Source organism: Salmo salar, chromosome ssa04 (genome assembly GCF_905237065.1).
Source record: "Salmo salar chromosome ssa04, Ssal_v3.1, whole genome shotgun sequence".
Taxonomy (NCBI): Eukaryota; Metazoa; Chordata; class Actinopteri; order Salmoniformes; family Salmonidae; genus Salmo; species Salmo salar.
In genome coordinates, this window is record NC_059445.1 from 58,657,427 (window position 1) to 58,792,200 (window position 134,774).

Sequence of the window (134,774 nt, forward strand, 5' to 3'; positions counted from 1 at the left end):
ATGCTCAGTAACGGTTACACATTTTTGAATTGCTATGACTGTGATACATTGTTGTTAATCTACAGTACCTTAGTTGAATGCACTGACTGTAAATCACTCTGGATAAAAGTGTTTGCTAAATTACCTAAAAGTATATGGGAAAATAAACATACCAAAATGAACTACAAAGCTCCAGAGTGGCACAGCAGTCTATGGCACTGCATCTCAGTGCTAGAGGCATCACTACAGACCCTGGTTTGATTCCAGGCTGCATCACAACTGGCAGTGATTGGGAGTCCCATTGGGCGGCACACAATGGTTTGGCCAGGTTAGGCCGTCATTGTAAATAAGAATTTATTCTTAACTGACTTGCCTAGTTAAGTAAAGGTGAAAAAATGTAAAGCACACTGGGTATTACTATTGCCATTTTTTCGGGTCGAAGCTTATTATAGTAATACTCAACATGCTTTGCAATTGTTAATTTTTACATACAGTACCAGTCAAAAGTTTGGACACACCTACTCATTCAAGGGTTTTTCTTTGCCTTCCTGGTGACTACCTCATCAAGCTGGTTGAGAGAATGCCATAGTGTGCAAAGCTGTCATCAAGGCAAACGGTGACTTTTTTGAAAAATCTGAAATATAAAATATATTTTGATTTGTTTAACACTATTTCATAGTTTTGATGTCTTCACTATTATTCTACAGTTTAGAAAATATTAAAAAATTATGAAAAACCCTTGAATGGGTAGGTGTGTCCAAACTTTTGACTGGTACTTTATACAGTACGTTTACATTTAGTTCATTTAGCAGACACTCTTATCACACCATAGTGCCATCCGACTTCTGATACCAATGCAGAGTGAAAGGGGGCCACAAAATTGTGAACCACTGTAAAAACGGTATAGAAAAGTATTTTGTATATTGTATTTTGAAAATACAAATTTCAGCTCTCAAAAGTATCTTGTTACAAAATACACTGGAGTGTAGTTCAGCCAAGTGTAATACAAATGACAAAATTCTCAAAAGAAATTGAAATACATATTTCAAATAAGTACTGCCCATCTCGGTGCATGGTGGGAATGGGGAGAGGGGGTCTTAACCCAAATTTGATGCTATTTCCTTTTCAGGCCACACTGGAGGAGGGTGTTCACAAATGACATGCAGACTTTCTGCATTAAGTGTCAGCCCGGCAAGAGGAAGTTCTCTCTTTCCTTAGAGCGCTCCGTCTCTCTGGTGGACTTGGTGAACGGACTGACTGACTAACTCGCAGGGGCTTTTTCACCCTGATGGATCCAGAGAGGAGTGAGTGACTAGCAGAGGTTTTTCAGGGAGAGAACAGGACACATGGAATATGGCTCATATTGGAAAAACCCCACTGCGGAGGTCCTTCAGTGAGCACGTGAAAGTCTCTACCAACAAGGCTTGGGATGTATTCTGGAAGAGTGCTAGGGAGAAAAGGCTTTGGGGTAAGTGCTGGACTCTTTTTCACACGTTGACCAAGTGTTTGAAGTGTGTGACCGTTTGTTAACTTGTTGACTCAAACTTTGTGTAGTAAATTATTTACTGGCTTGACTGTTGTGTTCACAAATCCATCAATAATTGCATTGATGTTACAGTTGTCTGTCTCACGCTAGCCCATAAATCACTTACCAAATAATTTGACTTTCACCAAAACTGACACTCATCTCACCTCACGGTTGTATCATGTTAAAAACAACTCAGTTTCAAGCTCCATCTCCAGTCCTACATACCAGAGAGTTATTTTCCCATGATTGCGTGTCTATCAAAACCAGAGGAGGCTGGTGGGAGGAGCTATAGGAGGATGGGCTCATTGTAATGGCTGGAATGGACTAAATGGAACAGCATCAGACACATCAAACATATGGAAACCACATGTTTTATCTCCATTACATTTTATCCATTCCAGCCATTACAATGAGCCCATCCTCCTATAGCTCCTCCCACCAGCCTCCTCTGATCAAAACATGCTCTAGATTAGAATTATGATAATGAAAAAAAGCTCCAGTGTGTAGCTCAGTGCCCTGCAGAAGTGTCAGTTGGCCCTAGCCTCTGGTGGGCTGTCAGTGGGGGGAGCTTCATGGTTCTCATACTGGAGACCTGCTGAGATTACCTTGATTCCTCTGTGGCCTTTATGAACTTCAGGGCCCATGCATTATGAGTGTGTACCATGTGTGTCCATTCATTATGCTTTCAGTCACACGTGCAAATATGGAAGTATGCACACACACACATTGCAGCACAGTCTTATGAGCTATACAATCCTTTTCAACAAATGAACACACATGCACACATGCACGCGCACACACACATTCATCAAGCTGTCAGTCCAATCTGGCTCTAGAAGCTTCTGCTGTTTGGTGTCATCTCTGAGGTGTTGTTCAAAATCTGCCTCTTCGTGTGTAGCGACATCTCTGTTTTCAGCTTTTAAAAATGCTTCCGATTCAAAGTTGGCATCTGATGATGACAGCTGTGTCTTCAGGCTTAGAGATAATACCTGGAACCAGCTGTGTGTTCATATTCATGTCCTCTCAACATGTGTGTTGGATTAATGACTCCACATAGTGACGTTGGTTAGTTGAGCTCACCTATTGGCTGAAGATAATTACACAATGCTAGTTAGCTGTGGCAGATCATTAAGGAACTTGGAACTGCACAGACACCAGGAAGCGGCTTCCTGCCAGCTCTAACAGCAAAAAGGCCCCCCACGGGACGCAAGCATTCTCTCTCACACTCTGTCTCCCTCCCTCTATGTTTCTCTCTCTCACTCTGTCTCTCTCCCTCTGTTTCACACTCTTTCTGTCTCCCCCTCTCACTATTTTGTGCATGCATATCATGTTCTCTTTCTTGCACTCATCTCTCATTTGTCTCTTTACACCCCCCCCCCCTCCTCCACCATCCCTTCTCTCTCTCTCTCTTTCTCTCTGGGCTCTACTGCAGTATACATCTCACAGGGAGGATCCGCTGTCCGGAATACTTCACAAACCTGTCCTAATATTTACACCCACACTAAATGTTGTCATAACTCAGGCCAAATATGGTGTTCCATTCAAACGGCGCAACTCACATCCAAACAGAACCTCTGCCAGATGTAGTCTATAAACTCCCAATAACTTTCCAATGTCAAGCTGTAGCCCCAATCAGAGGTATGAAGACACGGTTGTGTGAGGGCCAACTGGAGAAGCACAGAGCTGGAACTCGACATTTCAGAGAACATCTCTCTGTTATTGTATTTCTCACATTCCTCTTTTTTCTGTCAGTCCATCTCTTTTTCGGTCTTTCTCTTTTTGATCTTCTTACTTCCTCTCAATTGACAGTTTTATCTTCAGGATCTCTCTATTTTGTTCTTCAGAGCCTTTTTCTAAAGATAAAACTCCTATCTGTCTATTCTATTTCACTCTATTCTTTCGGTAGCTGTCCCTCTTTTCGGTTTCTCTTTCTCTCAAGCTAAGCTTCTCTTTCTTCTCTCTCTTTTTCTCTTTCCTCTCATTCGTTCCTCTGACGGAAGCATAGAGCAGATTGCCAGTGTATAGTATCTATGGCAGGCTCCAGCTCTCCAGTCCTCTCCCCCTCTCTGAGCTGCCTGCTTGCCTGCCTTGGTCTCATCAGCAGTATTACCTCACACTCTGGAGCACCAAGGCCATGTGCTCTGCTCTTCTCTCTGCCTGTCACTGCCACACTATGCTCAAATGACAGACTCGGGGGGTTGCTGTATTGAGTGTGTGTGTACGCATGGATGTGATCTTGCATATCAGTGTGTGTTCACAATGGAGTACTGTAGTGTGTTTGGGGGATGGGGGAGAAGGGTAGGGCCTAAGGTGTGTAGTATATAGGAGAACGAGGAATGAGTGGTAGTGTGTATGGGGGTATCCAAGGAGTCCTATTCTGATGCAGAGCAGGTCTGAGTGAGCTGTAAGATTACAGTGAGAAAGCCTTACCAGATGTGGCAATGCAGAAAGAAACTGCTGGAAAGAAGTAAAGGAAGTGGCATCGTACTAGAAGTTTCTCTTGGCTTTAACAACAGCAGAGAGAATGTGAAAAATCCATTTTTAGAGATAGTCTCTCCACCGCACACCTTTTGGATGCCATGAATATTCAACCTAATAATTTTATCAGATATTGTTTGATTCCAATACATTTGAGCTGGATAAAATGCATCCTCTTCAAAATACTTCAAAAACATCTGTCATGAGTATTTTCATAGATGAAAATGGTACATCTCTCCAGACTAATAACATCTCCGAAATCTTAGGTTAGGAACTTACAGCTATTCTGATTTCTGGACTTTTGCATACTGATCCTATCCTCTGTAATTGTTTTTATTTTTATTAGGATCCCCATTAGCTAACGCTGTAATGCTAGCTAATCTTCCTAGGGTCCAACACCAATTAACAAGACATTACAAACAACCACAAGTATTCAACAAGTAGACAATACAGACAATTAAAATACCTGTGTTACGTGCCTCCTAGTTGGAGGGAGGTGCAGGAATCAGGAGCAGGAGAGCAAGGAAGTCCCAGTGGCACAAACGTTTATTAAAGGAGTCCCAACACAACAACAACATGGGGGAAAACACGCTCAAACGAAGTCGCCACACACAGGGAAAGTAACGCAACACACGGAGGAGAAACCTTTACTCCTAAACATATATCTCAACAGTACAACTACCGAGTGAAAAGAAAACCCCATGGTGCAGACACGCACCCCTAACAAAGTAACACATACAAACAATCCTGCACAAAGACAAGCAGGCAGCGGAGGTAAATAAACCCACCGAAATCAACTAAATGAAACACAGGTGTGACAAAACAGACAGACACAAACGAAAAGGAAAAATGGATCGGTGGCAGCTAGTAGGCAGGCGACGACGACTGCCGAGCACCGCCCGAACAGGGAGAGGAGCCACCTTCGGTGGAAGTCGTGACAGTACCCCCCTCCTGACGCGCGGCTCCCGGAGCGCACCAACGCCAGCCTCGAGGACGACCCGGAGGACGAGGCGCAGGCGATCCGGATGGAGGCAGTGAAACTCACTCAGCAGAGATGGGTCCAAGACTATTCAACAGCCAGTGAAAAATCAGAGCGCCAAATTCAAAACAACAAAATGTCATAATTCAAAGTTCTCAAACATACGATTATTTTACACCATTTTAAAGATACACTTCTCCTTAACCTCTATGGGCTAGGTGGGACGCTTGCGTCCTACCTACTCAACAGCCACTCTAAGCCTGTGGCGCGATTTTCAATACCTTAAAAATCCTATTACTTCAATTTCTCAAACATATGACTATTTTACAGCTATTTAAAGACAAGACTCTCGTTAATCTAACCACACTGTCCGATTTCAAAAAGGCTTTACAACGAAAGCAAAACATTAGATTATGTCAGCAGAGTACCAAGCCAGAAATAATCAGACACCCATTTTTCAAGCCAGCATATAATGTCACCAAAACCCAGAAGACAGCTAAATGCAGCACTCACCTTTGATGATCTTCATCAGATGACAACCCTAGGACATTATGTTATACAATACATGCATGTTTTGTTCAATCAAGTTCATATTTATATCAAAAAACAGCTTTTTACATTAGCATGTGACGTTCAGAACTAGCATACCCCCGCAAACTTCCGGGGAATTCGCTAACATTTTACTAAATTACTCACGATAAACGTTCACAAAAAGCATAACAATTATTTTAAGAATTATAGATACAGACCTCCTCTATGCACTCGATATGTCCGATTTTAAAATAGCTTTTTGGTGAAAGCACATTTTGCAATATTCTAAGTACATAACCCAGGCATCACGGGCTCGCTATTTAGACACCCGGCAAGTTTAGCACTCACCATAATCATATTTACTATTATAAAAGTTTGATTACCTTTTGTTGTCTTCGTCAGAATGCACTCCCAGGACTGCTACTTCAATAACAAATGTTGGTTTGGTCCAAAATAATCCATCGTTATATCCGAATAGCGGCGTTTTGTTCGTGCGTTCCAGACACTATCCGAAATGGTAAAGAAGTGTCGCGCGCATGGCGCAATTCGTGACAATAAAATTCTAAATATTCCATTACCGTACTTCGAAGCATGTCAACCGCTGTTTAAAATCAATTTTTACGCCATTTTTCTCGTGGAAAAGCGCTAATATTCCGACAGGGAATCTCCTTTTCGGCAAACAGAGGAAAAAATCACAAAGGCGGGGGCGGTCGGGTCACGCGCATAAGCCCAGAGTCCCTTGATCGGCCACTTGAGAAAGGCGATAATGTGTTTCAGCCTGGGGCTGGAATGACGACATTCTGTTTTTTCCCGGGCTCTGAGAGCCTATGGAAGACGTGGGAAGTGTCACGTTAGAGCAGAGATCCTTAGTAAAAGATAGAGATGGAAAAGAAGTTCAAGAAATGGTCAGACAGGCCACTTCCTGTAAAGGAATCTCTCAGGTTTTGACCTGCCATTTGAGTTCTGTTATACTCACAGACACCATTCAAACAGTTTTAGAAACTTTAGGGTGTTTTCTATCCATATGTAATAAGTATATGCATATTCTAGTTACTGGGTAGGAGTGGTAACCAGATTAAATCGGGTATGTTTTTTATCCAGCCGTGTCAATACTGCCCCCTAGCCCTAACAGGTTTTAATGTAACCACATTGTCCGATTTCAAAAAGGCCTTACGGCGAAAGCATAAAGTTAGATTATGTTAGGACAGCGACAACACAAGAAAAACCACACAGCCATTTTCCAAGCAGGAGAGGGGTAACAAAAAACAGAAATTCAGTTAAAATTAAGCACTAACCTTTGACGATCTTCATCAGATGACACTCCTAGGACTCAATGTTAGACAATACATGTATGTTTTGTTTGATAAAGTTCATATTTATATCCAAAAACAGCATTTTACATTGGCGTGTGATATTCAGAAAATATTTTGCCTCCAATACTGCCGGTGAATCAGCACAACAATTTACAAAAATACTCATCATAAACGTTGATAAAATATTAAACTGTTATTCAAAGAATTATAGATGAACATCTCCTTTATGCAACCGCTGTGACAGATTTCAAAAAAGCTTCACGGGGAAAGCACACTTTGCAATAATCTGAGTACGGCGCTCAGAAAAATACACCAGGCAATACAGATACCCGCCATTTTGGAGTCATCTAAAATCTTAAATAGCATTAGAAATATTCACTTACCTTTGATGATCTTCATCAGAAGGCACTTCCAGGAATCCCAGGTCCACAATAAATGATGTTTTGTTCGATAAAGTCCATAATTTATTTCCAAATACCTCCTTGTTGTTAGCGCGTTCAGTAAGGTACTCCAAATGTAGGAAACACGCCCAAAATTTCACGACGAAAAGGTAAAAAAAGGTTATATTTACGTTTGTTGAAACATGTCAAACGTTGTATAGCATCAATCTTTAGGGCCTTTTTAACATAAAACTTCAATAATATTCCAACCGGACGATTCCAATGTCTTGAAAAACGTTATGGAACACAGCTACCTCATCACGTGAAAGCGCGCCACAAAACTCATGTCATTTTCTGAGTCACCAACTTCCCGGCCTTCTTGTTCGCTCTCTGTTCACTGCAAAAGCCTGAAACTAGGTTCTAAAGACTGTTGACATCTAGTGGAAGCCTTAGGAAGTGCAAATGAACCCTAAGTCACTGTGTGTTAGATAGGCAATGACTTGAAAAGACTACAAGCATCAGATTTCCCACTTCCTGGTTGGATTTTTCTCAGGTTTTGCCTGCTATATGAGTTCTGTTATACTCACAGACATCATTCAAACAGTTTTAGAAACTTCAGAGTGTTTTCTATCCAAATCTACTAATAATATGCATATTCTAGTTTCTGGGCCCGAGTAGTAGGCATTTTAATTTGGGTACGTTTTTCATCCGGCCGTGAAAATACTGCCCCCTACCCAAGCGAGGTTAATACGGTAATAAGGGGGGAGCTGTAACCTATAACACACCTCGTTTATTCTCCTCAGGACTTTAAATGGCCCCACAAACCGCGGACCCAGCTTCCAGCAGGTTTTGGGTCGAGAGCCAGACCCGATCCCCTGATGCGAACACCGGGGCCTCACTGCGGTGGCGGTCAGTGCTCGCTTTCTGCCGCCCTTCAGCCCGTTTCAGGTGCCCGTGGATGGCCTCCCAGGTCTCCCTCGAGCACTTCACCCAATCCTCCACCACAGGAGCCTCGGTCTGGCTCGGATGCCATGGTACCAGGACCGGCTGATACCCCAACATGCACTGAAAGGGCGAAAGGTTCGTTGAGGAGTGGCGGAGCGAGTTCTGGGCCATCTCTGCCCATGGAACGTACCTCACCCACTCCCCTGGCCGGTCGTGGCAATACGACCGCAGAAACCTACCCATATCCTGGTTTACTCTCTCCACCTGCCCATTACTCTCGGGGTGAAAACCAGAGGTCAGGCTGACCGAGACCCCCAGACGCTCCATGAACGCCCTCCAAACCCGGGAGGTGAACTGGGGACTGTGGAACGGGGAGGGGAGCCTTGCACTGAGCGCACACCGAACAGGAGGAGACGTAAACCTCACGTCCTTAGCTAAAGTGGGCCACCAGTACTTCCCCCTAAGGCTTTGCACTGTCCTATCGATACCCAGATGACCAGAGGAGGGTAACGTGTGCGCCCACCAAATCAATCTATCACGGACACCAAGCGGGACGTACCTCCGTCCAGCTGGACACTGAGGCGGAGTAGGCTCCGACCGAGATGTCCGCTCAATGTTCGCGTCCACCTCCCACACCACCGGCGCCACCAGACAAGAGGCCGGATGTATGGGGGTGGGATCGATGGACCGCTCCTCTGTATCATACAGACGGGACAGTGCGTCTGCCTTAGCGTTCTGGGAACCTGGTCTATACGATATCGTAAATCTGAATCGGGTGAAAAACATGGACCACCTTGCCTGGCGAGGGTTCAGTCTCCTCGCCGCCCGGATGTACTCCAGATTACTGTGGTCAGTCCAGATGAGGAAAGGGTGTTGAGCCCCCTCAAGCCAATGTCTCCACACTTTCAGAGCCTTTACGACAGCCAGCAACTCCCGGTCCCCCACGTCATAGTTTCGCTCCGCCAGGCTGAGCTTCCTCGAAAAGAAAGCGCAGGGGCGGAGCTTCAGTGGCGTGCCCAAGTGCTGTGAGAGCACGGCTCCAATCCCAGCCTCGGATGCATCCACCTCCACTATGAATGCCAAAGACGGATCCGGATGAGCCAACACGGGAGCCTCAGTAAACAGAGTCCTCAAGCGACAAAACGCTCTGTCCGCCTCAGCTGACCACCACAGACGTACTGGCCCCCCCTTCAGCAGTGAGGTAATGGGAGCAGCCACCTGCCCAAAACCCCAGATAAACCTCCGGTAGTATTTGGCAAACCCTAGAAACCGCTGCACCTCCTTTACCGGGGTGGGAGTCGGCCAATTACGCATGGCTGCAATGCGGTCACACTCCATCACCAACCCTGATGTGGAAATGCGATACCCCAGGAAGGAGACGGACTGTTGGAAGAACACGCATTTCTCAGCCTTGACGTATAAGTCATGCTCCAACAGTCGCCCCAAGTACTCTGCGCACCAGAGACGCATGCGCGGCGCGTGTGGCAGAATATATCAGAATGTCATCGATATAAGCCACCACACCCTGCCCGTGCAGGTCCCCGAGAATCTCGTCTACAAAGGATTCGGAAGAAGGCTGGAGCATTCTTCAACCCATACGGCATGACGAGGTACTCATAATGGCCGGATGTGGTACTAAACGCTGTCTTCCACTCATCTCCCTCCCGGATACGCATCAAGTTATACGTGCTCCTGAGATCCAGTTTTGTGAAGAAGCGTGCTCCGTGAAATGACTCAGTCGCCGTAGGGATGAGAGGTAGCGGGTAACTGTACCCCACCGTAATAGAATTTAGACCTCTATAGTCAATGCACGGACGCAGACCTCCCTCCTTCTTCACAAAAAAGAAACTCGAGGAGGCGGGTGACGTGGAGGGCCGAATGTACCCCTGCCTCAGAGATTCAGAGACATATGTTTCCATAGCCATTGTCTACTCCTGTGACAGGGGATACACGTGACTCCTGGGAAGTGTGGCGTTTACCTGGAGGTTTATCGCACAATCCCCTTGTCGATGAGGTGGTAATTGGGTTGCCCTCTTTTTACAGAAGGCGATAGCCAAATCGGCATATTCGGGGGGAATGTGCACGGTGGAGACTTGGCCTGGACTCTCCACCGTCATTGCACCGATGGAAACTCCCACACACCTACCTGAGCACTCCTCTGACCACCCCTTTAGAGCCCTCTGTTTCCACGAAATAGTGGGGTTGTGAAAGGCCAACCAAGGGAATCCCCAGCACCACTGGAAACGCAGGAGAATCAATGAGGAAGAGACTAATTCTCTCCTTATGACCCCCCTGCATAACCATGTCCAGTGGAGCCATGGCCTCCCTGACCACCCCTGACCCTAATGGTCGACTATCTAGGGAGTACACATGGAAGGGTTTGTCCATCTGAACCAGGGGAATCCCTAACCTATGCGCAAAACCGCGATCCATGAAATTCCCCGCTCCACCTGAATCTACTAGCGCCTTATGCTGGGAATGGGGGGAAAACTCAGGGAAAGAAATGAACACATACATGTGACCAACGGGGGACTCAGGGTGAGCCTGGTGCTGACTCACCTGGGGTGTCCGAACAGTGCTCGGCCTGCCGTCTCGACTCCCAGACGAGCTCCTCCAGCACCGGTCGGCAGCGTGCCCTCTCCAACCACATCCAGTGCAGGAGGAGGCTCCTCCTCCGATCGCCCTCGCTGCAGCACCCCCTAACTCCATGGGGGTTGGAGCGGAGGCACTGGGTGGGTGGAACCAACAGGACCCGATCCGGACGCCCACTCGTAGCCAGCAAGTTGTCGAACCTTATGGACATGTCCACTAGCTGGTCCAGGGTGAGGGTAGCATCTCTGCATGCTTGTTCCCTGCGGACGTCCTCACGTAAGCTACACCTATAGTGGTCAATCATGGCCCTGTCGTTCCACCCTGCGCCGGCGGCCAAGGTCCTGAACTCCAGAGCAAAATCTTGGGCGCTCCTCATCTCCTGCCGTAGATGGAACAGACGCTCAACTCTCGGTAGTGGTCCCTCGCCGAGTCTGGTCCATCCCAGACCGCGTTGGCCCACTCCAGAGCTTTGCCTGTCAGGCAGGAGAAGAGGGCGTTCACGCTCTCACTTTCCGAAGGAGCCGGGTGAAAGGTTGCCAAGTAAAGCTCTAGCTGGAGCAAGAAACCCTTGCACCCGGCAGCCGTCCCATCATACTCCCTCGGGAGCGCGAGCCGAATACCGCTGGGGCTGGATGGTGCCGGAGAAGGTGGTGGTGCAGGTTGGAGTGTGGCTGGTGCAGGGGTAGGCAGGCCACCTCTCTCCCATCTCTCCATCGTCGCCATCACTTGATCCATGGCGGTCCCGAGACGGTGGAGAACAGTGGTGTGGTGTTGCACGCGCTCTTCCATGGAAGTGGAGAGCGCGTCAGCTCCTGCTGACTCCATTATGACTGGTGCGGGATTCTGTTACGTGCCTCCTAGTAGGAGGGAGGTGCAGGAATCAGGAGCAGGAGAGCAAGGAAGTCCCAGTGGCACAAACATTTATTTAAGGAGTCCCAACACAACAACAACATGGGGGAAAACACGCTCAAATGAAGTCGCCACACACAGGGAAAGTAATGCAACACACGGAGGAGAAACCTCTACTCCTAAACATATATCTCAACGGTACAACTACCAAGTGAAAAGAAAACCCCGTGGTGCAGACACGCACCCCTAACAAAGTAACACATACAAACAATCCCGCACAAAGACTAGCAGGCAGCGGAGGTAAATAAACCCACCGAAATCAACTAAATGAAATACAGGTGTGACAAAACAGACAGACACAAACGAAAAGGAAAAATGGATCGGTGGCAGCTAGTAGGCCGGCGACGACGACCGCCGAGCACCGCCCGAACAGGGAGAGGAGCCACCTTCGGTGGAAGTTGTGACAAGCTGACAGGAAACACATTTAACATTCAGTTGATGATTTCTATTTCCTGTCCAGTCATATCGCCCTCCAGGTTCCCTTGGAGAGTTCATCAATGAGCTTGACGCCTTGATAAGTTCCTTTCCTGAAGATGGCTCACCTCTCACAGTTCTGGGTGACTTTAACCTCCCCACGTCTACCTTTGACTCATTCCTCTCTGCCTCCTTCTTTCCACTCCTCTCCTCTTTTGACCTCACCCTCTCACCTTCCCCCCCTACTCACAAGGCAGGCAATACGCTTGACCTCATCTTTACTAGATGCTGTTCTTCCACTAATCTCATTGCAACTCCCCTCCAAATCTCCGACCACTACCTTGTATCCTTTTCCCTCTTGCTCTCATCCAACACTTCTCACCCTGCCCCTACTCGGATGGTATTGCGCCGTCCCAACCTTCGCTCTCTCTCTCCCGCTACTCTCTCCTCTTCCATCCTATCATCTCTTCCCTCTGCTCAAACCTTCTCCAACCTATCTCCTGATTCTGCCTCCTCAACCCTCCTCTCCTCCCTTTCTGCATCCTTTGATTTTCTCTGTCCCCTATCCTCCAGGCCGGCTCGGTCCTCCCCTCCTGCTCCGTGGCTCGACGACTCACTACGAGCTCACAGAACAGGGCTCCGGGCAGCCGAGCGGAAATGGAGGAAAACTCGCCTCCCCTGCGGACCTGGCATCCTTTCACTCCCTCCTCTCTACATTCTCCTCTTCTGTCTCTGCTGCTAAAGCCACTTTCTACCACTCTAAATTGCAAGCATCTGCCTCTAACCCTAGGAAGCTCTTTGCTACCTTCTCCTCCCTCCTGAATCCTCCTCCCCCCCCCCTCCCTCTCTGCGGATGACTTCGTCAACCATTTTGAAAAGAAGGTTGACAATATCCGATCCTCGTTTGCTAAGTCAAACGACACCGCTGGTCCTGCTCACACTGCCCTACCCTGTGCTTTGACCTCTTTCTCCCCTCTCTCTCCAGATGAAATCTCGCGTCTTGTGACGGCCGGCCGCCCAACAACCTGCCCACTTGACCCTATCCCCTCCTCTCTTCTCCAGACCATTTCCGGAGACCTTCTCCCCTACCTCACCTCGCTCATCAACTCATCCTTGACCGCTGGCTACGTCCCTTCCGTCCTCAAGAGAGCGAGAGTTGCACCCCTTCTGAAAAAACATACACTCGATCCCTCCGATGTCAACAACTACAGACCAGTATCCCTTCTTTCTTTTCTCTCCAAAACTCTTGAACGTGCCGTCCTTGGCCAGCTCTCCTGCTATCTCTCTCAGAATGACCTTCTTGATCCTAATCAGTCAGGTTTCAAGACTGGGCATTCAACTGAGACTGCTCTTCTCTGTGTCACGGAGGCTCTCCGCACTGCTAAAGCTAACTCTCTCTCCTCTGCTCTCATCCTTCTAGACCTATCTGCTGCCTTTGATACTGTGAACCATCAGATCCTCCTCTCCACCCTCTCCGAGTTGGGCATCTCCGGCGCGGCCCACGCTTGGATTGCGTCCTACCTGACAGGTCGCTCCTACCAGGTGGTGTGGCGAGAATCTGTCTCCGCACCATGCGCTCTCACCACTGGTGTCCCCCAGGGCTCTGTTCTAGGCCCTCTCCTATTCTCGCTATACACCAAGTCACTTGGCTCTGTCATATCCTCACATGGTCTCTCCTATCATTGCTATGCAGACGACACACAATTAATCTTCTCCTTTCCCCCTTCTGATAACCAGGCGGCGAATCGCATCTCTGCATGTCTGTCAGACATATCAGTGTGGATGACGGATCACCACCTCAAGCTGAACCTCGGCAAGACGGAGCTGCTCTTCCTCCCGGGGAAGGACTGCCCGTTCCATGATCTCGCCATCACGGTTGACAACTCCCTTGTGTCCTCCTCCCAGAGTGCTAAGAACCTTGGCGTGATCCTGGACAACACCCTGTCGTTCTCCACTAACATCAAGGCGGTGACCCGATCCTGTAGGTTCATGCTCTACAACATTCGCAGAGTATGACCCTGCCTCACACAGGAAGCGGCGCAGGTCCTAATCCAGGCACTTGTCATCTCCCGTCTGGATTACTGCAACTCGCTGTTGGCTGGGCTCCCTGCCAGTGCCATTAAACCCCTACAACTCATCCAGAACGCCGCAGCCCGTCTGGTGTTCAACCTTCCCAAGTTCTCTCACGTCACCCCGCTTCTCCGCTCTCTCCACTGGCTTCCAGTTGATGCTCACATCCGCTACAAGACCATGGTGATTGCCTACGGAGCTGTGAAGGGAACGGCACCTCCATACCTTCAGGCTCTGATCAGGCCCTACACCCAAACAAGGGCACTGTGTTCATCCACCTCTGGCCTGCTGGCCCCCCTACCTCTGAGGAAGCACAGTTCCCGCTCAGCCCAGTCAAAACTGTTCGCTGCTCTGGCACCCCAATGGTGGAACAAGCTCCCTCACGACGCCAGGACAGCGGAGTCAATCACCACCTTCCGGAGACACCTGAAACCCCACCTCTTTAAGGAATACCTAGGATAGGATAAAGTAATCCTTCTAACCCCCCCTTAAAAGATTTAGATGCACTATTGTAAAGTGGTTGTTCCACTGGATATCATAAGGTGAATGCACCAATTTGTAAGTCGCTCTGGATAAGAGCGTCTGCTAAATGACTTAAATGTAAATGTAAATATGGTCTATCGCATTAGATGTTCTTGAATTTTTTTGTTGGTGGATTTACTTTTTGCCTGAGAAATATGGATTGGTAAAGAGTTCCATTCAGCTATGGCTCTATATAAAACTATAGATTTAAGGCGATTTGTCCTTGGTTTGGGTTGTCTTAGCTGCCCTGAATTTGCCTGTCTGGTTTGGTGGTTATGCGTGTTGCTAGTATGTACTAACTGGCCTGAAAAATACTGTGTTTTAAAAAAATTATATAACATTCCAAAAGAATATCAGAAGACTGGATAGTAATTTGTTTTCAAGTGAGCCATGAGAAATTCTGATGCATTTGGATAATATTCATATGGATAGAGCAATGAAGAGCTAATCTGGCAGCCCTGTTTTGAGCGATTTGGAGGTTTTTTATATCTTTCTTTGCTGCAGATGACCATATAACTGGACAGTACTCTAAGTGTGATAGGACCAGGTATTGAATCACCTGATTCAGTGTGCTAGATGTTGCATACTCTGAACATTTTCTTGAAACAGTAATTCCCCTAACCATCTTAATAACAACATTATCTATGTGTTCTGACCGTGATAAAGCTACGTCCAACATGATGCCTAGTAGTTTTGTTTTTTCACTTGCTCTATATGTGTTCTATTCATCGACAAATTCAATTGGGGATCATCAGCAATCATATATCTTGAACCAAATACAATATATTTTGTTTTAGAAATGTTCAACACTAATTTGTTCATATCAACCCACCCAGACACCATTCTTAGTTCACTGCTCAGTACATCTGTCTCATTACATTCTGATGCTGCTCTATACATTGTAGAGTCATCAGCATACATGACCACTCTTGCTTTGTTCATTACTGAAGGTAAATCATTAGAAAAGATAGAGAAGTGGGCTTGGGCAACTTCCTTGAGGAACACCACAGTGTTATCTTTACTGTTTGAAAAGCTACCGTTAAAGAACACTTTGTGCCGTCTCCTGGATAGATAGCTTTCCATCCAGAATAGAGCTGCAGACTTAAAACCATAAAAATTGCGTTTACCTAGTAACAGTTCCTGATCAATTACATCAAAAGCAGCACTGAAATCTAACTAACTTCCTGTCATCCATACTCTTTAACCAATCATCAGTCATTTGTGCTGAGACCGTACTCTTAGAATGCCCTTCTTTGTATGCATGCTGGAAACACGTTATCAGACCATTACATGACAAATAATCCTTGATTTGGACAGATACAATTTTTTTCCAATAATTTACTTAAAACCTCTTACATCTAGACGTTCCGCTAGCGGAACACCACTCCAATATCCAATGATAGGGCGTGGCGCGAAATACAAACTACTCGAAAATCCGAAAACTTCAATTTTTCAAACATATGACTATTTTACACCATTTTAGCCTCTCTGGGCTAGGCGGGACGAATTCGTCCCACCTACGCAACAGCCAGTCTAATCCAGTGGCGCGATTTTCAAATACCTTAAAAATCCTATTACTTCAATTTCTCAAACATATGACTATTTTACAGCTATTTAAAGACAAGACTCTCGTTAATCTAACCACACTGTCCGATTTCAAAAAGGCTTTACAACGAAAGCAAAACATTAGATTATGTCAGCAGAGTACCCAGCCATAAATAATCAGACACCCATTTTTCAAGCTAGCATATAATGTCACAAAAACCCAGAAGACAGCTAAATGCAGCACTAACCTTTGATGATCTTCATCAGATGACAACCCTAGGACATTATGTTATACAATACATGCATGTTTTGTTCAATCAAGTTCATATTTATATCAAAAAACAGCTTTTTACATTAGCATGTGACGTTCAGAACTAGCATTCCCACCGAACACTTCCGGTGAATTTACTAAATTACTCACGATAAACGTTCACAAAAAACATAACAATTATTTTAAGAATTATAGATACAGAACTCCTTTATGCAATCGCGGTGTCCGATTTTAAAATAGCTTTTCGGTGAAAGCACATTTTGCAATATTCTGAGTAGATAGCTCGCCATCACGGGATAGCTAATTTGACACCCACCAAGTTTGGTACTCACCAAACTCAGATTTACTATAAGAAAAATTGGATTACCTTTGCTGTTCTTCGTCAGAATGCACTCCCAGGTCTTCTACTTCAACAACAAATGTTGGTTTGGTTCCAAATAATCCATACTTATATCCAAATAGCGGCGTTTTGTTCGTGCGTTCAAGACACTATCCGAAGGGTAACGCGCGGACGCGTATCGTGACAAAAAAATTCTAAATATTCCATTACCGTACTTCCAAGCATGTCAAACGCTGTTTAAAATCAATTTTTATGCGACTTTTCTCGTAAAATAGCGATAATATTCCGACTGGGAGTCGTTGTTTTCGTTCAAAGACTGAAAAGTAAAATGGACTCTTCACGTCCATGCGCACACCCGTCTCATTGTTCTCAGATCGACCACTTACCAAATGCGCTACTGTTTTTCAGCCAGTAACTGCAGAGTCATCATTCAACGTTCTGGCGCCTTCTGAGAGCCTATGGGAGCCTTAGAAAGTGTCACGTTACAGCAGAGATCCTCTGTTTTGGATAGAGATGACAAAGAAGGCCAAGAAATGGTCAGACAGGGTACTTCCTGTACAGAATCTTCTCAGGTTTTGGCCTGCCATTTGAGTTCTGTTATACTCACAGACACCATTCAAACAGTATTAGAAACTTTGGAGTGTTTTCTATCCAAAGCTACTAATTATATGCATATTCTAGTTTCTGGGCAGGAGTAATAACCAGATTAAATTGGGTACGTTTTTTTATCCGGCCGTGAAAATACTGCCCCCTATCCATAACAAGTTAACACAGGCAGCAAGCTTATAGGACAACTATTAGGACCAGTGAATGCAGATTTTTTTTTATCCTTAGGTAGTGGAATAACCTTTGACTCTTTCCAGACTTCTGGGCACACCTCATACATCAAGCACTTATTAATATTAATATATATGAGGGATTGGGGTAGATATTTGGTTAGCTGTAACTCTGAGCAATTTGGCATCAAGATTATCTGTACCAAGTGACTTGTCATCTGACTCTGTCATACGTTGTTGTGCCATCCATGGTTCTAGACCAGGTCCAATCCAGTGATCAGGCCCGCATATGATCCAAAACCTATCATACTGTGACACTTTCTGTATTTTGAAAGTTTTATATCTTTAAAAAAGGTGATTGCTGACATGTAAAACATTTTAGGGACTGTATCAACAGTGGACTAATGAAACAAATAACAATATATAGTTTGAGTGGTATTGTCCTTTAACAATGAGGTAAGGTACAGCGGAAGTTTATGCAGGATGGCTTTATAAACAAAAACGATCTACGAGACTTCAGAGAGAGCAAGTCTACTTCCTGACACAGAATACAGTAATGTGTACTAAACCTATCGCCCGTAATAAAGCGTAGTGTGCTTTAAACTGCATCCAATGGCTTCAATACAGTGGCAGCTGTATTCATGTAGACAATATCGCCATAGTCTGTAGCCGGTATAAATTGCGACTGAATGATATGTTTTGACTTATTCCTATAAAATAAGTCAATTTTAATTCTTAATTTCTTAACTTACTCATCAACAAGGACACGATCAATGTACATGTGCATAAATCATCATATACATTTTTATGTGATTTGGAGAATAACATCAAATCAAATCAAATGTATTTATATAGCCCTTCTTACATCAGCTGATATCTCAAAGTGCTGTACAGAAACCCAGCCTAAAACCCCAAACAGCAAGCAATGCAGGTGTAGAAGCACGGGTGGCTAGGAAAAACTCCCTAGAAAGGCCAAAACCTAGGAAGAAACCTAGAGAGGAACGAGACTATGAGGGGTGGCCAGTCCTCCTCTGGCTGTGCCGGGTGGAGATTATAACAGAACATGGCCAAGATGTTCAAATGTTCATAAATGACCAGCATGGTCAAATAATAATAATCACAGTAGTTGTCGAGGGTGCAACAAGTCAGCACCTCAAGAGTAAATGTCAGTTGGCTTTTCATAGCCGATCACTGAGAGTATCTCTACCGCTCCTGCTGTCTCTAGAGAGTTGAAAACAGCAGGTCTGGGACAGGTAGCACGTCCGGTGAACAGGTCAGGGTTTCATAGCCGCAGGCAGAACAGTTGAAACTGGAGCAGAAGCATGGCCAGGTGGACTGGGGACAGCAAGGAGTCATCATGCCAGGTAGTCCTGAGGCATGGTCCTAGGGCTCAGGTCCTCAGAGAGAGAGAAAGAAAGAAAGAAAGAAAGAAAGAAAGAAAGAAAGAAAGAAAGAAAGAAAGAAAGAAAGAAAGAAAGAAAGAAAGAAAGAAAGAAAGAAAGAAAGAAAGAAAGAAAGAAAGAAAGAAAGAGAGAATTAGAGAGAATTAGAGAGAGCATACTTAAATTCACACAGGACATACAGTGAGCTCCAAAGTATTGGGACAGTGACACATTTTTTGTACTCTGTACTCCAGCACTTTGGATTTGAAATGATATAATGCTATTATGATTACAGATATTCCTGAATGAATCGTAAAAAATTATGAGTCAGAAAGTTACAGACGCACAAATATCATACCCCAAAGACATGCTACCTCTCACCATTACAATAACAGGGGAGGTTAGCTTTTTTCTGTGGGGGGGTATGATATTTGTGCGTCTGTAACTTCCTCAATCATCATTATTCATGATTCATTCAGGACTATCCGTAATCATGGTAGCATCCACATTAATGTAGAAGTGTTTAAAAACATATTATATACTTATTTACAATAAAAGTGACTCCAAAATTATACAATACATTATTTAGCATTCATTTCTATTGGGCACAAAATAATCTGCGTCCAATAATTTTGTAGAGTCACAAGCTTGATGTAATTATTGCATGGGACCAAATACTAAACTTTTGACTACTTTAATACTTTTGCTCCTCTAAAATGGGGGACTATGTCTTAAAAGTGCTGTAATTTCTAAACGGTTCATGGATACCCTCAAATTAAAGCTGACATTTTTATTTAACTCGGCAAGTCAGTTAAAACCTCTTACATCGAGACATTCCGCTAGCGGAACACCTGCTCCAATATCCAATGATAGGCGTGGCGCGAATTACAAATTCCTCAAAAATACAAAAACTTCAATTTTTCAAACATATGACTATTTCACAGCATTTTAAAGACAAGACTCTCCTTTATCTAACCACACTGTCCGATTTCAAAAAGGCTTTACAGCGAAAGCAAAACATTAGATTATGTCAGCAGAGTACCAAGCCAGAAATAATCAGACACCCATTTTTCAAGGTAGCATATAATGTCACAAAAAACAAAACCACAGCTAAATGCAGCACTAACCTTTGATGATCTTCATCAGATGACAACCCTAGGACATTATGTTATACAATGCATGCATGTTTTGTTCAATCAAGTTCATATTTATATCAAAAACCAGCTTTTTACATTAGCATGTGACGTTCAGAACTAGCATACCCCCGCAAAACATCCGGTGAATTTACTAAATTACTCACGATAAACGTTCACAAAAAACATAACAATTATTTTAAGAATTATAGATACAGAACTCCTCTATGCACTCGATATGTCCGATTTTAAAATAGCTTTTTGGTGAAAGCACATTTTGCAATATTCTCAGTAGATAGCCCAGCCATCACGGCTAGCCATTTAGACACCGACCAAGTTTAGCCCTGATCAAACTCCGATTTACTATTACAAAAGTTTCATTACCTTTGTTGTCTTCGTCAGAATGCACTCCCAGGACTGCTACTTCAATAACAAATGTTGGTTTGGTCCAAAATAATCCATCGTTATATCCGAATAGCGGCGTTTTGTTCGTGCGTTCCAGACACTATCCGAAATGGTAAAGAAGGGTCGTGCGCATGGCGCAATTCGTGACAAAAAATTCTAAATATTCCATTACCGTACTTCAAGCATGTCAACCGCTGTTTAAAATCAATTTTTATGCCATTTTTCTCGTAGAAAAGCGATAATATTCCGACCGGGAATCTCCTTTTCGGCAAACAGAGGAAAAAAATCACAAAGACGGGGGCGACCAGGTCACGCGCCTAAGCCCAGAGTACCTTGATCGGCCACTTGAGAAAGGCGATAATGTGTTTCAGCCTGGGGCTGGGATGACGACATTCAGGTTTTTCCCGGGCTCTGAGCGCCTATGGACGACGTAGGAAGTGTCACGTTAGAGCAGAGATCCTTAGTAAAAGATAGAGATGGCAAAGAAGTTCCAGAAATGGTCAGACAGGCCACTTCCTGTAAAGGAATCTCTCAGGTTTTGACCTGCCATTTGAGTTCTGTTATACTCACAGACACCATTCAAACAGTTTTAGAAACTTTAGGGTGTTTTCTATCCATATATAATAAGTATATGCATATTCTAGTTACTGGGTAGGATTAGTAACCAGATTAAATCGGGTACGTTTTTTATCCAGCCGTGAAAATACTGCCCCCTAGCCATAAGAGGTTAAGAACAAATTCTTATTTACAACGACAGCCTACCGGGGAACAGTGGGTTAACTACATTGTTCAGGAGCAGAACAACGGATTTTCCCCTTTTTAGCTCCGGGATTCGATCTAGCAACCTTTCTAGCAACCGCTCTAACCACTAGGCTATCTGCCGCCCCAAATGCTGTACTTTAACCTCATAGTCAGTGTATCAGTGGGTGTGAGCGAGTGTGAGAGGGTGTGAGAGAGAGAGATAGAGAGAGAGAGAGAGAGAGAGAAAGAATAAGGTGAACATTTGAGGATGGAAATTCAGCAATGCAAGCAGCAGTTCATGGCATTTCCCTCCACTCAGTATTTCACTCAGTATTCCACTCAGTATTCTGCATTGTATCTGACTTTGTGGGAGTGGGCTGGTTGGCAAGCCATTCCTGTTGTTGAAGAACCTTGTCAAGTCAAGTGTCCCGCCTGCGTCAAAGCGCCAAAAGCCTCATTGCTCTAAAAGGATCCCGTTTACAGCCAGCCAGCCTGCCTGCTGTACTGTAGATCAGCAGGGAGAGGTGGAGAGATGATGCAGGGATGGACACAGCGACAGAGAGGTGTAGGAGAACAGAGGCTCCTCTTCATCCCAGGCCAACACACACTGAAGTATGGCTGCCAGGAGGAGATGGAGACACACTGGGAAAATAACACACGTGGGCCAACACACACAGACACATGACACAGAGACAATGCTTCCCTCACCTCCGATGAACTCTCTTTCTCCACTGGTGTCATTGCAGTGTGGGGCAGTGGAGGCTGGTGGGAGGATGTATAGGAGGAAGGGCTCATTGTACTGGCTGGAATGGAATCAATGGAATGGAGCCAAACTTGTGGTTTCCATATATTCAACGTGTTTGATGCCGTTCCATTCATTCCTATCCAGCCATTACAATGAGCCCATCCTCCTATAGCTCCTCCCACCAGCCTCCTCTGGTGTGGAGACAATAAGCAGATGCCCCGGGGGTAGAGAGATTCATCTCATACTTCATTGGCCCTATCTTTAGGTAACAATACTAATGAGCAGACATTAGTTAATGGGACTCAGCCATACTCTAGTGGATGAGTCATCCTCATCATTCCTGCGGGATTTCTCTCTGTCTTCCATCCTCATAACACTGGGTTTGAAGAACAAATAAGTTTGACGCACTTAGTCAGTGGGTCTGTTTGTGTTTGTCCCACCTGCAGGGTCAGAGAGGAAACAAATGTCCTCCGCAGAAGCTAAATAATGAGTCAGCTAGCTAGCTGCTGAAGGACACCAAGCAAATGGCATGCTGGGTAATGTGTTTGTTATTCATTGGGAGGGCCAGCTCAATCTTGTGTGATTGGGATCATGGAAGCGAGGCAGAAAGGCACTGAAAAGTCTTGGCTCATTTAGGACAAAATAATATTTTCTCTTCCCTCTCCAATTGTACCACTGAAGTTATCCATCTTCTCGTTAACTTTTTCCAACAGTATTTCTTTAGTCATCCACCCATATCTACGATTCTTCCAAAGCTTTGTCTTCTCACCTCTGCACTCCCTGTTCTTTATTCAAAACAACCCCATCACATATCCAAACCCCTCCCTCCCTCGCACCATCACAGACAAATAGATTGATTAGTTAGCTGGTTGGTTGCCTCATTTTTTCCCTGATTGATTAATGGAGGGTTGAAAAAGTGTAGGATCGAAGGCTGTGTGCTGTTCTGGACTCCTGGAACACTCGTATTGTCCTGGGCTTTGAAGAGAAGGTCGATACTAGGCCCTCTCAGCCATGGCAGGCTCAGCCACTGCCAGACACATTGTTGGAGGCATTACTATGCTAATTTTTGGGTCTGGTCACTTTGCCTCACTCATTACGCCTGATTGATAACCCCAGTCCTGGGATTCTTCTTTCTTTGGCACAGCTCTCCAGTGGCCAACTATTGGACATACTGTTTGAAGGTGTCATTTATCCAAGGATACATTTGTCTGCTTAAACTGAACTAACAAATATCATTATATGAATGACCTATTACTCAGGCCTGATGAGACTTAGTCAGTTAGGTAGTAATGTGTGTCTAGTCCTTGACTTGAACATAAGGGGACGTCTTAAGGCTAGGGGGCAGTATTCAGAAGTTCGGATGACTGACGTGCCCAAAGTAAACCGCCTGTTACTCAGGATATGCATATAATTGGTAGCATTGGATAGAAAACACTCTGAAGTTTCTAAAACTGTTAAAATAATGTCTGTGAGTGTAACAGAACTGATATGGCCGGCGTAAACCCGAGGAGAATCCATCCGGATTTCTTTTTTTTTTTGAGGTCACCAACCACTCAAATGCTTGTCTATGGGATATTCAAAGGAATTCCTCCTAGATTGCAGTTCCTATGGCTTCCACTAGATGTCAACAGTCTTTAGAAAGGGTTTCAGGCTTGTTTTTTGAAAAAATAAGTTAGTAATTGTAGTTTTTCAAGGTGGCTCTCATTTTGGACTGTAGTCTTGTGGCGCGCGTGGATGAGGGCACGCACTTTGTTATTTATCTCCGGTATTGAACATACATTCCTTCTTAACTTTTATCATTTATTTACATATTAGGGTTCCTGAGGATTGATTAGAAATATTGTTTGACTTGTTTGGACGAAGTCTATTGGTAACTAAACTGACTTTTTGGGGATATGAAAGACTTTATTGAACAAAACGACCATTTGTTGTGTAGCTGGGACCCTTGGGAGTGCAAACAGAGGAAGATCTTCAAAGGCAATTGATTTATTTTATCGCCATTTCTGACTTTTGTGACACCTCTGCTGGTTTGGAAAATATTTGTAATGCTTTTGTATGCGGGGCGCTGTCCTCCGATAAGCGCATGGTATGCTTTCGCTGTAAAGCCTTTTTGAAATCTGACAAAGGGGTTGGATTAACAAGAAGTTAATCTTTTAAACAAAGTTAATCTTGTTCATCTTTTTACTATGACTGTTTTCAATTAATCTGGTAAACTGCCAAACCCTCTGGTTGCATTTTCTAAACGCATAATAATTGCAATATTGTATACGACATTTTGGTTTTAAAATGATAGGTCCTACAAACACATACTTAGTACTGTTAGAAAGGTAAGTGGGATTCTGATAAAGGTGTCAGAAACAATGTGACTACAGAGCCAGAGATACAGCAGGCCCAAAAATACTGAAATGTACAGCTTTTTTTTTACATGAATGATATACATATGGGGAGAAAGCTGAGGTCTCTACCTATCTGTAATGTATATGCTGGTGATGAGTTTAATAATAAAAGGAACATCAAACAATATAACAAACATGAGTAAGCGTAGACATGAAACAAACAATACTGACTGAGAAAAGAACCTAAGGGAATGCCAGATATAGGGGAGGTAACGGAGTCCAGGTGTGCCTGATGACGTGCAGGTGCGCATAATGATTGATGCCAGGTGTGCGTAATGATGGATCCCAGGACCGGTATACCAGCGACGTCGAAAGCCGGAGCGGAGGAGTGGAGGTAGACGTGACAGTACCCCCCACCACACCAACATGCAGCCCCAGCATGTCGCTGGCCAGAGGGATGGCCCTGAGGACGAGGAGTGGGTGGCGAAGGTGGTAACCACAGATGATGTTGAGATCCAGAATGTCCTCCACCGGAACCCAACACCGCTCCTCTGGGCCATACCCCTCCCAGTCCACAAGATACTGGAGCCAACCCCCATGACGTCGGGAGTCCATTATAGATCTGAAGGCATAGGCAGAACCCCCCTCGATGTCCGGAGGGGTGTCGTGGGGGACAGCATCAGCTAAGGGCCTAGGAACCACCGGCCTGAGAAGGGAGACATGAAAAGAAGATGCGATACGGTAGTCACTGGGAAGCTGTAACCTATACGTCACCTTGTTGACCCTCTGGAGAACATTGAATGGCTCCACAAACCGGGGGCTCAGCTTCTTGCAGGGCAGGCGGAGTGGGAGGTTCCTGGTAGAATGCCAGACAATCCCCAGGGTGGTAAACTGGGGTCTCACTGCAGTGGCAGTCTGCCTGCTCCTTTTGACGGTAGACGGCGCACTGGAGTCTCACGTGAGCATCGCTCCGCACTTCTGTGCACCTGAACCACTCATCAACCGCAAGAGCTTCGGGTCTGGCCCGGGGTCCACGGAGCCAGGGCCGACTGAAAACCCAGAACACACTGGAAGGAGGTCAACCCAGTGGAGGAGTGACGCAGCGAGTTCTGGGCGTACTCCGCCCATGGAAGTAATCGAGCACATTCTCCCTGCTGGTCCTGACAGTGACTCCTCAGGAACCTCCCCAGCTCATCCTGTCCACCTGCCCGTTGGACTGAGGCCTATACCCGGAAGTGAGGCTGATCGTGACCAAGAGCTTCTCCATAAAGGCTCTCCATACCTGTGATCTGAAGTCCTCCGGAAGGCCATAACGCCAGAAAACCTGCTGGAATAGTGCCTCAGCACTAGGGAGACCAGAAAGAGGGCTTAAACGACAGGATTTTGAAAATCTTTCCACAACCACCAAAATGGTGGTGAAACTGTCAGAGGGGAGATCAGTAACAAAGTCAATGGATAGATGGGGCCAGGGAAGCTGAGGCACGGGAAGGCGTTTCCCTGTTGGAGCATTCTTGGGGGGATTTGGTTTGGGCACATATGGAACAGTAGTTGACGTAACAAGTAACGTCATGCGCCAAGGTGGGCCACCAGTACTTTTCAGTGACCAGACATCGTGCTAAACGCAGTCTTCCATTCATCCCCCTCCTGGATCCAGATGAGATTGTATGCACTCCGCTGGTCCAGTTTGGTAACAAACTGGGCCCCGCTGAGCTATTCTATGGCTGCCGGCACCAACGGGAGAGGGTAATAGTACTTTGTGGTGATTTCAATGAGTCCTCTGTAATCTATACATGGACGTAACCCTCCATCCTTTTTGGCCACGAAGAAGAAACCAGCCGATGTAAGAAAAGTGGACATGCGGATGAAACCTTGTTGGAGCACCTCTTGGATGTAATCCTCCATGGCCTAGGTCTCAGCCACAAACAGAGGATAGATGCATCTGCGCGGACCAGCAGGTCGATGGCACAGTCTCAAGACAGGTGGCGCAGGTCTGGGAGAATACCTCCCGCAGGTCCCGGTAAACCTCCAGGATGTTTGGCTGAAGGGCAACCACAGGACTCTCAACCGACGTGGAACCACAGGGGATGGAAAGCAGGTCCTCCGGCATTCAGGTGACCAGGCAGTGATTCTCTTCCTTAACCATGAGATGGTGGGGTAATGGCGATGAAGCCAAGGGATGCAGAGGATGATCTTGTGAACTGGTGCACTGGTGATGAAGGGGACGTTCTCCTGATGAATGAAATCCACAGTGAGGATGAGTGGTTGGATGATGTGTGTGATGGTTCCAGATCCTAATGGCTGACTATTGAAGGCTTGAACCAGGAAAGGAGAGGAGTATGAGATGTGGTATGAGATGATGTTGAGAGAGGAGGCAAGGGTCTGGTCAATAAAGTTCCCCGCGGCACTGGAATCCACTAACGCTGTAGACACAGTACATGAGGGACAGTCAACTAGTGTGATGGACACCAAAAAGAGCTTAGCAGAAAGTGATTAAGATGGAATACTCACTCCTGCCCATGAGGTGGAAGATCACTTGACTGTCCCTCTGCTCTTGTGGATCCCCGATTGGGAAGTGCCAGACACCGCTGGAGCCCACCTTGACCACAATACAGACAGAGCCCCAGCTGTCTCCGTCTGCGTTTCTCCGCTGCGGGGATGTGTGTGACCTCTACCTCCATGGGTGTAGGCTCTGATCCAGTGTGTTCACTGAGGGAGGGAGAGAAGCGATGAGAGTACCGACGCTCCTGAATTAGGTTATGCAGACGGATGGCCATCACAATGAGTGCGTCCAAGGAGAGGTTGACGTCTCGACAGGCCAGTTCCGTCTGGACCTCCTCGAGAAGACTTCTTCTGAATAGCGTACGAAGCACCGGCTCATTCCATCCACTGGATGCTGCTACTGTCCAGAAGTTGAGCACGTTCTCGGCAGCCGTCTGTTCCCCCTGCCGTAATTGAAGTAAGAGCTGACCCCAATCTCTGCCCTCCAGGGGATGATCAAAGATGCACTTGAACAGAGCCATAAACCCCTCATATGAATCTAGCTCCTCCTCTCCTCTCTCCCAAACGGCTCATTCCAACGCTCTCCCAGTCAGCAAAGAAATAACCGTGGCAACCTTGGACCTCTCGGTGGTGGGGGCTCCCATCTGGTGTGTAAAGTAGAGGGAGCACTGAAGTAGGAAGCCACGGAATTTAGATGGGGTACCATCATATTTATCCAGGAGGGACAAACTGGCATCTCTGACCTGAGCCGGTTGCTGAATGGGCTGTTGTGCTGGGTCGACTGGTTGTAGAGTATCCTCCGCTAGTTGACGACAATGCCTCCTGGGCATGTTTGAGATGTTGCACACTGAAGAGCCTCTTCCATAGCCGTCCCCAGTTATGCCAGCTGGTCATGGTGTTGATGTAGAAGGTCTTCCTGCTCCTCGACCATCTGGGAGATATTCTGTTTCCTGCTGCTTCCATTGTTGGAGTCAGTATTCTGTAACGTATATACTGGGAGTCGGAAAGCAAGTGCAAGTGGTGAGTTTAATAAAAGGAACGTTGAACAATATAACAACCACGAGAAGTGTATAGACATGAAACGCATAAACAATACTGACTGGGGGATGAACCTAAGGGAGTGTCAGATATAGGGGAGGTAATAAGTGTGCCTGATGATGATGTGCAGGTGCGCATAATGATTGATGCCAGGTGTGCGTAATGATCGATCCCAGGACCGGTGATTAGTAAACTGGCGATGTCAAAAGCCAGGTGGAGGAGCGTGAGTAGACTTGACACTATCCATTGATGTAAATTTATCCCCTGTCTGATTCCCAGTTCATCTACTAGATAGCATTTGGAGATCACATTACATATTTTGGCCACTTGAAACCAGTTGCGTCTGGTTTGGGTAGTGAGTTACGGGTGGGTATAATTTGTGGAACATTCCAACAGGAATCTGTTCCAAAAACTTTGTAAATAACAAGGTTGCCAACAAACAACGCATACAAAGTTGTATAGCGGCAGAATAAGATACCGGGTAGGGAGTGGGCTATTTCATTAAGTTTTTCACTCACCACGATTATTTCTCAAAAAATGTCTGTCCTCACTCTGGTAGCCTATGGACAAACATTAAGAATAAGCTACGTGGTGAATTGATGCCTATTCGGAAGCTAGTTAGTTAGATGAATTGATCATGCTACTTTGTATGCATTGTTTGTTGGCAACCTTGTACTTTACAAAGTTTTTGGAACAGATTCCTGTTGGAGCGTTCCACAAATTATACCCACCCGTGAGTTACTATTCCAAAAAAGCTGAATGGATTTTCAAGCCTGACATTTTAAAATGACCTTAGCAATCAGGGATTTCTAGTTAAGAAAAATAAGACACAGACAGGTGAGGAATTTTCAGACTTAACAGCTGTCATGACGTGGCCCTTTCTGGGTGTAGATCGTGGCTCCACCCCCCACTCTCTCTCACTACACCCATGTTCTGTTATCCCAGGACATCAATTCTTGGCGGAGACTCTCTCCCCCGGGTCATGCAGAAAGAGAGAGAACAATGGACTTCGCTTGGAGACACCTAAGTCCCCAAAATGGGAGAATTAAACAATGTTTCTGCTTTTGAGAATGTGGGAATAATCAGTGGACACTTAAGGGACAGTCATGTTGAATGTGTTTCATTTGGTGATCTCATGAGGTACAGGAAACACACATAACGTTATATCTTAAAGTGTACATTTCCCAGCTGTCAGGTTTACATCTAAATATTGTGAAACGAATGGGATTAAACATGAAACTATTTGTGAAAAGATGTAATGTGATGTTAACCTTCTAAATGAGAGTATGGGTTTTTCATATAAAGATGAACTAGTCAGTGGCCACACCCCCGTGAGCCCAGACAGCACGTTAGGCATCATGGACTGCCCTTTTCTACTGTTAAGGGTAAAACCCACTCTTGATGAAATTCACTTCAGACTAAGCAAACCCCAGTGTGAGCTGTGGTTTCGAATAGTTAAGACTAAGCTAACCCCAGCGTGAGCTGTGGTTGCAAATGGTTGAATTTCTGAGACCAAAACATGCCGGGTAACGCTGGTGTGTGAAGTGGTTTGAACTACAACTCTACCAAAGGACAAGACTATTCCACGTGCATTGGCTACACGGCTGGAAATGGGTAAACTCTGAGACTATCGATCCCTACAGAATAAGAGCAAACCTTAGACACGAATTACTAGTCTGCAGCTAGAAATGACCTAAACCGAGGACGAGAATACAGACAACCGCCGAAACATCTATTCTTTGAGAACATTTCCTTAGGGTACCATGAAGTTTCCATCCAAACAACCACGAAAGACATTGATCCTCGGGGAAACGCAACCAGAGAGACTCTGATGAACTCTCCAGCAGACGGACTGGATTCCAACAGAGAAGACAACGACATACGGGCGTAAATATATATACATTGCAATTATTCTCGAATTAGCGCCATTCATGTGCAAAGAATTAGCATTTCAATTAATATAATTATGTCTTTCCCCGCTCTTTCTCAGTCCCACCCCTTTCCCTTTGTCTACCAAGCTGTCATATCGGCTAAGCCCACTAGGGACTTTTCTATCATTGTTAGTAACCAATGTATGTTAATGATTTATAGTAGAGGCTGGGTTCGTGCAGATAACCAAGAATTTTACGATGTTTGGAATTGATGAGAACTGATGAGGTAATAATTCATTAATAGAAGACTAATTGATCAGATATTAAAATATCTGAAGAGTTATAGTCGGAAAATTATAACTTTGTAATCTGAACATTTTCCGTGGTGCCCCTGACTTCCTAGTTAATTAAGTTTACGTGATAATAATTACAGAGAATTGATTTGATAAAATAACAGTCTACACATTTTATGATACTAAAGACACGACACTGCGCATGTGGCGGATTCATACAAGGTAATGTGGATGGAGAAGGAAATGCATTGCTTTACAATGACCATCAGGGCATACTCTTTCCATGCATACTACATGTGTGCAGTTTTGGTAGTGGAGGGGGGAGAGAGTTGAACAGGTTAAAATGGTTAAAAGAAACAAAAATAGCTTATTTGCTAGGACTGTCAGGAGTGGTCTAAGTGGGGAGGGGAAAACAGAAAAAGTAGTGTTATTGGCAGAAAGGTTTGGAACAGGCATTCTTTTCAAACAGTTCTAACTCTAAGAGGGCATTATCAAAATGTTCACAATTTCACAGCATTATTCCAACCTCATAGTGTGGAAATATACATAAAACACAGAAAATCGCATTTTTGACTGCACTGGGCCTTTAATGAATACTGTAGCAGTGTTGCAAAATAATGTTTTGCAATAGTTTCATATCTTGAGTCCCAGGTCATGAGTGATGATGAAACGGTTTGATGCTGCAGTGTGATACTACGATACCTATGATACTGTAGTATAGTCTGGGGACATAAATTACAGAAAACACTACACTAAAAGTTACAAATACCTTATCAAACAACCTCTCAATGGGTATGTCACAGTCTGTTGTTGAAGTAATGAAATACAGAGCACCACATGGAGCACTGCACAGAGCACCCCACAGAGCACCGCACAAAGCACCCCACAGAGCACCGCACAGACCACCCCACAGAGCACCACACAGAGCACCACACAGAGAAGAATAGACTCACAGTCAAGGAGCCATGACAGATTTTAGAGTGGAGCAGAGCAGACTGAAGTTTCAAGGTGAGTAGGGGTTTATAGAGCTCATTCCACATCATAATTTCCATTATAGTTAACATGACCCTAGAGAAGACTCATTCCTCACTCTGGGGAGCCACAAGAAAAGCAGTGTAGAGCATGGAGCAGTAGACAGACAGTCACTGGGCCTCAGCTAGCATACAATACAGGACACTCTGTACATATCTACATCAACAGGACTGTAGTAGAGAGAGTCAACAGTTTTAAATTCCTCGGCTTCCATATCACCCAGGACTTGACATGGACCAACAACACCACCACTTTTGTCAAGAGGGCGCAACAGCGTCTACTTCCTAATGCGGATGAAGAAATCAGTCTTGCCACCCCTGGTCCTCTCCAAATACTACCGCTGCACCCTCGAGAGTGCATTGACACGTGACATCAAGGCCTGATACGGGAATTGCTCCATCCACGAACTCAAGTTCCTCCATGGCCCAGTACAACACTGGGACAGTGTTCCCACCTATCGAGGAAGTCTACTTGAAACGGTGCCTGAGGAGGCCCACAGTATCATCAAGGACCCCACACGCCCCAGCAACAAGCTGTTCACTCCCTTAATGTTGGGCAGACGGTATTGGAGCATGAGGTCTGATACCAACAGGTTCAGAGACAGTTTCTCTCTACAAGCCATCAGACTGCTAAACACTTGAATTGGACTGACCACCTGCTCTGACTCTCCTCATCTTAGCACAAATGCACTCACTCACTCACACATACATACACTCATCCTCACAAGCACACAAACACATCTATACATTCATGCTACACACACATCACAATTGATGCTACCAGACTCTTATTATTGCTAAATACTGCACAATTTAATCATTTTCCTCCCAATCCCCCTTCCCCAATATACGTGTAAATATGGACTTTAAGTTATGCCTTCTTGTATTATACTTAAATGTTTATTCTATTCCCCTGAGCCATTTACTTATGTTCGCATTCCTATATTATATTATTTATTGTTGTTGTATTGTCAAGGAACCTGCAAGTAAGCATTTCATTGGACAGTGTATACCATGTGTATCCTGTATATGCAACTAATAAAACTTGAAACTATTCACTACATACAGGAAAGTTCTCTACCGTACAGTACATTCTGTATCAACTGCTGTGCTATGGAAAGTAATTACTGATTTCCCGTACATGGTTGTTTTTTGCGGTGCTTGTATAGAATTACTTCCACACTACTGTCCCCACAACATAGCTACATGCATGCAGCAGATACAGTGCACTGAAACATTTCTCCTGACTGTTCTCCTGGTTGTTTATTGATATTGATGAGGATATTGCTACATAAATGATACGTTGCTGGCTTTTGTGTCCATGCATCAGAGGGATGTGTTGTGCCATCCCAAGTGGTTGTACAGGCCCATGTGTGAGCCGTAGAGGTTGTTACAGGCGAGGTAGGTGTGACCAGGACCAGATGTGGTCCCTGTCAGTCAGTTCACTCAGTCCTATGTGACATAACAAGGTTATATATGGATGGTCACGGATGTCTATAGTTTCTAACAAAATGACCTGACTGAGAAAAACACTTAGACCCCTACGTAAGTGTTACCCCCATCTTAGGGATCTGTCAGGATGTCATCGTAGGTATGTGGTTCCCAACCTGAGAGACGGTCACGGTCAGCTTATAACATGAACACGATACAGCTGCTCATCTCACAAGGAAGTCAACAACAGGCCCTGAGGTTGCTTGATGATCTCAATGTAAAGTGTCTCATAGAGTCACCGTCTGCTTCAAAATTAGGGTTCTCTCAACACAGAGCGAGCGGATACCTCAAGGCAATGGATTTATGGCTTCCTCTGGCAGCAGGGGTTCACAGTGCTGGAGTAACTGGATCAAATGCAGGACAACACTACATCCCTGGTCAAGCCCACTGAACAACACGGCCCTGTCATCTTGAATTAATACACTGACGATAGTAGTACTGCCATACGCAAGTGAACAGAACCAAAAGGTATAAGTTGCACTGGGGAGACCAGATAAGTTACTACAGCCATACCACTAAATCTCACTTTCCCATCCCCCTTCAACTCCTTTATTTCCTCCACCTCTCCCAGGTGTCTATTTGCGAGTCTATCGATTATATGCTCCCCTCCACATATAAAACCCTCATGTTTACATACAAGCCAGTCTTCATCCTGTCTCTATTACAAATTGGATCAGATTTTTCTTTCGTCCTTCCTCTCGGTTGGTTTATCCACGGCTCCTTCCCTTATTCTCGCTAGCACTAGATGTATATCCTGTCTACTGGTTACCCTCTTCACTGCTTTTTAGTCAGCTGCTTTCCCTGCAACACCGGCTCCTTTTGACCTGCTTATCCAGCAGGATTCGGACCTCGTCTGACCCAAAGGTATCCATCATGTCGCCGCCGAGCTTCCTTATCGCGACAAGGAGACACTGGGCATTCATAAACTGGAGAGAAGGGAGAGAGGGGGAGAGAGCAATAGAGAGAGAGCTGGGGACAGAGAGAGAGAGAAGAACCAAGGAGGTGTGAGGTTTTGATAACAAAAAGGCGCATCAATATGGGACGGGAGTTAGATGTACCTGATAAGCTGGTGGTGGAGAGTGGTGGTTCATGAATAGCAACATGCACGTGAGTTGAAAGAGAATATGGAAATGCAATAACGAAAGAGGAAACTTAGATGTTTAATGGGTTTGCGAGGTGAAGTCCTTTAAATTCCACTGTCTGCCACAGTGCCACTCCACTGAAATTGGCTCTCTAGTTGTCAATGGGGCTGTGTGTTAGTGTGTGTGTGTGTGTGTGCACGTGCGAGTTAGTTTGTGTGTGAATAATGAATGTGTTACTCTGTAAACGTGCACAGAAGTGTCAGTGTGCAGGTGTCTGCAGTCATGCGCAGTGTGGTCGTTTGTGTGTCTGTCTATTCATTTGGAAGACAGAGTGAGGGAAGCCACAGGTGGAGGGACTGCTCCAGCTAATGGAGCTTCAGTCAATCCTGCCCTCCACACCTGTTCCTGTGCAGCGGGCCAGTGATGTGTGTGTGTGTGTGAGTTTTGGGGCAGTCAGGCAGGGGGAGCTGCCTTCTTAGTCTTGAGGTGTAGACACTGGGTGCTGTGGCATGGACTGTTTGAAAGGCATTCACACACACACATTCACGTCACACACTACATTCTTACTCAAATACCCCCTCCCCCCCACACCACACAGACACACACTCATTTAGAGGTCCCAGGCGCTCTGATAAGATTTCAAAGCCAGTGGAGTGTGATGGTTACAGATGAGGAGCTGTGCACTCCTCCGAGCTTTCCCCCTCCTCCGAGCTTTCCCCCTCCTGGGATGGAGAAAACATTAGCCAAACCACACAGCTTTTCTCCCTGTTCCCAGACATATGTCACTAGGGCCCAAGGTAACAACTACTACACATATCACTCGGAGTGTCTGACCCCATAGGGTGACTCATGTTATGTGCTGTCATGTGAATAACAGTTAGACTATGAACTATTTGTTTCTATGAACATCCCACTGGGCACACACTGGTTGAATCAACGTTGTTTCCACATAATTTTAACAAAATTATGTTGAACCAACATGGAGTAGACGTTAAATTGTCAATGATGGGCCGATCTGCCAAGACAGATGAGAAAAGGAAGCAACTTTGCAGCACCGCATTCTGTGTAATTCTAAGGATAAGTGGTAACTGTCCCACATTCCACTCAATGTCTTTCATAAAAGAGCATCACTGCTGCGCATAGTGGCCATTTTTAGTGAATGAGCCATAGAGAAACTGGCCAGCGGTGTCTCATTGCCATGTTAAACCGCTAGGTGGCGTGTTAGCGTCATGGAGGACATGTTGAATCTTCTTAGAGCCGCAAGGAGTTCTAAACTCCTCCAGGGCTTTTTTCACTCAGTGAACCAACTGAGATGTTTCTGTACTATACAGTGTAAAACTGTAATCATCCAAAAGAAATATGAGCACATCTACAGTATAACAAGATGCATGAATTACAAATCCCACACTTGCAGGTGCAGCTGCAGTATGTCATGTAAAGACTAATGATGAATTCCCAAAGCAGTGTTAACTGAAATTAGCTTATGATCATCAGCGCTATGTACTTAGCCATCCTTCAACCGTGAAAGGATACAAAATATCAAGCTTTAAAAACGCTTCTTTAACCAATTACATAACATTACAGCATTGTGTTGTCGATACTTGTTCTTTAAACACTTACACAATGTTACAGCATTGTCTTGTCTCTCAGTAGTCTCAATAAATCCTATCCTCCAATTAGTGCATGCCAAGTGTGTCACCATGGTGATTGTGTGGTGTTGTACAGTTAGCCTGTGGTTCCTTCAGACCTAGAGTGGAACACAGCATCACGTGTCACTCAGTGTTCCAAGAACATCCTTCTCCCATTTTGAAGGATATAGCTTTCCTGTCACAGACACAAGTACACACACAGACACATGTGTTTGTGCAGGGGATTGTGTGTGTGTGTGTGTGTGTGTGTGTATACTGAGAAAAGACAGACATGCATCACAGAGTGCAGGGAAATGGCGTCTCCTGTAGTACGTCCATTCTGCTAATGATGAATGGGCCTTTGACAGCACTTCCACTTCCATACCTGTCAGGCTTGTCTGTCTGTCTGTCTGTCTGTCTGATCTCTCTATGTACGTGTGTCTGTCCATCCATCTGTCTGTCCCGGACCTACAGACAGCACAGTTAGCCCAAACTACCCCAGCCCTACCTCTACCTACCTCTGTTCACCATCTGTTGTTTATGCTCTCCTCCGCTGTCGTGATCTTTAGCCGCTAATGATTTTCATTAATAAAAAGATGGCCTGACATTTTCATCAAAGCCTCTGTCTTCCTCCACCCAGGAAAAGGAGGTGATGAGAATTGGCAGCTTTTGTCTTCATAACTCCTCCTTCATCACTTCCATAGCTGGGCCTCGGTGCTCAATCACCTCCCAGTAGTGTGAGGCCAAAGCCAGGCCTTATTCAACCCACTGAAATATGGAGGAGAGAACTGTACTTTGCTAATTAGCTAGCAGTGTTTTAGATTAATGTTGCCCCCTGGCCAAATTATTACGGTAAATGGCATTTTGGTTTGGGTGGCCAGTCCACCACAGCATTGCACTGTAGAACACAGTATGAGGCTATGAAGCTGGTATTCACATCAGAGAGACATCATGACACGGTTAGAGAAGTATGAATCAGAATGGGGGAAATGATGTAGTTGGTGTCCAAAAGTTTCATGGTGTTGTCAAAAAAATAAAGGGAACACTTAAACAAAACAATGTAACTCCAAGTCAATCACACTTCTGTGAAATCAAACTGTCCACTTAGGAAGCAACACTGATTGACAAAAAATGTCACTTGCTGTTGTGCAAATGGAATAGACAACAGGTGGAAATTATAGGCAATTAGCAAGACACCCCCAATAAAGGAGTGGTTCTGCAGGTGGGGACCACAGACCACTTCTCAGTTCCTATGCTTCCTGGCTGATGTTTTGGTCACTTTTGAATGCTGGCAGTGCTTTCACTCTAGTGGTAGCATGAGACGGAGTCTACAACCCACACAAGTGGCTCAGGTAGTGCAGCTCATCCAGGATGGCACATCAATGCGAGCTGTGGCAAGAAGGTTTGCTGTGTCTGTCAGCGTAGTGTCCAGAGCATGGAGGCGCTACCAGGAGACAGGCCAGTACATCAGGAGATGTGGAGGAGGCCGTAGGAGGGCAACAACCCAGCAGCAGGACCGCTACCTCCGCCTTTGCGCAAGGAGGAGCAGGAGAAGCACTGCCAGAGCCCTGCAAAATGACCTCCAGCAGGCCACAAATGTGCATGTGTCTGCTCAAACGGTCAGAAACAGACTCCATGAGGGTGGTATGAGGGCCCGACGTCCACAGGTGGGGGTTGTGCTTACAGCCCAACACCGTGCAGGACGTTTGGCATTTGCCAGAGAACACCAAGATTGGCAAATTTGCCACTGGCGCCCTGTGCTCTTCACAGATGAAAGCAGGTTCACACTGAGCACGTGACAGACGTGACAGAGTTTGGAGACGCCGTGGAGAACGTTCTGCTGCCTGCAACATCCTCCAGAATGACCGGTTTGGCGGTGGGTCAGTCATGGTGTGGGGTGGCATTTCTTTGGGGGGGCCGCACAGCCCTCCATGTGCTCGCCAGAGGTAGCCTGACTGCCATTAGGTACCGAGATGAGATCCTCAGACCCCTTGTGAGACCATATGCTGGTGCGGTTGGCCCTGGGTTCCTCCTAATGCAAGACAATGCTAGACCTCATGTGGCTGGAGTGTGTCAGCAGTTCCTGCAAGAGGAAGGCATTGATGCTATGGACTGGCCCGCCCGTTCCCCAGACCTGAATCCAATTGAGCACATCTGGGACATCATGTCTCGCTCCATCCACCAACGCCACGTTGCACCACAGACTGTCCAGGAGTTGGCGGATGCTTTAGTCCAGGTCTGGGAGGAGATCCCTCAGGAGACCATCTGCCACCTCATCAGGAGCATGCCCAGGCATTGTAGGGAGGTCATACAGGCACGTGGAGGCCACACACACTACTGAGCCTCATTTTGACTTGTTTTAAGGACATTACATCAAAGTTGGATCAGCCTGTAGTGTGGTTTTCCACTTTAATTTTGAGTGTGACGCCAAATCCAGACCTCCATGGGTTGATAAATTGGATTTCCATTGATTATTTTTGTGTGATTTTGTTGTCAACACATTCAACTATGTAGAGAAAACAGTATTTAATAAGATTATTTCTTTCATTCAGATCTAGGATGTGTTGTTTAAGTGTTCCCTTTATTTTTTTGAGCAGTATATAGAAATCCTCATCAAAACATGTCAGTTAAAGCTAGAGATACAGTACCAGTCAAAAGTTTGGACACACCTAATCATTCAAGGGATTTTCTTTTTTTTTACATTGTATAATATTGAAGACATCAAAACTATGAAATAACACATATGGAATCATGTAATAACCAGAAAAAGTGTTAAACAAATCAAAATATATTTTATATTTGAGATTCTTCAAAGTAGCCACCCTTAGCCACCCTTTGATGACAGCGTTGCACACACTTGGCATTCTCTCAACCAGCTATATTAGGTTGTCACCTGAAAGGCATTTCAATTAACAGGTGTGCCTTGTTAAAAGTTAATTTGTTGAATTTATTTCAAGCCAATCAGTTGTGTTGTGACAAGGTAAGGGGTGGTATACAGAAGATAGCCCTATTTGGTAAAATATCAAGTCCATATTATGGGAAGGACAGCTCAAATAAGCAAAGAGAAAAGTTAAGACGAAGGTCAGTCAATTCGGAAAATTTCAAGAACTTCAAAAGTTTCTTCAAGTGCAGTCGCACAAACCATCAAGCGCTATGATGAAACTGGCTCTCATGAGAACCGCCACAGGAAAGGAAGACCCAGAGTTACCTCTGCTGCAGAAGATAAGTTCATTAGATTTACCAGCCTCAGAAATTGCAGCCCAAATAAATGCTTCACAGAGTTCAAGTAACAGACACATCTCAACATCAACTGCTCAGAGGAGACTGAGGGGATCAGGCCTTCATGTCGGATTGCTGAAAAGAAACCACTACTAATAGACACCTATAAGAAGAAGAGACTTGCTTTGGCCAAGAAACACAAGCAATGGACATTAGACCGGTGGAAATCTGTCCTTTGGTCTGATGAGTCCAAATTTGAGATTTTTGGTTCTAACCCTGTGTCCCTTGTGAGACGCAGAGTAGGTGAACGGATGATCTCCGCATGTGTAGTTCCCACCGTGAAGCATGGAGGAGGTGTGATGGTGCTTTGCTAGTGACACTGTCTGTGATTTACTTAGAATTCAAGGCACACTTAACCAGCATGGCTACCACAGCATTCTGGAGCGATACGTCATCCCATCTGGTTTGAGCTTAGTGGGACTATCATTTGTTTTTCAACAGGACAATGACCCAACACACCTCCAGGCTGTGTAAGGGCTTTGACCAAGGAGGAGAGTGATGGAGTGCTGCATCAGATGACCTGGCCTCCACAATCCCCTGACCTCAACCCAAATGAGATGGTTTGGGATGAGTTGGACCGCAGAGTGAAGGAAAGGCAGCCAACAAGTGCTCAGAATGTGGGAACTCCTTCAAGACTGTTGGAAAAGCATTCCAGGTGAAGCTGGTTGTGAGAATTTCAAAAGTGTGCAAAGCTGTCATCAAGGCAAAGAGTGGCTACTTTTAGAATCTCAAATAAAACATATGTTTTTATTTGTTTCACACTTTTTTGGTTACTATATGATTCTGTGTGTGTTATTTCATAGTTTTGATGTCTTCACTACAAAGATAAACCCTTGAATGAGTTGGTGTCCAAACTTTTGGCCGGTACTGTATATTTTTTTTATTATTGGATGCGTCTCAATCCACCGCATTTACCTGAATCGCACTTTCGCATCTGCAGTGAAAGGTGACAGAGCTATAGCGATGTTTGTCAGACCATGAGACATCCCGAAAATTGGTCTTCTCACAAAATCATCTGTAGCGTCCGAACGGTTTGGCCTACAAACTATTATGACCCCCCTATGGAACCTTCACAAGCATCTTGTGAGTCATCTGAAGTCGTTATAGTGTGTGTGGTACTAAACAGTCAACTTCTCGATGTAGCGTCCGAACGGTTTGGGCAACACACTAATATGACCCTTCAATGGAAAGGTGAGACTATCACTAACACATACTGTACATGATACCCACAGGCCTCACAAGACTCGTCTGAAGGTCCGCCGGGACCAGTTGAAAAAAATGCATATATAATTTCCTTTAGATTTTTTGGGGTGGGACTATCTGTTGTTCCATGTAGTGAATGTTACTCAATGCATTTGTATGGGCTAATAGCAGAAAAGGCCAAATACATTTTTTATTAAAAAAATATATATATATATAATTTCAGCAAAAAAAGAAACGTCCTCTCACTGTCAACTGCGTTTATTTTCAGCAAACTTAACATGTGTAAATATTTGTTTGAACATAACAAGATTCAACAATTGAGACAAACTGAACAAGTTCCACAGACATGTGACTAACATAAATGTAATAATGTGTCCCTGAACAAAGGGGGGGCAAAATCAAAAGTAACAGTCAGTATCTGGTGTGTCCACCAGCTGCATTAAGTACTGCAGTGCATCTCCTCCTCATGGACTGCACCAGATTTGTCAGTTCTTGCTTTGAGTTGTTACCCCACTCTTCCACCAAGGCACCTGCAAGTTCCCGCACATTTCTGGGGGGAATGGCCCTAGCCCTCACCCTCCGATCCAACTGGTACCTGACGTGCTCAATGGAATTGAGATCCGGGCTCTTCACTGGCCATGGCAGAACACTGACATGGTCTTGCAGAAATCACGCACCGAACGGGCAGTATGGCTGGTGGCATTGTCATGTTGGAGGGTCATGTCAGGATGAGTCTGCAGGAAGGGTACCACATGAGGGAGGAGGATGTCTTCCCTGTAACGCACAGCGTTGAGATTGCCTGCAATGACAACAAGCTTAGTCCAATGATGCTGTGACACACTGCCCTAGACCATCACGGACCCTCCACCTCCAAATCGATCCTGCTGCAGAGTACAGGCCGCAGTGTAACGCTCATTCCTTCAGCGATAAACGCGAATCCGACCATCACCCCTGGTGAGACAAAACCACGACTTGTCAGTGAAGAGCACTTTTTGCCAGTCCTGTCTGGTCGAGTGACGGTGGGTTTGTGCCCATAGGCGACGTTGTTGCCGGTGATGTCTGGTGAGGACCTGCCTTACAACAGGCCTAGAAGACCTCAGTCCAGCCTCTCTCAGCCTATTGCGGACAGTCTGAGCACTGATGGAAGGATTGTGCGTTCCTGGTGTAACTTGCCATCCTGTACCTGTCCCGCAGGTGTGATGTTCGGATGTACCGATCCTGTGCAGGTGTTGTTACACGTCGTCTGCCACTGCGAGGACAATCAGCTGTCCGTCCTGTCTCCCTGTAGCGCTGTCTTAGGCGTCTCACAGTACGGACATTGCAATTTATGGCCCTGGCCACATCTGCAGTCCTCATGCCTCCTTGCAGCATGCCTAAGGCACGTTCACCCAGATGAGCAGGGACCCTGGGCATCTTTCTTTTGGTGTTTTTCAGAGTCAGTAGAAAGGCCTCTTTAGTGTCCTAAGTTTTCATAACTGTGAACTTAATTGCCTATCGTCTGTAAGCTGTTAGTGTCTTAACGACCGTTCCACAGGTGCATGTTCATTAATTGTTTACGATTCATTGAATAAGCATGGGAAACAGTGTTTAAACCCTTTACAATGAAGATCTGTGAAGTTATTTGGATTATATGAATTATCTTTGAAAGACAGGGTCCTGAAAAAGGGACGTTTCTGTCACGCCCTGACCTGAGAGAGCCTTTTTTATGTCTCTTTTTAGGTTTGGTCAGGGTGTGATTTGGGTGGGCATTCTATGTCTTTTTTTCTATGCTTTGTATTTCTTTGTTTTGGCCTGGTATGGCTCTCAATCAATCGTTGTCGCTGATTGGGAGTCATACTTAGGCAGCCTGTTTTCCTTTGGGGTTTGTGGGTAGTTATTTTCTGTTTTGTACATTTTGTGACCTGACAGAACTGTTGGCTGTCGTTCATTTTCTTGTTTTGTTTGAAGTGTGTCTTATTATTAAATAATTAATATGAACACTCACCACGCTGCGCTTTGGTCCCCTTCTACAGACGACTAGCGTTACAGTTTGTTTTTTGTGAAGTACATTTTTTTATACTTTAAGGGGTTTTAAATTTGAAAATCAAATAGCAAAAACATCCCTGGTATGAACTTTAAACAATTCTATATAGCTTAGTAGAACCCCTCCTCCCACACCGGCTTAGACAGGGCTTAGACTCCTATGGGTTAAACAACAGCAGCCTTTATGGTAAGGCCTTAGATGTGAGATATGCATTAAGCCTCTAATATTGTTTGAGAGTTAATAAGTATGTAAATGTCAGGAGAATTAAGAGATATGGTTGAGGATATAATTACTTACTTCTATCTGCCTTTCAAAACCAGTGTAGTTCTTTAGATCAGGGGTTCCCAAACTTTTTCACTCAGGGCCCACCTTCCAGCATTGGGTAACATCCCGCGCCCCCGCCTCCCTCCGAGCGTGCCACATCTATTTCTATGGGCACAAGCACTGTTCATGAAATAAACTGTTCACACTCTTCTTGTTGCTGGAAATAATTTGGCAGGTTTAAAGCTTATTTCCTGCAATTCTACACATTTTGTCATGGGGTGCAAAGAACATTTAGCCATTTTGAAGCAACTTTTCTTGCAAGTCTATACATTTTGCCATGTCTAATATGTACTCATGTGATATGAGACAAAAAAAATACAACAATATCTATCAGCTAAAAAACCTTAGCTGACATGGGCTAGTTGATCTGGATATTTCTGACAAGTTATAAATAATTTATGCAATGACTAAGATGGCAAGAATAACTGATGATGCACTACCCAATTTCGAAATTACACCTTGTGCATTCTACGTACTATTACAACTTTCAAGAGTACGTTTAAAGCCGGACTGAGTTCCTTTAGTTATCACGACTCAGGATATGGCCCAGATGCAGACACAGGAGGCTATCCTCGAGCGATCCGAGGGAAACGAACAGGGCTGCAGCTCAAAGATGAGAGAGCACTGGGAGAGAAACGCACCGGCAAGATTCTGGATCTCCAGCGTAGCGCTCCAGAAGAAGTAAGCAGGGTTCTCGAGAAGCCGGGTTAGAGTGGGGACAAGTGCCGCGGATAGCAGCGTAACTGACAGTCTGGGGAGGTTACTGTTGTGGCTTGCTGCTTAATATATAACCCACAGAATTGCTCCAGTAACACAGTGAAAGTGTGGTCATGGCATTCCGCCAAGGTCTGGAGTCTTTCCATAAGGTCTTGAAGTACTACCTCGTGTCTACCAATGGCGACTTCTTGGATGGAGACAGTGTTGCGGAGCCGGTCCGAGTCTGCTGGGTCAGTCATGTCCAGTTTGTACTATCATGACTCAGGATATGACCCAGATGCAGACACAGGAGGTGGCTGGTACAGTACTCCGATAATTTATTATAACACGGAGAGCAGGCAAAGGGCAGGTCGAGGACAGACAGAGGTTTGTAACCAGATAAGAGTCAAAGTCCGACAGGTACTGGACGGCAGACAGGAACAGGGCAAGCAGAAAGGTCAGAACTGGAAAAGCTAGAAACAAAAAACTAGAGAGCAGGGGAAAACAGAAAACACTCTGGGACGACCTGACAACACAATACGAACTGGCAACAGACAAACAGAAAATGCAGGTATAAATTCACAGAGGATAATGGGGAAAATGGGAGACACCTGGTGGGGGGTGGAGACAAGCACAAGACAGGTGAAACAGATCAGGGTGTGACAGGTTTGGGAACCGCCCCACAGTTTAGGATTAGATGGTGGATGGGTGACTCTATGTAGACAAACACTGGATGTAGACAAACACTGGATGGAGACTGATTACTCTTCTGCAGATGTACAGTTTATTACAAAACTCCAAACTGGCAACACAGCAAGTCTTATGGTCAAAACCTTTATTTGTGCATTCATTTTGTTTGGAGACATCTTTTACTACACGACCATTGATCCATAAGTTTGCCGTGAAATACCATAAGAACATTGATTTAAACACCAAAACATAACTATATCTTCTCAATTTAATTGTTTTAACAACCAATTAATCCAATAGCAAAAAAATGCTAAATGCAATGTTTCAAAATGTCCCTTTGAATGTAGTACAGTATTGTACATTACAGAACAGTACACAGTTTTTACATTAGGCTATACACTTGCAATACCCATACAAATGTTGTGAAAATCAAATCTACATAATTTCGATCCCATGTGTGATCATTGAAGACATCTTTCACAATCATTGATGCAATGTTTTTGTTGTTATTGATATAATTATGACATTAGTGTCCCGAAATCAAATTAAACAAATGCAATTAAAAAAGTTACATTAATTAAACAAACATTACGTTTAGCAGGCACTAGTTTGCTTCAAACCTATATTGAGCATTTGGCCATAGGTTCTCATCGACATGGAGATGTTTCCCTCACATTGTCCAGGCACTTGAATAATGAGTAGTCATTCTGTAGTGTAATCATGTATTCTATTTTACAGTATTGTAATGACGTATTGTAGTGGTCCTGTGTGGTTCAATTGGTAAGAGCATGGCACTAGCAACACTAGGGTTGTGGGTTCAATTCCATAACGTATGAAAATGTATGTAATAACTGTTGTCGTTTGATAAAAGTGTCGTTTGATAAAAGTGTCTGCTACGTAAATGGCCAATTTTACGGTATTGGCCAACGTAATTTGAGTAAAGAAGTGTGACAAAAAAAGTGTTAACAAAAAAATCCCAGCAACGTCATTTTGGATACATGGGATGCATTTGTTACATGCAGTACATTTCTGTTCCTGTCAATATCAGATTTTTTTTTAAGTACTCTAAAGTAAAATCTTAATAGTCATAATCATAATAGTACATTGCAGTATATGTGTATATATTTTTTTTTTGAGCAGTGTGTGTGTGTGTATATATATATATTTACATTTTAGTCATTTAGCAGACGCCCTTATCCAGAGCGACTTACAGTAGTGAGTGCATACATTTCATGCATTTTTTTTTTGTACTGGCCCCCCGTGGGAATTGAACCCACAACCCTGGCATTGCAAACACCATGCTCTACCAACTGAGCCCCACACACACACACACACACACACACACACACCTCAAAAAAATAAAGGGAACACTTAAACAACACAATGTAACTCCAAGTCAATCACACTTCTGTGAAATCAAACTGTCCACTTAGGAAGCAACACAGATTGACAATACATTTCACATGCTGTTGTGCAAATGGAATAGACAACAGGTGGAAATTATAGGCAATTAGCAAGACACCCCCAATAAAGGAGTGGTTCTGCAGGTGGTGACCACAGACCACTTCTCAGTTCCTATGCTTCCTGGCTGATGTTTTGGTCACTTTTGAATGCTGGTGGTGCTTTCACTCTAGTGGTAGCATGAGACGGAGTCTACAACCCACACAAGTGGCTCAGGTAGTGCAGCTCATCCAGGGTGGCACATCAATGCGAGCTGTGGCAAGAAGGTTTGCTGTGTCTGTCAGCGTAGTGTCCAGAGCATGGAGGCGCTACCAGGAGACAGGCCAGTACATCAGGAGACGTGGAGGAGGCCGTAGGAGGGCAACAACCCAGCAGCAGGACCGCTACCTCCGCCTTTGTGCAAGGAGGAGCAGGAGGAGCACTGCCAGAGCCCTGCAAAATGACCTCCAGCAGGCCACAAATGTGCATGTGTCTGCTCAAACAGTCAGAAACAGACTCCATGAGGGTGGTCCGACGTCCACAGGTGGGGGTTGTGCTTACAGCCCAACACCGTGCAGGACGTTTGGCATTTGCCAGAGAACACCAAGACTGGCAAATTCGCCACTGGCGCCCTGTGCTCTCAGATGAAAGCAGGTTCACACTGAGCACATGTGACAGACGTGACAGAGTCTGGAGACGCCGTGGAGAACGTTCTGCTGCCTGCAACATCCTCGAGCATGACCGGTTTGGCGGTGGGTCAGTCATGGTGTGGGGTGGCATTTCTTTAGGGGGCCGCACAGCCCTCAATGTGCTCGTCAGAGGTAGCCTGACTGCCATTAGGTACCGAGATGAGATCCTCAGACCCCTTGTGAGACCATATGCTGGTGCGGTTGGCCCTGGGTTCCTCCTACTGCAAGACAATGCTAGACCTCATGTGGCTGGAGTGTGTCAGCAGTTCCTGCAAGAGGAAGGCATTGATGCTATGGACTGGCCCGCCCGTTCCCCAGACCTGAATCCAATTGAGCACATCTGGGACATCATGTCTCGCTCCATCCACCAACGCCACGTTGCACCACAGACTGTCCAGGAGTTGGCGGATGCTTTAGTCCAGGTCTGGGAGGAGATCCCTCAGGAGACCATCCGCCACCTCATCAGGAGCATGCCCAGGCGTTGTAGGGAGGTCATACAGGCACGTGGAGGCCACACACACTACTGAGCCTCATTTTTACTTGTTTTAAGGACATTACATCAAAGTTGGATCAGACTGTATGGTGGTTTTCCACTTTAATTTTGAGTGTGACGCCAAATCCAGACCTCCATGGGTTGATAAATTGGATTTCCATAGATTATTTTTGTGTGATTCTGTTGTCAGCACATTCAACTATGTAAAGAAAAAAGTATTTAATAAGATTATTTCATTAATTCAGATCTAGGATGTGTTATTTTAGTGATCCCTTTATTTCTTTGAGCAGTATATATATATCTCATACTTGATATCATTATACTTTACAAACATGAATATTAGTTCTGTAGGTCTCAAAGTATGTATATAGTACACAAACCAGTTTAAAATCTATAGGTTTACCAAACGGTTAAGTGGTTATAAATTAAGAGAAGTTGGATTAAGTAATAGTAAATTGTATTTTAACATATGAGAAAACAATCATATCAAAAGTAATTTGAGCATTGCATTTTGAAAAGCAAGTACTCTATATGCACATGTATTGCAATTTATAGATGAAACAATGATTACATTTCATGAAAAACTGACTATGATTTTGTGTGATGTACTCAGTCAATTGAAAATGTGTTTAGTGAATGTGGTCACTCAGATCATCATTACAGTGTTTTCAATCACTTTAGTGCAATGTTCACAAGTATGTGCTACTCTTAGAACAAAACTCAAAACAGATCATGAAAAAAAAGGCAGCTGTTGCAAACATAAATCAATTTCTCTACATTCTGTTCAGGCTCAAATGATGAACAACATCTGACCTATCAGAATATAGCAGATTAGTTGCTAGATAGATATTAATTAACATTACAATTCACAACAAATCATTCTCCACATTAAGAAAATAATCCAACACCAGTCATATTTTCAGAGCTGGTCCCTGCTCACAGCTGGAAAGGTGTCACTGCATATTCTGGTAGTACACACAATGTACCATCTTCCTTAGATCAATACATCATACGAGTGAGTGAGTGACTTTTTAATGAAACATTCTCATTTCATTAAAACCTCACCCCCCCCTTAAAAAAAACACAAAAATATCTCCTGTACTGCATACATGTACCATACACACCTTGCCCATACATCACAATAACCAAAACCTCACCACTTCTACAACCGTATATCCAACCCATCTTCCCCAGCTGTACAGACAGCCCCCCCCAACACACCATATCTCCTGAAACATCTCCACACTTTTTTTCCCTTTATAGAACTCAAAGGCACGCAGAGATAGCCAACTTTGCCTGAGCAAACAGAAAATTCAACAACACACATTTGGCCTTCTCCTTATTTGAATACCTTTACCCCATTATAAACATCCCAACAGTAAAACCCACCTCCAACCTCTCACACAGATATTCAAAAATAGACAATAATGGCATTAACCTGGCGCACACAGAATCACAGTTTCTTTCATTATACAGAAAGGACACCCCTGCCTGACTCCTGGTTCAACCTGTGCCAACCAGCTGTTAGTGGCCAGGGCTCCATGAAGAACCCTCCACTGGAGGTCCCCTGACCTCTTTGGTACTGGGGGTTTGTAGAGCCCCCTCCATCAAAGAAAGAAAGAAAGAAAGAAAGAAAGAAAGAAAGAAAGAAAGAAAGAAAGAAAGAAAGAAAGAAAGAAAGAAAGAAAGAAAGAAAGAAAGAAAGAAAGAAAGAAAGAAAGAAAGAAAGAAAGAAAGAAAGAAAGAAAGAAAGAAAGAAAGAAAGAAAGAAAGAAAGAAAGAAAGAAAGAAAGAAAGAAGAGAGCATACTTAAAGTCACACAGGACACCGGATAAGACAGGAGAAATACTCCAGATATAACAGACTGACCCTAGCCCCCCGACACAAACTATTGCAGCATAAATACTGGAGGCTGAGAGTAGGGGTCGGGAGACACTGTGGCCCCGTCCGACAATACCCACCCACCAAAGCATAGCCCCCACACCACTACCACTACCAACTTACCATCCTGAGACAAGGCCAAGTATAGCCCACAAAGATCTCCCTCATGGCACAAACCCAAGGGGGGGCGACAACCCGGACTGGAAGATCAAGTCAGTGACTCAACCCACTCAAGTGATGCACCCCTCCTAGGGACGGCATGGAAGAGCACCAGTAAGCCAGTGACTCAGCCCCTGTAATAGGGTTTGAGGCAGAGAATCCCAGTGGAGAGAGGGGAACCGGCCAGGCAGAGACAGCTGAGGCGGTTCGTTGCTCCAGTGCCTTTCCGTTCACCTTCACGCTCATGGGCCAGACTACACTCAATCATAGGACCTACTGAAGAGATGAGTCTTCAATGAAGACTGAAAGGTCGAGACCGAGTCTGCGTCTCTCACATGGATAGGCAGACCATTCCATAAAAACGGAGCTCTATAAGAGAAATCCCTGCCTCCAGCTGTTTTCTTAGACATTCTAGGGACAGTAAGGAGGCCTGCGTCTTGTGACCATAGCGTATGTGTAGGTATGTACGGCAGGACCAAATTGGAAAGATAGGTAGGAGCAAGCCCATGTAATGCTTTGTAGGTTAGCAGTAAAACTTTAAAATCAGCCCTTGCCTTAACAGGAAGCCAGTGTAGAGAGGCTAGCACTAGAATAATATGATCACATTTTTTGGTTCTAGTCAAGATTCTAGCAGCCGTGTTTAGCACTAACTGAAGTTTATTTAGTGTTTTATCAGGGTAGCCAGAAAGTAGAGCATTGCAGTAGTCTAACCTAGAAGTGACAAAAGCATGGATTAGTTTTTCTGCATAATTTTTGGACAGAAAGTTTCAGATTTTTGCAATGTTACGTAGATGGAGAAAAGCTGTCCGTGAAAGAGTCTTGATATGTTCGTAAAAAGAGAGATCAGTGTCCAGAGTAACGCCGAGGTCCTTCACAGTTTATTTGAGACGACTGTACAACCATCAAGATTAATTGTCAGATTCACCAGAAGATCTCTTTGTTTCTTGGGACCTAGAACTAGCGTCTCTGTTTTGTCCGAGTTTAAAAGTAGAACATGTGCCGCCTTCCACTTCCTTATGTCTGAAATAAAGGCTTCCAGGCAGGGCAATTTTGGGGCTTCACCATGTTTCATCGAAATGTACAGCTGTGTGTCATCCGCATAGCAGTGAAAGTTAACATTATGTTTCCAAATGACATCACCAAGAGGTGAAATATATAGTGAAAACAATAGTGGTCCTAAAACGGAGCCTTGAGGAACAGCGAAATTTACAGTTGATTTGTCAGAGGACAAACCATCTAGAGAGACAAACTGATATCTTTCCGACAGATAAGATCTAAACCAGGCCAGAACTTGTCCGTGTAGATCAATTTGGGTTTCCAATCTCTCCAAAAGAATGTGGTGATCGATGGTATCAAAAGCAGCATTAAGGTCTAGGTGCACAAGGACAGATGCAGAACCTCGGTCTGACGCCATTAAAAGGTCATATACCACCTTCACAAGTGCAGTCTCAGTGCTATTATGTGGTCTAAAACCAGACTTAAGCATTCCGTATACATTGTTTGTCTTCAGGAAGGCAGTGAGTTGCTGTGCAACAGCTTTAAAAAAAATGTTGATAGGAATGGGAGATTCGATATAGGCCGATAGTTTTTTATATTTTCTGGGTCAAGGTTTGGCTTTTTCAGGAGAGGCTTTATTACTGCCACTTTTATGAGTTTGGTACACATCCAGTGGATAGAGAGCCATTTATTATGTTCAACATAGGAGGGACAAGCACAGGAAGCAGCTCTTTCAGTAGCTTAGTTGGAATAGGGTCCAGTATGCAGCTTGAAGGTTTAGATGCCATGATTATTTTCATCAATGTGTCAAGAGATAGAGTATTACAACACTTGAGTGTCTCCCTTGATCCTAGTGTCACAAGCATCGAAAGGATTAGACCAAGGCGCAGCGTGTATAGTGCTCATTCTTCCTTTTAATGAAAACACTTCAATAACAAAATAACAAACAACCAACAGTTCCGTCAGGTAACAACAACTAAACGGAAAACAACCACCCACAAAACCCAAAGGAAAACAGGCTGCCTAAATATGGCTTCCAATCAGAGACAACGAAAGACACCTGCCTCTGATTGGAAACCATACTCGGCCAAACATGGAAAACGAAACATAGAAATAGAAATCTAGAACAAATTCCCCTAGAACCAAAAACCCCCAAAACAACCCCCCGGCCACGCCCTGACCATTCTCCTATGGCAAATGACCCTTTTCACTGGTCAGGACGTGACACCTAGGTCCTGGCAGAGTTGTGCAGACTCAGGACAACTGAGATTTGGAGGAAAATGCAGCTTTAAAGAGGAGTCCGTAATTTGCTTTCTAATGATCATGATCTTTTCGTCAAAGAAGTTCATTAATTTATCACTGCTGAAGTGAAAGCCATCCTCTCTTGGGGAATTCTGCTTTTTAGTTAGCTTTGCGACAGTATTAAATACATTTTGGATTGTTCTTATTTTCCTCAATTAAGTTGGAAAAATAGGATGATCGAGCAGCAGTGAGGGCTCTTCGATACTGTACGGTACTGTCTTTCCAAGCTAGTCGGAAGACTTCCAGTTTGGTGTAGCGCCATTTCCGTTCCAATTTTCTGTACGCTTGCTTCAGAGCTTGGGTATTTTCTGTATACCAGGGAGCTAGTTTCTTATGAGAAATGTTGTTTTTTTTAGGGGTGTGACTGCATCTAGGGTATTACACAAGGTTCAAATTGAGTTCCTCAGTTAGGTGGTTAACTGACTTCCTTGGGTAGGTGGAGTCTGGAAGGGCATCTAGAAATCTTTGGGTTGTCCGAGATTTTATAGCACGGCTTTTGATGATCCTTGGTTGGGGTCTGAGCAGATTATTTGTTGCGATTGTAAACATAATAAAATGGTGGACCGATAGTCCAGGATTATGAGGAAAAACATTAAGACCACAACATTTATGCCACGGGGACAAAACTAGGTCCAGAATATGACTGTGGCAGTGAGTAGGTCTGGAGACATGTTGGACTAAACCCACTGAGTTGATGATGGCTCCGAAAGCCTTTTGGAGTGGGTCTGTGGACTTTTCCATGTGAATATTAAAGTCACCAAAAATGTTAAAATTATCTGCAATGACTACAAGGTTCGATAGGAATTCAGGGAACTCAGTGAGGAACGCTGTATATGGCCCAGGAGGCCTGTAAACAGTAGCTATAAAAAGTGATTGAGTAAGCTGCATAGATTTCATAACTAGAAGCTCAAAAGACGAAAACGCAGTCTTTGTTTTTTTTTGTTAATTGAAATTTGCTATCGTAAATGTTAGCAACACCTCCGCCTTTGCGGGATGCGCAGGGGATATGGTCACTAGTGTAACCAGATGGTGAGGCATCATTTAACACAGTAAATTCATCAGGCTTAAGCCATGTTTCAGTCAGGCCAATCACATCAAGATTATGATCAGTGATTAGTTCATTGACTATAACTGCCTTGGAAGTGAAGGATCTATTATTAAGTGGCCCTATTTTGGCCCTATTTTGACATGTGAGATATCACAAATCTCTTTCAATAATGACAGGAATGGAGGAGGTCTTTATTACAGTGAGATTGCTAAGGCATACACCGCCATGTTTAGTTTTGCCCAACCTAGATCGAGGCACAGACACGGTCTCAATGGGGATAGCTGAGCGGACTACACTGACTGTGCTAGTGGCAGACTCCACTAAGCTGGCTAACAGCCTAGGCTTGCACCCTATCTCATTGTGGAGCTAGGGTAGTTAGAGCCCTGTCTATGTTTGTAGATAAGATGAGAGCACCCCTCCAGCTAGGATGGAATCCGTCACTCCTCAGCAGGCCAGGCTTGGTCCTGTTTGTGGACGAGTCCCAGAAAGAGAGCCAATTATCTACAAATTCTATCTTTTGGGAGGGGCAGAAAACAGTTTTCAACCCGCGATTGAGTTGTGAGACGCTGCTGTAGAGCTCATCAATCCCCCTAACTGGGAGGGGTCCAGAGACAATTACTCTGTGCCGAATATCTTTCTAGCTGATTTACACGCTGAAGCGATGTTGCGCTTGGTGACCTCTGACTGTTTCATCCTAACATCGTTGGTGCCGACGTGGATAACAATATCCCTATACTCTCTACACTCGCCAGTTTTAGCTTTAGCCAGCACCATCTTCAGATTAGCCTTAACGTCGGTAGCCCTGCCCCCTGGTAAACAGTGTATGATCGCTGGATGATTCGTTTTAAGTCTAATACTGCGGGTAATGGAGTCGCCAATGACTAGGGTTTTCAATTTGTCAGAGTTAATGGTGGGCGTCTCAGACCCCGTAACGGGAGGAGGAGAGACCAGAGAAGGCTCGGCCTCTAACTCCAACCTGTTGCTTAATGGGGAGAACCGGTTGAAAGTTTGTCGGCTGAATGAGCGACATCGGTTGAGCATTCCTACAGCATTTCCTTCCAGAAGCCATTAGAAAATTGTCCGGCTGAGGGGACTGTGCGAGGGGATTTATACTACTATCTGTACTTATTGGTGGCACAGACGATGTTTCATCCTTTCCTACACTTAAATTATCCTTGCCTAACGATTGCGTCTGAAGCTGGGCTTGCAGCACAGCTATCCTCGCCATAAGGCGATTGTTCTCCTGTATATTATGAGTACAGCGACTGCAATTAGAAGGCATAATGTTAATGTTACTACTTAGCGTCGGCTGGTCGAGGTCCTGACGAACCACGTCCAGATAAAGCGTCCGGGGTGAAAAAGTTGAATGAAAAAAGTTGAGCGAGGGGAAAAAAATTAAAATTAAAAGGTAATTAAAAAGTAAAACCATAAAGTTGACAGGTAGAAAAATAAGGTTAGCAACAAACCTCACAGCAGCACGTAAACAAGTCTACAAGTTGTGAGCGGAAATGACACCAAACAACATGTCCCTGATTAAGATCAAGTTGTCTGTGATTGTGCGTCCCGGTACGCAAAATGTCTGGTCCTTGTGTACTATAGAGTCCAGATGGGACTTCAGTCTATTAGCGAGGACTTTTCAGATATCTTGTAGTCCGCACAGAGCAATGCCACAGGCCTCCAGTTCTTAAGTTCACACAAGTCCCCTTTTTTTGGCAGGAGAGTCAGAGCTGCCCGATGGCAGCTCATCGGCAACTCTCCTACCCCGACGCACTCACGCAACACGCAAAAGAAATCCAGTCCAATTGTTCCCCAGAATTTTTTATAAAGCACTGGGAGTCTATCGACCCCCGGTGCACACCCGGGTGACATCTGGGTTACGGCCTCTGCCAGTTCATGGAATGTCCATTTCATCCCTCTGTGCCAGAGAGAGCTTAGGGAGTTCAGCAAACAAAACCTGAGCACACATAGGATCACACATTTCTGCCCTATACAATTCAGTAGAAAACTCCACAGTCCACTCCCGCATCTCCCCCACCACATAGGTCACCCACCCATCCGAAAGCCGTAGACAATGCATACCCTTGGCTTCACCAGTCTGTCATTCCAAACCAAAGAAGAAGGAGCCAGGAGCATCCATCTCCTTGAGCATGGAGAACCTAGCTCTTACAAGTTCTCTCTTTGCTTTAACCTGGAAAAAATTGCCCAGGTCCCTACGTAATTCAACTAAATTAGCCTGGAGGCCTACATTGCCTTGCCCCACCAGAATTAGCTCCATCTCACTAATACTACGCTCAATTTCCCCCAAAACTCTCCTAGCCTGTGAGAATGAGAGAGCTGTATACTGTTGACAGAAAAGCAGAATTTGGACTTTTCCCACATCCCACCATTGACTCAAAGGCTCATACTCCTCCCTTCACTGCCACCACCTTTCCCAGAAAGTCTGGAAACCTGAGCAAAAAGTGGCATCTTGTAAGAGCTTTACATTAAACTTCCAATAGGATGCCTGCCAAGGGCCTGGTTAAATAGACAGCTGAGCTATGGTGATGTGATGATCTGAAAAACCCACCAGGAGAATGGTAGCGCCCAACAACCTATTGCTCTGATTCCTGGACATGTAAAATCGATCAAGCCGGGCTGCACTCACCCTAGCTCCAAAGACCTTCACCCATGTATACTATCTTGTGTTGGGATGTCTTGTTCTCCAAACATCCACTAGGTCAAACTGCTTAACGATGTCCCTTAGCACACCCACTGAGCCTGAATGAGGCTCCTCCCCATTTCTGTCTTTCGTAAAATCCATTGTACAGTTCCAGTCCCCGCCAACCACCAGCATCTCCTCAGGCGCTATCTGTGGGAGTTCCTGTCTAAGACATCCAAATAGAAGTCCCCTTTCTCTCCCTGTGTTGGGCGCATACACATTTATAAAGACAAAACCCCTGTTGTTAATTTCTGCTTTTACTACAAGCAGTCTACCCCTACACACCTCCTTTGAGGAGCACATTTTTACAGACAGACCAGGTACAAAAAGGACTGTCACCCCTGCACTAACATTTGCCCCATGGCTCAGCACACTTGCCCCTTTCCACAACAGCCCCTTAATCGACTTCATTCACCAAATCACTATGGGTCTCCTGCAGAAACAACATGGGTCTCCTATGGGTCACTATGGGTCTCCTGTACTTTTTTTTGTTTTACATATTCACCAAACACACTCCTCTTTCCCGCATCTTTGGCACCATTTATATTAAGCGAGCCTACCCAAAGTGGGAGAAAAACCAGCAAAGAAAGAGACCCAAAGCAAAGCTCAAAAAGCCCCAGTGCAAGAAATAAATTATTCATCTAAACAGTGTCTGAAGGTACACCTTTACGCACTGTTGTGACCCACTTCCTCAACCTAAACCGTTTCCTGGGTGAGATGACACCATGCCCCTAATTTTTCATAGCGTGTTGTACTGATCTTACAAACTTTTCCAGATCGCAAAAAAAAGCCTCAAGATTAACTTTTTTCCCCTTAGTCTCATTCAGTAACCTTGACAGTCCCCTCACCGTATACTTTGACCCCTCTGCCTGACTGGCTGTCAGCTCTGGACCCATTGAGGAGGAGTCTGAAAATAAATCCTCATCTTCCTCAGACTCACCTTCCTTATCTCCATCTCCCATTCTGACCACCTGCCCTTTCTCTCTAGTCGGGGCCTCCCCCCAGCACCAGGCAAAGATTCCGTAGTGCCTTTGACCAAACCAGCCTCTCCCCCCCTTTCTTCTCCCCCTTTTTCCTCTTCCGCATGACAACGTTCTCCACCCCCGCTAGCCACTTCCCCTTCCCCACTATACTCTCCTCATCCACTAGTATAACCTGACTAGTTCCAGCCTCATCTACACCACCATCCGTAGCATGACTAGATCCAGCCTCAGCTACACCACCATCCGTAGCATGACTAGATCCAGGCTCAGCTACACCACCATCCGTAGCATGACTAGATCCAGCCTCAGCTACACCACCATCCGTAGCATGACTAGATCCAGCCTCAGCTACACCACCATCCGTAGCATGACTAAATCCAGCCTCAGCTACACCACCATCTGTAGCATGACTAGGCCTAGCCACTGCTGCCTGCGTCTCATGGCCCCCCGCACTTTGACCTTGATTTCCCCCACAGTCATCTGTACCCTCACCTTATCTACGGCCTTTATGTGGGCACACAAAGCTCTTATGCCCCAAATCCCCACACTCAAAGCACCGTAGACTATCTGTGCTGGCAAACCCTGCGCAGAGCCCCTCTCCATGCCAACATTAAAAATGCTCATTTAACTGTTGCTCATTGTTACTCAGAAACATGAACACTTGCATCCGGAACGGAACAACATGCTTGACGGCATCTGCCAACAGTACACAAAACCCACTAGCAAACTTACCAAAATGACAGCTCTTTCCTGATTTAATCATTCTTAATAAACAGAGGTACATTTGCAACTACCACCCTGGTTGAAGGGGTAGAAAGAGGAGAAATTGGCCCCAACACACACCTTACAAATATTCCACTAGCAATGAGCCTACCCACCAAATTTGCTCTTTTCATGAACACAACCACAGCTTTGTTAATTCTGGAAGCGGAATGTATAAATTCAGCTCCTACCTGTTCACCGACCGCGAGCAGAATCTCCTCCACCTTAATTCTATTCTCAGGAACACACCTGAAGGAACACACCTGAATCCATTCCGTAACGACAGCGTCTCCTCCACACTAGGCTGCGAAGCTATCGCATACACCACCCCGTTCAAACCCCAAGAAATTAAAACTCTGTCCTCTTCCACCCTAACTTTGAAAACAAAACTGTGGGTACAGCTAAAACAAACATTAATCCTCTGCCATAGAAAAGAAAAAAGAAAAGACCAAGGAAATATATATTTTTTAAATGTTAGGACAGAGCCCTCCACATCAAACACTCAAAGTCCAAAAAACTCCCAGCATGCACTGCGAGAGAGAGAGAGAGAAAGAGAGGTCACATCAGAGCATTAAGACCCAAAAGCTCCTCTCCTGTCCTGGGAAACCAGCCAATTGTAATAGCTCTGAAAAAAGGTGTTGAAGATTTAATGTACAGTAACTGGAGGAAGTGTATATTAAACGCTGGCATCTTAAATAGGGCTCCCCATTAACACTTCAAAACTGGATTATGAATCACCAATAACTAAGCACTGTAATTTTGGGTGGAGAATATCAGTCATCGTTGCCATCAAAGGTTTATTAGGCCCATAAGGGGATGGAGGGGAGCAGTGTGGGTCTTGTCATTGACGTTGTGTTAGGATGTTGAGTTAGCGTGGCACTAAGTGAGAGAGAGAGTCGCAACTTAGAATGGGACCTGTTCATTTGAGGGGAGAGGGATCAGACGCGGTGAAGGTCGCTTACAAGGACAATTAGTGGGTTGACTCTTCCTCCCTCCATCTCCCTCCTTGCTCTGTACCTCTCTCACTAAGTCTCTCTCTTACTCTCGTTCACACTCTCTCGCTCTTTCACTTCCCTCTCTCCATCTTTCTCTCTTTTCCTTTTTTCCTTCTCTCTCTCTCCACTTCATCTGGCAGGACATGTCATTTACTGGACTGGCCAATCCAGTCACCTGGCTCTAAGATTATGAGCCAATGGCTGTTAACATTAGAGCAGAGTGCCTGTAACTGGTACCAGATAGTTTAAGAGCCCATGTTGTTGAAACACAGGAAAGCCCCCGAGGTGAGACATAGTGCATGCGCTCATCTAACCATTTCTTATGTGTCTTGGGGAGTTTTGGGTACTGTTGTGGCTGACGGCAGGACTTTGAAAACTGGTCTGTTTCCCTGCATTCCTGTGGAGCAACTCACTGTGGGACTTCCAGACATAACACCACCCAGTTAACTCTCCCTCTTATGTCATTATCATTATTTCACTCCCCCTATTACAAGCATTATTTCACTCATCTCATACTGGAAGTATCAGTGTCTGGCGCAAGTCATCAACTGATCATAATGGCCTGATGACCAGATTGTGTGTGTGTGTGCCTGCCTATGTGTGTCTCTCTCTCCCTGTCACCAGCCGCTGGCTGGCCAGACTGCAGTGCGGTTTTCTCAACCAGAGAGGAGCACCGCTTCTGTAAGCCTCATTGAAAAGCAAATTAAGGCAGAGGGACAGAGGCACAGTGTGTGCACGCACACACACACACACACACACACGCACGCACGCACGCACGCACGCACGCACACACACGTCTCACGCTTATGTGCATTTGAGTGTGTTATCCTCTCTGGGCTAGGTGGGACGTTTGCGTCCCACCCTAGTCAACAGCCAGTGGAATCTCGTGGCGCGATATTCAAATGCCTTAGAAATGCTATTACTTCAATTTCTCAAACATATGACTATTTTACACCATTTTAAAGACAAGACTCTCGTTAATCTAACCACACTGTCCGATTTCAAAAAGGCTTTACAATGAAAGCAAAACATTAGATTATGTCAGCAGAGTACCCAGCCAGAAATAATCAGACACCCATTTTTCAAGCTAGCATATAATGTCACAAAAACCAAAACCACAGCTAAATGCAGCACTAACCTTTGATGATCTTCATCAGATGACACTCCTAGGACATTATGTTATACAATACATGCATGTTTTGTTCAATCAAGTTCATATTTATATCAAAAAACAGCTTTTTACATTAGCATGTGACTAGCATGTGACTAGCATTCCCACCGAACACTTCCGGTGAATTTACTAAATTACTCACGATAAACGTTCACAAAAAACATAACAATTATTTTAAGAATTATAGATACAGAACTCCTTTATGCAATCGCGGTGTCCGATTTTAAAATAGCTTTTCGGTGAAAGCACATTTTGCAATATTCTGAGTAGATAGCCCGGCCATCACAGGCTAGCTATTTTGACACCCACCAAGTTTGGTACTCACCAAACTCAGATTTACTATAAGAAAAATTGGATTACCTTTGCTGTTCTTCGTCAGAATGCACTCCCAGGACTTCTACTTCAATAACAAATGTTGGTTTGGTTCCAAATAATACATAGTTATATCCAAATAGCGGCGTTTCGTTCGTGCGTTCAAGAAGCCCGGCGCATTTCGTGACAAAAAAATTCAAAATATTCCATTACTGTACTTCGAAGCATGTCAAACGCTGTTTAAAATCAATTTTTATGCGATTTTTCTTGTAAAAAAGCGATAATATTCCGACCGGGAGTCGTTGTTTTCGTTCATAGACTGAAAATTTAAACATGGAGTCGTCTCGTGCACGAGCGTCCCAGTCTCATTGTTCTCAGATCGACCACTTACCAAATGCGCTACTGTTTTTCAGCCATGGCCTGCAAAGTCATCATTCAACGTTCTGGCGCCTTCTGAGAGCCTATGGGAGCGTTAGAAAATGTCACGTTACAGCAGAGATCCCCTGTTTTGGATAGAGATGATCAAGAAGGCCAAGAAATGGTCAGAGAGGGCGCTCCTGTTTGGAATCTTCTCAGGTTTTGGCCTGCCAAATGAGTTCTGTTATACTCACAGACACCATTCAAACAGTTTTAGAAACGTTAGGGTGTTTTCTATCCAAATCAAACAATTATATGCATATTCTAGTTACTGGGCAGGAGTAGTAACCAGATTAAATCGGGTATGTTTTTTATCCGACCGTGCAAATACTGCCCCCTATCCCCAACAGGTTAAGCATTGCTGTATCTGTGTGTGTGTGTCCCATTTCTTCTGCAGGTGTACACATGTGGTTGCAAATGTGTAGACCCATCTATCCCTAATGTAGTGGGCTAGGGGGATAATTAAACAATATGCTCTGGCTCATAGCTGTGTGTGCAGAACAGCTGACATCGCATGGGGAAGAGGAGAGGCAAACACTCCTTTCTTCTTATTGTGTACAGTCAAACACACACACACACACACACACACACACACACACACACACACACACACACACACACACACACACACACACACACACACACACACACACGTATTCAGTCCAGGCATTGCCTAAATAAGACAGGCTCCCTCCTGTCTCTGAGTTGAATGGGTAATCTCTGGGCCTCTGCCCGACATCTTGGAGACGTCTTTCTTTACCCAAGCTAAGCAGATGAACACTGACATTGGCGGGCGCAACAATCTCCACACCTGCATGATTTGAATGGGCTTCTCCAGCTGTAATTAAGAAAGCACTTTGAGACTGATTTCTATTGGACATTCAACGTAATATACTCAAAGAATTGTGTCAAAATGTAATTATAATCCAGCATTCCTTTGCTCCTTTACCTAGGTAATGCAATACTACATTTTTATTTGTTGAGATACTTTAGCACATGCTTTACTGTATATAGCCTACTTTACTGTTTTAGGGTTCAAACCGAAGTTAGGGTTCAAATTGGAGTCATCAGCGACAACAAGCAGCTGCTTGAATATCTAGTTTCGTGGTACAGTCAGGGGATATAGACAAACTCCATTTGAATAAATGTCAGAGCTCTGGATTTAGACACTAAAGACCATGTCAATAGAGCGTAATTCCATGTGATGGCTTTAGCTAAACCCATGTGAAACACAGAGGAAGGCAAGGGGATCAGAGAGAAAAGGCCAATCTACATCACAGCTTGGACATTTCCTGGATGGATGGACAACAAGCTGGACGGATCAGAGATGCTATTTTAGGTCGGTGGCTCAGAGACAGAATGTGGGATGGCGTGGGACTGGGATATTCTGATGGGAAGGCTCCGGAACACTAAGAACCCCACTAGGAACTGTTGTGACCTTTAGCCTGCATGACGCCCTGGCTTTCCACTGCATCAACAAGTACTGTACACACTTCATAATGTATGTCAACATTTACACACATCACATTTACACACGTAACAAGTGCACACTTCATATAGGTTACCTAAACAAGTACACATGCTAAACACACACGCGTGTGAATACCTTAACATCAGAGTTAAGTGGGGTACATTGCTAGTCTGTTGATAATTTTTTACCCTACCATGGAATGTACATTCCTGCCCTCAGGGCAATTATCAACTTAAATAAACAACGTTGGGTTTTCTAATACAGGAAAATCTTTCTGACATGTCCTCTGTTTTAAATATTACTGTACAGATCTCCTCAAAACAGGACCAGAATATAACTCTAAATAAAACAAAATTTGAACATAATTGTATAAGACAGCACCAAATCCAATAGTCCTGAACAACATCATCTAATATAAACATTTGACGGATATAAAAAATATTAAATAGATAGACATAGACCAAATCAGTTCGCTAAACTGTTCCATTTAATTATGTTCAATGGCCGAGTTATGCAAAGACAACTAAACACAGATCTGTAGTCAGACAACAGAGCAGCCATAGGCTCTACAGTGTCCTGATAAAGATTCCTTCCAAATGAACTGTACATGGATGCTCCATTACTCTGCGCCGCAGATCATCCCTAAGTACTAATAAAGCACAGCTCTAATTATGTTCCCACTTAATTGATTCAGTAGCTCGTCGGAGGCTCATTTCAGGGGGCTGGCCCTGTTGCTTAGCCTGTGACAGAGTCTGGCCTACTGTAGCCAAAGCTCTGAGCTCTATGGCAATTATATTTATATCCACTATAATTGAGAATTTCAATAAGAATTTCTCTACGGCTGGCCATGCTGTCCACCTGGCTACCCCGGTCAACTGCCCGGCACCCTCCACAGCAACCCGCCAAAGCTCCCACCATTTCTCCTTCACCCAAATCCAGATAGCTGATGTTCTGAAGAGCTGCAAAATCTGGACCCATACAAATCAGCCGGGCTAGACAATCTGGACCCTCTCTTTCTAAAATGATCTGCCGAAATTGTTGCAACCCCTATTACTAACATGTTCAACCTCTCTTTCGTATTGTCTGAGATTCCCAAAGATTGGAAAGCTGCTGCAGTCATCTGCCTCTTCAAAGGGGGTGACATTCTAGACCCAAACTGCTACAGACCTATATCTATCCTACCCTGTCTTTCTAAGGTCTTCGAAAGCCAAGTTAACAAACAGAATACCGACCATTTCGAATCCCACCGTACCTTCTCCGCTATGCAATCTGGTTTCAGAGCTGGTCATGGGTGCACCTCAGCCACGCTCAAGGTCCTAAACGACATCATAACCACCATCGATAATAGACATTACTGTGCAGCCGTATTCATTGACCTGGCCAAGGCTTTCGACTCTGTCAATCACCACATTCTTATCGGCAGACTTGACAGCCTTGGTTTCTCAAATGATTGCCTCGCCTGGTTTACCAACTATTTCTCTGATAGAGTTCAGTGTGTCAAATCGGAGGGTCTGTTGTCCGGACCTCTGGCAGTCTCTATGGGTGTGCCACAGGGTTCAATTCTCGGGCCGACTCTCTTCTCTGTATACATCAATGATGTTGCTCTTGCTGCTGGTGATTCTCTGATTCACCTCTACGCAGACGACACCATTCTGTATACTTCTGGCCCCTCTTTGGACACTGTGTTAACTAACCTCCAGACGAGCTTCAATGTCATACAACTCTCCTTCCGTGGCCTCCAACTGCTCTTAAACGCAAGTAAAACGAAATGCATGCTATTCAATCGATCACTGCCCGCACCTGCTTGCCCGTCCAGCATCACTACTCTGGACGGCTCTAACTTAGAATACATGGACAACTACAAATACCTGGGTGCCTGGTTAGACTGTAAACTCTTCTTCCAGACTCACATTAAGCATCGCCAATCCAAAATTAAATCTAGAATCGGCTTCCTATATCGCAACAAAGCATCCTTCACTCATGCTGCCAAACATACCCTCATAAAACTGACCATCCTACCGATCCTCGACTTCGGTGATGTCATCTATAAAAATGCCTCCAACACTCTACTCAACAAACTGGATGCAGTCTATCACAGTGCCATCCGTTTTGTCACCAAAGCCCCATACACTACCCACCATTGCGACCTGTACGCTCTCGTTGGTTGGCCCTCGCTTCATACTCGTCGCCAAACCCACTGGCTACAGGTTATCTACAAGTCTCTGCTAGGTAAAGCCCCGCCTTATCTCAGCTCACTGGTCACCATAGCAGCACCCACTCGTAGCACGCGCTCCAGCAGGTATATCTCACTGGTCACCCCCAAAGCCAATTCCTCCTTTGGCCGCCTTTCCTTCCAGTTCTCTGCTGCCAATGACTGGAACGAACTGAAAAAAATCACTAAAGCTGGAGACTCATATCTCCCTCACTAGCTTTAAGCAACAGCTGTCAGAGCAGCTCACAGATCACTGCACCTGTATATAGCCCATCTGTAAATAGCCTTCCAACTACCTCATCCCCATACTGTATTTATTTATTTATCTTGCTCCTTTGCACCCCAGTATCTCTACTTGCACATTCATCTTCTGCACATCTACCATTCCAGTGTTTAATTGCTATATTGTAATTACTTCGCCACCATGGCCTATTTATTGCCTTAACTTACCTCATTTGCACGCACTGTATATATACTTTTTGTTTTCTTTTGTTCTACTGTATTATTGACTGTATGTTTTGTTTATTCCATGTGTAACTATGTGTTGTTGTATGTGTCGAATTGCTATGCTTTATCTTGGTCAGGTCACAGTTGCAAATGAGAACTTGTTCTCAACTAGCCTACCTGGTTAAATAAAGGTGAAATAAAAATGTTGTACAGCCAGAGACAAACAGGCCCTGAAAACTCACCACTATTATACAATAACATTCAGACCATGGCAGGGCAATGCAGGGTAGACCAGGGCCTTTCATGAGTTTGGTATTACCTTTATGGAGGTCAGCTATGCAATTTCCAGTTTCCATGTCTAATGCTTTAATTCTTTTCACAGGCTTCATTCCACACCGCCACCCCTGTCCCTAAAGGGTATACAAAGAGGCAAAAATGTTGTATTTTTATTATTATTATCAAAGCTTTGATAAAATATTTCTGCTAAAGTTAAAAGTTATTTTTAGCAAGGAGGGGGTTGTCAGTGAGTGTGCTCCGTGCTTGCTGGTTCCAGTAAAGAGGCGCCCAGTGTGTTCAGGACAGGTTGATTTGTACACAGAGGCTAGATGGAGAAATAGGGACCTGGCCACCACTGGAGCTGCAGTACAGTCAGCGGAGAGGGTGGTGAGTAGAAGGGGACACAGTTCTAGAGACAGAGAGAGCGCTTCCTGCAGCATCGGAAATACCAGCCTTAAGATCAGAGGCTCAACTCAGATTACAGACAGAAATACACACACACACACACAAATCAACACACATCAATCAAAAGTGCACACAGTAAACACAAATAAAAAACAAAGCTCATGAGAGTAAACACTCTCATAACCACACACATACACACACGCACATACACTCCGCTGGGAGCGGGGCTGAATTCTTCCTATTCTGACGCCCTCCTCAACTTGCTTGGGAAAAGGAAGTGTGTTCTTGTGTAATCTTAGACAACAGTGACCAGAGGCAAACAGTTCAGCAGCTGCCAAGCGCAGAGGTCAGGCCCAAGTGAGCCTCTCAGTTTTATGACCTAGCACACAAAAGAGGACAGGGTAACTTGTGTCCTCTAACTTTCACATGCAGTAACTACACACACTTTGTATTAAACCTACCAACATGTCACTAGTGTTGCTTTAGAGCAGTCTCATGGATGGATCTAACAGTTTCCAATACAGAGGCTGGGCTATTTGCCATAATCACAGTCAATGTAAATACTTCAGAGCTGTAATAAAAACCAGACAATAGAACAGAGCGGATGGCTGCTGGCCGGTCTGCCACAGCTGTTGGAGTAACATCATTTCATCAACCCAAAGATTCTAATGCTGATTACGTCATTTCTATGAATGATGGCTTGGAGAAAGATGTTACTGGACCTCTGGATGTGTGTCTTTGATATACAGTATAGACCCATAATGGTTGTAGCCTGGTCATTTTCACCCAACCTGTCCAAGCTCATATCGTAAAGTGAGAAGATGTGTAATGATCTTCTTTGTAGTAGTATTCAGTGTGGTTTCTTTAGTTCCAGACTGGTTCCATGTCTCAATATGCCAATTTCTCTGTGATGTGCATTTATTGTAAGGCAAGCTGACTGTACATAGTGTATTTAGAAAAAGATCTGCGTTGTCAAGGTGCTACTTGACTTCAGTAAGATCAGACTGTCGTCATGGTTATGTTTGATTTGATGGGAGAGAGAGAGACTTTAATATCAGCAGCAGCAATCCTTTCATCCTTGTTAATCCCTATCACTTCAGCATGTAGGAGTTGTGGTCCTCAGGAAGAAAGCCCAGATGTCATAATATCTCTTACATAACAGCAAGCTTCAAAACATCCACAGAACTCAAACTATTCAAGAGCAGCAAATATGTTTAATATAGTGTATTAGGTATAGAATTAAAGCAGATTGTGTGATGGGAGAAGGGCTGCAGTGCACATCCCCAATCATGTATGATGAATGGTACTTCCATGCAATTACTTTATTAGGTAACACTTCGCTTGACACCCAGTGTCATAACACTTTATGACACTGTCATAACCATGTCATATGTCATAACAGCTAACTAACTTGTCATAATATGATCATAACACTGTCATGACTCTCATATTTACACCTGTTGTGACACATATTGTGTTATTTTATGGCTGGTTATGACAACTACATAAGAGTGTCAAAACCCACATTTATTCAACAACAAAAAAATTCCCTGCCAAGTTTACTTTCATTTGAGTTTGTCTCTTAAATACTTCGTTTTTTTATGTAATTTCTCACCATATTTTAAATAACTTGTATAAAATACACTTTGACACTGTCACGAAGCATTATGACCATCCTGTGTCACTTTACTTGGGCTGAAAAAATATACTTTATGACATTGTCAAGAAGCATTATGACCATCATAATCATATAAGCCAGATAGGCCTATCACGTACATGCCCTTATATCAGTCATCAGTCAAAAAGAGGGTGTCTTGTTCTGCTCCTGAAATCTGCTCCTGCGTTCATCCCAGTCATCACCAACAGATCACTGGGGTAGGTGCATGTCTGACATCAATGTGTGTGCAATTACAGTGATCATTTAATATGGTCAATGTTATATAAAAAATGTATATAACGTAAACATACTGTTGACATGTAGGCTATGGTGTAAAGGAATGTTTTGCCTTGTGTGGTAGGTTTTGTGGGTTCTGACACTCTTAAGTAGGCGTCACAACCAGCCATAAAATAACGGAATATATGTCACAACAGGTGTAAATATGTGTCATGACAGTGTTATGAACATTTTATAACAGACTGACATGTTATGTCGATTACATAGACATGAATCAGAAGCATTTTTAAATTCATGAGGGAAAAAAACAAAACTTAAGTCTGCATTGTGATATAGTATGACACATAGCCGCTTTAAGATAGTTGGGGGTGGGGGTTTCGCCGAAGGCTATATATCGGTCCACTAATACAGGACTAGTAAAGGCCCAGTGCACTACCTTTGTGAATCATTTTTCTTATTAATTCAGATTTTTCAGGGGGTGCTGCAGCACCCTCAGGACCCAGGTTTTATTAGAAAGCTAAGCGCTCCAGGAAGGTTGCTAAGGGGACCATGAGTCCTGTATCTTCGCTATTGTGTGAAAGTCATTAGCTGTTTACATTTCTTTCAATCTTTCGTTCAGCTGTGAATTAATGCAGCGAGGCGGTGGACCTCTCCAAGGGTTTCCACATTGAAAAGATCCTAATCAAACACCTATACTGTAAATGAACCTATTACCACTAATGACTTACCTAGGAATGAATCCTGATGAAGCCTTGGAGTGGAGAACTATTAGCACCGCAGGTTTCTGTCATCATCCATGGTGCTTTAAGGGTCATCATTAGAGTTCTCATTGTTCCATTGCTGCTTTGAAACAATGGCCGCCTTTTACAAGATGATGTGATAGGGGCTTCAGGAGAGGGTCGGACCACATGGTGTTTGTTGGTGTTTTAGAGATAGGTACCATAAGGGAATAATTAGACTTTCAAGGTACATTTATTGTAAAATGTCTGAATGTGTGCCTGAGTGCGCTCTAATGACAAAAATGGGTTGATTGTTTTTGTAGTAGGATCAGAAAAGATAGTGTCAATATGAATCATTTTGTCAAGGAAAGTGAGGACATTAATGTGTAGGAAATGTGGCATCTGGATATTGGAGGGAATTGCATAAAGCACACATTGTTCAGTATTACATACAAATACATGCTCATATGTAGCATGTGGGGAGGGAAATTCACCATGTTCTTGGTTGAGGCCTAACTGTCTTAGAGTTTTTCATTGTTTACCTTGATGGGCTGATTAATGTCTGCTACATCTCATTTTAACTATCAAGTCTGACTATACAGGGGAAATATCCCCTCATGACCGGAGTCTGAGGTTTGGAAATCGCTGTCTGGTCACTCCATAGAGATTAAAACCAGGGTCACTCTAGCCTAGTACCTACAGGGCAATGTCATGGGATCAACCACACTCTCTTAAGGGGGGAGGGGATACTCTAGCTAATTTAAAATGACTATTTTATATCAGATGCTACATTTCTACTAGTTGTCAGTGTGTTAAATACATTCTGAATACCATGGCATGCTTTCAAAGTCAACAGCCTTGGTCATCCATGATATCATTTTGAAACTTTCCCCCTCGGGTGAGCGTTAAGTGCAGTTGGTATGGTCCAGGCAGGGGAGGGAAAGTGAGCGTTAAGTGCAGCTGGTATGGTCCAGGCAGGGGAGGGAAAGTGAGCGTTAAGTGCAGCTGGTATGGTCCAGGCAGGGGAGGGAAAGTGAGCGTTAAGTGCAGCTGGTATGGTCCAGGCAGGGGAGGGAAAGTGAGCGTTAAGTGCAGTTGGTATGGTCCAGGCAGGGGAGGGAAAGGCGGCTGGAATGTGGAAACGCTTTACTGATTTCACTATGATGCCCTAAATGACCAAGAGAACTGGACTTGTCTTCAATATTGGTTTTAGATTTGATTTGTATCATTTTTATTTATTTTTTGAGTGAGTAGTTTGCTCATTCTTTAAAAGAGTTAAATATATGACAACATTACAGCACCATGTTGATTACAAGTAAGTAACAACTTTTATTCTGTTTACTTCAGTAATAGTATAACAAATTCTAGGACAGTGACAAATATCAACGTAGATGTATTAACATATTCAGAGAGCCACTAACCTGATAGGATGTCAGCTGTGAGGTTCATGAGGCTGATGCTCAAGATGAGGTGAGGAGTTCAGATGATATGAGGCGTTATGTACCAGCACATGAGCATCCGTCTCTTGACTAATACATATGGAAGCCAATATAGTTTTGCAACAGGCTTTTAAAATATACTTATTTAAATGAGAAATGTTGACTGTTTTGGCATAGATTCAAAAGTTATGTTTCTGTTTACTCTAAAATTAAGAAAATGTATACTATAAAGAAGGTCAACATAAAATATTCAAATGACATCTGAAGAATGTAGACCTACAGAGTACAAATGTAATATTTTATTTCTGGCCTGAAGGTTTGAATGTTACGTGGGAGTGTTTTATTGTATTCTTCATGCAGGTGCCTATAAATTGTTTATATGAATGTCAGTTATAATGTTAGAGTATGAAATATAATGGATTTGTTGCCTGCTGCGTACATATTCCTAGCACTAAGGTCTAAATGGGTTCAGGCTGCAAAATTAGTAGATACAGATTGTACGCCAGATAATGTCATAACCAAATATTTTTGGTGTCCGTTACTGAGCGGTACAGGAAAGCCACATACAAACCGCCGCCGTAGATTTTTTAATAGTAATACTTACTATAGTAATACTTTCTTCATTCTGGATTCTGTGAAAAAAATGACATTTCTATAATACGAAGAAAGTATTGCCAAGAACAGGTTAGTTGAATAATCTATGGCGGCGGTGTGTATGGTGCTTTCCTGTAATGCTCAGTAACGGACACCAAAAATCTTTGGTTATATCATATTATCTGGCGTACAAAGATTTTTGGTGTCCGTTACTGAGCGTTACAGGAAAGCACCATACACACCGCCGCTATAGATTATTCAACTAACCTGTTCTTGGAAATACTTTCTTCGTATTATAGAAATGTCAGTTGCAGGTGGTTCTACAAACATCAGCGAAAACTCAGAAAGATATTAAATCCATGTTTTGTACCGCCCCAGGAGGTTCCTCGCCATCTTAGCTGCCGCACATCTAGCATTTCCCAGCATTTTAGCAGGAACTAGTCGTTTCTATGCGACGCGGCCATGGCCATGTGTAGAAGTAGATGACAGAGCATCACACAGTGTTACCAAAACATGGATTTAATATCTTCCTGAATTTTCAATGGATATTATAGACCCACCTGCAACTGAAAAATGACATTTCTAAGATACTTTTTTCACAGAATCGAGAACGAAGAAAGTATTACCAAGAACAGGTTAGTTAAAAAAAATCTATGGCGGCGGTTTGTATGTGGCTTTCCTGTAACGCCCAGTAATGGACACCAATAAATCTTTGGTTATATCACATTATCTAGTGTACAATTTGTAGTTAATACATTTGATGAACTAGGAGATATAATAGAAAACCAGCTACTTTTAGCACCTCTGTTTTTTTCCCCATGGTGTTAGCTTTTCAGAGGAACCAGACATTCAGTCATTACAATGGATTAGAGTATTTGGTCTCTAAATCAACTAACTGTTGTGTTTCACCATTTAAGATTTGGCTTCTTGTCATTTGCATAGTTCTACTTAATGATTAGATGCCAAGTATTTCCACCCAGTCAACATGATTCATAGTGATGGAAGGCAGACCGAGACATAAGTTTGGCTCATTTGCAGATGGTCCTCTGGAAAGGTTCAGTTGAGATTTACCTGTTCATTTGTGTCTAGTATTTCTTAGAATACTTTTTTCCACTAATTATATTTTCTGTATTCTGAGTAGTTACAGTTCTCTAACTTTAGCAGTGAAAATCCCTCTGACTCTCTTTCCATTGGCATGAGTGGATCACACGGACTGTTGTTAGCAACCAGAAGCAACAGAGCACAGGCGAGCGCAGGAACAATTATACCAACTTTGGCAGGAGAGTAATGCAACGAGCTAAGCCTAGCCAGGGGCTGGTGTGGATGGAATGATTAGGCAGCACTGTGGAGCTGTGTGACTAACTTGACACACTAGATGTTTTGCTTACTCAAAATGTTAAGTGGGATTAGTTATTGTGTGACAATCACTAGCCATTTTTTATATTAAAGTCATTGTTACTTTTTCCATATGAACTCTGATTTTCTGACTGAGTGTCAGTTTGTGTCATACAGAACATGGGAGAGCTAACTGGACACAAACATGATGGGAATGACCAACGGTTGGATGTAACTGCTAAGTGAATTTGTGATTCATCGAGCATCTATGGGCGATTCCACGCCAGCAAAAGCGGAAATTATTTTTGGTATGGCAGATTGTTCCTAAAATTCTCACATAGAAACTTCATTGGGAGGAAGGATGTTTGACATGCTTTTTTCATTTATATCACAAACCATTTTAGAGAAAATCATAACGAAAGTGGCAATTGTAGGCCCTTTTTAGAGCTATACATGTCTCCTGTAAGACCCTATGATCTGTGAACTGTGCATGATACAGACAACATCTTGATGTCATTATACTCCTCATAGTGTGCTCTAACATATGGAGTATGTCTGGATTCTGAAATACACATTTTTACATGAATTTATGAAACCCTAAAAATATTCATTGATTTTGTTCATTTTAAGACATATTGTTTGGAATAATATACTCTAAAAGTGCATCAAATTTACAGAGTGGGTTGTATAATATCACAAGAATTAGAGGACGTATAGTATCATTCATCTTACCCAGTTGTATAAAATCATACGAATTGGATGACGTAACATATCAAACATCCTGGAAGGCTTACATTATTATACTACTTTCTCTGAGACCAGACTGCTGGTTGCGTCATAACAACAAAGGAGAATTAAAAGGAGAATTGACGTTGCTGGTTAGAACTAACGACAAAGGTTCTGAGAATTTACGTAAAATAGCCAGTGTCTGTCCATTCTGTTTTGTTTTCTTTTCTATCTGTTCCATGACTTTGTCTCCAAACAAGCTTCCGGTTTACATTCAAAGGTCAAATGTTGGTCATATGTCAGAACATATACATACTGTACATTCATCTCTGACATGGTTAAAAATCTAACCAGGCCACATCCCTAGCACTCAAAGTTACAGTTTTCAACTCAAGTTCATAGACATTTGAGGTTTTCAAAACACTTTTACGCCTCACTTGACACTTGCCATCCCAGTTAAAAGCAGAGGACTGCTGTATTTGCATTCCACTGAGACTGTCGAATCTAAGTCTAAGATCTCTGGAGGGACATTGAAGATCAGAACCATGTAAGCTGTCAGAGCAGAGAGATGTTTTCATACCACACAATGGCTTCGAGATGCTTTTCTTGTGTCTATCAATTCATAGAGGCGTTGGGATTCTGGAGAAGGACAGCTAGGCCTCTAGGCCTGGAGGGGCACACAGTAGTAGCACTTTATAAGGTGACTCCAGGCATTGAGTGACTGTGTGTAGTGTGTGTTGGGTGTGTGCTGGGATGCCACTCTGGGAGGCAGCTTGAAGGCTGAGTCAAGGCTGGCCTGAGGTGAAGACCCTTTAATCACTATACTGCTGTCGTTGCTACCTGCACACATCACACACACGTCACACTTACGCACGCACGCCCCTGCAGAGAACGTAGCACCATTATCCCGGCCCTCTCAGACCCCTGAAACATGTTCCTCCGACTTACTGGCACTGCGAGGGAGGGAGCGGTCTAATTGAGAGCATACATCTCTTATCAGAAACCCGGGCCCAAAAGCACAACTTCCTCCAACGCAGCCTGAGGTATTTGGAAAAGGAAGAGCCTTTCTCTGCTTGGCCTTATTAAAATTGGAAGTCTGATATAACCATGATTGTATAACAGTCATGCACAGCGCATACAGTGGTGGAACGGTGATGAGTGCATGAATTGCAGTAGGCGCTGTGAAGTTCATTGTTTTTGGCGTACGGGATTTTACCACTCTTTTTGGCCGTAATTTAACTTTTTGGCCAACTGTCTTAGGCCTTTTTCAGCCCTGTGATGTCATTCTGACTGCTTGTTTGGGTAGCTAACAGTATAGTTACATTTCAGTGCAGGATGTTATGAATAGGGAGGTAACAACATATCCCACCATAGGCTTAATTTGACCTGCCTGAAGGGCACATTCAGATACCCCTGGCTTTAGAGCCTCAGTCACAGTTATTTGAAACTATGTGATACTTCAGCAGATACAGCTGATCCCCCGCAAAAGTCACCCCACCCCACCTTGTCCCCATCCAACCCCACACTGAGACAGGAACAGAAGTCATCCTCCTCTAACACTAACAGTTTGTGATCCGTCCTAGCTGTTGATATGATGAACCCTGGTCCGACCAGCAGAGTTCTTATTCCCTGCGTCAGAGGGGTCTTGTGATGACTGATGTTCGCAGTTCATTTTCCCCGTTTACATATCTCAGCCATCTGCTCTGTGTAGCTCAACCTCCAGCTGTCTTCCCCTGACCCCCACGGCCTAGGAAAAAGACGCCTTATTCCAAGAACTCTCTCTTGTTCTTTCTTTTCTTTTTATCACTCTTTATCGTTCTCTCTTGTTCTCTTTAATTTTCTCATTCTCTCTCTGGGTTTCATGGAATACCAGCGAGTTCAAAGAAAGAGTGTGCTTCTTTCCTTCATCTGTCGCTGACAATGCTGTGTTAATGGTGGGAGTTAGCAGATGCTGTGTTAGCAGGTGCTGTGTTAATGGTGGGAGTTAGCAGATGCTGTGTTAATGGTGGGGGTTAGCAGGTGCTGTGTTAATGGTGGGGGTTAGCAGGTGCTGTGTTAATGGTGGGGGTTAGCAGGTGCTGTGTTAATGGTGGGAGTTAGCAGATGCTGTGTTAATGGTGGGAGTTAGCAGGTGCTGTGTTAATGGTGGGAGTTAGCAGGTGCTGTGTTAATGGTGGGGGTTAGCAGGTGCTGTGTTAATGGTGGGGATTAGCAGGTGCTGTGTTAATGGTGGGGTTAGCAGGTGCTGTGTTAATGGTGGGGGTTAGCAGGTGCTGTGTTAATGGTGGGAGTTAGCAGGTGCTGTGTTAATGGTGGGGGTTAGCAGGTGCTGTGTTAATGGTGGGGGTTAGCAGGTGCTGTGTTAATGGTGGGGGTTAGCAGGTGCTGTGTTAATGGTGGGGGTTAGCAGGTGCTGTGTTAATGGTGGGGGTTAGCAGGTGCTGTGTTAATGGTGGGGGTTAGCAGGTGCTGTGTTAATGGTGGGGGTTAGCAGATGCTGTGTTAATGGTGGGAGTTATCAGATGGGTGGAACCTGAACAGAGGGGACATGAAAGGTTGTGTGGAGCAGAAGGGACTTTTTAAGCCACTTCTGATGAATGCTTACCTGCCTTTTCTGTGTCTGACACGCATACACTACCGTTAGCCAATTAGGAGCAATTAGGCTGGCCTCTCCCACAAAGCCACTTAAATATGGAATCCGCAATAGGGCAAAACTGCACCACTGTCCGCTCCACGGCCATTGTTATTGGTTTTTTTTGTTGACAAGCAGAGTTGGGGAGCTTTGGGGGAGCTCCGCGCATCAAGGGAAAAAAATTGTGCGTGCAATGATGTCAGAAGGAAAACAGTATTTGTTTCTTGCAGTAACTTCTTTGTTGTTGTAATATCTCAAACGGATATGGCAGTTTCACTATTAAGGATTCCAGCTTTAATGAATACCCTCTCAGAGATGAGAGAGCAAAACGAGTGTTGCTTCTATTTTTGTCCGCAATATTTTTGCGAATGTAACTAAAGTGCAAAATAGCTTGCTTAATATATTTGCCCTCTTATTAAAATGGACCGACCAGAAATTATTATATATATATTTTTTTTTTACCCCTTTTCCTCCCCAATTTTCGTGATATCCAATTGGTAGTTACAGTCTGGTCCCATCGCTGCAACTCCTGTGCAGAATCGGGAGAGGCGAAGGTCGAGCGCCATGCGTCTTCCAAAACACGACTGTGCCAAACAGCACTGCTTCTTGACACACTGCTCACTTAACCCGGAAGCCAGTCGCACCAATTTGTCAGATGAAACAGTGTACAGCTGGCGACCGAAGTCAGCGTGCATGCACCCAGCCGCCACAAGGAGTCGCTAGAGCGCAATGGGACAAGGACATCCTAGCCGGCCAAACCCTCCCCTAACCCTGACGACACTGGGCCAATTGTGCGCCATCGTGGCCGGCTGCGACACTGCAACACAGCCCGGGATCGAACGTGGATCTGTAGTGACGCCTCTAGCACTGATCAGTGCCTTAGACCGCAGCGCCACTTGGGAGACTAATAACTTTAATTGAATTTGAATATTGTTTTTGTTTGCAGAGATCGAAGCAAAGGAGGCTTGCGATTGGCTGAGAGCGGCCGGCTTCCCCCAGTATGTGCAATTATACAAAGGTAAATACTAAATAGGAATTCTCTCAAGCCATCAAGCACAATCTATTACAGTACAAACCACATCCACATGTTTGCTCATCCATAGCAAACAGTGTCATATCACACTTTCATTTGCCTTGTTTGCCTTTCAGATTGCAGGTTCCCCATTGCTATAGACTGGGTAAAGAGTGATCACGGTTTCCTGGATAAGGACGCGCTAGATTCCCTCTGCAGGTGAGAAGCTAGACTTTCCATCCACTCTCTCCTCACCAGCATCTCCTCATAGAGAGAAAAATAAAGAGAGAGAGAGAGAGAGTCTGTGTTGGGAGTGGGTCCCATGCTGCTGTGTTTGTTTAACCGCCATGCTTCTCTGCTTCCAGGAGATTAAGCACTTTAAACAAATGTGTGGAGCTGAGGCTGGAGCTGGGCAGATCAAAGAGATGGGTGAGTGAGAGTGAACGCCATGGAACACCAACATGGCAACTCTGTCAGAGCCACCGGAGGAACCAGAGGAAAAGCTCCTCATTATCATTTATCGCTTTGATTTCCACTGATATTGATGGCTGGATAGATAGCTCCACCAACCCTCAAAACTCCTAACTTCATTAGTCTCTGTTTGAGAAAGTGAGGCGAAAGCGAAAAGAATTAGGGCAGAAACTCATCTAGAATGAATAAGGTTGCGAAATAATTTTCTCAGTCTAGTTATCTCAGAATGTAGTTGTCTTCGTGAAAATGTCTCCGAAGAGTTACACGATGTCCAGAAATAGATGGCCTTGTTTTATTGTTGCTACATGTCTTCTTATACAGCATCTTGATTGTCTGCTTGTGATTCTCAGGGGGAGGGGTCAGAGGACGAGGAGCCCTGTGCCATCAGCACAAAATGGGCCTATGAGAGGCGGACAAGGCGTTGGCGTCGCCTGGAGGGAATGGGCTTCCTACATTCACCAGACAGCCAGGGCATGTTCCTGTGTGACGCCAACGACCGCCACGAGGTCTACTCCCTTCATAGCACCAGCAGCACAGAGAGCGAGGGCCGTGAGAGCCCCAAGACCGCTATTGACGACCAGGAGCCCAGAAGGAGCTCTTCTCGCTGCTCCTCCATCAACAAGATCCCATCCCTAGACACTTCATTTAGCGGGCCCCCCTCCCCAGGGGGTGAGACGCCCAGTTTTAGCAGCACTGAGGAGCGCTTCCTTGACAAGCCCCCCAGGAAGAAGGGCCCCAGTCTGCTGAGGAAGATGGAAAAACTGCGTCTGAGAGGCACGTCCAACATCCACTCCCCCGCCCACAGTGGCCTCAGCAGGGCTAGGCTGGTCATCTCTGGCCCCGTGCTCCAGGATAGTCTGGATGTCGAGCACAGGCTGAGACGGCTTCAGTGTCTGGACATCTCCACCCTGCAGCACAGGGATAGGGACCGTCCAGGCAGCCAGGCCTCCTCCTCACCTTCTTCCCCCCACTCGGGCAGCAGTAGCCCCAGCCCTTCAGAGAGCAGCAGTACTGTCAGCACCCCCAGCCCAATCACCAGAGTACGCAGCAACCGCCGGGTCCGAGAACAGTACCAGGGGGGACTCCACAGAAACCTGGTTCGAGAGCATCAGGACTACAAGAACGACAGGAATAACCACGAGAGCCTGGTCTTCCAGATCCCCCAGGGGCACAAGCCAGGCACATTCCCCACAGCCCTTACCCACAACAACTTCCTGTTGCCCATAGACAACACCTCCATCAACTGGAGGACTGGGAGTTTCCACGGGTACCGCGGGAGACGGAGCAGAGGGTGTGCAGCGGCCAAGGACAAGGATTCCACCTGCTGCAGCTCCCTAGCCTCATTGGACCACCGAGCCAGTATCTATGACAATGTGCCGATAGGTCAGGTGATTGGCCAGGAGGTGGAGCATCACGGGGAGGCGGAGACGGGGGAGATCAGCGAAAACGATGATGTCTTTCTCCGCGCTGGACAGCGTGATGGAGCGTATCATCGGCCTGCAGCAGCTCGTCAACACCTGGATAGACAAACTGTTGGAGGAGGGTGAATCGGAGTCTAACCGCCGCTCCACACCCTCGCCCTGCCCCTCGTCCTCCTCCAATCACATCCACCTGGAGGTTGAGGAGGCAGAGGATTTGGGGCCAGGAGTCATGGAGGGGGAGGGTGAAGGGGACGAGGAGAGCCTAGAGAAGGAGTCTGCGGATGGAGATGACCCTGAGGCACAGTCACCACCATGTAGTATCAGGTGAGAGCAATGTCAGCTGGTCTGAGTACTCATTAAAAAGTCTTTATTACTATCACCCCCTCTCTGAGCCCACATTAATATGGCTGCCATTCTGTTGTCTGTTGTGTATGTATGCAGACGGAGCCAGCACCACTGGTCCAGCGAGCAGAGTCTTCCATCAGTTACCCCCAGCAGCTCAGGAGTCGAGGCCCAGTCTGTTTCTCAACTTCACTTTCTGCAGAAACTCTCCCTGCTTAAACTCACTGCTCTCATGGACAAGTACTCCCCATCTAGCAAGCAGGGCTGGAACTGGTAAGGAATGGGAAGGGGAGAGGGAGAGATGGAATGGTATGGGGAAGGCTGTGGAGAAAGAAGGAGGGAGGGGATGAATGACAAAAATGAGGAGAGCAATGAGGGAGAGGGGAGGATGGGGAAAGGTGGTGGGGAAGAGGGGGAGGAAGGGAGGAGGGGAAGAGGAGGAAGATTAGAGGCAGCTTGTTCAGAGGTTCATTTATTATTTATGTGAAGCTGCAACCTTGCCGTGCCTCTCACAAGACAAAACACAGAATGCTTCAAGAGCAATAAACCCCCACGCCGAAAAAGAATATTAAAAAAATTCAGCGTCTGAAAGAAATGACAAAGTATAACCTTCAGCTTAGATTTGTGGGGAAATTATAGACAGCTTCTCTTCATTCCTTTTTGGTTAAGGTCTGTGGTGTACACTCCCATCTGGCTCTTAGAGGGGTGTGTCTAGGTAACTTTTCTGGCATTGGCCAGGCCTCTCTCTCTTATTTAATTAAAGGGAGCTTGGATCCCATCCTTTCTGGCAAAACTTCGGTTTACATTTGGGAAAAGTGAAGTGCTTACACATCCCAAAGTTTACCTGCGTTTTTAGTTTGTTATTGATTTGAAAGAGGCAGGCATGTGCTCAACATCTGCTAGAATTCGGTGAAGTGTTTCCAGTGCAGGGTGAAGACCTATGGCCTATAGAGTACACTAATGAAAGATATGGTGGAATGTTAACTCAAACATAGTGGCTAGGCACCTTTCCTCTCGGTGGTTAACGGCAGTGACCTCAAATAGCGTTACACAGGAAACACGTAATGATGCATGGGAACCATAGATGTAACATGCGCCCGAATACAACAGCTGTATTCCACTGTAAGGTCTACACCTGTTGTATTCGGTGCATGTGACAAATAAAATTAGATTTGATAGAGATAGATAGAGGACTCATCTTCGTATCTGTCCCATAATAGCGTCTGTGACAGCATGGGCAGCGCCATTGAGGCTATCTCCATTTTAAAGTAGCCCATTTTCTTATTTTTCATTGGCTGATTGCTCCCAACTCATAGGAATTCCCACCCAGTTGACTACTTTAAAATGGCGGAAGCCTTCAATGGCAACGTCCATACTGAAATGGGTTATATCCATGATGAGTCCTCTATCTATCTCTATGATGGGAAGTCAACACATCCCAATCTGTTAGAATGAGATTTTGCTTTCATTGTTTGTAGCTATTTCCTCGAAATCTGATCTCCTAACCTTGGATCCCCCACGGATCAATTAATAAAGTGTTTGACATTATTCATTTGTGTAGCGAACTGGAGTAAAACTGATTGCTTAAATTGGCAATCAGCAGTAGAATCAATAACAAAGCGTCTCCCTAGCCTTGTTTCGGTAAAAAGCTTAGGGATGGGGCTGGAGAAATGTAACCACTCTCAAATTCCTAGACAGGGCTATGGATGCAAGGACTGGCCATCCATTATATAAAAAAGTATAGTTTTAACCATGCTTTGAGGCTATATAGTGTTTGTTTACATTTACTTTGTTGACAAACATTGGAGTTTTGTGGTACGACAGTTGAAATAAGCTCAAGAAGGAATTTATAAGTTATATTCTTCAAGAATCAATTTGTACATATAATTCATTTTGATGTAGCAATTGATGTAGCGTCTGCTGATTTCCCCTGTAAGGCAAAAGGACAGGGTAATTGACTTTTTGAGAGCAGAGTAATTGGGCTATTTGTTTTAACAATCATTGAGCTAACTACAAAACAGATAACCTACTCCTGCCTCTCATCGCGTTCCCATTGATCCTGAGCTTCAGTATTCTGTACAAGTTTCATTCCAGATAACTGTTGTCTTATTTTCTGTGGCCAAACACCTTGCCCCTTGGCTTTGTCTCTAATCAACAATATCTACATGTGGTTATTACCTAGCAGGGAGAGGCTGGGGCTCCTCAAACACATGACCAACAGGAAACTCTCTCTCCCTCACTCACTCAATTACATGAAATCACAAGCAGAACACCATTAAGCTAATGAAATGAGGTGGACGCAGAAGATATGTTTTAATTGAACAGCTGAAGACTAGAATGGAAATGCAGTCCGTAATGGGAGAGAGCACTATCAAAGAGAAGCATGTTGTATGAACATTTGTGAATCTAATTCCAGTCGACTCAATTTATCATACATTTGATTGGCTCTGAAGCTAGCTATCTAGGGGATGATTTAAATTGTCTTCATGTTATCTTCTTGGCTACACTGGCCGTTACCATGGCACTCACTTGCTGGCTTATGAAAACAAGCCATTCAGCACTCACTGGGCTTTAAAAGAAATATCCCGTCAGAGTCGTACACAAAGCCCTCAGCTAAGTGCATGTGTGAGTCTTGGTCAGATCCCTATGTAGGCTCCCACTGGGCACAGACGTGAGTTCAACGTCTAGTTTTGATTTACATTTGGTTGAGTTGTCAACTAACGTGAATTCAACAAATCAAAATCTACAAAACATTGGATTTAGGTTAAAAGTTGGGTGAAAAAAAATACACAATTCCCTTACATTAATGACTTTTTGCTAATACAATCAGTTTTCCACATTGATTCAACGTCATTACATATCATTTTCTTTCTGAGATTACATGGAAACAACGTTGATTCAACCAATTTTTGTCTAGTGGGTTCTTACATATTGTACAAATATGCAATGCAGTGTTGTTTGAAGTAGAACATATCCAGAAGGAATAAAATACAATGTAACAACTTAGGGCAACTTTACAGAAGTATGACTATCTTCATATAACTTCTATACAAAAACCTCTTTACCTTCAAAAGCAACACTAGAAGTCCATCTTGAATTGTTTGTCTCCCCCCTCAGGACATTCCCCAAGCCTCCGAGGAAGACCAAAGCCCCAGAGCTGAAGGGCAGGAGGGTGTTTGGTGTACCCCTCCTCCACAGTGTGCAGCAGACAGGGGAACCACTACCCCCCAGCATCCTCAAGGCCATAATTTATCTGAGGACAGAGTGTCTCGATCAGGTACTGGACTCTAACCTCCTGTACCACCAATATACAGTTGAAGTCGGAAGTTTACAGAATAATAGTAGAGAGAATAATAGTAGAGAGAATGATTTATTTCAGCTTTTATTTCTTTCATCACATTCCCAGTGGGTCAGAAGCATTGCCTTTAAATTACTTAACTTGGGTCGATTTTTCTTCTGAGGTCTTGGTTGATTTCTTTTGATTTTCCCATGATGTCAAGCAAAGAGGCACTGAGTTTGAAGGTAGGCCTTGAAATACATCCACAGGTACACCTCCAACTGACTCAAATTATGTCAATTAGCCTATCAGAAACTTCTAAAGCCATGACATCATTTTCTGGAATTTTCCAAGCTGTTTAAAGACACAGTCAACTTAGTGTATGTAAACTTCTGGCCCACTGGAATTGTGATATAGTGAAGTATAAGTGAAATAACCTGTCTGTAAACAATTGTTGGAAAAATTACTTGTCATGCACAACGTAGATGTCCAAAACGACTTGCCAAAACTATAGTTTGTTCATGAGAAATTTGTGGAGTGGTTGAAAAACAAGTTTTAATGACTCCAAACTTTAATGACTGTAAACTTCCGACTTCAACTGTATACAGTGCTGCTCATGCATTATTAAAGCCAGAGTCCTTAATTGAAACTAACAAAGCTGTTTTGGTAAAAAGCTGAGGGATGGGCCTAGGGAAAAGTAACCACTCAAATTCATCCATTATATCAAAATGATAGTTTTAACCATGTTTTGTGTGTTTTCATTTATATTGTTTACAAACATTGGTGTCAAACAAGCTTATATTTTGGGTTCTGACGGAGTACGACAGTTGAACTAAGCTCATGAGGCATTTATAAGTTATATTCTTCAAGAATCAATATTTCATTAATTTGTAAGTCCAAAAATATATGTAGCAGCTAGGGATTCTAGCTTTATAGGGACAGTTCACCCAACATCAAAGTTGGTTAGACGTTTTCATTCCTCGAAAATGGTCTAAAGTCAAGCTTACAGTCCCGATTCCATGCCATCTATAGTGGTCTCTCTACATAACATAATGTCATGGAATATGGACCACAGTTGACAAGGTACTTAGATTCATGGGGTGAACTGTCCCTTTAAGATTGTGAAGGACACCCAGGTCTGGGCCATCAGCTATTCCTCTCCAACCTATTAACATCGGTGTCATGCATTGATACTATGGAGTACACAGCACCTGGGTTGAATTACACCCCGGTGACACCTTGACCTACTGTAAATTGGAGTCATGGTTAAACATAGTGGAGGGTCCTATACTGAGAACAGAGACAGATGAGCATGAGGAATGTGAGGTCCGCTTTCATTTATCTTCCATGTTGAGGGTGGGTTATGAGGTGCTTTAGAGGGATCTCCTACTTACAAAGATGAATGGAAGTTATTCTAGTTCGACAGGCCTTAGGATAGCCTCCTACATGAGTCTGACCTGCCATCCCGGCTTTAAAACCCCCATTCCACACCACACGCACACACTCCTAACCCTCTCGTCCTCTCAGGTGGGTCTGTTTCGAAAGTCGGGGGTGAAGTCTCGTATCCAGTGCCTGCGCGACATGGTGGAGGAAGACCCAGAGGCCGTGTCCTACGAGGGCCAATCAGCGTTTGACGTGGCTGATATGGTGAAGCAGTACTTCAGAGACCTACCAGAACCTGTGTTCTCCAGCAAGCTCTGCAAGTCCTTCCTGCATATCTACCAATGTAAGGGGATAGAACTTACAACACTGCTTGGGCCAGTACAGTAAAGACTGGATTGGCTAAACATGCAAGAAAGGTTAGGCAGATTGAAACCAGTTTTGGACATTTTTATAGTGTAAGCACAATGAGAGAATCACAAAGCAATTCTATCCACATACTTACATGTCTCGCTCCCACATCCACAGACTTCCCCAAAGACCAGCAGTTCTGTGCGGCCCAAGCAGCCATCTTCCTCCTGCCTGATGAGAACCGTGAGGCCCTGCAGACATTCCTCTTCTTCCTCCGAGATGTGGTGGGCTGCGTGGATGAAAACCAGATGACCCCCACCAACATTGCTGTGTGCCTGGCCCCCTCCCTCTTCCATCTCAACACCCTGAAGAGAGAGGACAACACAGCAAGGTACGGTGCTCTATCTCCGGAGGAGGACGACGTCAAGTTGCTCCTAGAATCTAGGGTCGTACTCTAGATGCTGATCTATGCAGTTTGGGGAATTTTAACCATAGCGGTTGAGGTTAGGATTGGGGGAGGGTGCTGGTCAATGTAGCCAAGTACAGTCCACTGCCTCCGGGGGAGGAGTAGGACAAAGTTAACCCCTAGATGCTGATATAAGATCACTTCTGGGGTTTTCAACCGTAATGGTTGAGGTTAGGATTGGGGGAGTGTAAGATGATCCTGGATCTGTGCGTAAGAGCAACTTCTTTACGAGCGAAGGTCTGGGTCCCACATTCCTAGTTAGAACTCCTTCTTACGTTATGGCATAAGATTACTCCGGTGCACATTGCTTTACATTCATCGCTACAACTGCAGGTTTTCATTTGTCTGTTTGAAATGTTGTGTTTGTTTATTCTTCTTCTTCTTACGCAGCATCAGATTCATGTTAAAAAGTGTGGAGTTAGGTTCTTTGAGTTGCCAGAGATTACATCAACTGTAGTAATGTAGCCAAAACCCTATTTCCCTGTGTGGTAATGAATAGCTGTCGGATGGGTTTAGTTTAAAGGCAGAGAGAGAGAGACTTATGTAACCCTGCATGAATTGCCCATCTGGACATAATTTCTCTTAGATAGAAGAGATATTATATATTTAATACTGTTCAGCTGGTTACTGCAAGAGAAAGAGAAAAAGCAGAGAGAGGGGTGGAGGGAAAGAGAGGGGAGGGAGAGAAAGAGACGGTCCAGGTGAGAAACAGGGAGAGACATTTGCACATTAATCATTTTTCAAAACACATCTGTCTATGACCTTAGCTTTTGAGTCTGGCGCTCAGCTTCACAAGACTAGTTATCTGTAGTTGTTGGCAAAGTGAGACACAAACACACACAGCTCAGCTGCACACATTCTGCTGATACCCGGTATTCTGACAGCATGTCTAGAAGTTCCAACTTCACGTGGAAAAGTCGCATTTTGGACCCAGTGATGTCATATCGCACAGGCCTGATTGTGTCCGATGTAGCCGGTCAGAGACAATAGACCACCCCCCTTCCCTTCCTTGTGCCAGGCCAGCAGGCCAGGGGAGCCAGCGGGCTCAGCCATTACCTCACAGGCTGTAAGGGCAGAGCACTGATGGAAATCAGAACACAACACACACTCTGTATCTCCCATCACTGGAAACAGAGTTCTGCCTTGATACACGTCACACTGGAAACAATGACCAGAACAAATCAACTCCACTCCAATGGACTGTTGTGTTGTGGCACATTGTGCTTCTAGGATACAGTGGCGTTAGTAAATCTTTTGCTGTTTTGCTTTGCTACATATTTTAATTAGTTTGGAAGCCGATGCTGACGTTGCTTTTTGTATTGAATAACAGTCCTTTTTCTCAGCTTCTGCTTGTAAGGGTCACAAATAAACTGCATAATATGAGTCTATGGGAGCCTAGCGTAGCAATAGAAACTGTACTACATACATTTTCAACTCTGATGTAATGACATTTCCTGTTTCTCTGACCTAGGTCAAGCCACAGGAAGTACAGCCTGGGTAGACCTGACCAGAGGGACCTTAGTGAGAACCTGGCTGCCACTCAGGGCCTGGCCCACATGGTGACGGAGTCCCTGTGCCTCTTCAAGGTACACACTACAGTAAAGTTAGGGTACAGCCTGTTCTAGCCACACTAATCCACATCACGTGTGCACAGCATGTAGGTGTTACTGCCAAGACCCAGCAGAGCAAACACCATTCTCTCATGAGTGTACCCTCTCTGTGCAGTAGTTCGTAAAGTATGTTACAAAAAGCAGACAGGCACTTTTCCTATTGTTCATAACCATAACCCATCTGCAGGGGCAATTAAATGAGGAGGCACTTCATCTATGTTATTCAGTTCAGTCAGTTCATTGTATTGACTTGATTATACAGAATAAGAATATGAGAAAATGAGAACATGAATGCCAACAGGCTATTAATCACCATAGCTTCGCTTAATGCAATAGTATATCCAATGGTCAAGAAGACATATGTAGTTTCTTGTGACAGACGTTAACACGCAATATTTGTTTCTGGTTCTCGAGATGAAGTCATATGTGGCCCTATTTGTGAAAAAGTCAAGCTAACTCTTCCTCTCTCTTTCTCTGATCCTTCCAGCTTCCAGAGTTCTGGCCGGGCCAGAGTGTGAGCAACCCCAGTGAGGAGGCTGTCTGGGTGGATGGGGGTCGGAGTTCACTCTCTCAGGGTGGGGAGGAGGAGCAGGATGAGAGGGCCAGACTGGTCCAGACCACCCAGCACCTGTTGAGAGAGGCCAGGGAGAAGAGTAGAGGCTGGGAGACCTGCTCTGGACCAGACGATGTGGACCTGGTTTTTAAGAAGGTGTGTGGTGGAATCTGATGGAATTAATGAATGAATTAATGAATAAAATAAAATGAATGAATACAGTGACCAATAAAAGTTATTCTGACAGCAAGCCACTACCAAAACAACACCTATAAAGAACAGCCCAGACTAATGAAAGGTTAATTATGTATGAGTCAACATAAAAACATTCTCCAGTGAGTCAGACACATTAAGCACCCAGAGCTTGAGCTGAGATGTGTGTGTCGAGTAAGAGGGATTATCAAGGGTCAAAAACACGTTCTCACACTGGTTCTCACACTGGTTCTCACACTGGGTCTCACCCCCCCTCCCCCCCTCCCCATACCAGGTCGATGATGGCTGGCCCCTGCGGTTGTGGAAGGGCTCTGTTGAGGTAGATGCCCCCCCAGAAAGAGGCCCTCCAGCGGGTCCTGAGGGAGCATGGGCACTGGGAGAAGACCCTCAAACAGTCTGCAGTAGTCCAGACCCTGACCAAGGACACTGAGGTCTACCGCTACCTCCTGCAAGGCCTGGGATCCCGGCCGCCACAGGAGCACCTGCTGCTGAGGTAATGAGGTGTTACCAGGGCGACGCTGCATGGTTCTTTAGGCAGGCTGCTGACTCTGCTGCTTAAGAGTATAAGGGACAGAGGAGTCAGGGACAAAGAGTTTAGCTTGGACTTGAACACTCTGGCTAAAGTTGCTTTGACATGGTGCCTGTTGTTGTTGTACTAGTGCTACATTCTGGCATCACAGTGAGTGTCTATTTCTCACTCAGCTTGAGTCTGAAGTCTGTTTTTATAATTAACCAGAATAATCTCCTATCATTTCCCCATGCAGGACCTGGCAGTCAGACCTGTCGGCTGGTCCTGCTTATGTGTCGGCTGTGTCTACAGAGCACCGTGAGGCTCCCATGGAGGGGGTGAGAGCCCAGGTCCTCTCTTGTCTCTACCTGGTAGAACCCCTGGGGGCCAAAAGGTCCCGACTTACACACTTCTGTCGTACAGATACAAGGTAGGAAAGACTTAGGGAGGGTAAGAGGGGAGGAGGAAGTGAGAGGAAGGGTGTGAGAGAATATGAAAGATTTCAGAAAATACAGGGCCTTTAAAAAAGATATCCAGAGACTAGCTTATTCTTTACCTTCCGTAATGAGGTATTCTTTGCAGTATCTCAAGTGCAATCAAAGCTTCTCAAAAGAGACACTCAAATAGAGAGAAAATAAAGAAATGAACATGAAGAAGGGACCCCTCGTGTACACTTGATTTAGCTCTCTTCAGAGTTCTCTCTAGATTTTCTGCTTCTTACATGATCAATTTATTCCCTGCGTGGTTCTGCTGGGTTATTCTGTAGACCCCCGCTGTTTCCATTTGTTTCAGCTGATTTAAAGAAACAAGCCAGGCAATGGAAAACAGGTGTCTAGAAGCACACAGAGACAGAGATGGAGAGAGAGAGATTAAATGAAAAGATAGAGAATGACAGAGGGAAGTCAAAAGAGAGACTGTGAAAGAGAAGGAGGGGAAAGTAGAGGGAGTGTGTGTCTTATACTGAAATATATTGTACTGCTCCAATAGACCAGCATCAGTGGAAGTAGTTGACTACTCACAGGGGCGAAAATCTGATATCAACTTTGGAGGGGACAATTACATTACATTTTCTCAAGAGCAATTCCTGAGGGGGACACCAAAAGTAGTGCTGTAACACATAGCCTACGTTTAATATGGTAAATGTATATTGAGGAACCAAAGAAATAAGGTGTTTGCCGTACTCCTAACTACCGGTACCCAAAACTACACAACTAATCACAACAGCAATACCATTGCCTTTAACAAATCTTAGTTCAGTCACCAGTTTAAGTTGAGAGCGGGGGTATCCATGGCATTTTCCAATTATGTTCCTATTTTACAAGTAAAAAAAATTGAGAACCTTTCATAATCTTGCCAAACAAAGACTCAACAAACTTACCTGAGACTCCCTGTCTCTGCCAGTCTGTCCCTGCATATCTGTCCCCAACTCTGCTGTCTGTGTGCCATCTGTTGCCTGCTCTGCCTAATGACATCATTGTGAAACATTTCCATTAGAATTTCATTTCTTTCTTATGAACATTTTATCAACTAGTCTTTGAGATATTAGGCTACGAGGGTTCTTACTTTGCGTTTTGGTGTACTGAAAAATACTCTGATGTCCGTCTTTTTTCTGCCATTTTTCTACCTGGTTGGCTACACACACACAGTATGTAGGTTATTTACAGTAGGAGATGGGCTTCTATCATCTTATCTTCTATCATTCTATATGGGCTTCGATCTAAAAGGTAGCTAGCAAATGTGAAATGGATTGCAGTGACAAGAGTTGACAGCTGTATGAGTTCACCATTTACACAACATATGCTGCAACCTTTTGTAATTTTAATCGTTTGTTTCATATTGGCTGGCTTCTAACAATAGCTGAATTTGCAAAGCTAGCGAGCACCAATTCAGTGGTGTTTGCTATAATCTTTGCTACCCGGGTTAAATAAAGGTGAAATAAAATATATAAATAAAAGTTCCCTTGCGACAATTTAGCTTTTGCAACGAGACCATTAAATATATTTAAAACAATGGTAGTAGAGAGTGTAGTTCTGTTCAGTTTATCGCTAACCTTATCACAGGGACTTTGAAGCACTAACTTACATGCATGCTGATCTTGGAATAAATTGACGATAGCAAAGATTCCATCTTTGACGACGCCACATAAATGGAATAGGTACTAGCTAGCTTAATAGTTAATATTTGCACGCTAGCTCTGCATATTCAGCTAGTGTGTGTGCGCGATTGACTGGATTAACCTCACGTCAGTTACGTGCATTGAGTGCCTTTCAGACAGTAGATATGACCTCTACGTTACCTCGCAAGCTAAGGAACTGGCAGTGGATCAAACCATTGTGAGGCAAAGGGTGGGGGGTGGCGGCCAATCTTTTGAAACTTAAAAACGAGCTATTAAGTGTCTATAATCAGCACAATTGCTTTCATTGCGTATTATTAATATTATTTAAATTACATAGTTATGTTTCAGTGATATATTGGGGGGGACAAATCATATTTTTCCCAGGATGGGGGGGTCGTGTCCCCCCCGTCCCCCCCGGGATTTACACCCGACTACTCACTTAGCCACACTTTCATCACACTAGGAGTTTCAGTAAGGCAGCAAAGTGAGATTTGAACGAGACGGTTTGCCAACAAGACAGATTCACACAATTATCTCTGCAGGTTTTTCTCACTTCATTACATCAGAACTGAGCAGCAATGGAGAACATCTCTGCCTTGTTCTACTCTCTTTAAATACTCATAGAAAAGAGCTTGGCAGGCCAAAATGTATTGGCCTTATTTGTAATGCCAGTGGCATTAGACTATTTGTTTTATTGTCACATACACCCGATAGGTGCAGTGAAATGTTTTCCTATTATCGATAATAAATTCACTGGCCTTCAGTCTGCTAAGCTTAGTAGCGAAGGCCAATGAGACTGATCCAATCAGAGGATATAGAGGAAATTGAAAGGGTGTGTCAGTGTGTCTCATGCAGCAAGGTTTGGTTGCGTTCCAGGCAGACTATATTGCAGTATTGCTACATGCATCAATGGTTGCTTGTCACGTCACTAGTTATCATTAACTCTTACAGCGATTGTTTTTGTTGATATTTAGAAAGGTTGACTTTAAAATAGATGAGTTAATTGCATGCTACGGTGCATTTCCATTTAGCCATCTTGTGTCGATAAAAACAGCTGCACGTAATGACGTCCCACAATAAATAAAAAGTGGTTGAAGTGTTTCCATTATCCATTATCCATTTTAAATTGGTGACAGGCTATTCCCTCCCACCTATCTGTTTCCTGTCTCTGGTAGCCCGCGAAAGCCAGCATGGATAGAATGCAATAATTGACTAATATTTGCCATAATTGTAATCATTCTTACGTGGCAACATATCGCCACAGTCCATGCCATGGTGAAACTTGCATTCCTGTAGATTAGAAATAATTGGATAGTGAAACTTGCCAACCAAACAGAAAAGCAAGGTGAAACAATTAAAGATGAAAAATCTGTCTATGTGCTCAAGCAAGGCACTTAACCCTAATTGCTCCTGTAAGTCGCTATGTATACGAGTGTCTGCTAAATGACAAAAATGTCAAATGTATCCTATATCTGCCATTTCCATTACACGTTGCAATAATTTGCGACATTGCTTTTGTAGAATAAACGTGGGTCAATGGAAACCTGCCGACTGACTGATATGGTTAGGTCTGGCAGGCAACTGCAGTGTAGTCTGCCTGAAATGCAGCCCTTGTTTCTCTGACTGTGGCTCATCTGAACCCTGGTGATGCTTCCTGTGTACTAACTTCCTGTTCCTATGTGGTTTCCAGGGGCCGGTCCCAGGAGTGGCACAACAGAGTGAGTGGACACCTACTGGCTTCCAACCTGCTGGCTATCAGGGACTCCTTCAGACCTGACCATAGACAGACCAAGATCTGAGTTATAGTCCCGAGACAGAGCCCAGGCCTTGTCGAGCCGAAAGAGGAGGAGAGAGCAGAACAACACAAACAGATACACAGAAGCCTCCAGGCATACAGCTGTAGCAGAGGAAATGAAAGAGGGAGTAGAAGGCAAGAGAGGAGGGGGAGCTGAGAAGTTGTCTTAAACCCGAGACCTGATGTGAATTCCAGAAGCGGACTCACAGCAGGGGTCGTCTGATGAAGTGTTCAGGCGGAGGCGGCGGAGCTTTGCGTTATCAAGAGTGACTCGGGAGCCTGTCACCGTAATGAAACGTCTCATCCCATTTAAGTGACTGTTTCAGGCCTAATGCATGGCAGGGGGGCCTCCGGCAGAGAGTTAGAACAGGGCCTTGTGTGACAGTTCAGTAGAAAATATACCTTTTTGTAGATAAAAGCCTCGGTTGGTCACACTTTCAAGCAGGGCAAAGTCAAGGATTTAGGAAAGCCTTGTCTTGCAGTTGAGAACTGAGGAGATTCTCTTGTACATGTGCCATTGTGACAGATATTCAGCAAGGCAGGTTGCTGTCCTCAAAACTGTACTCTAAATGATTTTACTGTCAAAAGAATATCATTACTTAATTTTACTAGTATGTGTGTATTTGACTTGACACTTCAGTGTTACTCTGGTTTTAAAGTGTGTCTAATGTTGTAAACTTACAAATGTATGACACAGTATGTTTATACATGTACATATTCATAAATGTGAGCTTTATCTTATTCAATTTATTATTAAATGGCTTTTTTCTTAAAATTATTCAACAAAATATGTATTTAGCAATAGTAAGAGATTTATTTAAATATTGGTTTTCAAGGTGAAAAAAATTGCAGCGTACCTTTTTTGTAATAAGTGTGCTGAATTGAAATGATACATCAATAATGACAACTGATTAAAATGTTGCCTTCTCGCTTTTGTGTGTGTCGTGATGATGGCCTGCTTGAATCCCAGCCAGTCACACTGATTGTTCCCTCTGAAGACCCTGAAATAGCGAACAGCCAGAGGAAGATGTGTCACACTGCTTCCATCAGAGAAGATTTACAGGTCTGGGCTTATGATGTTAATTTCCAAAGACAAACATTCTCTCTCCCTGTTACAATACACTTAGGAAATTATTTATGCTGTCAAACTGCCCACTCGTGTCATATTTGCATAATTTTCATTTGCATATCATATTGAGTCATCTCCAAGATCACATAATTCAATCCCCTTTAAACACTTAGTACTGAGGCATTCGCCTAAGATCAGGAATATGCTGAATAACTAACTGCATGAGAATGGGAAGTAAAAATACCTCACATGGTTAGGCCATCAGACTGGATATAAAGGATGACTGTTGGAATTCCTATAACAGTCTAATAACAGCAACGTATAGCATATAACAGTGACTGTGGCGAAGATTTCAGATTGGGTTCGGGTAAATCCATTCCATATGGTTGCGCAATCAGGAAGTGTCTTGACAACTTGACTCTGTAACTCAAAGGTCAAAAGAGGTCATGATGGAATCAGGCCAGAAAAATTAATCAACAGATCCTTGACGCCTAACCTCTCCTCTCACCACCTAACACTTGGTAACCTAGTAGTATAGCACGAAAGACTGGGATGTGACTACAGTCCATGGAAATTGAAGTAGACACTCGAGGAAAAACACGTTCATTTTGTGCAGTGAAGTCACCTGGCTGGCTGACCCAGAGGGGCAGAATAAGATGAAACCATAGACTACTGCTGAGGGATCTATATTCCTATTGTTAATGCACGTGCTATTGAAGCTTGGTGCCAAAACAACGTGGCAAACCATTTTCCTCCTGAAGCCTCTGTCAAAACCCCTTTAGCATATTGTCCTTCAACCGGGGACCTGCACACCAAAGTACCCATTTTGTGGAAGACATACATTTTTAATAAAGGCACTGGGAATCACTTTGAGGAGCGGCTATAAAGTCATGCAGTGAAATGATAAAAGATGAATACAAATAAAGTGTATGGATATTTAATACGTTCTGGTGATGGATCATACACAGAGACTTCCTCTTGGCAGTTTATGAGCTCAACTCGAGTTTGGAACAATATTATATTGCTCGCCTCATCCTTTACAGCATAAGTCCATCTACAACAGTGCATAACTTTCCCATGGGCATACACAGCCTTACAATTAAAGTCTTGAGGGCTGCCTCAGAGTGTGAGATCTATAATTTATCATCTATAAAGAGTTTGTTCTCTAATTTAGTGTGCCTGCTAACACAGAACACTTAGCTGACAGAGAAAACAATGTTGGTTTTGGGGTTATTCAGGCTAGTCCAACTTCATTTGAGAGGCTAATGAGTATAGTTGAAGGCCACAAGTCTAAGAAGTATGCAACCACATGCTGTGTCAAACTCAATGAAACCCTGGCATGGGGCAAAAGTCCTCACACAGTAATGAGTGAAGTAGAAAGCCATGGTGGACACCCTATGCTCCAATGGATCTGAAAGTACCAACTATGTAAAGCCAGTTAAGGCACAAGCTGTGCGAAGTCTTAGATGCACCTTGTTAATTGAACCTGCACAGAAAATATGGTATTTTAGCCAACAATGTAGCTCCAACCATAACAGCATGGGCTATTTGGCATCGAAAGACAAACCAATTAGTCTTCTTGCTATTTCTCCTTCCCCTTGTTATCATGTGTAATTTAGAACTTCAGTCTGGTGTAATCGATATCTGTGGGTCCACGGCTACCTGTGAAATGAGTAAATAATATGCAATGGTCCATTTAGCTGGGCTAATCAATTCCATTAATCACACAGCTGATTACCAGGATGGGACAAGGCATTCACATCACTGGTGTTCATTTAACCTTGGCATGTATGGAAATAACCAGGGTGAGGATCTACTACCACTGTCACCGGGGAGAACAACGGTTGTCCCCAAGTCTCTCTGTTGCCGGATAAACACTATAGGGAAAACCGAGCCAAGCCAAGCTGTACTGGGCTGGCCTGGTTGTGGATACACCATTGTTGTTGGAACCATGCTGAAAAGGACAATGTGAAAATAAAATAGAGCCAGCACAGTATGGTTTGGGTCAGACATGTTGTGTGAATTAGGCATTTAAATCCCCACTGTATGAAAATTATGGAGTCTTTAACAAAACAAATATATAGCATTGATTATTGACATGAAAGTGGATTGAAAAGTATGAAAAATATGATTCAAACACCATTGATTTGCAATATTTTTCAGGACAAGAGTCTTCACTTGGCTCTCTGTCCTCAATTGACCAATAACACAGGTGTCTGGGTTTCAAATATATAGACTTGGATGGCAGATGGGATAGCTGGACTAAGACGATAGAAAACCTTCTCACTGTTGACTTCAAATGCAAACGTCCCAAAAATGATACTCAAATAGTCAAAATAATGTGCTCTATTTAAGTGTCACGCTTCAAGAACAAATGGATACGTTTAGCTACTTAAGCTCCCTTTTTTGGACATTTCCCTTCGCAATCTACAGTGTGCTGGATGTTTCTCTTGTATTTCATCTGAAATAGTGTTTAATGTTTTCCTACAATAAACCAAGATAAAATGTAACACAGCCATCTTGGACCCCATGTGCAATGATTGAGCTGTAGCCCAGGTCAGTATTGCTGTTTTGGCAGCCTCTCCAGCCATTCCTCAATCTCTAGGTAGGGATTCTGACATTTATATGGAGAAAGATGAGCATGTTGCCAGAGCATTTTTTTTACAAGCAGTATTTTTATTATTTTTTTGGTATACAGTAAAATCCCAGATGACATTAATGGGTTGAAGAGTTTTCCCCCCTCCCCCCTTGTAGTCTGAGGAGTTGGGAGGAGGGCATGGTGATGTCACTGAGGTCACATCCGGGAGACAGGGTTGATGCCCAGTATGTCGAAGCCTTTAGCCATGATGGCTGCAGTGGCGTCGCACAGGAGCATCCTCCACATGTTCACTTTCACCACCTCACCTGTTGAGTGAGTGAGACGGATAAACACATAGATCTTAGGTAATTTCATCCAATCAAATTCCGCTAAAATCACATAACATTGCTTAATAACAGAACAGTCACTAAATAGATGTGATGCTATGCAATATTCACAACTCAATGATCCATGGGGCATATTGCTACACGATGAGAAGATCCAATAGAAATTAAAGCTGCAAGCAGTGTTGACGGGGTTCAGCTGTGTGCCCATTGTGCCAGGACAAATTGGACACATTGCCCTGGGATGACCTACTTCTTTACTGTTTACCACACTTACCAAATCAGAACTCAAAATCAAACTGATCATGCAATAGAATATGCTTTTGATGCATTTTGGACCAGTTTCAATGATTTTGACTTCTTTAAACGTCTTCTCCAGAACCGCTGGACTGATCGGCAACATATTTGGAATTTAGCATCTATGGATGCACATCTTTAAAAACTCACTATTTTCCAAGATGCCAACTGAAATAATGAATGTTTGCATGAATATTTTTCCTGTCCAACAGCACCACAATGTGGCCAAACTCAACCATACTTTACAGGTTAGCTAGACTCCTATCCTTGAGCATGTGTTCCAAATTTCATCACTGTGTCAAACAGATCAAGAGATATCAAAATGTGCCCGTTATAGTGCCACCGTGTGGTCAATATAAAAGGTGCTTGTTTGTCGTTTTCCTTGTCCCACAAATCCAAATTGGTGTTTACAGTGCTGTCCCATCGCTGCAACTCAGGTACAGACTCGGGAGAGGTGAAGGTCGAGAGCCATGCATCCTCCAAAACACAACCCTGCCATGCCACACTGCTTCTTAACACACTGCTTCGCTTAACCCGGAAGCCAGCTGCACCAATTTGTGGGACAAGGACATTCCGGCAGGCCAAACCCTCCACTGACCCGGATGACGCTGGGCCAATTGTGCCTCATGGGTTTCACTGCGATGCAGTGCCTTAGACCGCTGCGCCACTCGCGATGCCCCAGTTATGCTGAATCTTGACAGTGTTTGCCACATGTACCAAGTTTTATTACACTACAAATATCCATGACTGATTTATAGGCATTTATGTGCGAGACCACGCCCATTTGAATGTTTATTGGTCAGTAGAGGACATGTTGTTTGACATACTAGCCTGGAAAATAGTACTTTGAGAAACCTTGGTCCATAGATACCAGATATCAAGTTTTGTGCAGATCGGTCATTTGTTGCTAGAGTAGCAGCGTTTTAAGCGTTTTTCACAAAATTCCAAATGGTGGAAAATCCATCATGATGGACTTTATGGGTCCTTGAGGTAAATGTGTTTCTTGTGAGCAGAGAGATCTACATACTACTTTTCAGGACTCTAGCTCAAACGAGGTAAAGGGCGTGAGCTTTCAAAGTTGGCATTTTCAATCACTTGTTATAGCGCCACCACTGGCATGGCAATGCATGAGAGGGTGTAGGCCATGGTCTTTTACCATCAATCAAAGTTGGGCCGTCCTAGGCCTTACCATATCATGGGAATTTGCATGTTATTTTCCTTGGGGGAAGAACCCGGTATAATAATAATGAATGCCAACAAATACAATATGGTTTCACCAGCTTCGCTGCTAAACCCCTAATTAAGATAGTAATGAGGGTGAGAGGGCAAATTACACAGACGGGACATTAAGGACATGGACGCCATTGTAATTGACAAACAATACCATTTCCAAATTCATTTACATTTACACTAACAAACAAGGCAACAGGAAACATGTCGTCCCCCACGAATGATGCAGCCCCCCCCCTTGGGCCAATTGAGATATCGGGTGCGAATAACAAATGTCAGTTAAAGTAATATATACTGAGTGTACAAAACATTATGAACACTTCATCCATGACAAACTGACCAGGTGAATCCAGGTGAAAATTATGATCCCTTATTGATGTCACTTGTTAAATCCACTTCAAATCAGTGTAGATGAAGGGGAGGATACAGGTTAAAGGATTTTTAAGCCTTGAGACAATTGATACACGGATTGTGTATGTGTGCCATTCAGAGGGTGAATGGGCAAGACTAACTATTTAAGTGCCTAGGTACCAGTCTCTTTAGCAAATCCACTCCCTGTACTCCATGTCATGTGCCAAAGACTTTTGCAATGACAAGGAGTGGAATATTAGCTAAAAAGAGACTGGTACTGAGACGAGAAGGCAGTCGGGAGGAGGCAAGATAAGGTGGGGCCATTCTAGCCAATGAGAGAGCAGATATTCTTGTGAACAACAGGCGCAAAGTTGTTTTTCTCAGTTGGCAGGATGTCACGTCCTCCTTTTCAGTACACTCATAACCACCTCAGCATTACTAAACTTCTACTCGATCAAATAAGCCAAGGGTAGCAAATAAGCCATTACATTTTTTGTTAACCAAATTCGACACTTCTCATTGAACTCCATACCAAAAATCCTTGTTTTGTGAAAACATTTTTTTTTTAAAGCCACCTGCTGGAGAAGACAGATTTTGGGCAGAGTTACCCCTCTCGCTTTGAATCTTCCTTTCTGGGGTGACTCACACATTTCAGTTAATTGCTCCCGCCTTGGGCCAATCATTGTAATTTTGTTAATTTTCTATGGAAAGACGTGTCATTCACCCAAGTTTTGTCAGAATTGTGTCTGTGCCGTCAGTTGGTTCTTTTAAACCCAGTTTAGCAAAGGTAGACAAAGGCAAAGATATAGGGTGTTATTGAGAACCACCCATAGACTAGTCATGAAAGATTTCTATTGGTCTGTAGACTAACATTTGTATGGCTAAAACCCAATTGCCCTTCATTGTACTGTAACTTACTAACTGAAGGGTGGAAAACAAGCTGCCATATAACAAAATACAATGTTAAATGAAAAAGGTTAACTTTACACTCATGTGAATTGGTCTATATGGATTGGGCTATATTGAAATGTTTCTAAGAGAAGAAATATGAAATTCATAAACATGGTAGCAAGTTAAAGGGAACAGCTTATTATTTTCTTAAAACTGCATTGTTGGTTAAGAGCTTGTAAGAAAGCATTTCACGGTAAGGTCGACACCTGTTGTATTCGGCAAATGTGACAAATACAATTTGATGTCGGTTCGGATATTATGGGAAAACTATTCAACCAAAATTGAGGACACAACAGTTCACCTGACAAGACTGAATCCAAACATCACTTTTGATTTTGTGCATTTTACATTTACTGTACTTTTTGCTGCCCCAAAAATCTGAAAATACTCTGGATATATTCAGTAACATAAGAATATTCCTGTAAAATGTGGAGTAGGTGCAACAAACAGTAAGACAAAAAAATGACAAGGGTTTGAGTGAAATGACTAACTGGTGTCTCCAAGTGGCCAAACACCACTATAAAGTGTACACAGTTCAAAAGTCATTTCAATGCGCTTTTATGAATCAAAGAAGAGTCTTCAACTATAAGGTGCCTTTTTTTTTTTTAGCTGTGCCGCTGAGGAACTAGAGCAAGCACACTATTTGTTAACCCTGCAATCACAATTACGATTGTTGTTTACGCAATCCAAAAACTGCCAATTTTTAACCGCAATCTGGTCAGGTTGGCATAATTTGAAAGCTTGTTCTATTGCCTACATGACTAGCTAAGTAAAATACGAAATTACAGTGTTAGGCTTTCACAAAGCAATTCAATGAAATAGATCGTAATTTTGGTGCGAATAGAATGGAGTCATGAGTTGGGTTGCAAAGCTACCAGTAATTTACCAAAGTTACCGGAATATTCACTAATTTTGGTAATTAAAAGAAAACCTACGGCAATCTATCGTAACTTTGGTAATTTATACTTCAATAACTTAAAGTGTATTCTTATATAGTATTCATTTATTATAGCTGTGTCCAATTGCACCTAAATCAACCATTTATCGGATCATCAAGAACTTCAAGGAGAGCGGTTCAATTGTTGTGAAGAAGGCTTCAGGGCGCCCAAGAAAGTCCAGCAAGCGCCAGGACCCTCTCCTAAAGTTGATTCAGCTGCGGGATCGGGGCACCACCAGTACAGAACTTACTCGTGCCTCTGCACGCACAGTGAGGTGAAGACTTTTGGAGGATGGCCTGGTGTCAAGAAGGGCAGAAAAGAAGCCACTTCTCCCCAGGAAAAACATCAGGGACAGACTGATATTCTGCAAAAGGTACAGGGATTGGACTGCTGAAGACTGGGGTAAAGTCATTTTCTCTGATGAATCCCCTTTCCGATTGTTTGGGGCATCTGGAAAAAAGCTTGTCCGGAGAAGACAAAATGAGCGCTACCATCAGTCCTGTGTCATGCCAACAGTAAAGCATCCTGAGACCATTCATGTGTGGGGTTGCTTCTCAGCCAAGGGAGTGGGCTCACTCACAATTTTGCCTAAAAACACAGCCATGAATAAAGAATGGTACCTACACATCCTCCGAGAGCAACTTCTCCCAACTATCCAGGAATAGTTTGGTGACGAACAATGCCTTTTCCAGCATGACGGAGCACCTTGCCCTAAGGCAAAAGTGATAACTTAGTGGCTCGGGGAACAAAACATCGATATTTTGGGTCCATGGCCAGGAAACTCCCCAGACCTTAATCCCATTGAGAACTTGTGGTCAATCCTCATGAGGCGGGTGGACCAACAAAAACCCACAAATTCTGAAAAACTCCAAGCATTGATTATGCAAGAATGGGCTGCCATCAGTCAGGATGTGGCCCAGAAGTTAATTGACAGCATACCAGGGTAGATTGCAGAGGTCTTGAAAAAGAAGGGTCAACACTGCAAAGTTGACTCTTTGCATCAACTTCATGCATTTGTCAAAAGCCTTTGACACTTATGAAATGCTTGTAATTTTACTTCACTATTCCATAGTAACATCTGACAAAAATATCTAAAGACACTGAGGCAGCAGACTTTCTGAAAAATAATATTTGTGTCATTTTCAAAACATTTGGCCACGACTGTACATAACCAAAAGAATGTGGACACCTGCTCATCTAACATATCATTCCAAAATGATGGGCATTAATATGGAGTTGGTCCCACCTTTGCTGCTATAATAGCCTCCACTCTTCTGGGAAGGCTTTCCACTAGATGTTGGAACATTGCTGCTGGAACTTCCATTCTGCCACAAGAGCATTAGTGAGGTCGGACAATTATGTTGGCCAATTAGGCCTGGCTTGCAGCTGGCGTTCCAATTCATCCCAAAGGTGTTCGATGGGATTAAGGTCAGGGCTCTGTGTAGGCCTGTCAAGTTCTTCCATACCGATCACGACAATCCTTTTCTGTACGGACCTAGTTTTTGGGCATGGGGGCATTGTCATTTGAAAAAGGAAAGGGCTTTCCCCAAACTGTTGCCACAAAGTTGGAAGCACAGCATCATCCAGAATGTCATTTTATGCTGTAGCGTGATGATTTCCCTTCACTGGAAGTAAGGGAAATCACAACACAACTCATTGGCTGAAACGCATTAAGGAAAGAAATTCCACAAATTAACATTTAACAAGGCATACCTGTTAATTGAAATGCCTTCCAGGTGACTACCTCATGAAGCTGGTTGAGAGAATGCCAAGCGTGTGCAAAGCTGTCATCAAGGCAAAGGGTGGCTACCTTGAAGAATTTCAAATATAAAATATATTTTGGTTTGTATAACTTTTTTTTTGTTACTACATGACCCCATGTGTTATTTCATAGTTTGTTCATATTTCATAGTGGTCTTCACTATTATTCTAGTACAAAAAAAGAAAAACTGGAATGAGTAGGTGTGTACAAACTTTTGACTGGTACTGTACTTTTGTGTGTGTGTGTGTGTGTGTGTGTGTGTGTGTGTGTGTGTGTGTGTGTGTGTGTGTGTGTGTGTGTGTATGTATATAGAGACATAGTAAAATAAGTGTAAAAATATATATGATATGTCATGCTGAAACCCTGGTATTAAACACCAATGATATTGACTAAGTTGAATGTTTATATTTAGGATCAGGTTTAAAGCTGTCATTCTATTTTAAAATCATTTAATATATTTTACATGTGATAAGGCCACACAGAGGGCCAGGGATAATTACAGACACCTGTGATAATCTGAAGTGCCCCAAAAGGCCACTAAATCCATGAAAGATACATAATTTCTGGAAGATCACTGGTCAACTTTGAAGGTTTCCAGTAATATACCCTTCCTTTGCAACCCTAGTCATGAGTGCATTCAGGTGCATGTTTCCGCTGTGAATTTTCTTCACAATAGATAAACATAGGCTCATTTTGTTCAGAACAACCCAAGGTATGACACCATGTCATCTTCTAACTGTACATCAAACATAGTGATCATGAACACTGGATATTACATGATATGGAATTGTGAAGTGCACATTTGGACTTACGGATGATTGGCTTGCTTGTATGACTCATCTTTCAAAATACACAGAGTCCTCTTAATGTACAGCATTTCCCTCACTCAGACAAACAATGCTAAAGTTGCCCAATTAGCGGGAGGGATGGGGGCAACTTCTTGCTGCATGCGGTTTTCAAGTTCAGAACGGCTGTCAGTCAAAACCCATACAGAGCTGTGAAGTGGAGACCCTGAGCTATGACATCATTTATATAATGTTACTGTACAGCCACTGCACTCCAATTTAGGAGCTTATCAGTGCTCAAATCTGCCATTTTCAACCGGGATATGGGTACGAGGTAAAGGGTAAAAATACTACTGTAAATAGTAATTACAGCGGCTGTCTGGGATCATTTAGAAGAGTTATGGGAAATCATGGATCAATTCGGAATTGTATAGTTCCGTAATACACTTTAAGCATTTAATGTGATGCTTTGGCTAATGTGGCCTAGAATTCACACAGTTTGGTGGAGAGGAGGGCTAGCCTGGGCGCTAACTTGAGAGCAGCATGTTAAACTAATGCACTCTGATCTGCTAAACCCTGGGTAATAGGACTTAGCATTAGCGATGTGGCCCACAGTAGGGTAAATGCTAACAGATGCTAGTGGATCGGTTAACAACGATGCTTGCTCTCTGACACCACCCCTCTGTCTGGTGTTTGGGATTGTCCCTCTTGTGGGCTATTTAGGATTATATGAGACGACCAGAAGTCTGGGGCAGTGTATGAAAGCAATTACCAACTGGCAAAGCCAAGAAATATCTCAGATTTAGAACCAGCAAAGATATATAACTAGCATTTAGTATGGATCATTGGATGGATGAATAGATGAATAGATGAATGGAGACAGACTAATAGACTGATAGAAAGATGGACAACTTTCATTCTCTACCACCCCAGGGTCTCTTCCCTACCGGTCTGGCGGTCCTTCTCGATGCAGTAGCAGCTGTCGTAGAATTCTGTGAAGGTGGTGGCCAGCTCGTACAGGTAGTCACACAGCGTGTGGAGAAGGAGGTCATCCAGGATCTTCTGCAGGATCTCAGGGAAGCGCATGAGACACTTGCCCAGCTTCCACTCCTTGTCGTGCTGCAGGAGCACATCCGTGGTCTCTGCTGCTTTACGGAGCGCCACCTCGTCGATGTTAGCCAGCCGGGCTATGGACCTTCAGATATAGATACAGGAGGGGAAGGGATATTAAGTTGAGTAAGATATTAATGTCTTCATTTTATAAGGTGTGCATACTGTATATTGTGATAGCCTGCCTATGCAGTTTTCATATAAATACATAATAACAACACTTGTTAGGTGGGACCACAATGGACAAGATAATCACAGGTGATGCTGCTGGTCCAGACAGCTCAGTTGGTTGGAGCATCAATGGCTATCAAAAGAGACTATATCTGTGTAATCAAATGATCCCAGAACAATGTCTTTGTGTTATCTAACTAGCAATCTACAACCACAGATATACAAGATGAGCAGTATCCTGGGATTTCAAACATCCCGAGGTTTCAAACACAATGCTCAATCAAGCAAAATAATAAATCATGAATTTAAAAAAATCAACTGGTAATCTACAAAATTAGCAAGGTGTGTGCGTACTAGGGGTGTAACAACAGTACACGTACCGAACCTTTCGGTATGGGGACCTCGGTTCGGTCCTCACTGTGAACCTGAATGAATACATAAAAAATATACACTAGGCCTATAGGCTTAAGCCTACGCTGTGTTGTATGCCAATGCCTTGAGTAAATCAAATTGTATTTCTCACATGCTTTGTGTGAACTAACAGTGAAATGCTTACTTACCGATCTGAGAAAACATTGTATGCTATTCTGATAAAAACAACTACAGCCTATGCGCACGTTGTAATAAAAATGGATATCTTAACTGGCACATTTCAAACTATCCTTTTGTGAGGCGCAGCGGGGAACTATACTGAACAAAAATATAAATGCAACAATTTCATAGATTTTACTGAGTTACAGTTAATATGAGGAAATCAGTTAATTGAAATAAGTATATTTAGGCCCTAATCTATGATTTTCAGATGACTGGGAATACAGTTATCTGTTGGTCACAGATAACTTAAAAAAAAACAATGGGCCTCAGTATCTCGTCACGCTATTTTTGTGAATTAAAATTGCCATGGATAAAATGCAATTGAGTTTGTGGTCCGTAGCTTATGTCTGCCCATACCATAACCCCACCGTCACCATGGAGCACGCTGTTCAATGTTGACATGCGCAAACCGCTCGCCCATATGACGCCATACACGTGGTCTGTGGTTGTGAGGGTAGTTGGACCTCCTGACAAATTCTCTAAAACGATGTTGAAGGTGACTTATGGTAGAGAAATTAACATTCAATTCTCTGGCAACTGCTCTGGTGGACATTCCTGCAGTCAGCATGCCAATTGCACGCTCCCTCAAAACTTCAAACATCTGTGGCACTGTGTTGTGAGACAAAACTGCACATTTTACAGTGGCCTTTTATGGTCACCAGCATAAGCTGCACCTGTGTAATGATCATGCTGTTTAATTAGCTTATTGATATGTCACACCTGTCAGGTGGATAGATTATCTTGTCAAAGGAGAAATGCACACCATGTTAGAGAAATAAGCTTTTTGTGCAGATGGAAAATGTCGGGAATCTTTTATTTCAGCTCATGAAACATGGGACCAACACTTTACATGCTGCGTTTATATTTTTGTTCTGTGTAGTTCTGTAAAATGGGGAGTGGTGGGGTGGATAAACCAGAATTGGAGGATCCTCCATCCTCGTTTAAATATCCAGTTCGAGAACATTTTGGCTTCCCAGTAGATTACAATGGCGATTGACAGAGTTGTGGACAAAACGTTAACAGTGTTTCGCCACTGCTCAACGAGAATAGCATATGCAGCTGCCAACATCTCAATCATGTTGGCATATTTACGCCAGTATTCCTACCACCGCAGCAAGATGGAAACGCAAAGATAACAACTTAGTCTCCGCTCTGAATTCAAGCAGCCCTTCGCAGCTGATTCTGAGAGAGAAAAAAGGATGATGCTGCTGCTCATACTTTTCATTAGAGTGGTGCATGTCTGTAGCTTGTTGTTGTCGGTCAATCGCAAATCATCAGAGCAACACCACAGTCATAGAATCGCCATGTGTGGCAAATCAAATCAAAGTTTATTTGTCACGTGCGCCGACAACAACAGGTGTAGACCTGACAGTGAAATGCTTACTTACAGGCTCTAACCAATAGTGCAAAAAAGGTATTAGGTGAACAAAAGGTAAGTAAAAAAATAAAAACAACAGTAGCGAGGCTATAACAGTAGCAGGGCTATATACAGACACTGGTTAGTCAGGCTGATTGAGGTAGTATGTACATGTAGATATGGTTAAAGTGACTATGCATATATGATAAACAGAGAGTAGCAGTAGCGTAAAAGAGGGGTTGGCGGGTGGTGGGTGGCGGGACACAATGCAAATAGCCCGGTTAGCCAATGTGCGGGGGAACTGGTTGGTCGGGCCAATTGAGGTAGTATGTACATGAATGTATAGTTAAAGTGACTATGCATATATGATAAACAGAGATTAGCAGCAGTGTAAAAGAGGGTTTGGGGGGGGCACACAATGCAAATAGTCTGGGTAGCCATTTGATCAAGCTAGGAGGCTATATAATCAATTGAAGACGGAATTAAAATGATGTAATTAAAGGTTAAATGAGGACATGCTACAAAGACCAAGAGCTAACAGGTAGGTTGTCAGTTAATAATCTGAATGGAGGTGTTATTTGTAACTGTAAAACAGGGAGAAACCGCATGTACCCTCAATTAGCCTAGCTAGTTTAGCTAACCAGCTTCTCTAGGTTTGCTGCAGTCGTAATCATAATGGATGATAAATAATCTAGCTATGACAAGCTAGAAATTAGTCTACTAGTGCGAATCGGCTTGGTTGGTTGCCGTCTCTCCCTCCCTCCTTGCCCGTGTCACTCGCTCACAGTTCACACACCGCAAGACCCCTCTGCCTGCTAGAGCGGCACCGCTCCCTCCCTCACGCTTTATCAGCTCTGTTTTAATAAAGTAACTTACAAATTGACTTTTCTACTGCTTCCCTCACTGGGATCAGATCAGACCGGGTCTGGATCCAACCAGGTCAATACGAAACGGGTCTTGTTGTGCTCGTGTCCTTTCAGAACGGGTCTTTATATTTAAAAATGTAATTAACTACAGTAACTGTTGGCATTTATTTTTCCCACTGTACCGAAACCGAACCGTGACTCCAAAACCACAATACGTACCGAACCATGAGTTTGGTGAACGAGTACTCCCCTAGTGTGTACGTGTATAACCCCCCCCCCCCCAAGTGTGGGTCTGACGCCACCTGTGAGTGCTCTATTGACTCAGTGTGTTACCATCAACCATCCTGGGCGAAACGTCTCTTCCCCTCGTTCTCTGTGTGCAGATCAATGGAGACCGACTGGGCGCATGGCCACTGAGCCCATAGTACGTTCAGGGGAGGGGAGAGAGAACCAGGGGAGGGGCAGGTTGTTGCTCCCTACAGCCCAGCGAAGGATCACCTGATGCGGGTAAAGGCGTAGAGCAGGTAGGCGGCCGTGTTGCCCCGGTCATCCAGCATCTTGTCGAAGGAGAACACGTAGTCGTTGATGCGGTTGTGGGACAGGTCGGCGTACTTGATGCAGCCGAACGCCACTGAGTGCTGGGCCTTGGTCAGCTCCTCTGTGCTCAGCACCTGAGTTAGACATGATCAGAGTTACAGGCAATCAGGCATGGGTTCAGTTCACTGGGCATCTGACACAGATCACAACTTGTTTCTGTGTGTCACAACGCATCTGGGACAGGTTGAAGTACTGTACTGCTATGAGTCTGACCTGTCATTCATGCCTTAAACCCCACTGGACACAGTCTAATTCCTCCAACATCCACGTCGAGTCCAATACCCTGTTAGGTATGGACAGGCTCACACCTAGAGAGAGTGGGGATGTGTGTAGATTGTGTTCTTTAGTATTGGTGTGTATAGGGTTTGTGTGCATTAGTGTGTTTTGAGCAGTATGGACAGGTGTATTTAAATGAGGTTGAGACGAGAAGGTGGCAGGGTTGGGCGTGTGGCCAGCCCCGTGGTGCCATTGATGCCAACTACATAGGGCATGGGCGGTGGTACGCTTACTGCACTAACAAAACAAAGATCTCAGAATAGATCTGAATTGGCTCCATCCGCCAGCATTTGCTAAATTTATTACGCCCCAGGGAGCAGGACGATTATACGCCTACTTACTTTTCTGCATAATTTAATGCAGCATGTGTAACTTTCGATATCCTTGACAATTATAGGCTTAGCGAAACCCTGATTCAGAAGACCTCCTCTTGCGTCATAGACTGAAAGAAAAGAGGCGGCTGCAGTTGGCACGCAGGCAGACGGCTATGCCAGGTGGAAGCAGCGTGCGTTTCTGCCTTTGGAACATAAAGACTAGATAGAGACATCGTTCAGGCTGTAGAGATGACTATTCAGGCTGTAGTAATGATGTGTTTTACACTCTACTCACAATGTGTGTCCTGCAGGCTTTATTTGGATTATTAAGGCCTTGAAGAAGAGTTGACTAGTAGAATCAGGAGGGAACTAGGATGAAACAAATGGCTACACGGTATTGATGGAAACACAGGCAGCATCTATCTCACCTTGTCTCGGTCTTTCTCCTTGAGTTTGTCCATGGACCTCTTCAGGCCTTCGTCCAGCAGGTCCATCAGCCTCACCGTGTCCCCAGACCGAGTCTTAAACTTCTTCCTGAAGAGACAGACGGAAGGACAATACTCACTCAACACTTCAGGAACTCTTCCATTCCTTCACCATTAATCCAACATAACTGGATCTGTGAAAAAAGTGGTGGTCTTACATCGCTCTATCCAATCATGTTCAATGAGTAAAATCATGTTCAATTATTGAGAAACGATGTGTGCTATTCCACTTTCTAGTATTTGACTGAGTGAACAGTGTTTGAACAGGGCTTCAGCTCCCTCTCAGCCCAACAGTGGAGTACCAGGCTCTAACCACAAACCACCACTTATCTTGCTCCTCTCACCACCCCTCCAGCCTCTTACGACCAACACAACCCATTCTGACTGTGTTTGATGCTTTATTAATGCACTGGGTGATATTGTCTGCTTAGTAACGAGACTCCTAGTAGTCATACACACAACGTGTGACCAATGGGCCAATAAAGCAAATGAATGGACAAATAAAACCTAAGAGTGCTAATTCAATATGCTGATAGGCTTACGCAGCAGGTGGGTCAGTGGTCTCTTGGATGGCCCAGTGCAGTATACAGTGCTATGAATGCTTAAATAGGCATGCGTCTGTTGCCATCACGTGATTGTTGGCGTATGTCAATCTGTGTCATGTTCATTAGACACCAAATGGAAGAAAACATACTAAAACAGGAGGGGCTCATTTGACTTGTCCAATAAGAAGCACTCATTTTAGTTTTCTGTAAACTTTTGTTGGTTTTTGTGCGCAAATGAATAGGACCCTGGAAAAACTTCAGTAATTTGTAGACACTCACTTATCCTCTCCCAGCACCACTCCAAAGCCTGCATGCTCCACTCGTGTCACCTTGGGGTCGTACCAGCCAATCATCTGAGCCGCTGCAAACACCACCTGGAAGTGGGTGGCCTGTAGTGAAAAAAACACACATACGCATAATTAACTACAGTCATGAATTGGGCACCAGTTAAATGTTTAGACCGAGTTTGACAGGCTAATAAGGATGGTTGCAAAACATTGCAAGTAAACTTAATGACTTCACATGTACGATCCACTCCAGTAGAACATTTTACAGCCTAAAAAACAGAGTGAACACACAGACAAGCCAATCATTGTGGTGTTGAACTGCAGTGAGAGGGCAGTACTCTGGAGTCCTCTACTCATGCCTGTCTCTGACAGTATCTTACTTCTCTCTCCGGCTCAGAGAAACCAAGACACAGACAGCTGACCCTGAGTGGATTACCTTCTCAGCAGGTGACACCGGTGGCGTCACACAGCAAGGACCTCAGAGGCACAACAGAGCTAGCCTGGTCCCAGATCTGTTTGTACTCTTGCCAACTCCAATGCTGTCATTGTAAAAGCCAAACATGTTTGGCATGACAGCAAAAAAACAGACTAGCACTCAGGCAATAATATAGGCACTCTCCCCTGCCTCCCTCAACTCCCTCCTCACCTGGCCGCTGTCCGTCACGTAGATGATGATGTCTGCCTTCTCGTCAAATAGCCGCTGGCGCAGGGCGGCCAGGTCTGAAGTGTCGTATGTGTAGCCCCCGTCAGACTTCACCACCGTCAGGGGGATCTGTTGGCCCGGGGCAAACACTATCTTACGTCCCTCGTCCATCTCCACCAGGCCTGGAGGGAAGGAAGGAAGGAATGGAAAGAAGGAAAGAAAGAATTGCTGAGTCAACAGTGCCCCCCTCTGGACACATACACACTACAGCAAACACTGTACAGTACAGCAAGAGACCCAACTTTTTTCCCAGTTTAATTTGAGGGACCTAGGAAAATGTTGTTTTGAAGCTAATTTCCTGCAATTCTGCATAGTTTAGCAAGACTCAGGATATCTTTTAGGTAGGCTATACATATTCTCTTTTAGGGCTCCCGAGAGGCGCAGCGGTCTAAGGTACTGCATCTCAGTTTACTTGCATCTCACTTCAGTCCTTGGTTCGAATCCAGGCTGTATCACATCCGGCAGTGACTGGGAGTCCCATAGGGCAGCTCACAATTGGCCCAGCGTCGTCCAGGTTTGGCCGGGGTAGGCTGTCATTGTAAATACGAATTTGTTCTTAACTGACTTGCCTAGTTAAATAAAGGTTCAATATATATACTGCTCAAAAAAATAAAGGGAACACTTAAACAACACAATGTAACTCCAAGTCAATCACACTTCTGTGAAATCAAACTGTCCACATAGGAAGCAACACTGATTGACAATAAATTTCACATGCTGTTGTGCAAATGGAATAGACAACAGGTGGAAATTATAGGCAATTAGCAAGACACCCCCAATAAAGGAGTGGTTCTGCAGGTGGGGACCACAGACCACTTCTCAGTTCCTATGCTTCCTGGCTGATGTTTTGGTCACTTTTGAATGCTGGCGGTGCTTTCACTCTAGTGGTAGCATGAGAAGGAGTCTACAATCCACACATGTGGCTCAGGTAGTGCAGCTCATCCAGGACGGCACATCAATGCGAGCTGTGGCAAGAAGGTTTGCTGTGTCTGTCAGCGTAGTGTCCAGAGCATGGAGGCGCTACCAGGGGACAGGCCAGTACATCAGGAGACGTGGAGGAGGCCGTAGGAGGGCAACAACCCAGCAGCAGGACCGCTACCTCCGCCTTTGTGCAAGGAGGAGCAGGAGAAGCACTGCCAGAGCCCTGCAAAATGACCTCCAGCAGGCCACAAATGTGCATGTGTCTGCTCAAACGGTCAGAAACAGACTCCATGAGGGTGGTATGAGGGTCCGACGTCCACAGGTGGGGGTTGTGCTTACAGCCCAACACCGTGCAGGACGTTTGGCATTTGCCAGAGAACACCAAGAAAGGCAAATTCGCCACTGGCGTCCTGTGCTCTTCACAGATGAAAGCAGGTTCACACTGAGCACGTGACAGACGTGACAGAGTCTGGAGACGCCGTGGAGAACGTTCTGCTGCCTGCAACATCCTCCAGCATGACCGGTTTGGCGGTGGGTCAGTCATGGTGTAGGGTGGCATTTCTTTGGGGGGCCGCACAGCCCTCCATGTGCTCGCCAGAGGTAGCCTGACTGGCATTAGGTACCGAGATGAGATCCTCAGACCCCTTGTGAGACCATATGCTGGTGCAGTTGGCCCTGGGTTCCTCCTAATGCAAGACAATGCTAGACCTCATGTGGCTGGAGTGTGTCAGCAGTTCCTGCAAGAGGAAGGCATTGATGCTATGGACTGGCCCGCCCGTTCCCCAGACCTGAATCCAATTGAGCACATCTGGGACATCATGTCTCGCTCCATCCACCAACGCCACGTTGCACCAGACTGTCCAGGAGTTGGCGGATGCTTTAGTCCAGGTCTGGGAGGAGATCCCTCAGGAGACCATCCGCCACCTCATCAGGAGCATGCCCAGGCATTGTAGGGAGGTCATACAGGCACGTGGAGGCCACACACACTACTGAGCCTCATTTTGACTTGTTTTAAGGACATTACATCAAAGTTGGATCAGCCTGTAGTGTGGTTTTCCACTTTAATTTAGTGTGACTCCAAATCCAGACCTCCATGGGTTGATAAATTGGATTTCCATTGATTATTTTTGTGTGATTTTGTTGTCAGCACATTCAACTATGTAAAGAAAAAAGTATTTAATAAGATTATTTCATTCATTCAGATCTAGGATGTGTTGTTTAAGTGTTCCCTTTATTTTTTTGAGCAGTATATATATTTTTTAATACAGAAAGTGAATAGATCAATTGATAGCGACAGAGTCAGACATTATATGAGATTACTTCCCAAGCAAAGTCACATTTCTTTGACTCCTCAACTTTAGAAGGTCATAGCTCAACTTTTGAATGTCAGAGAAACAATCCAAAGATATTCCTATGTGCATCAGGGCTGCGTCTTCCTCTGGCATTTTACCTTGTTTCTAGCCTAAAGCTTTGCGGATGTGCCGTTTTAGATCAGTATAAACAACTGAATATTATTGACTTTTTTACCACTCAAATCAAGAAAGGTCCCATACCCCCCCACGAAAAGTTGTCTCCCCCTATGGGGGTTGTGCCCCCTTGGTGGGAATCCCTGCAGTACAGCAACCCACCGGAGGCAAAGAGTACAATCTTAATATGAATAACATTAATATCAACTGAATGACAACGTAAAGCCATCTTTGTTTTGCTTGATTTAAACTGACTGACCTTTGGCCTCAAACTCTTTGACCACGGCGATCATTTTCTCCTGATAGAAGGACTCTCCTCTCTCGATGATCTGGATGTCCAGACAGTTGTAGACCTTCTGGAATTCTACGAGACAAAAAGACAAGAGTTGGATCTGTGTTGGAGTTCAGTAGCAACACTAGGGGGAAATCAACACCAACTACATCGAATGTCTTTGGATGAGACACGAGAAAGTAAAGTCACTCGTTCAGGAAATTAAGAAGAAAGAAAAGGATGGAGCAACCCAAATGCCCTTCCTCAGCTGGGTCTCAGTGGGGACAAGACTGCTGGCTAATGAAGGCATTGAGAACATAATGTCTCTCCCTCCATTCATCCCTCTCTCCCTGTCTGCCACATCAAGCTTTAAATCCTCCCAGAGATCACACAATATGGAGCGCTGTGACACCTCAGGCCTGCCATGCCCTTATCATACACGCCCACACACGCGTTCTCACACACACAACCCAATTAAACCGAACTGACAATAGAGCAGTCACCATGAAAACTCATCACCCCATGTGAACCCCCCATTTTGACGATGTCATAACTCCAATATGGCAAACGCCACAACTATCTGTCTGTCTGATTGTGACCTTTCATTAAAAGCTGAACTACTCTACTAGGCCAATATTTTTGTGAATTTACTTCTGATAAAGTTATCTTTAGGACTCTAGCTACTTTCGACTCTTCACAGGTCTAACTAACCCTTGAACAAAACGTAGCCTTTACTATCATTTCTTACTTTCATCACCCCTTCATCTATCCATTCACCGCACCCACCTTTCCTGGAAACGTCACAGATGAGGTTCCATCCTTTGATGAAGGCTGGGTCTTTGCTCTGCAGCTTGACCACACACTGGTAGGCCCTCTTCTTAAAGTCCTCCTCCTCGTCAAAACGCTTCTTAGACTCCTGGCACACAGACAGACAGGGAGGAACCACTCATAACATCAGGGGAGACAATAGGTAACATATTTGATGACAGCTAGTGAGGAACAGTATGTAGTGTATGCCTAGGACAGTCTACACAACTCAACATTTGGCCAGAGGAAAGGACATGCCATTTCTGATGTCATTTCCTTTAAGTATTTTTAAACGCATCACCTTCATCTGTAGTGGTCAACTTTAACCCATTTTTTTAATATTTTGTGTTTTGGGTGGACTCACTTTGTAGAATGCCTGCAGGTCTCCAATGGGAGGGGACACGGTCAGGTAGTTTGGGAACTTGTCCTGCAGGTGAGCGATGAGCATGCCAAACTGGGTGCCCCAGTCCCCCACATGATTCAGCCTAGGGAACACAACACAAACACATGCAGTGACGACATGGTAAACAAACAAACAAACACAAAATAACAGGATATACTGCAGGGCAGAGAGTCAAATAAACTAACTGAAATGTAGGGGTTGCTCTGGCTCTGTTAGTATTCATTTGTCTTAGTCATGGTATATTAGTGACTGACAACTGTTACAGCTGTTTGATAAGGTAACACAGAAACTCTACATACATTCATAGGTTATTATTGTTTAATTACTACATTTTAAGTAAATACCTGGTCATTTCTGTACCATAAAATAAAGTGATACCAGTACACTTCAAAAAAGATGAACTGAATTTATGTCTGTCACATTTTGACTGAGTTACTGACCTCAACACGTCGTAGCCTAGGAACTCAAACAGGCGACACATGCTGTCCCCGATGATGGTGGAGCGCAGGTGACCTACGTGCATCTCCTTGGCAATGTTTGGAGATGAGAAATCCACAACCACCTAGAAAACACACACACACACACACACACACACACACACACACACACACACACGTCATCCAATAGTTTTCATGGGACATATCAGATTCAAGCACATTTAAAAAGGGAAAAGGGCAACGGTTGGGTCCATAAAAGCAGGATGTTAGCCTACCTTCTTCTTGCGCTCTAAGGGAGGAGGTTGGACACCGTTGAGTAGCAGGTTGGTCAGCAGTTTGGACACAAACGATCTCTTAAGGTGAACATTGATGAACCCTGAGAGCACAAAAAGCTATGTAACACAACAGACAGAAGGAGCCAGACGTTTCACCTAGGGTGATCACATTTAAAGTGCGGGAAAAGAGAATGATTTTGCAGGACATCCGCGAGACAATGTAGCCAATATGAATTAAATAAATTGGCAACCCCCCCCAAAAGAAGAATCCTCTTCCCGCTCATGGTGTAGTGCTAACTTTTTAGGTGCCGGAGCGCAATAAAATTGTACATTTCTCAAAGTCAGTACCAGTTGTTTGTACGACAGATGTGATATGGCCTATTGAATATCATTTTAGAATTTACAGTACCAGTCAAAATCCAAAACGTCACGCCGGTGACGTAACAACGTGGGAGGACGTGCCCTGCGGTTCATATACAACCATACATCAGACCACACACTGCCTCTTATTTCCTCTCGCAACGTTGGCTTAGCGTTTCGTGTAAGTTGACTGCTCCGCGGCTCCCGTTTTTCAGATTGCATCTTCCCAAGTCCTGGTAGGGTAAGCTAAACTCTGTGAGTTGTGTTTACTCTCAGTCTGTCATCAACAGCATGTGACCTGTGGGTCAGAGTTTGAAATTCACCCCCCAAGGCTGTGTGAAAGCTCTTCCCTACCTATCCCTTTTATCGGAGGATATTGGGCTTCCTTGTCTTATGCCCGCCAGCTAGTGTGTGTTGGTCACCGTACTCCGGTGCTAACTTTGTCAAGATATCATCCACTGCTGTGCTTGTTATTGAGGCCACCAGGCACTAGTCATCCTTCGACTATATAAAACTTGAGCGGGTCAATCCCCTAGATAACCACATCTAGGAAGATTGTTAGCCTAGCCAGCTATAAAATGTGAGATTCAAATAGCCTCCCCCTGGTATTCCCTATCCATTGGTATTACTAGCATTGCTACAAGCTAGCTAGTTTACCCACTCCACCTAGCTGCCAATGTGTTGTCAGCATGGCTTACCAAACAACGGGCATTTGTACGCGTTTTGCATAAATAAGCCTCCTGCTCCAGCCCTGTGGTCACAGCTCTAAAATCCTTTTGCGGGTGCTGTACAGCTCCTGACAGATTATTGTAGCGCTCTACCCTTACTGTGTATTGTGGTAGCTGTTGTATACAGTCTCCAGTCATTATTATATTAGTTAATTGATGAATCAGTGTACTGCATAAGAAATGTTTTATATTTATATTTTATTTTCTTCACGAGAGAACACCGCATCACCTTGATGCTGTGCATGCATGGCTGCTCCGCTTGTGGAGCTGAACTACAAGTAGAAAATGGTCATGACCGGTGCCCCGCCTGCCTAGGCGTTGGCCACCAGCGTGAGGCCCTTTCTGACCCCTGCAATAACTGCGCCATCCAGCAGTTATTGCGAAGAAAGTGCAGCTAGCCAGAGTTGAGGGCCTGGTTTTTACAGATAATTTGCCAGCGTCCAGCGTTGTTCGCCAGGACCCACCTAGGGCCACCAAAAGAGGGAAAGCCCACAAAACCGACGGAGCCCCCCCGGTAAAAGGTCAATTCCTTATCTTCTGAGATAGAGCAGCTAAAAACGCTTTTGCGTTCCTTCAAGCCCCCTGAGTCGGGACCCTCTAGCATACCCTCCAGAATGGGGGACGCAACAGAGGACTCAGATAGTCGGGATGATGACCTGCTGTCCACTCGGGCATCCAACCGGCACTTTAGTGACCAGGAAGACGACACGCCTAACACGGTGAAGGAGGTGTCAACCACTGTTGTGGATCCATTCAGTCTCAATGCTAAAGATGGGTCAGAGGAGTCATTCCGAGGCTCTGAAGAAAGCTCTGCCTCACTACGTGCGGTCCTGCATGCGACCTTAGCTAGGCTAGAGCTTGATAATCCTCAAGCCACAGCCCCTGCAGCTAACCCATTCTTTAAGAATGTACTTTTTATTTAACTAGGCAAGTCAGTTAAGAACAAATTCGTATTTACAATGACGGCCTACCAAAAGGCCTCCTGCGGGGACGGGGGCCTGGGATAAAAAAAAATACAATATAAATATAGGACAAAAACACACATCACAACGAGACAACACTACATAATGAGAGACCTAAGACAACAACATAGCAAGGCAGCAACACATGACAACACAGCATGGTAGCAACAACATGGTAGCAACACAAAACATGGTACAAACATTATTGGGCACAGTCAACAGCACAAAGGTCAAGAAGGTAGACAACAATACGTCACACAAAGCAGCCACAACTCTCAGTAAGAGTGTCCATGACAGTCTTTGAATGAAGAGATTGCGATAAAACTGTCCAGTTTGAGTGTTTGTTCCAGTCGCTAGCTGCAGCGAAATCAAAAGAGGAGCAACCCAGGGATGTGTGTGCTTTGGGGACATTTAACAGAATGTGACTGGCAGAACGGGTGTTGTATGTGGAGGATGAGGGCTACAGTAGATCTCTCAGATAGGGGGGAGTGAGGACTAAGAGGGTTTTATAAAGAAGCATCAACCACTGGGTCTTGCGATGGGTATACAGAGATGGACATTTTACAGAGGAGTATAGATTGCAGTGATGTGGAGCATTGGTGGCAAATTTGATGGCCGAATGGTAAAGAACATCTAGCCGCTCGAGAGCAGCCTTACCTGCCAATCTATAAATTATGTCTCTAATCTAGCATAGATTAGAGACATCTGAATCAGGGTTAGTTTGGCAGCTGGGGTGAAAGAGGAGCGATTACAATACAGGAAACCAAGTCTAGATTTAACTTTAGCATGCAGCTTTGATATGTGCTGAGAGAAGGACAGTGCACCGTCTAGCCATACTCCCAAGTACTTGTATGAGGTGACTACCTCAAGCTCTAAACCCTCAGAGGTAGTAATAACACCTGTGGGAAGACGGGCATTCTTCTTACCAAACCACATGACCTTTGTTTTGGAGGTGTTCAGAACAAGGTTAAGGGTAGAGAAAGCTTGTTGGACACTAAAAAAGCTTTGTTGTAAAGCATTTAACACAAAATCTGGTGAGGGGCCAGCTGAGTAGAAGACGACCATCTGCATATAAAAATGGATGAGAGAGCTTCCTACTGCATGAGCTATGTTGTTGGATGTAAATTGAGAAGAGCGTGGGGCCTAGGATTGAGCCTTGGGGTACTCCCTTAGTGACAGGCAGTGGCTGAGACAGCAGACAGCAGACTTTATACACTGCATTCTTTGAGAAGTAGTTCGCAAACCAGGCCAAAGACCCTCAGAGACAATAATACTCCTTAGCTGGCCCACAAGAATGGAATGGTCTACCGTATCAAAAGCTTTGGCCAAGTCAATAAAAATAGCAGCACAATATTGCTTAGAATCAAGGGCAATGGTGACATCATTGAGGACCTTTAAGGTTGCGGTGACACATCCATAACCTGAGCGGAAACCAGATTGCATACCCGAGAGAATACTAGACATCATACTAGACACACGTCAGCGCACTGGGTCTTACCGTGAACAAACAAAAAAAGCTACTTAACGCCAAGCCAAAAGGTTACCTTTATTGGTATGGTTCTGAACTCCCGCACTATGAGGACATGTATAACACTTCAGCGCATGGACAGCATTCTTCTTCTAAAACAATTCCAGTTGAACGCATTGGTGAAGGTACGAACGTTCCAACAACTGATGGGCATGCTCGCGGCGGCCTCCACAGTGACACCATTAGACCTGCTTTCAATAAGGCCACTACAAGTGTGGTTCAACGACCTCCGCTTGGACCCCAAGAAGGACAGAAACACCAAAACACAGGTGACAAGGGAACGCTAATCTGCTCTGCGGCCGTGGAGGAAGAGAGTCTACCTAACTACAGGTGTTGCTCTCGGATCAATTCCGGAAAGGTGGGAAGTAGTGACGACCGGTGCTACACTAACAGGCTGAGGAGCAGAGTGGCAACACAGGTCTGTATGGGGGAAGTGGTGCCCCAGACGGAGGAAAGCGCACATCAATGTGCTAGAACTTCAGACTGTTTACCTAACCCTGAATCCCTTTCTGCCTGTTCTCAAACACAAACATATCCTGATAGGATCAGACAATTCATTGACAGTGTTCCACATCAACCATCAAGAGAGAATGAGGTCTTTACTGTCTCTACAGGTGGCCAAACAACTCTTCGTATGGGCCCTACCACATCTGGCCTCCCAACGAGTCATTCATCTCCCAGGCAAGGTGAACGAGGTGGCAGATTTGTCGCGACAGAAACAGCCCCTGGGGGAAATGGAGAATTCACCCAGAAATACTGAAGATATGGCAGCGGTTCGGAACAGCACACATGGACCTGTTCACCACAGATCGAACATCCCACTGCTCCCTCTACCAGAAAGAACCAGAATCCAAGAGCCCCCGGGACATGGACGCCTTAGCTCACACATGGCCAGAGGGCCTACTGAATGCTTTCTTTCCAACCCCCTGATCTTAGCAACGTTGCACAGGGTATCTCAGGCTCAGCACAGGCTGCTGCTTGTAGCTCCCAGATGGCCAGCGAGACACTGGTTTCCAACCCTCCTCAGTCTTCTGGAGGGAGAACCATGGCAGCTCCCTCACAGACAGGACCTGCTCTCACAGTTGGATGGCAGGATATGGCATCCCAGACCAACTACAGCTATGGGTGTGGCTTCTGAAGAGCCCGACCATCTACTGACCAGCTGCAATCCTGCTTTTATCGAGACGTTACAGAACGCCAGAGCCCCATCGACCAGGATGATGTACGCTGGAAGCTGTTTACCGAATGGTGCTCTACCAGGGCGGAGGAACCGGTGTCCTGCTCTGTACCTGTTATACTGAGCTTCCTTCAGAATCTATTGGACTCAGGTCGCTCTGCCTCTACCTTGAAGGTTAGACTCAGCCATATCGGCTAACCGTTTACGCATCGACGGACAATCAGCAGGGGCACACTACCTCATCTGCCAATTCTTACAAGGTGTCCACCGGCTGCATCCCCCCCAGGACCGTCTGCGTGGCATCCTGGAATCTGCCACTTGTATTGGAGGCCTTGACGAAACCTCCTTTCAAGCATACGGAGAAGCTGGACATAACATGGTTCTCTCTGAAAACGGCTTTCCTCTTAGCTATTTCATCAGCGAAATGTGTGAATGAGCTCCACATGCTCTCGATGAGCCTGGTCTGCCTACGGTGGAAGGCAGATGACCTAGGCGTGACCTTATGGGTGTCCAGCCTTTTTGCCTGAGGTTCACATCAATGAAGCCATCGAGCTGGCGGCCTACTGCTCCCCTCCTGATTGCGGAGGAGGAGCGGGCAAATCTCGTGTCCAAATCACGTTGCATCCTGCCACACCATGGGCTCTGCCATTCTTCCAGTGGCACTGGTGCATTAGATTAGTAGTGCTATTCCTCGTGACTTTGTTGGTCATCCACACTTTCAACCGTACTGACGGTCTGAAAGGTATGAAGTAGAACGGAAGGTATTTTCTTAAAACGGCATTGTTAGTTAAGTGCTTGTAAGTAAGCATTTCACTGTAAGGTCTACACCTGCTGTATTCGGCGCATGTGACAAATACAATTTTAACTATGGTTCTACGAACACCTGGAAGATCGTCAGCACTTTCCTGTCACTGAATCTTTTGAGCGAGAAGATTCTCTGAGACAGTGCGTGGTCTGACGGACGGTTTCATATGAACCGCGGGGGCACATCCTCCCAACTGTCACGTCACCGGCGTGACTTTGTTGTTATTATTGCTCGACCTGCGCGGAGTGCAAGGGATATAATCCATACTTTCAACCGTACTGACAGTCTTCCAGGTATTCGTAGAACCATAGTTACATTCCTGACTTCTGTTAAACTATATAGCCTTCCTATATTTGGTTTCAAACCAAGCACATTTTGCCTAGTGGCGCACACTGTTGCGTTTTGGCCACTTGAGAAGAAAAAAAAAAAGGACATTTCCGCTAACAATCCTAAAATCTCATAAGAAATTAGGTGGTGTTTTTGGTGTAAGAGTAATGTTATACTATGCTATTACATTTGGTTCTAACTTTACTAAACAAGCAACATTGTGAGAAGTGGCAGAGAGACGCTCCGGCAGCACTACACTCCTACACAGAATGAGCTAGTTGTGCACGTAGCCTACTCTAAATCCTTGCGAAGAATTTGGTGTAGCAGAAACGAGATACCACATGGTTGGATGTTTCATAAATCTGGGAATATTTTTCCAAAGGAAACATTTCTGGTTGGTCTCAGGGAATGTAAAACAGTTAGGAATCGATACTTTTAAAATGTGATTGAGCTGAATGCGCAAGTAATGAGAATAGACAGCCTTAAGTTTTACAAAATTACCTTATATCCTTCTGTCTAATACGGCTATTAACTTTTGAAGCTCTTCTTCAGAAACGTGCATTTTGTAAGTAATTATGCCTAACTGTCCTCCCCAAGTTTAACTGGAATTTAGTCTGAAAAGATTTGAGAAATGTGACTGGTTGACGATAGAATATCAGATCTCAATAACGACTGGAGAAGTGTTTAACAGACCACATCCTTATAATATATATATTTTAATAAGCGCAACGTGACTGCAAGAGACAGGTTGGAACGTCTGAAACACGGGACAAATCAACTTAATTTCTTTATTAGTGGGGTTTGAATTTGTTGACAACATGCGGGACATGATTGTTTGGTTGCAGGAGAAAGGGCCAAAATGCGGGACTGTCCCGCACAATCCTGAACACGTGGTCAACTTAGTTTAACCAGATGTATCAATCTAAAGCATCCGGTTGGAATTTCACTCACCACTAAATATGGTGAGGAGAGGAAGCCCAGTGGCCAGCCCAGTAGAGTATGGAGCGAGATGGAACTGGGCCGACATTCTGCAAATGTTCTCATCGATGAAACATTTAATATCAATAAAGTTTTGTTCCCAAAACAATAATCTGTTGCGAACAGTAGACTAAGTTTTGTAGACTTTTGCATTGTTTAGAAGGAGTACAAGGGCAAATGGAGTTCTTGCACATAGGGAACGCCGACTCTGAAGTGCCTAACAGAAATATGCAAATACATGCTAAAACGCGCCAATAACATGCTGACCACACCGCTCGCTTCGCGTGCACGAGCTTTGCAAAATAAATTTACACGTACATGTTATTCAATCATTGCACCCACACTGCTCGCGAGCGTCTGCGTGGCCAGGCGCTAAAATTGAAATAGGTTCTATTTGTGATGCTCAACGCGCTGCAAGTCCAGCCTCTCCCATCTCCTCATTGGTTTTTAGGAACATATACCCACGTGGATGATTGATAGAAACTTAGGTCCACTCTCCGGTCGGTTGTAGTAATGCTCTAAAGTTGGTTGCAAACAGCCATATAAAGTCCAAAGAAGAAAAAGAAGCCTGAAAGAAGGAGCGATGAGAAACTCATTTGGTTTACCGTTTAATCTGTGGATTAATTGTCGGAGTAGAGGAACTTGTGCATTTCAGGTAAAATAACAACCCAATGTTTATATACCAGGACAAATTAGCTAGCAATAGCAAGCTAGCTAGCTAAATTGCCATAAATGTTTAATGCTTTTTGACCTGTCCCCAAATGAATATAATTGGTTCAGTTTGTTTTGATATTTCAACCTGTGTGTCCTGATCGCTTCTGGTGTGGGTGAACAAAATCAACATGCGCACGATGGAGGACAGCATGTAAGATCGTGCTTGGCTCTGCCCTCCTCCTTATTTGGTGAATTTTCACAAACCTGGTCCAGCAATTTCTGTCTTCTCAATGAGCTCATTGTCTGGAATGTTCTGCTGAATCTTCTCAGCGATCTCCCTGGGGTTCACTTTCAGGCCCTTTGATTTCATCATCTGAAACACAATAAATCCAAAACAATGACACTCCCATTTCATTCACCCCCTAGTAACTGCTCAAATTAAAGTTGAGCTGTTGATATTTAGGCTATATGCAAAACCAACTTAGAAAGACAAAGAGTTAGTGGGAAAGAGTTTGCAGGGACATAGACAACACAAAAGCATAACAAAACGGGTAACAAAAGAAGACAAAGTGGATCCACACTTGAACATTAGAAAAAAGTTGGTTTAAATTAACACAAACCCCTACATTTCAGTTAGTTTATTTGACTCCCTGCCCTGCAGTATATCCTGTTATTTTATGTGTTTGTTTGTTTACCATGTCATCACTGTGCATGTGTTGTGTTCCTGTTGGTTCCACTTTTCTGGGCTCTGTTATTTACTTAACAAATAAGGAATACTCAAAATGTGCACTTATAAATCATAACAATTTTAATAAAAATTCAGTTGTAGACAGAAGTCAAAGATCAAACATAGAACTGATGTCTCTCTTGAGTTCTGCAAAATAGGAAAAGTCCAAGTTGCTTTTAATATGCTTGCAGTCAACCCCTAGTGATGTAACTGCCTACGTCAACACCTTCTACTCTTGAGACCAAGCCCATGCATATACAGTTGTACAAACTTGCAGGGGAGACAATAGTTCCAGTGTTTTAAGGGCTCAGCAGTAATTTTCCACTCCCCAAGTTGCTTTATAGTGGTATGTCTGACTAGTCTCTTATCGCTTTCACTCCCCTGCAGGGTTCTGTGTCTATGAATCTCTTTTAGCCTTGAAGCGCTTTCTCACAGACACCCTGTTTTGACTGCAATAACTCACACATCTCTCAGACCGTTTCTTTATAAGAGGCAGAGACTAGAAAAGAACTGTGGAACAATATTAAACCTTATAATGAATATATATATATATATATATATATATATATATATAGCTAATCTGTAGTCCAGGACCCTATAAATGTAGTGGGGGAGGGGTATTATTGCCCTTCCCCTTCTATTAATACAACATAAGCATAATCAATTATTATAATACATCACACATTTGGTGCAGCACCTATCATGACCCCAAGGTGACCCCATAATTCCCCAGGCTGAATCAGGACAAGTTCCCAAACTACCTGACCATGTCCCCAAATTAACCATAAATATTCCAAATAAACCCTATTTAAATCTATTAAAAAAACTTTGTCATAGAAAATAGATGATTTGCAGTATGGGCCAGATGAGATGGTCATTACCAATAAGTAAATTAATAGGGTCATTTTAGGTGCCACAGAATTTTATATCCCATCAAAGGTGTAACAACGTTTTATATGCATTATTAGAATGATCCACTCTCACATATGCGTTATTTGTATTGAGCATCGAGACAAGCAGTGAAAAAAAAAAAATCCTTAACAAAAAAGGTTAATGCAAGGAGGCTACTTGACAAGACCATTAGGCTTTTTTGAAGGGGGGGGGCTACGATGACCTTAAAATGTGACTCGTTTCAGGAAATTAGGCGTATGTCGCACGTCACAACTTCACAGGGGCAGCACTTGAACATCGTTTTTTTGTTATCAAAATGCATATTTTTGGGCAGAAATGCCTTCTGCAACATTTGAACTTTCATGGACCCTAATAACAAACTTGTATTCCATCCATAAACAGAAATAAATTGTTAAATTAAGAGCCTAGTTGGTTTAGCCATGTAAAATACAGGAACCTTCCGAATAACGATGATTGCCCGAGATAACGTAAGGGCTGGACATGCCGGGAGATGAGTTTAGATTGGTCTGCCATGTAGCATGCTTCTGTCTATAACGTGAGCTGCTCAGTATGTTTTGACAGTCCTTTCTACAGCGCTGTTTTTGAAAGATATAACGTTAGCCATCGAGAACTACAAATGTTGCTACTTTTCTCAACAACATTAATGCCCTGAACTTAGCAGGCACTATCGACAGATCAGTAAGAACAAGTGATGGGCTACTTTCTGCACACACCACAGTCAGTGTGAACCGGAGTGACTACCATTCAAAAGTTTGAGGTCACTTAGAAATGTCCTTTTTTTTGGTCCATTAAAAGAATATCAAATTGATCAGAAATACAGTGTAGACATTGTTAAATGTTGTAAATGACTGACTATTGTAGCTGGAAACAGCTGATTTTTTTATGGAATATCTACATAGGCGTACACAGGCCCATTATCAGCAATCGTCACTCCTGTGTTCCAATTGGCACGTTGTGTTAGCTAATCCAAGTTTATCCTTTTGCGAGACTAATTGATCATTAGAAAACCCTTTTGCAATTATGTTAGCACAGCTGAAAACTGTTGTGCTGATTAAAGGGGCGGCAGGTAGCCTAGTGGTTAGAGCGTTGGACTTGGTTGCAAGATCGAATCCCCGAGCTGACAAGGTAAAAATCTGTCGTCCTGCCCTTGAACAAGGCAGTTAACCCACTGTTCCTAGGCCGTCATTGAAAATAAGAATTTGTTCTTAACTGACCTGCCTAGTTAAATAAAGGTTATTAAAAAAAATAAGAAAAAAAAGAAGCAATAAAACTGGCCTTCTATAGACTAGTTGAGTATCTGGAGCATTAGCATTTGTGGGTTCAATTACAGGCTCAAAATGGCCAGAAACAAATAACTTTCTTCTGAAACTCATCAGTCTATTCTTGTTCTGAGAAATTAAGGCGGTCTGTAATCGAGCCCACAAATTTCACCAAAAATGACATACCCAAATCTAACTGCCTGTAGCTCAGGCCCTGAAGCAAGGATATGCATATTCTTGGTACCATTTGAAAGGAAACACTTGGAAGTTTGTGGAAATGTGAAAGGAATGTAGATCTGGTAAAAGATATTACAAAAAAAAAAACATTAGTGTTTTTTTGTACCATCATCTTTGAAACGTAAGAGACAGGCCATAATGCATTATTCCAGCCCAGCTGCAATTTAGATTTTGGCCACTAGATGGCAGCAGTGTGTGTGCAACGTTTTAGACTGATCCAATGAACCATGGCATTTCTGATCAACATTTTGTATTAAGACTGCCCAAATGCGCCTCATTTGTTTTATTAATAACTTTCAATGTTCAAAACTGTGCACTCCTTAAACAATAGCATGGTATTCTTTCACTGTAATAGCTACTGTAAATTGGACAGTGCAGTTATATTAACAAGAATTTAAGCTTTCTGCCAATATCAGATATGTCTATGTCCTGGGAAATTTTCTTGTTACTTGCAAGAGACAGGCTCATGCTAATCGCATTAGCCTACATTAGCGCAAAAATCTTGTGGATGGGACACCAATCCCGAAGAGGTTAATGGACAAAATACATTTGCTTTTCTTTCAAAAACAAGGAGATTTCTAAGTGACCCCAAACTTTTGAATGGTAGTGTAGCTACAAAACGGAGTTAAATGGTTCCAGTCAGCAATGAATCGTTCATCCATGTATACGGGTAAGAGTCTAGCTACATTTTCCAGATATACGTTTCTAATTTTGTCAGAAAGTCATTTTTATTGCAAGTTAAAGCGTACTGTTAGTGTGCTAGCAAACGTTAGCTTACTGGCTCGCTAGCTAACGTTACGTGTATGATCTCTGTAGTAAAATTATTTGAATCAGAAATCCATTTGCTAGTTATAGCCTAATGTTAGCTAGCTAACATTGAACCTAGTTTGTTAGCTTTAGCTACCTGCAGATCCATACTACAGCTATGAGAATGTTTGTATTGGTAGTAGTATGAGTTGGGGTTATGCCGGTTCATTGTTTAGCTAGCTAGCAGCTACATGTCTAAACAAAAGACTCCACTTCAGCCAGAATATTACATGACCCATAAAATTAGCAAGTGGGTCTGGGGGTGATTACGGCCATGTTGGGTAAGCGTTGTCTAATAACGATCAAATAATTATCTGGACACTTTCTGTTTTCGATATTGCTACAAGGCAAGTACTATCACTGTGCCATTTACAACTTCTGTATCCTGTGCATGTGACAAATAAACTTAGATTTTATTTGATATAGCGTGTTTACCACATGTGAATCCTTAAAGAAATGGTTGGGCTAAGGCTTAAGAGGGTGTGAACAATGCTGAATGGGTGTAGACAAGCTCTCCAGTAGGTGTACCAAAATGTTCAAGGGCCATTTTCTCAAAAGTGGGGTTACAAGTTTATCAACATTCAAAGCAGAATTACTTTCCCATTGTTCCTCAACTGCAGTGTATGATATGCAATTTCCTAGCTCCGAGTCTTTACTTTTATCCAATGTAAAAACAATTTAAAATGTTGCTACATAAGACTGAATTGAGGCGATCGGTCAAAAATGTTGAATAGACCTCCTTTATCTTTTCCCTGTAAAAACACATGGTTGTGTGAAACGTGGGATTTTGTCATTAATGCAAAAACATGCCTTTTGTCTAACACTAGTAGCCTGGTCAAGGATGTATCATGCAATATTGGCACACTTCACATATGACAGACCAAGTGGAACAAAAGTCAGGTGGAGGTTTAATGTATATTTCTGGTGTCCAAGAAACCCATTTTAAAAAATACCATTGGTTGTTGGATATAAAGTCTAAGATCTTTGATCGGCTGCTGTGGAATTTCACTGGAAAATCACTGCCAGCTGGTTAGGTTAGCATATCTAATGGGAACAGCTAACATGTAGCGTTTTATCACATGCAACTACATCCATGATTTGAATTGGCTGATGGGCATTTTGAGACTGAGAAACAAGCTTCAAAGAGAATAAGATCCATCAGTGTTATTGTACCACCTGGGCCATGGCCATAGCGCTGTTACACTGGTAGTCCCCAAATTTGGCCTGCTGGTTGGGGGTGACGGCCAGGGGAGGGTTCTCCAGGTCAGGCCAGGCCTCCCGGATGGCCTCACCAAAGATCTCCTGAAGACGCTGGTTGATGTTCATCATGGTCTTACTGCACTGGCTCCTCTCTTCCTGCAGACTCTGGGGAGGGAGGATAGACAGAGAGCACTTCAATACAACATATAGGGGACAACCTATAGATAGCTACTCAGTCTCTCCTCCTACAGGCTCTTTGGGGGAAACTTGGAACAACTTATAACAAATCTCTCACTCTCTCTCAAGCAGACATAACAGGTGAAACAAAGCATCTAGTCACCTGTATGTGAATGAATAAGATAGCTCAATCTCCTAACATTAATGTACCAAGAGTGGAGTGTGGAAATACCTATGCAAGTTATCACTCACCCTTTTGAGGATGTTGAGGCGGTATTTGAGCTTGGCGTTCTCCTCTCTCAGCCCATCCAGGTGTGAGGACAAGCCCAGGCTCTGTGGGTTCTTCAGGCTCTCGATCTCAGCAGTCAGGGAATGGATATCTTGCTCCTAGACAGACGAAGGGTTCACAGTCAAGAAAATGTCCTGCCTCTACACCTATACCAGGTCTACGAAAACAGCACAAATGCAGGATTGGTTGACGTACAGTGTGCAATGACATCCAGGACTTTCACTCAAACTCAAAACTTAGCTAGTGACATCAGCACAGATTGGGGAAATCACATGATGCCACACCCGTCAGAACAAAACTGAAAGCTTCAGCTAGCTAGCTAAATTAGCTAATAACTGTCCCTTAACGTTAGAGTATGTTATGATTGATAGTTATCAGGAAACGTCTAGATGGGAAGGGCCGTACAATGAATCCGTTCCTGCATTATCAACATGAGTGACAGCCGAACTGTCAGTCTTTGCAGTAACAATTACACTGAATACAGCTAGCTAGAATACAACAAGTATAACACTTCGCTGGTAGACTTCACACGTTTTGTAGCACATTTCAAGGCAGCTAGCAAGCTGCTGCAATGTTTAGCTAGCTTACCAGTTGCCACATTACGTCAAACGAGTCCACGTTAGCGTAGCTACCAACATTTTCTAAATTTCAGTACATTATTGCAAACCAAGAGGTCTTTGTAAAGTGTCAGAGCTGACCTGCTGTTGAAGTCGGGACGAGTATTCAGCCACAGGATCTCCCATTGTCGATTAAAAAAATAAATAACGTTAGAACAGTTCATTAGCGTGTTTCTAACAAAATTAGTTTCTGAACCTAGATGAGGCCGAGGCGCAATGAAGTAAAATTTCGGAAATTCCATTTACCGCCCTCGTTGGGGTGCCCAAGGTACTACCACTGACGAAAAGGTACTACAGACAAAGTTATACTTTAACTTTAAATGAAACATAGCAACAAACAGTGGTGTAAAGTACTTAGGTAAAAATACTTTAAAGTACTACTTGAGTCGTTTGTTTTAGGGATCTGTACTTTACTATTTATATTTTTGACTACTTTTACTCCACTACATTCCTTAAGAAAATAATCTACTTTTAAACTCCATACAATTTCCCTCACACCCAAAAGTACAGGAAAGTGGTCCAATTCAGTCACGTATCAAGAGAACATCCCTGGTCATCCCTACTGCCTCTGATCTGGAGGACTCATTAAACACAAATGCTTTGTTTGTAAATTATGGCTGCGTGTTGTAGTGTGCCCCTGGCTATCTGTAAATAAAAATGTTTAAATGTACCGTCTGATCTTATTATAAGCAATTTGAAATGATTTACTTTTGATATTTAAGTATATTTTTGCAATGACATTTACTTTTGATACTTAAGCATATTTAAAAGCAAATACTTTTAGACTTTTACTCAAGTAGTATTCTTCTGGGTGACTCAGTTTTACCTGAGCCATTTTCTATGAAGGTATCTTTACTTTAACTCAAGAATGACAATTGGGTACTTTTTCCACCACTGTCAACAATGTTAAGTTGTTACTTTAAGCATTTTTTTGGTCAAAGCTTTTGTAAAAAATGTAATTCTCTGCAAATTACTTTTAAAATTGACATTGAATACACCACAGATACACAAAACAGAGGAGAAAGCACAGGCAAGAGTAGAACAAAAAAAAAAACTTGTTTTACTTGTTGTGAAACTACAAAACATTTTTGTGCTGGTGAAATATTTACAATTCTGGTTGACGGTACAGTGTCCATGATAAAATTCACAGCTTTCAGGAGTCTCACGAGAATGGAAAGAAACACCACACACCCAAATCAGAAAGTGCAATAAATACGTTTCTCAAACCATTTCCATACACATACCAGGTTCTTTGCCATCCTTAATACAACAGATTAAAACTTTATAATAAAACAAAAATGCACTTGAACTTAAAAAAAACAAGAATTATATCACATCCTACATGACGACAAATCATTCAATGCTACCAGCTTCAGTTTCTGACAGTGATGGTTTTTTGATTACTTGAAGTAAGACTTACTTAATCATTAGTTTCTGATTATATTGACCTCTTCTGTCAACAATATACATGCTGGGTGGTGTTATAGTAGTACGTATAAGGCTTTAGATCCAAGTTACAAACCATCTAGTCAATTGTGGCTAGCTTCAGTTAATCACATATAGATAGCACTGTTCCATCCAGACACTGAAATCCAATAAGAAGTCCTAATATAAGACCTCTGATTGCTTTACTCTCTCTACACTGAAGTAAATCATGATTTTTTTTTTAAGTAAACAGTTCACATTCAAACAGTACACGTTATTTGAGGCAACAAAAAGTAGTGTTATCTGTTTTTGGATGGTGACCACATTTTCGCCTCAGGTTAAAATCATATTTAATCTAAAAAGGCACACTCCAAAGGATCCATTCACAGTATGCAGTTCATGTAGAATAAATTGCTGTGCCATGAATAGTGACTTTCCTTTACAGTGGTGAAGTGCAACATTGTACAGTTTGTAAAATTGTGAAAGGATAGAAATGGTTCAAACTAATAAACTTTTTGGAACACCTTATACACTTATATATACACAAAAGTATGTGGACACCCCTTCAAATTAGTGAATAGAGCTATTTCAGCCACACCCGTTGCTGACAGGCGCATAAAATTGAGCACACAGCCATGCAATCTACATAGAAAAACAGCTCAGTGACTTTCAACGTGCATGCCACCTTTCCAACAAGTCAGTTTGTCACATTTCTGCCCTGCTAGAGCTGCCCCAGTCAACTATAAGTGCCGTTATTGAGAAGTGGAAACATCTAGGAGCAAAAACGGCTAAGCCGCCAAGTGGTAGAATACAAGCTCACTGAACAGGACCGCGTAAAAATCTTCGTATGCAACACTCACTGCAAAGTTCCAAACTGCCTCAAAGTAATGTCAGCACAAGAACTGTGAGTTGGGAGTTTTATGAAATGGGTCTCCATGGCCGAGGGGCTGCACACAAGCCTAAGATCACCATGCGCAATGCCAAGCGTTGGCTGGAGTGGTGTAAAGCTCACCACCATTGGACTCCGGAGCAGTGGAAACACGCTCTCTGGAGTGATGAATCACGCTTCACCTTTTATTTTATTTTTTAACCTTTATTTAACTAGGCAAGTCAGTTAAGAACAAATACTTATTTTCAATGACAGCTTAGGAACAGTGGGTTAACTGCCTTGTTCAGGGGCAGAATGACAGATTTTACCTCATCAGCTCAGGGATTTAACCTTGCAACCTTTCGGTTACAAGTCCAACGCTCTAACCACTAGGCTACCTGCCGCCCCACCTGGCAGTCCGACGGACAAATCTGGGTTTGGCGGATGCCAGAAGAACGCTACAGCATACAATGGCATTCTAGACTATTCTGTGCTTCCAACTTTGTGGCAACAGTTTGGGGAAGGCCCTTTCCTATTTCAGCATGACAATTGGCCAACATAATTGCCTGACCTCACTAATGCTTGTGGCTGAATGGAAGCAAGTCCATGCAGCAATGTTCCAACATCTAGTGGAAAGCCTTCCCAGAAGAGTGGAGGCTGTTATAGCAGCAAAGGGGTAACCAACTCCATATTAATGTCCATGATTTTGGAATGAGATGTTTGACAAGCAGGTGTCCACATACTTTTGGTCATGTAGTGCATTTTTAAAGACGTCCTCCAGCAGCGATTTTGTAACTTTTCCTATTAAAAAGCAATATCCCAAGTATAAATACATTAAAGTACACACACTAAAGGGTAAAACAATTTGTTGAGCAAACTTCAAGGAGTAGGGTATTCAAGGAGTTGGTCTGATGGTGTCCTCTGATTTGCCTGGCTACCCAGGCTCCTGCTCCAGTCAAACACTACGCCACGACCACAGACTTTAGTTTATTCTCTGCAATGAGTCTGGATCATAGAGAATGATAGAGGCCTCTAGTGGTCAAAAGGCCGTATTAGCATGGACAGCGCCATTGAGGACTTCCACCATTTTAATGTAGTCAGCTGGGTGGGACTTCCATGTCCAACCGGGTCATCAGGAGATATCAGCAAAATCATGAAGAAGAAAATCGATTACTTCAAAATGGAGATTGCCTCAATGGCGCTGCCCATGCTGTCACATACACTATAATGGCACAGATACAAAGATGATTACTCGATCTCTATGGTCTGGATCGGCGTACGTTCCTGACACTTCACAAAATGCAACATATTTCGGGGCCGTCTGATTGGTCTAGAAACCGATGGGTTGGGCCAAAGCCAGAACACACGTGGCGGAGGTTTGAAAGGAGCGATTACAAGAGTGCCGTTAAGTTTAGAGGTGGAGCAACTGAAATGTAAGATTCCCTGCGTCTGTGACGCCCGCCATTTGGTGCGACACAGACCCGGTGGCGAGCGTGGTGAAACTCAGAAGATGTCTGTCCTTTTCACCTGATAAAGTAATGTTAGGATGTCAGCTATCCCATGAGAGCCTTTGTGCAGAACCCACTAAGGTGTTTCAGATGCCAAACTTATGGTCATATTGCAGCAGTGTGTTGGAGGGAGATTCTGAGATGTGAGAAGTATGCAGGCGGGCAAGTGACAAAGGAAGGTGTAGTATCAGTGGGGAAAAAAAGTGTCCATTGTGGAGGTGCCCATGTTGCTGGGGATCAGAAGTGCCTGGTGCAAGAAAGACAGGTTGAGGTTGCCAGGGTCAGAGTAGAACAGAAGGTTTCATATGCTGAGGTAGCGAAGAGTCCCGTCCTCCCAGGCCTAGTGTAGGATCAGTTAGGGTGAAAGTAGTAGAATGGGGTGGTGATTTTTATGAAATAGTAGAATGTAGGTGTAGGGTTAAAGACAATTTATGCTTGATCCGAAAATGTGGCCGGTGGCATCATATGGAGGGTGTGACGTAATTGCGGAGCCTCCAAAAGGCATGCAGAGGCCAAATCAAGCTCCGTAACGCATTGCCGTGTGCTTCTCAAATTTTGTAACGATGCGGAGGGCTCCGTATAGACATGATTGGTTGATGGTAGGTGATGGCGGGAGGTCCTGTATAAAGACAAACTCACTTCCTTGACAACTTCCTTCACAACAGCTCTGCACTGCTCCGCAAAGCATGAATGCCCCGACTTCTACAGAGGCCATATCACCATAAATGCTGCACGGACAATGCAGACATCGGATTGACCATGCAGCGCCTTTTAGTTGGTGGTGCAATATGTTCCTTTTCCCCCCCTTCTCCTTTTTTGACGTGTAACGTGATTGACCACACACTACGTGGCAGCATGCAAAACAAAATGTGTGAACGCTATGATACCAAAGGCGGCGGCAAAAGACAACCAGTGCATTATGGAATGGCATGTGAACTTCACAGACTATCAGTAAGGGAAAAAGCCGTGAAGGAATTCAATTGTCTGATCTAACATTATTAGTATGGGGTGGAGTAGAAAATAATTTCTGATGTTCAAATCAGGGTATTATTTTATCTGTAAAGGGTATGAAACATGGAATGTATTCATCAAACTACAGAACAATGTCCATTGAGGTGAGACACTGGACACCAGTGAATCTCTACTCATAATTTGCAGAACATTAGTGCGAATTCATGACCATCAAAAAAATCAGACCAAGGTCTTGTGCTATTATACAAATTGAGATGATGGGCATGTGATTTCATTCCACTCCGACTCCTCTCCATATTCAGAGTCATTATGCTCAACATTCTATGGAAAAACTCATGAAGCATGAACCTGTTTCAATGTCATCCTGGCTGTTGTGGATTGGACAAATCACTACAGCACCACAGAGTTAGAACTAGTACAGTGTCTGACTGTACATCAGATATTGGGGTGCCCTCTACGTATGGTGCTAAAAAGTGCTCTATTGAGAGGGAAAGAAGCTAGCCATGTTTTGAAACGTAGGTTACATTTCTGGCTACTCCAATATCAGTAGATTGTAATTCAGGTCTAATATAATTGGTATCACACAATCATGCTTGGTCAACACAAAAAAAGGGTGTGGGAAAGTAGGATTTGTTGAAAAGCAAAACTAATCTTGAACATCTAAAATCACTCCACAGACATTTACATCTGTGTTCAGCATGTGAACAGGGGCCTTTGTACATATCCCCTTATGACCACCCCTTCAAACCAACATCCAAGACATCTCTATCATCTGAAATGCCATCCATTATTAAGTGTTTACAGGGAGAGAGAGAGTAGCAAGCCGACTGTTCTGATCTAGTCTACATCTTTCTCCCTGTACTGTTTCCAGTAGCCTAGTTACAGCCCTCTGATTTCTCCCTGTACTGCCAGTTGATCCACTTACACATTTCACTTCATCACATTTCATTAACACAGACACCACTAGTCGCCTGTGAAAATCACAGATGTGATCAATCAGAGCCAGATATGTACTTGCAACAGTAAGCCTGTTCAACGATGGCACATAGAGAGCACCATGCAGAGATGAAATGACATCCTCAGGAGGACTTTGTCATGTCTGCTTACAGAGAGATATATTGGGAAACATGGCTGCTAGACTAGAAGTGTAGCCTCATCCCAGATCTGTTTGTGCGGTCTCGCCAATTCCTGTGGTCATTGATGTGACAATGCTCCATGCAGGATGGATACAGAGACATACCAGATCTTATTCATCTCTGTATGTACTAAAGCTTTGCTAGTGTAACAGGGGTCCCTAGTACTGCCCCAGACTGGAAGGGAAGATCCTCTTTGGAAGGGGGCTCATCGACAAATATCCCAGTTAGTGTGATAAGGTAAGGTTCACATATAGAAAGTCCAGTTGAGAGATGCAAAAAAGATAGCAGAAGAACAATTGGAATAATGTTTGTATGGTTCTTCAAAATGTCCAGTTACAAGGAATTTAAGAGAGGGGGTAAAAGGGATGAGAGCAGGAAAAGTGATCAGACTTTAGGCTAAGATATACTTTAGAGTCCTCAGTTAATTCCATGGTTTTTGGATCACTTCACTACCGTTTTAAATCATACAGTCAATGGGGAGTTTATCACCAGCAATGATCTTCATTAAATACAAGAGTTATCTCCTCCACTTTTTTTGTCTTTCACAATCATGTGCTTTGTTAGGCGGTGATTCAAGAATCACTCCAGCCTGAAGTGGAGCACTCCTCCCACTTCTTCAATGCCGCCACTCTCTTTTATAGATTACCATTTTAAAAGTGCACAAACTATCCAATAAACTACCTGAGTATAGGTGAGAGTCAGTGCAGTTCCTACACAATGCTGAGAGATGGTGTGTGCACCAGTGAGGGTTACTATGAGAACCATGTGCAGTGTGACTAGGGACAGAGACAGTTTCAGTATACTGTACAACCACACAGTCGGTCATAGTACACCATCATACAATAACAATAATGATTTTGTAGACGTGTTGTGCTATAAATAATGTAAAGTACCTCTGGGGGTCGATATTCACATCTTAGACTACAGCAAATAAGTGGTCCTGGCTAAAGAACAGAACTTCTCTTTATCTTTTCAAATTCCACACAGAAAGGGCTGGTGTGTATTGAAATTACGATTTTACCATAAAACATCTAACGGTCGCTTCCAACATCCACTTATTAGTAACAGTAACAATAATGCTACAAAGAGAGTGGAAGAAAACAATGCTCTAGTTGCTAACACAAAAAACTATACAGATTAGCAACTCAGATCTAAAAAAAAAATGTGACTGTATTTTTTCCTATACATTATTATTTTATTATTCTCCATTCTTCATAATACCACCAGAAGTCTGCGTCAGAGTCATCTGCTTGGAAACAGCAGTTAAGGCTGGAATACTTGAAATGCGCTACACATCGTCGACAGGCAGATCAGGGATGTTGGTCTTTGCTCGAGTGAAGAAGGCCATCTTCTCTCTGAAATCAGAAGAGAAAAGTCTTATCTTCACGAGCGTAAAAACACAACTAACCTCCCTTTTTCTACAGTGAACAGAGAAAATCTTTATTTTTCATTGCTAGGCTGTGTGTTCACTGAGGCGAACGTCTTTCAGTTGCTTCAGAGCCAGCTTCAATTCCTAGACTAACAGGTATACAAACGGAATGGACGACAAATAGTAGTCCATCCAACTGAACCTAATGCTTGGAGACCTGGGTGAGAGAAGCTAAATACAATTTAAACATTGTCATTCATCTAATACATGGGGAAAGAGACATGGCTTAATGGACCAACTCCTCTTACAAGAGGTCTGTTACACTATACTGTTGCTGTACCCTGTAATTTAATGTATTCTACAGTACTGACCTGAAGGACTGGACCTCAGGCACCTCTTTCCTGCTCTGGCCTCGGAGCTTGTGGACGTCCTTGGCCGCAGCACGCATCATCTTCTCCACCCTCTGCTCCTGCAGCTGCTCCTCACGGGTCTGCAGACACAACATCACCACAGAGACGCTTAGAGAGAAATTGGAGAATAGGCCTAAACAACAAATCCTGGCCAGTCAACAGCTAGAGCAGCATATAACCCCTCACTTAATTTCTGACAGGTGTGAATTAGAACAATGATTCATAATAAAAAGTATACAGTTGAAGTCATAAGTTTACATACACTTAGGTTGGAGTCATTAAAACTCGTTTTTCAACCACTCCACAAATGTCTTGTTTAACAAACTATAGTTTTGGCAAGTCAGTTAGGACATCTACTTTGTGCATGACACAAGTAATTTTTCCAACAATTGTTTAACCTGTTGGGGCTAGGGGGCAGTATTTTCACGGCTGGATAAAAAAACGTACCCGATTTAATCTGGTTACTAATCCTACCCAGTAACTAGAATATGCATATACTTATTATATATGGATAGAAAACACCCTAAAGTTTCTAAAACTGTTTGAATGGTGTCTGTGAGTATAACAGAACTCATTTGGCAGGCAAAACCCTGAGACATTTTCTGACAGGAAGTGGATACCTGATGTGTTGAATTACCTTTAAGCCTATGCCATTGAAACACACAGGGGTTGATTAATGTTTTGGCACTTCCTATTGCTTCCACTAGATGTCACCAGCCTTTACAAAGTGTTTTGAGTCTTTTACTGTGAGATCTGACCAAACAAGAGCCTTGGAACGGTGATGGCCGATTAGACTCTGGCGCGCGAGTTCATGTTGGGTACCCTCGTTCCAATACGTTATAAAAGAGAATGCATTCGTCCACCTTGAATATTATTCATGTTCTGGTTAAAAAAGGCACTAATGATTTATGCTATACAACGTTTGACAAGTTTGAACGAACGTAAATATATTTTTTTCCCCTCGTTCATGACGAGAAGTCCGGCTGGCTTAGATCATGTGCTAACAACACGGAGCTTTTTGGACATAAATGATGAGCTTTTTTGAACAAAACTACATTCGTTATGGACCTGGGATTCCTGGAAGTGACATCTGATGAAGAGAATCAAAGGTAATGGATTATTTACATAGTATTTTCGATTTTAGATCTCTCCAACATGGCCGTTTGTCTGTATAGCAAAGCGTATTTTTCTGGGCGCAGTGCTCAGATTATTGCAAAGTGTGATTTCCCAGTAAGGTTATTTTTAAATCTGGCAAGTTGATTGCGTTCAAGAGATGTAAATCTATAATTCTTTAAATGACAATATAATATTTTACCAATGTTTTCTCATTTTAATTATTTAATTTGTGGTGCTGACTTGACTGCCGGTTATTGGAGGGAAACAATTTCCTGAACATCAACGCCATAGTAAAACGCTGTTTTTGGATATAAATATGAACTTGATAGAACTAAAAATGCATTTATTGTCTAACAATGTCCTAGGAGTGTCATCTGATGGAGATTGTTGAAGGTTAGTGCATCATTTTAGCTGGTTTTATGGTTTTGGTGACGCCTGTCTTTGAATTGACAAAACATTACACACAGCTATTGTCAATGTACTCTCCTAACATAATCTAACTTTATGCTTTCGCCGTAAAACCTTTTTGAAATCGGACAACGTGGTTAGATTAAGGAGATGTTTATCTTTCAAAGGGTGTAAGATAGTTGTATGTTTGAAAAATTTGAATTTTGACATTTATTTGGTTTCAAATTTGCCGCTCTTGAAATGCACCTGCTGTTGATAGGGTGCACCACGGGTGGCACGCTAGCGTCCCACATAGCCCCAAGAAGTTAAAGACAGATTATTTCATTTATAATCCACTGTATCACAATTCCAGTGGGTCAAAAGTTTACATATGCTAAGTTGACTGTGCCTTTAAACAGCTTGGAAAATTCCAGAAAATGGTGGCATTGCTTTAGAAGCTTCTGATAGGCAAATTGACATCATTTGAGTCAATTAGAGGTGCACCTGTGGATGTATTTCCAGGCCTACCTTCAAACTCAGTGCCTCTTTGCTTGGCATCATAGGAAAATGAAAAGAAATCAGCCAAGACCTCAGAAAAAAAGTTGTAGACCTCCACAAGTCTGGTTCATCCTTGGGAGCAATTTCCAAACGCCTGAAGGTAGCACGTTCATCTGTACAAACAATAGTACGCAAGTATAAACACCATGGGACCACACAGCCGTCATACCATTCAGGAAGGAGACATGTTCCGTCTCCTAGAGATGAACGTACTTTGGTGCGAAAAGTGCAAATCAATCCCAGAACAACTGCAAAGGACCTTGTGAAGATGCTGGAGGAAACAGGTACAAAAGTATCTATATCCACAGTAAAACGAGTCCTATATCGACATGACCTGAAAGGCCGCTCAGCAAGGAAGAAGCCACTGCTCCAAAACCGCCATTAAAAAAAGCCAGACTACAGTTTGCAACTCCACATGGGTACAAAGGTCATACTTTTTGGAGAATTGTCCTCTGGTCTGATGAAACAAAAATAGAACTGTTTGGCCATAATGACCATTGTTATGTTTGGAGGAAAGAGGGGGAGGCTTGCAAGCCGAAGAACACCATCCCAACCGTGAAGCACGGGGGTGGCAGCATCATGTTGTGGGGGTGCTTTGCTGCAGGAGGGACTGGTGCA

The 134,774-nt window shown here is 43.8% G+C and overlaps 2 protein-coding genes and 1 pseudogene across 4 annotated transcripts in view; 1 reads left to right on the forward strand and 2 right to left on the reverse strand.

Moving 5' to 3' along the window:
* The first annotated feature begins 1,128 nt into the window (after positions 1–1,128).
* Positions 1,129–89,402, forward strand: LOC106603488 (rho GTPase-activating protein 7-like; annotated as a pseudogene).
* A 2,795-nt stretch (positions 89,403–92,197) lies between these two features.
* On the reverse strand, positions 92,198–124,608 carry syrc (Arginyl-tRNA synthetase, cytoplasmic). Of its 2 annotated transcripts, none has more exon segments than NM_001140465.1 (15): positions 92,198–92,446; positions 99,726–99,973; positions 103,375–103,547; positions 104,492–104,597; positions 105,373–105,482; positions 106,027–106,205; positions 108,730–108,834; positions 109,528–109,657; positions 109,913–110,033; positions 110,392–110,513; positions 110,664–110,764; positions 118,447–118,555; positions 123,301–123,489; positions 123,754–123,888; positions 124,489–124,608. In NM_001140465.1, coding segments are annotated over 15 exon segments (1,983 nt in total). In that variant the 5' UTR covers positions 124,534–124,608; the 3' UTR covers positions 92,198–92,336.
* A 6,004-nt stretch (positions 124,609–130,612) lies between these two features.
* The window catches only part of LOC123742473 (protein KIBRA), a 44,885-nt gene continuing 40,723 nt past the window's right edge, over positions 130,613–134,774 (reverse strand). For both annotated transcript variants that reach the window (XM_045717134.1, XM_045717135.1), the window contains 2 exons: positions 132,057–132,175; positions 130,613–131,671 (listed from right to left, as the gene is read on the reverse strand). In XM_045717134.1, the coding sequence (XP_045573090.1) occupies positions 131,605–131,671; positions 132,057–132,175 (186 nt within the window). In that variant the 3' untranslated portion in view covers positions 130,613–131,604. The remainder of the gene's footprint in view (positions 131,672–132,056; positions 132,176–134,774) is intronic.

What these genes read in the sequence shown, in the direction of transcription:
- syrc (XM_045716219.1), bottom strand. An exon ending in GCCTCAACATCCTCAAAAGG is followed by an intron (nt 123,490 to 123,753) that starts GTGAGTGATAAC and finishes CTCCCTCCCCAG; the next exon opens with AGTCTGCAGGAAGAGAGGAG. An exon ending in CCTTAGAGCGCAAGAAGAAG is followed by an intron (nt 110,514 to 110,663) that starts GTAGGCTAACAT and finishes TGTGTTTTCTAG; the next exon opens with GTGGTTGTGGATTTCTCATC.